This window comes from Amblyomma americanum, chromosome 1 (assembly GCF_052857255.1).
Source record: "Amblyomma americanum isolate KBUSLIRL-KWMA chromosome 1, ASM5285725v1, whole genome shotgun sequence".
Taxonomy (NCBI): domain Eukaryota; kingdom Metazoa; phylum Arthropoda; class Arachnida; order Ixodida; family Ixodidae; genus Amblyomma; species Amblyomma americanum.
Window position 1 is genome coordinate 16,895,563 of NC_135497.1, and position 144,179 is coordinate 17,039,741.

The following is a 144,179-nucleotide window of genomic DNA, read 5'->3' on the forward strand; positions in this document are numbered from 1 at the left end:
ACACCATTAAGGCTGCCATTCAGCAGAAAACCCAGCGTCATCCAGCCGGCATTGTATTAAAAAACCGCGTCATGCTTGCATGCCTGGAATAAAAGTCATTGAAAACAGGCTTTGTAATTTAAATAAAATGTCAGCACATCTCAAACTACTTCACCTCATAAAGCAATAGATTTTACGTACAAAAAATCTGATTAAACTTCAGTCTGGCTTCAAATACCCTTGGGTCACCAGCCAGGCACACTCTACCCACTAGACCGTGCAGGCACATTGACTGTACTGAGGTACAAAGGCTGCTGCAGTGGCTGAGTGGTTATGGCGCTCGGCTGCTGGCCCGAAAGACGTGGGTTCGACCCCGGCCGCAGCAGTCGAATTTCAATGGAGGCGAAATTCTAGAGGCCCATGCAGTGTGCGATATCTGTGCACCTTAAAGAACCCCAGGTGGTCGAAATTTCCAGAGCCCTTCTACGGCGTCCCTCACAGCCTGAGTCGCTTTGAGACGTTAAACCCCCATAAACCAAACCAAACCTTGCATTGCAGGTTCGTGGGAGACGAAATAATGCTCTCAGCATGGCACTGAATCCTACAGAGCAAGCACGAAATGAGCACAACAAACAACAATGACCCCCCCCCAAAAAAAATGACTCCCAAGTGCACGACCACACCTACTTGTGCCGCGGCGACTACAGGATGCATGGATGGATGGATAAGGCTGAACCCTTTAAATCGGGTGGTGGCTCAAGCCACCTAGCCGCGACTTGTGAAATTTTACTCTTGTCTTGATTTTAGCCACCAATAAGATAACCTTCACTTGGTTACTTCTACCCGCTTAAAATCTACTTCCCCTTCACTGTCCTTAAACCCCAATGACTTGGGTACATCAGCACCACTGCTTTCCACTGTAGGTGAAGCCCTTTACAGAAAAGTATCAAGTGTTCAGCCGTTTCCTCCTCCTCTCCACACAGTGTTCGGAACGGCGGCGGCACCTAGCGGACAAGCGGGAAACTAAAATTGCCAACACTGGCGGCTCCACCTCAGCCTATGGAGACGCGGTGCAGTGAGCACTCTATCCAATATTCTAGTTCACTGTACCCGAGCGGGCGAACAGCAGCACCAGTTCCATTGGAATGAAGGGGAGGCGTGCGGAACTTTTTCTTCGATGCTATGGGTTATTCAGGGGGGGGGATACTGGTCCCGACGTATGTTGGCCAATTTTTTGGCATCACTGTTGGGTACCAGGGGAGGGGGAAGGAGATGTGGGGGGGGAGTGCACTTTGTCGCTTGCTGGTCAGCACACCTACTTATGTAGTTGAGGGCGATAGGAAGAGAGAGAGAGAGTGCTATGCTTGCTGACGCGGCAGGCGCCACCACCACCAGGTGGTGGTGGAATCTTCCTTGAATTCAAAAAACTTCTGTTTTCAGAAATTGCTGGTTAAAGTCTGTCTTGTGACCGCAGTGTTAAGGTCTTTTCAATTTGGCTGCACTCTCTGTACCAGCTCAAGGAGTGCAGCACTTTCGCATTTGTTTTGCCAGTACAGCACGTGCCTGCTGCACTTCTGTCTTTGTTTTGCAAAAGTGCCAGCCTAGTGCAGCACGAGTTCTTGGCTAGCTCACACTCTATGAAGTAGAAGTGTAGCTGTAGCGCGGCAATAAGGCGGCGTCCATGTGTACGTCAGAGAAGCGAAGAAGATATGACAGTAGTTTCTAAATGACACGATGACAATTCTTTCTTGAGAGGAGGAAGTGAGTAACTGCTCATGGCGTCATAATTGTAAACCTAAGCGGTTAAGCCGAGCCGCATGGGCAGCATTCCAGTGCACATTCATAAATCGTCTGTGCATATACCCAACGACTTTTTTTTCAGTGAAACGGCGATTTCCTGGAGCTAGTTCATGGCAAGATTTCCTTGGGATTTCCTGCTTAAAAAATTCTTCACGTGGTTCAAGATTTCGGCGCCCGTTGATGCCGGCGGCACGAAAGTTGACTATAATTTGGTGGCGATGTTAACGCTAGCAGACGACCAGGCCTGCACTCAAACATTCGTTTTGAAAGCAGCCAGTATCAAGCTGCACTTGAACTGACGTTGTACACGGGCGACACCGCCGCAGAACATCACGGAACTAGTGCAGCGAGTGCAGCTAAATCGAAGAGACCTTTAAAATGTAGCTGGTGCGTAGTCCTCATTGTTGTTTTATTGAACTGCCTTATGAAGGCGTTGCTCGCACATTCCTTCAACTTTCCGAGCAGGCATGACCCACTTCAGAGAAAGGAGTACAAAGGATGCCCATCTACCATTTATTTCTTCCCGCTTGATCAAACCACGGACTTCCTGACTGCCAGCAACCCTAAAAAGGCTTTGTCCTCCCTTATTCCTGAACCTGAAACAAAACCAAGGAGAGAAAGGCTACAAATATGAAGGGCTGCATATATGTTAAGCTGGTGGAGATGATAATCTACTAGTTTAACAACTGTAGATCAAAGAATTCCATGGGAATATTAAGGCATGTAGAGTGAAGACAAAATTAAGCTGGCCACTACAGTGAAATTTGTGTTGGGATGTCACTGCCAAAGGCGTCAACAAAACACAAAGTTTAAGACGAAAAGCGGTGTTTTCAACTTCGATGGGAACAGTCATATTTCTTCACTCAGCTGCGGGACAAAGGATTTGTTTAAACTGTTGTCACACTGTGTCTGTGCCAAAGGAGCACACCGTGCAACACCACTTCATATCCTGCCGTCACGACAAGTATGGTGCATTAACTGGAAAGATGCGAGATGAGAAAGTGGATCAGTTGAAGGCGTTGCTTGGAAAACAGCAAGAATTTTCCCAAAAGCCTGCGAAAACAGCAGAAGAAACGGTGAGAGCAAGCTTCATTATTTCCCATCTGGTTGCACCGATGGGGTACTTGTGAAAAAATTTTTGCTTGAATCCGCAGGCGCTATATGTCCCAGCAAAAGGAATTCGAAAAGATAAGCCTTTCACCCAGTACGGTTGTGGAGAGAACTACTGTGATAGGCCATGACACTGAAAACATCTTAATGAACCAATGTCGGGGCTTTAAAGCATTTTCTCTCGCCATTGACTAAAGCACTTATATTACAGATAACGCCCAGTGTGCCATCTTCATTAGGAGCATAGACAAAAATAATGTGACAGAAGAGCTACTGAACATTGTCCCAATGAAAGGCACCACTACAGGAGCGGACGTCATTTCTGTGCTTGAAGGAGCTGTCGAACGCACCGGCTTGCAGTGCGAGCAGATGGTGTGTGTGGCAACCAATGGTGCTCCGTCAATGGTCGGAAGCAGGAGTAATCTTGTAGGATGTTTGAGAACAAAGCCTGAAAAGCTGGAAGTCACCTGACAGTTTGTGGCGGTGCACTGCATCTTACATCAAGAACCACTCTACAGCAAGACCCTGAAAATGAAATCTGTCATGGACGTTGTGTTTGGTGCAGTGAACTTCATTCTTTCAAAAGCATTCAGCCACCGTCAGTTCACCTCTCTTTCAGAAGAATGCAATCATAAGGAGATCTTATCCCACATGAACATGCGCTGGCTAAGCCGCGGAAAAGTGCTGAAGAGATCTTTTTTAACCTCAGAAAGGAAATCGACAACTTCTTGAAAGAGAAAAATAAGTCAATTGCTTAGCTGTCAGATGAGAAGTGGCTTCATTTCCTTGCCTTTCTTACAGACATACGCGATCCCGTGAACATCTTGAAAGTAAACCTTCAGAGAAAACAAAAAATTGTAACGAAAATAAGTGAGGACATTTGTGCATTTCAGGCTAAATTACAACTCTGGCAGGGTCAGATAAAAGCAAATAAGCTGGGCCACTTTCCAACTCTCAAGTCACTAGGAAATGTTGCCCAAGAATCTTACGATGTTTTTGCAGATTTGCTCCACAATCTCAAGGAAGAATTAAAGATTCAATTTCAAGACATCCGCAGCCTCTCGAAACAGTTCAAAACTTTCTCTGTGTCCTTCGCTGTGCGAGTCAACGATGTTGAGCCCGAATTACAGATGGAGCTTATTCAACTTCAAGCAAGCACCACATTACAACAGAAGTTTCAAGACGTAGGTGTCCCGAGGTTTGACATTTTTTTAGATATGACAATTTTTCCGGCTCTGCGGCACCAACCAACAATGATGATTGCCATGTTCGGGAGCATCTACTTGTGTGGGCACCTCTTCTCTCTATTGAAGTCAACAAATCTGCACTGCATTCAAGGATGACAGACAACCACCTCAGATCCATCTCAAAACGGCCTCTCCAACCAGTTCGAAATTTTCTCTCTGCCCTTCGCTGTGCGAGTCAACGATGTTGAGCCCGAGTTACAAATGGAGCTTATTCAACTTCAAGCAAGCACCACATTACAACAGAAGTTTGAAGACGTAGGTGTCCCGGGGTTTTACATTTTTTTAGATATGACAATTTTTCCGGCTCTGCGGCACCAAGCAACAATGACGATTGCCATGTTCGGGAGCACCTACTTGTGTGAGCACCTCTTCTCTTTATTGAAAGTCAACAAATCTGCACTGCGTTCAAGGATGACGGACAACCACCTCAGATCCATCTCCAAACAGCCTCTCCAACCAGTTCGAAATTTTCTCTGCGCCCTTCGCTGTGCGAGTCAACGATGTTGAGCCTGAGTTACAAAAGGAGCTTATTCAACTTCAAGCAAGCACCACATTACAACAGAAGTTTGAAGACGTAGGTGTCCCGGGGTTTTACATTTTTTTAGATATGACAATTTTTCCGGCTCTGCGGCACCAAGCAACAACGACAATTGCCATGTTCGGGAGCACCTACTTGTGTGAGCACCTCTTCTCTTTATTGAAAGTCAACAAATCTGCACTGCGTTCAAGGATGACGGACAACCACCACAGATCCATCTCCAAACAGCCTCTCCAACCAGTTCGAAATTTTCTCTGCGCCCTTCGCTGTGCGAGTCAACGATGTTGAGCCTGAGTTACAAAAGGAGCTTATTCAACTTCAAGCAAGCACCACATTACAACAGAAGTTTGAAGACGTAGGTGTCCCGGGGTTTTACATTTTTTTAGATATGACAACTTTTCCGGCTCTGCGGCACCAAGCAACAATGACGATTGCCATGTTCGGGAGCACCTACTTGTGTGAGCACCTCTTCTCTTTATTGAAAGTCAACAAATCTGCACTGCGTTCAAGGATGACGGACAACCACCTCAGATCCATCTCCAAACAGCCTCTCCAACCAGTTCGAAATTTTCTCTGCGCCCTTCGCTGTGCGAGTCAACGATGTTGAGCCTGAGTTACAAAAAGAGCTTATTCAACTTCAAGCAAGCACCACATTACAACAGAAGTTTGAAGACGTAGGTGTCCCGGGGTTTTACATTTTTTTAGATATGACAATTTTTCCGGCTCTGCGGCACCAAGCAACAACGACAATTGCCATGTTCGGGAGCACCTACTTGTGTGAGCACCTCTTCTCTTTATTGAAAGTCAACAAATCTGCACTGCGTTCAAGGATGACGGACAACCACCTCAGATCCATCTCCAAACAGCCTCTCCAACCAGTTCGAAATTTTCTCTGCGCCCTTCGCTGTGCGAGTCAACGATGTTGAGCCTGAGTTACAAAAGGAGCTTATTCAACTTCAAGCAAGCACCACATTACAACAGAAGTTTGAAGACGTAGGTGTCCCGGGGTTTTACATTTTTTTAGATATGACAATTTTTCCGGCTCTGCGGCACCAAGCAACAATGACGATTGCCATGTTTGGGAGCACCTACTTGTGTGAGCACCTCTTCTCTTTATTGAAAGTCAACAAATCTGCACTGCTTTCAAGGATGACGGACAACCACCTCTGATCCATCTCCAAACAGCCTCTCCAACCAGTTCGAAATTTTCTTTGCGCCCTTCGCTGTGCGAGTCAACGATGTTGAGCCTGAGTTACAAAAGGAGCTTATTCAACTTCAAGCAAGCACCACATTACAACAGAAGTTTGAAGACGTAGGTGTCCCGGGGTTTAACATTTTTTTAGATATGACAATTTTTCCGGCTCTGCGGCACCAAGCAACAATGACGATTGCCATGTTCGGGAGCACCTACTTGTGTGAGCACCTCTTCTCTTTATTGAAAGTCAACAAATCTGCACTGCGTTCAAGGATGACGGACAACCACCTCAGATCCATCTCCAAACAGCCTCTCCAACCAGTTCGAAATTTTCTCTGCGCCCTTCGCTGTGCGAGTCAACGATGTTGAGCCTGAGTTACAAAAGGAGCTTATTCGACTTCAAGCAAGCACCACATTACAACAGAAGTTTGAAGACGTAGGTGTCCCGGGGTTTTACATTTTTTTAGATATGACAATTTTTCCGGCTCTGCGGCACCAAGCAACAACGACAATTGCCATGTTCGGGAGCACCTACTTGTGTGAGCACCTCTTCTCTTTATTGAAAGTCAACAAATCTGCACTGCGTTCAAGGATGACGGACAACCACCACAGATCCATCTCCAAACAGCCTCTCCAACCAGTTCGAAATTTTCTCTGCGCCCTTCGCTGTGCGAGTCAACGATGTTGAGCCTGAGTTACAAAAGGAGCTTATTCAACTTCAAGCAAGCACCACATTACAACAGAAGTTTGAAGACGTAGGTGTCCCGGGGTTTTACATTTTTTTAGATATGACAACTTTTCCGGCTCTGCGGCACCAAGCAACAATGACGATTGCCATGTTCGGGAGCACCTACTTGTGTGAGCACCTCTTCTCTTTATTGAAAGTCAACAAATCTGCACTGCGTTCAAGGATGACGGACAACCACCTCAGATCCATCTCCAAACAGCCTCTCCAACCAGTTCGAAATTTTCTCTGCGCCCTTCGCTGTGCGAGTCAACGATGTTGAGCCTGAGTTACAAAAAGAGCTTATTCAACTTCAAGCAAGCACCACATTACAACAGAAGTTTGAAGACGTAGGTGTCCCGGGGTTTTACATTTTTTTAGATATGACAATTTTTCCGGCTCTGCGGCACCAAGCAACAACGACAATTGCCATGTTCGGGAGCACCTACTTGTGTGAGCACCTCTTCTCTTTATTGAAAGTCAACAAATCTGCACTGCGTTCAAGGATGACGGACAACCACCTCAGATCCATCTCCAAACAGCCTCTCCAACCAGTTCGAAATTTTCTCTGCGCCCTTCGCTGTGCGAGTCAACGATGTTGAGCCTGAGTTACAAAAGGAGCTTATTCAACTTCAAGCAAGCACCACATTACAACAGAAGTTTGAAGACGTAGGTGTCCCGGGGTTTTACATTTTTTTAGATATGACAATTTTTCCGGCTCTGCGGCACCAAGCAACAATGACGATTGCCATGTTCGGGAGCACCTACTTGTGTGAGCACCTCTTCTCTTTATTGAAAGTCAACAAATCTGCACTGCTTTCAAGGATGACGGACAACCACCTCTGATCCATCTCCAAACAGCCTCTCCAACCAGTTCGAAATTTTCTTTGCGCCCTTCGCTGTGCGAGTCAACGATGTTGAGCCTGAGTTACAAGAGGAGCTTATTCAACTTCAAGCAAGCACCACATTACAACAGAAGTTTGAAGACGTAGGTGTCCCGGGGTTTAACATTTTTTTAGATATGACAATTTTTCCGGCTCTGCGGCACCAAGCAACAATGACGATTGCCATGTTCGGGAGCACCTACTTGTGTGAGCACCTCTTCTCTTTATTGAAAGTCAACAAATCTGCACTGCGTTCAAGGATGACGGACAACCACCTCAGATCCACCTCCAAACAGCCTCTCCAACCAGTTCGAAATTTTCTCTGCGCCCTTCGCTGTGCGAGTCAACGATGTTGAGCCTGAGTTACAAAAGGAGCTTATTCAACTTCAAGCAAGCACCACATTACAACAGAAGTTTGAAGACGTAGGTGTCCCGGGGTTTTACATTTTTTTAGATATGACAATTTTTCCGGCTCTGCGGCACCAAGCAACAACGACAATTGCCATGTTCGGGAGCACCTACTTGTGTGAGCACCTCTTCTCTTTATTGAAAGTCAACAAATCTGCACTGCGTTCAAGGATGACGGACAACCACCACAGATCCATCTCCAAACAGCCTCTCCAACCAGTTCGAAATTTTCTCTGCGCCCTTCGCTGTGCGAGTCAACGATGTTGAGCCTGAGTTACAAAAGGAGCTTATTCAACTTCAAGCAAGCACCACATTACAACAGAAGTTTGAAGACGTAGGTGTCCCGGGGTTTTACATTTTTTTAGATATGACAACTTTTCCGGCTCTGCGGCACCAAGCAACAATGACGATTGCCATGTTCGGGAGCACCTACTTGTGTGAGCACCTCTTCTCTTTATTGAAAGTCAACAAATCTGCACTGCGTTCAAGGATGACGGACAACCACCTCAGATCCATCTCCAAACAGCCTCTCCAACCAGTTCGAAATTTTCTCTGCGCCCTTCGCTGTGCGAGTCAACGATGTTGAGCCTGAGTTACAAAAGGAGCTTATTCAACTTCAAGCAAGCACCACATTACAACAGAAGTTTGAAGACGTAGGTGTCCCGGGGTTTTACATTTTTTTAGATATCACAATTTTTCCGGCTCTGCGGCACCAAGCAACAACGACAATTGCCATGTTCGGGAGCACCTACTTGTGTGAGCACCTCTTCTCTTTATTGAAAGTCAACAAATCTGCACTGCGTTCAAGGATGACGGACAACCACCTCAGATCCATCTCCAAACAGCCTCTCCAACCAGTTCGAAATTTTCTCTGCGCCCTTCGCTGTGTGAGTCAACGATGTTGAGCCTGAGTTACAAAAGGAGCTTATTCAACTTCAAGCAAGCACCACATTACAACAGAAGTTTGAAGACGTAGGTGTCCCGGGGTTTTACATTTTTTTAGATATGACAATTTTTCCGGCTCTGCGGCACCAAGCAACAACGACAATTGCCATGTTCGGGAGCACCTACTTGTGTGAGCACCTCTTCTCTTTATTGAAAGTCAACAAATCTGCACTGCGTTCAAGGATGACGGACAACCACCACAGATCCATCTCCAAACAGCCTCTCCAACCAGTTCGAAATTTTCTCTGCGCCCTTCGCTGTGCGAGTCAACGATGTTGAGCCTGAGTTACAAAAGGAGCTTATTCAACTTCAAGCAAGCACCACATTACAACAGAAGTTTGAAGACGTAGGTGTCCCGGGGTTTTACATTTTTTTAGATATGACAACTTTTCCGGCTCTGCGGCACCAAGCAACAATGACGATTGCCATGTTCGGGAGCACCTACTTGTGTGAGCACCTCTTCTCTTTATTGAAAGTCAACAAATCTGCACTGCGTTCAAGGATGACGGACAACCACCTCAGATCCATCTCCAAACAGCCTCTCCAACCAGTTCGAAATTTTCTCTGCGCCCTTCGCTGTGCGAGTCAACGATGTTGAGCCTGAGTTACAAAAGGAGCTTATTCAACTTCAAGCAAGCACCACATTACAACAGAAGTTTGAAGACGTAGGTGTCCCGGGGTTTTACATTTTTTTAGATATGACAATTTTTCCGGCTCTGCGGCACCAAGCAACAACGACAATTGCCATGTTCGGGAGCACCTACTTGTGTGAGCACCTCTTCTCTTTATTGAAAGTCAACAAATCTGCACTGCGTTCAAGGATGACGGACAACCACCACAGATCCATCTCCAAACAGCCTCTCCAACCAGTTCGAAATTTTCTCTGCGCCCTTCGCTGTGCGAGTCAACGATGTTGAGCCTGAGTTACAAAAGGAGCTTATTCAACTTCAAGCAAGCACCACATTACAACAGAAGTTTGAAGACGTAGGTGTCCCGGGGTTTTACATTTTTTTAGATATGACAACTTTTCCGGCTCTGCGGCACCAAGCAACAATGACGATTGCCATGTTCGGGAGCACCTACTTGTGTGAGCACCTCTTCTCTTTATTGAAAGTCAACAAATCTGCACTGCGTTCAAGGATGACGGACAACCACCTCAGATCCATCTCCAAACAGCCTCTCCAACCAGTTCGAAATTTTCTCTGCGCCCTTCGCTGTGCGAGTCAACGATGTTGAGCCTGAGTTACAAAAAGAGCTTATTCAACTTCAAGCAAGCACCACATTACAACAGAAGTTTGAAGACGTAGGTGTCCCGGGGTTTTACATTTTTTTAGATATGACAATTTTTCCGGCTCTGCGGCACCAAGCAACAACGACAATTGCCATGTTCGGGAGCACCTACTTGTGTGAGCACCTCTTCTCTTTATTGAAAGTCAACAAATCTGCACTGCGCTCAAGGATGACGGACAACCACCTCAGATCCATCTCCAAACAGCCTCTCCAACCAGTTCGAAATTTTCTCTGCGCCCTTCGCTGTGCGAGTCAACGATGTTGAGCCTGAGTTACAAAAGGAGCTTATTCAACTTCAAGCAAGCACCACATTACAACAGAAGTTTGAAGACGTAGGTGTCCCGGGGTTTTACATTTTTTTAGATATGACAATTTTTCCGGCTCTGCGGCACCAAGCAACAATGACGATTGCCATGTTCGGGAGCACCTACTTGTGTGAGCACCTCTTCTCTTTATTGAAAGTCAAGAAATCTGCACTGCTTTCAAGGATGACGGACAACCACCTCTGATCCATCTCCAAACAGCCTCTCCAACCAGTTCGAAATTTTCTTTGCGCCCTTCGCTGTGCGAGTCAACGATGTTGAGCCTGAGTTACAAAAGGAGCTTATTCAACTTCAAGCAAGCACCACATTACAACAGAAGTTTGAAGACGTAGGTGTCCCGGGGTTTAACATTTTTTTAGATATGACAATTTTTCCGGCTCTGCGGCACCAAGCAACAATGACGATTGCCATGTTCGGGAGCACCTACTTGTGTGAGCACCTCTTCTCTTTATTGAAAGTCAACAAATCTGCACTGCGTTCAAGGATGACGGACAACCACCTCAGATCCACCTCCAAACAGCCTCTCCAACCAGTTCGAAATTTTCTCTGCGCCCTTCGCTGTGCGAGTCAACGATGTTGAGCCTGAGTTACAAAAGGAGCTTATTCAACTTCAAGCAAGCACCACATTACAACAGAAGTTTGAAGACGTAGGTGTCCCGGGTTTTACATTTTTTTAGATATGACAATTTTTCCGGCTCTGCGGCACCAAGCAACAACGACAATTGCCATGTTCGGGAGCACCTACTTGTGTGAGCACCTCTTCTCTTTATTGAAAGTCAACAAATCTGCACTGCGTTCAAGGATGACGGACAACCACCACAGATCCATCTCCAAACAGCCTCTCCAACCAGTTCGAAATTTTCTCTGCGCCCTTCGCTGTGCGAGTCAACGATGTTGAGCCTGAGTTACAAAAGGAGCTTATTCAACTTCAAGCAAGCACCACATTACAACAGAAGTTTGAAGACGTAGGTGTCCCGGGGTTTTACATTTTTTTAGATATGACAACTTTTCCGGCTCTGCGGCACCAAGCAACAATGACGATTGCCATGTTCGGGAGCACCTACTTGTGTGAGCACCTCTTCTCTTTATTGAAAGTCAACAAATCTGCACTGCGTTCAAGGATGACGGACAACCACCTCAGATCCATCTCCAAACAGCCTCTCCAACCAGTTCGAAATTTTCTCTGCGCCCTTCGCTGTGCGAGTCAACGATGTTGAGCCTGAGTTACAAAAGGAGCTTATTCAACTTCAAGCAAGCACCACATTACAACAGAAGTTTGAAGACGTAGGTGTCCCGGGGTTTTACATTTTTTTAGATATGACAATTTTTCCGGCTCTGCGGCACCAAGCAACAACGACAATTGCCATGTTCGGGAGCACCTACTTGTGTGAGCACCTCTTCTCTTTATTGAAAGTCAACAAATCTGCACTGCGTTCAAGGATGACGGACAACCACCTCAGATCCATCTCCAAACAGCCTCTCCAACCAGTTCGAAATTTTCTCTGCGCCCTTCGCTGTGCGAGTCAACGATGTTGAGCCTGAGTTACAAAAGGAGCTTATTCAACTTCAAGCAAGCACCACATTACAACAGAAGTTTGAAGACGTAGGTGTCCCGGGGTTTTACATTTTTTTAGATATGACAATTTTTCCGGCTCTGCGGCACCAAGCAACAACGACAATTGCCATGTTCGGGAGCACCTACTTGTGTGAGCACCTCTTCTCTTTATTGAAAGTCAACAAATCTGCACTGCGTTCAAGGATGACGGACAACCACCACAGATCCATCTCCAAACAGCCTCTCCAACCAGTTCGAAATTTTCTCTGCGCCCTTCGCTGTGCGAGTCAACGATGTTGAGCCTGAGTTACAAAAGGAGCTTATTCAACTTCAAGCAAGCACCACATTACAACAGAAGTTTGAAGACGTAGGTGTCCCGGGGTTTTACATTTTTTTAGATATGACAACTTTTCCGGCTATGCGGCACCAAGCAACAATGACGATTGCCATGTTCGGGAGCACCTACTTGTGTGAGCACCTCTTCTCTTTATTGAAAGTCAACAAATCTGCACTGCGTTCAAGGATGACAGACAACCACCTCAGAGCCACCATGCGAATCATCTCCGGATAAGACCTAACACCAGATATTGCATCCCTTATCGCTGCTAAGCATTGTCAAACCTCAAGCGAGCAGCATGCTTACAACTGAAGGGCAATTCCTGTGATTAAAAAGAAAAAACCTCTTCTTGATAAGGCCAATTATCTTCATAGCGTCTTTTTTTAACACACTGCAAGATTGATGCTCACACCACCAGTCCCCCCCCCCCCCCCCCCCCCAATATACACCATTGATATTGAAACTCCCCTTTTTTTTTTTATAACAGGCTTCTGACCCGCAGGGGTTGAAGTTTTCTCAATGCGGCCTGCATGGCAATACAAGTTTGAGACCCCTGGTATATGCCATGAAGGGCAGGAGGTGCATTTTTCGAATCAATCGTTCTGCTTAAAGGGACAGAACACTGACTTTTAAGGACCCAATTTTTTTTGGCCCAATGGAAAGCTTGCTGCCTAAGGCACTGTATTCCGCAACCGTTTTATTGAAAATGCTATAGGAAATTTTTCAGATAATTTTTTAATCAGTGCATGCCCCCGTTCTTATGTAGTCCCGATGCTGGAAACCATGATCAGTGAGTGCGATGGCGATTGCACGTCGGCAAAAGTGCTGTAACAAAAACTAACGTAAATCTCACCTGCCAGACAGTAATAAGATATTTTTAGTATATGAAGTAGCGTCCATTTCATTTTCCACACCCAAAGCTGTTGTGGCTCACCTTGTTGACGAAAGTTTTAGAAGACTGTGGTTGCCACTCCATCCAAGAAATTCAGAACAGTGTGGCATCAGCTAGTTACAAAAGCTAAATGTGCGTGGCCAGCGATGTGAAGGGAGCGTTCCTTTTTCATCAAATGGTACACTGGAGAGTGTAAGCTACAATAAAATATGACGAACACTTGTGAAAGGAAAAAAGAACACTGTGCACTTAAAACAAATAAGCAATATTTTACCGAGATGTGGTCATGTGGTGGACTGCTGTGATAATGGCAGGTTTCACCACAAGATGGCTTTTTATGCGATTTTCAAGGCCAAATTAAAATGAGAAATCCTTGTTTCTTTGATATTGCAGTGCTCAATTTTTACAGTTTGAGGCACGATCTTTTCATTTCCGCTATAATCTCATGACATGTTTTGGTCAGTGTTTGGTCCCTTTAATAGCTTCCCCTTGTAGTTGCCGAGTGCATGTGCACAGAAAATTAGCGTTAGTAGAGATAAGCAGGGTTTCATCTGCATATTGGTAAATCTGTGACGAATTTATAATGCTGGTAAGATCATTACCATGAAGGTTAAATAAAATATAACATAGAGCTATGGGAAACAGCAGTACGTGTAAAAAATTTTACTGCTTTGCACAGCTGCGCACATCACCATTTGACATCGCTCAGAAAGATAGCTCTTTAAAGTTTCAGACTACATTCAGATCTTGCTTTTTATCTTAAGCGTCGCCAAACATTCGCCAGAATGTCAGAAAAAAAATTATTTATGATTCGCAACAGCACAGCAAACATGGACAGAAGGAAGACAAGACAGGCGCTATCACTTTTCGCAGCGCCGTTGTGAACTATGAATCTATAACAATTTGCCCAAGTCTCTTTACCGGCCAGAAAAACTATATTCCAACTTTATTTCACTTGAAGGTTAAAGCAAGTTTCACATTTTCAGTTCAAGGTGAAACTTTGTCTTTGTCTCTGACATTAATAAGCTGGTAATCTTGCCTCACCTTAATAATATAGTTACTCTGCTAACCCTTCAATATTTGATGTTTGTAATGTTATCAGCTATTATGCTTTAGGTACATAAACTATGTGAGAACCGCCACAAGACAAATAGGTGGCTCTTGAAGGCAGTGCTTAAGGGAAGTTAACTGGTGCCCTTATAGATAAGCTACTACAGAACTACTACAGCCTCACCATATGAGCTAATGTGAGAGACAGAGACCTTTGGGGAATGGAACAAGCCACAGTTCCTACAGTCTCACTGCAGCTCTACACGCCAGCATCCTGGGGATGGTGTGCGCCATGTGGGCTGTTGTGGTGTGGATTAAAAAAAGTTGAAGCACTGGGTCAGTGGAGCTATGCGCACAAAAAGGCAAGCAGCCACATGAGCAAACATAGACGCCACCATGTCTCCAGGAGGCCTAGCTACGCACCTGTGTTTTAGGCATGTACTTATTTCCTTATCGTTGACGTGTTCTGAAAGCTCTATTTTTGTTTTCCTCAAAGTAAGATATTGCTCAGCCTTGTGTTACAGGAACAGTGATAACTTTATTGGATCAATATTAGTGGTGGTAGTGGTTGTTTATTAAAATAATAGTAAAAAGGAAAGAAAAGATTTTTGCTAGCCCCGGCATCGATACTGAAGCACCTGAGCTGAGCTGGGGCAGCGGAAAGAAAGGATAGGCAGAATGGAGAAATGAAATGAAAGAGGTGAGGGGACAGGAAGAGAGGATAGGGGGAGAAGTAATATGTACAAACTATTTACACAATAAGAAATGTGTCCAGGTTGTGCGCGTGATTAGTTCATTTTAGAGGAATTAAATCACACACGCACACAGCACTGTGTTGGCTACAACTGGAGTGGGGCGTCCAGTTATTAATCATTAAAGGTAGAACTCGCGGAGCGTTCGGTCACTGCGTGTAACTATACCTGATGGAGAACAGACGGGACGTCAAGCCCGTGTGTTCGAGGAATGCACAGAGGCTCACCAATGTTCGCTCACGAGTGCGCGCACTGCCCTGCGGCCACAATAGCGTCTTGATGGAGTCTGGTAGTATGCCCTGCGCCCTATAGGCTGCGAGCATATCGCGACGAGCATCGGCGAACACGGCACAGTGAAGGAGCAGGTGTTCTAGTGTTTCCACTGCACCGAATCCGTCACACACATCACTCGTCGCGATTCCGTGACGCACCCGTCGTTCCCCGGGCCACACGCAGCCAATGCGGGCGCGGAGGATCATTGCACGTTGTGACCGTGTAAGTCCGCGACAGCCGGTGATACTGTCGATGCGCTCACCTCCTGCGATGCATGGGTCAGGGTGCTGCTTTCGGAGATGGTCGTGGATGGCCGCACGCACGTCCTCCAGCGCAAGGGGCAGATCGCTGGCAGGTAGTTGGTGTGCAGCGGTCGCGAGGTCGTCAGCTTGAAATGAAATTTTTTACACTCATGCAGTTAATAAGAGAGATAAAATAAATCGAGAATTCTAGAACTTACAGCCCACTATTGGGCCAGGTGTGATTAATCTCTAATTTTTTCCTCATTTTTAGTTTTTCAAAGATTATGCTCCCAGTATTCATCACATTGCATTTAAACAAGTTCATTGCATAGGTCACACATACAGCTACATAAATACGAAAGCTTTTCTCAATCTGCCATTTCAGTGGCTACTTACTGTTGGCATGACTAGCAATTTTAAACAGTATGGCAGTTTAATGGAGTCTCTATATGAGCAAGTATTTAAAAACCTGGTGTTGAATTTCAAAATTGATTTTTCATTTGTGGCATTGGAAGTGGTAAGGGAATACGCCTACTTAAGGCAGGTTAATAACCGCAGATCTGGATCATGAGAGTGAAATAACTAGAACAATTAATAAGAATGGGGTAGAGCCTATTTGGCAAGTTCTCTCAGATCATGAATAGCAGTTCGCAATGTCCCACAAGAAAAATCTATATAACACCTGTATCTTAACAGTACTCACATATATGAAGCAGAAACATCGCAGCTGGCGATGGAAAGTAAAATGATATATTTGTAACATTCAGAGAAAGGAAGAAGGCAGAGTGGGTCAGGCAACAAGCGCGGGTTAATGGCATTCTAGTTAGAATCAAGAAGAAATGTGCTTGGATAGGGCATGTAATGCGAAGGCAAGACAACCAATGGTCATTAACAGTAATGAGTAAGTTCCTAGCGAAGGCAAGCATAGCAGTGGGCAGCAGAAAGTTAGGTTGGCAGAGGAGATTAAGGAGTTTGCGGGGATAGGGTGGCCGCAGCTGGTACAGGACAGGGACAATTGGATAGATATGGAAGAGTATGCCCAGCATTGGGCATAGTCGGGCTGATGACGATGATGGCCTCAACAACAAAAAGGCCACAATTAAAACCCACAGCCAGCTAAACGCTTTTTTAACATCAAGAAAACGGCAAATTGAAACCTTTTTTTTTTTTTTTTGAAACTGGAATCAAGAGAATTGGACAGTCTTTATAACAATATTTGGGTACTTGAGCATGCAACACACCCAAACTGATGCTCACTTCGTAAATCAAATATGCCGTCATTACTGATAAAGTATGTTTTATATAGTGATAGCACACAGCTGATGGAAGTGCGTGTGGTTACAGCTCCGTACCTGGCAAGTCAGGGTTCACCGAGCAGTGTCGATGAGCTTTGAGCTCGTTTTCGTACTGTCGGGCGGGAGTTCATTTTACGACGTGCACTCGTAGTAAACCTTTTCTTCTTTCCTGGTGCTTCCCCACTTGTTCCTTCCCACGGAGAGCTCGTCGGTCGCGTTGCTGCCAAGGTAGCCTTGTTGCTGCTGCAACCGCTGCGGTGTTTACGAGCATGGGAGCAGCCATGTTGCGCGCGCGTGACTCCCCCTGCTGTGATTTTTTTTCTGTTGAACTACACTTCGTCATTGACGACTCATTCCGTTTCGTATGGTAAACATAGGCCGAATAACTTTGTGCAACTTTTTTATATCTAGCTTCATGCACTCTTTTTTTTTAATTCTGGACACGTCCTCATCGAGGCTGCGCGACGACACCGCCAGGACGACCGCTGGCGATTTTTGCCTTAGGTCTGAGTAATCGTTGTGCGATTTGTGAGCACTTTGGGCTATTAATAACTTCAAAGCACTAAAAGACAAGCGCCTATGCAGCTACTATGGCTAATGGAGCGGGCGCATTGGGAGAAGCACCGTAATTAGGGAGCATTGCTGCTTGCGGCTTAGGCGGCCACTGGGGCCTTGTCGAGGGTCGACCGAGAGGGCTCCGAGCCGTGGGCCCATTTTTGGTTTATCGCTTCTCGGCCTTTTGGCTAAGATCATCCGTAGTATCTGTTCTTATCAGTTTAATATCTGATACGGGTCTAAACTGGCCCTTGATATTAATCATATTTTTGGAAATGCGGCAGAGTGCTTGAGGCTTGCTTCACCTCTGCCACGGGTTGGCCCAGCATAGCACTACAGCTGGGATCGGCCCACTCACCCCACTCGGGGTGAGGACAATTCAAAATCGAAAAAAAGAATGTCATGTTGCACTTTCTGTGTTTATGCTGTTGCCGCAGACGGCTGGCGAATGACATCCGTTCGGAGGTTTCGCAGCCTAAAGCTTCACTCGGCACCTCGCGAGCCAGCGGCGTATGCCGGAGCGCGAGAGACGGCCCCATCGCCTTTTCTCTCTTTCGCGTCGTAGTCACACCGAGCCAAAGGTGTTCCGTCACTGCGCCGCGCCTTTCCTCAAAATGCAACTTTAACTTTCAGTGTTCAATCTTCTTTCCTTCCCTGCTTTATCGCTTCCTGTACGGCACGGTTCGGGCGTGCCGTTGTCCACTGAGATATGTTAGAAGGTTACTGTGCCATTTCCTTTCCTCAAAAACAAGTGAGCCGACCACTTTGCAAAGGCTGTTCGTGTTCACGAAAGGAAAGGCGCACAACCGGTCAGTGGAGAGAGTCGGGGCACGCCCCTGGGTCCCCGCACGACCCCACTGCACTCAAGTGTGTATGTCCCTAAGGTCCATAACACTGGCAGCACGGCCGGGTCCTCCGAGCGCAGCAGGGTCTCCCAGTCCTCCCAGGTCCTGTAGGCCGCGGAGACGCTCAATCTTTCATGAACGTGGCGTTGGTGTCCAACTGCAAAAGCCTGCATTGATTGCGTTCCGCACACTGGATAGGCAGTGCGCCCTTCCTGCCACCCTGGGAGGTCGCATGCAGTTAATATGCTCGATTTCAAAAAGAGACGATTACAGGACTGGTGTAGTAGGTTAAGAGTAGTTAAGAAATGGGAAGAAGAAAATTGGAGGTTCATTTGAAGATATTGAGCACGCTAGGAATTACTTGCTAGGTGACACCGTTCAACCACCGCGATACAGAGAGAATGTTGATGACTACCTCTCCGAGGAAACTAAAGATCATAAGCATCTGTTGTGAGTAGATGGCTACAGATGGCAGCACGTCAGTAGAGCGTATCATATGAACTTTTGAAAAGGTTGATCGCGAGAGATTGATCACCAAATGAACGCTGCGGCCTAGGTATTGCTGCAGTGCCGCATGCCAGCGCTAATTCATTCATTCCACATCTCTCTCTCTCACCACGAATTTCAAAGCGCGTGCATGGAGGAAGTTTTTTCCATTTTTCCTTCTGCGTGCCTCCTTCGGGAGAAAGTAGCGGCGGCGCTGTCGTCGCCCGCACTCGAAGCGGGCGCGCTCGTCGTCTGCTACTGCGCATCCCTTGGCATTGCTTTCGTCGAGGCACCTTGCCTCTTTCGTGCCTTATTCTGCGTCAGTGTCTTGATGATGCCGCCCAAGCGGAGGTTAAACCACTGTTACGCGCCAGGCTGCACAACTGGGTACGCAAGAACAGCCCAAGAGCGGAAGTTATCTCTTTTCAAGGCTCCCGTAGATGAAACCCAAAGGCTTGTTTGGCAGCGAAATCTGCGCAGGCTTGACAGGCCGCTTGGCCCCGATTGTGCAGTTTGCGAACACCACTTTGAACCGCACCTCATTTTGAGGGATTATGGCCACTTATAGATGGAAAGGAATTAAGTCAGATACCCGAGGGGGACTGCAAATCTCGCCCCCTAATCCAACCCTTCTCCCGAACTTGCCCGCCTATTTGAGCAAGACAACTCCGACTCCAGGGTTCCAAAGAAAAAGACGGCAGCAAGAGGAGCCATGCGATACCAGATGTAAAGTTCGGACCGCGATCAGTTTAATTTGAGGGAGAAAAATTGTTTTAGCGCAACACAGCGCTTGTCTCGACCTGTATACGGAATGCACTGTGTTCTCTATTGCGCTAAAAATTTTCCACCCTTAAACATGAACGAATTAACTTGCCGTCAAATTAGCACCGCTCAACTTAGTTTGTGACATGAATTTAACAGGTTTAGTGAAATTTTAAGGCAATTCGTCATTTATAGTGCATGGGTCAAGGTATCTAATTGTAAAGAATAATTCCGCGTTCCGTCTTGCTGGAATAGATTTTAAAAAAATCTCAGTCTCGCTGACAGCAGTCACCATATATTTTATTCCATTTCAGAAGTGTGTGTGTGTGTGGGGGGGGGGGGGGGGGGGGGCGTGCGTGCATGCGGGCACGTTGATTGTGAGAAGGATCCGAAAGTGCTCGATTAGTCTAACTAGGACACACCTTGAGCCAAACAACTTTGAAAAAAATTAGAGTCGTCTATGCTTTTCATTTATTCAGTTCCGAGTCATTGAGAGGCCTTCAGCTCTTCAAGGCACAAGTAGAAGCCAACTGTGGAAAAATTGATGCAACAGAAAAATTTTTCAGGCTTGTACTTTGAATTTTTGTGAAATATACCTATATATGAACTGATGCTTCGAAGGTGTCTTTGAAACTTAAATTTATTGCTATGGTTTCCATCCTTAAGTTTTCAAAAGTCTAATGGTATTTTCACTGGAAACTGTTTTCTTCTTGATTTTTATTTATGTTTTCTGTTTGTTTTCTTGTGCAGGAGAATGCAGTCACTGATCGAAATCATGACGTCACGCTTCCCTGCCGAAGCCCTGAAGCCAAATTCGCCGAAATTACGAGAGCTTGAGGATTTTTTAGATTTCTTAAACCAGTGGGAGAAACATGCAGACACAAAACACTTTTTAAGTTCCTCAACAGCGGAAGGCCTCATAGTGTCGATCAACAGCACTTTAGAGCTTCTGAAATATCTTAGTTCCGAAGTAGGATGCACTTATGTCATGACATCTCGTCTTAGCCAAGACAAAATTGAAAACTTGTTCGGCATCGTGAGGCAATCATCAGGTTGCAATGCGCATCGAACCCCTCAGCAGTTCCTGACCACAGTTATCTGCTTGAGCTGTTATAACCTGGCCAGGAGCATTCCTGGTGCAAATGTAGCTAGTGAAGTATTGAATTCCCCCTTGACGGTACAGGACCAACGAGAAGGTTTCCATAAACAGCACAGTTGGTTGATGTGCTGCTCAGCAGCAATGGAGACCTGCCAGGAGCAGAATCTGCAATCAATGATTATGCCTGTACAAAGCCACGATTATAACCTTCAAAAAAGTGACTCAAGACTCATCTATTATGTGGCAAGGAACTGCGTTTTGAAGTCGAAGTGCCTTGACTGCACGAACGAGCTTCTACTCCCTGCTTCAGAAGGGAGGAACTTGGATGCAGGCACAGTTCACAAGTGCCTGTGACTTCGGTGGCCTATTGTATCCCTCCGTGAAACTTTATTACTGACCTTGAGGACATATTTACAGGGTGTTTTAGCTCTAACAAGCTCCACCAAGACAGCATCATGGATATACTGGCTGTCATACATACCAAAGAGATGGCAGCTATCGGATGCGATTAACACAGAAAAACACTAACAGCAAGTATGATTGGATTTTATGCAGTTACGCGAATGCACTTTTATATCAAAGGCTTAAGTAAGGCCCGGGATGCAGCACGCAGGAAGTCTCACCAACATTTAAAACTAAGTCGACTATGAAAGTGTCTTGAATCTGTTGGACAATGATTAACTATGACATGCAGTGAGCATATGCTGCGTAAATAAAAGTGCACTGGTGGATATGACAACGGTGCTGTTCATTATTGTAGATATGATTCTTCAAATAACTTGTGTATACCGATAGCAAAGATCTAAAAAAGAAGTAAAGAAAAAATTACACCAGCAATTAAACCAGGAATGCATGCATTCAATATAGGGCATTCGAGCGCGTTGCGTTCGTAAAAAGCCGTCTCGGCGCAAATAACGCAGTGAATTTGAAAGTTTTTGCCAAATATGGTCCTATTAAGGAAACAATTACGTATACCACCATTGCCTTACACCTGCGACAAGCTTCCTTTTTTATGCGTTTTCGTTTTGGGGCCTATGATTATTGCTGAACCTAGACAGTAGACTTTTTTTTTATTTTGTCATTGAAGACTCTCAAAAGTGAGGCCACATGCGCAATTAGGCACGTATTCTATGCGGAGTGCGCCATCAGTCACAGATAGAAGTTAGCCATATGTACGACGCCCAAGTATCCAGCTCAACCACGTGCGGGAAAACCGATATGCGATGCAGTGCCCGTTTCCGGCCTGACAGCACAACTACAACTTGTTCCCACGACAGTATCGGAGCCTTGACATGAGTAAAACAAAGCTGCAAGAAACAAAAAGCAAATGCAAGAACGTCTGGCCCTGGCTACTCTTACACCACCCCGTGGTAGTATACTGAAGCCGCATCAAACGCCACACAAAGCGCTTATCCTAGCATAACAGCGGCCCGAAGGCTGACGCGCTTTCACGTGCGGTCGACTGCAGCGCCGCCGCAACTTTCTACCGCTCAAGGCACGCTCCGGCGGAAGCGGTCGCGCCACTGGGTACGTTCTAGTTCACTGTATCACAACGGAACGAATTCGCAGGTTCTGCGTTGCATGTGAAAGGTCAGCGGTAATCGCATTGCGGCGTCAGCGGCGGCACCGAATTCGCGGCATGTGAAACGGGCCTAACGCGAGTGAAAGCTCCGAGGGCGAGCTCCCGGGCACTACCTGCTGCATGTTTGCAAACAAACGAGGTGGCGCTGCAGTCGCTGGCGGGCTCACGGTAGGCAAAAGGCCAGGGAGTGCCGTCGCGGGGAGGTGTTGAGCGCGGGTTTTCAAGGCTTGTAGGCGCGTTTCTAGTTTCTGCGAATCACAGCAGTGGTTGATGCTTGCAACTCAGTAATTTCTCAAAGTACACGAGCTCGCGTTGCCCAGGTGCGGCGTATTCAGAGAAATAGTTTGTCGCTGTGTATTGTATGCATGGTTAGTAGTAAACATGTTGAAAGCGTTTGTGCCGTTGATTCATACGCTAGGCATTGAATAAAGCAAGTTTTGACTATCTGCACTAGCCGGAATGATTTTTCTTCGGGACAGTAGTGAGGGGAAGTGCTGGCGTTGTTTCGGCGGCGCAGACGTGCGCTCACCGTCTGTTGACACACGTGTTGCGCTATGCGAAAAGTGGGGACAGCCTCGTGTCCCCGATCTCCTCTGTCTCGCTTAAGCGCTGTTTTTAGCCGCAGGATCACGCGCCAGCCAGGCCGACTTCTCCCCTTGTTAAAGTGGTCGATTTGGTAAAAATTTTTGATTTCTAGAATTATTTTCTTTCCTAGCCCTGGAGTCTTGTTTCGTGACGAAAAATTATAGCAAAATATTCAGTACAAATTTAAACATTACGCTTTTTAGATGTGTGGTCGTCGAAAGTTGGTAATTGGAAAGTTGGAAGTGAGGTAATTTCTTTGACCAAAGCTACAGTGTTCTAGAAGGCTTTGCAGTGGCAAAAGCGGCGCTCTCCCCGTGAGGCTTTAGAAGCCGTTGCCGCGGCGCGGCGCTGGCGTAGACTCCTGGAGCAGAAACAGCGGTGTCGTCGGTACGCGCGCTGCGCGGCTACGAGGGGCCGGCTGAAGTCCCTCAATAATTTATAGAGGGCCGGCAGGACTGTCGGGCTGTTTTTTTTATGGCGTTATCACATAAGTATCCAATTTCTTTAATGCATCACCGCTTGGGTGCCAATGAAGATGCACAAAACGAATGGATAATTATTTTTAACCTTTCAAAGGGAAAGCAGCTAGCGCCTGTGTTTCAGTGACGGCGCCAACGGGGGGCAAGGGATGGCGGCCGCTACCGCGAAGATTTGCCCGGCGCTGATTTCTGTCCGTGGAGGAATTTATTTTGCTCGCTCACAAGCACCTAAGCGGCTTAATCTTTGCGTTGCGTTATGTGAAACCTATTATCGCGGTCTCAATGCCGCACTTTGTTCTTTTTGTCTTCAAGATGAACAATGCCCAAAAATTAACTCCCCCGTAGGATATCCTAGGCGGCCCTTGGAATGGTAAAACAATAACCTGCAGCTTTCGGCTGCAAGTTTGTTCTATTTGAAAAAAAAAGCAACTGCCAACCTTGGTTTTTCTGGGGTTTTGTTTCTTTTTTCTTTTTTTTTCAAGAAGGTCAGATGGAATATATCTTCCAGACGAAATAGGATAGCGCTTGAACGATGAGTCCGCAAGTGCCTTCTACTGTTTCGCTACACTCGTTGAGGTTCAGAACACACGACACCGGATCCCTGATTTTTTTTCCTATGCAATAATTCACCACCGTTTAATTGTAGTTTTATTCGTGAAAACTTTATAATGCTATTAAAATATCATGCGCCCAAGGCGTTCGTATAACGGTACTAAGAGATTTTATATCTACCCTTCCATAGTTGCACATTTTATGGCTGGTGGAACGGGCGGATGTAGCATCAGCTGCATGGGAGTACGACGCCCACTATTTTCAAAATGACGGCCATTCATGCATTCATGAAAATCGTCTTATGGTGCGCCATTTTCTACCCATGGTGTCAGTACTTATTCTTTGTTCAAGTTCTCTTAAATTGGTTGCGCCGTTAATTATGATGGCCAACCCATACTATACATTACTGGTTCTTCTATTACTCGCTTCTCAATTAAAGCTTTGGTTTTCACTACTAATTAATTAATGCAGACCTTATAATTGAGTTTCATTTCGCTCCTGCCTGGTCTTAGCAATGACTGTTTTTCAAAATTTCAGTTTATCGTTAACGTAACCACAAGCCAAATAAACGCTATTTTAGAATTATAAATGCTAATTTTGATGCAGTTAACAACGCACGCAACGAGCTTCCGCTTTTAATAGAGCATTCATTTCGGGCTTGGACGTACATTCTCAGATGGGACGTATTAAAGTAACAGCTGTTATGTCCACATGATACATACGTGCGGAAATCTGCCCCGTTCCCACTTTGCACTGGTGCTCAAGCGATGGAAAGGAGTGATTCAAAGGCACCGTGGCGGACGCCTTAATGGCGTCACTGCAGGGACTGCGGCTGCCTGCCAGTCTTTGAGAGCTGCTCAGTGGTCACGAATAGTGGCCGCCTTAACAAAGAAATAACAAAAACCGTGCACATTACTTCTGCCGCATCAGCGAGCCGTCTCTCATTCTCACAGAAAGGGAAATGTCGTTTCTGTCCGCGTCGGCGGACGAACGTAGGTATCTAATCTGCTTGTCTCTTCCCATATTTTTATTTGTTGCCTTCTTTTTCCTGGTTAATGAGCACTTGCTTTATTGCTTTTTTTTTCGCGCTTCCCTTTTCTTTCGCCTCCGTGATGGCTGATCAGTGCATGGTTGTAGTGTGCGCTCGGCTGCTGACCCGAAAGATTGGGGTTGGATCCCGGCCACAGCGCTTACATTTAGATGTAGGCGAATTGCTATAAAGGTACGCGTATACTGTGCGATGTCAGTGCACATTAAAGAACGCACCCCAGGGGTTCGAAATTATCGAGAGTGGGTTTTTACGATGTCATTCGTAGCTTGAGTCACTTGTCCAAAAGCGACTCGGATTACGAGGTTAAACCCCAGATCGAACCCCATAAAACAGACGCAAACCTTTCACTTTATCTTTTCCAACACCTCCGTTCGTTCCTCTTATTATTCGTCCGCACCCTTTCGTTCTTGCTTTACCGTCGTTTAGTGCTTTTGCCGAGTGGTTTCACCTCCATTTCATTTAGCCAATCTTCTTTCACCTCCTCCTCGAGCCTCCCTGCTCATCGCTTGTAATTGTTCGTCAACTTTGCCCGCGTTCGCTGGCCGCCTACTTGCTCTGCAGTGCACTTTCCCTGCCCCGGGTGGTTTTTTGCTCTATGTGCGTTTGGTTGGCAATGTATCCTCAGGGTGCCCCACTAAGGCGAAACGTTCGCGGTCGGCTCGGTGTGGAGTAGCACCCGTGTTTGGTAGACTTTTCGCAAATTTTTGTGTCTCCGAGGGACGCGCTTACCCGCTTGTGTTATCCCAACGACTTTAAAGCACCACCCATTCCCAACGACAACGCTCAAACTCGCTGAATGCAGCGACGCAGCAACGCAGACGGCCAGCTTTCCCCCTCCAGTCCAGTATTCGATGGCAGCGCCGCGCGCGGCCGACCGCTTTTTATGCTTCAGCGACTCCCATCGAACCCTCCGCGGTGGCTCAGTGGCTAGGGCGCTCGACTACTGATCCGGAGTTCCCGGGTTCGAACCCGACCGCGGCGGCTGCGTTTTTATGGAGGAAAAACGCTAAGGCGCCCGTGTGCTGTGCGATGTCAGTGCACGTTAAAGATCCCCAGGTGGTCGAAATCATTCCGGAGCCCTCCACTACGGGACCTCATTCTTCCTTTGTTCTTTCACTCACACCTTTATCCCTTCCCTTACGGCGCGGTTCAGGTGTCCAACGATATATGAGACAGATACTGCGCCATTTCCTTTCCCCAAAAACCAATTATTATTATTATTACTCCCATCGAAACCCGCTTCGCTCTTGCCACTACAAAGCCTTCTAGAACACTGTACCAAAGCGGAAGCGAAAGGGCCATAAACGAGGGAATAAACTTTAAGGTTCGTTTTCTGACCTCTCACATTTTCTGCGACTGGCATCATTCACACCTTCGTAATTCCGTAACGCATGAAAATAAAATTATTCATATGTCGCAAACTATTCCTGAGACGTTTAGGAGCGTAATAAATCTCTCGATTTTTTCCCCTGCACGTGCAGTACTATGTTATTTTTGTAAGAAACGTTTTCATGTAACTATATATGCATGCATAAGTACTGATCATCTAAAAAAAGAACTAATCGCGTCATCATACAGAACAGGGCTTTCTGTACATGCTGGCATAAAAAAATTGCGCACCTTCTACTCAATTATTTAAGACCTTGGTGTGACTTGACGAGGATGTTAATTATAATTACTCAGAACTGCGCCAGGTATAGCTAAAAATAAAAGGCATTGCTGAAACTAGCGTAACAATTTCATATTTGCACCAAGTTTAGTTACATATCGCATGCATAAATAATAATAATAATTAATAATTGGTTTTGGGGGAAAGGAAATGGCGCAATATCTGTCTCATATATCTTTGGACACCTGAACCGCGCCGTAAGGGAAGGGATAAAGGAAGGAGTGAAAGAAGAAAGGAAGAATAGGTGCCGTAGTGGAGGGCTCCGGAATAATTTCGACCACCTGGGGATCTTTAACGTGCACTGACATCGCACAGCACACGGGCGCCTTAGCGTTTTTCCTCCATAAAAACGCAGCCGCCGCGGTCGGGTTCGAACCCGGGAACTCCGGATCAGTAGTCGAGCGCCCTAACCACTGAGCCACCGCGGCGGGGCCATGCATAAATAACGAAAACACTTTTCATTGCCGCGTGTCCCCTCTCAATCTCGTCGCGTGTCTGTTAGTAGCACGCCTGCGGCTGCTTCTTTCCAAACAAGCTTCGTGATTATGTACTACCTCATGAAACATATGACACATGATGATGAAATGAAAAAGCATGTGGCGTTTAGCCAGCGCAGTTTAGCACACTTAATGTACGTACAGTACTCACGGATTGAAATAGGACATTCGGAGCGCGTGGCCGTCGCTTCATGGAGCGCCGCCCGTAGACGCTCATGGAACCAAGGTGGTGCATTGTGGTATGGCGTGAGAGGGAGAACATCTACAAAGCAGAATTGTTCCTTCCAGTAGCCAATCAGCCGGCCTGTGGTTTACCACATGCCTGCGTGGCACTGCAAGGCTAGCGCTCCGAATGTCCTATTTCAATCCGTGAGTACTGTACGCTATTCTAAGCACGCCAACGCGACCGCGCAAGATTGACACAACTTACCAGACTTCTTTCTACTCGAATCAAATAATTCCGCCGGTCATATCAAGAAACACTTTCAAATAAGTATGAAATGCCATAAAACGCGCCATTAAAGCATTCTGTGCTACTGACAAAACGCATTCCTTGGCGGCGCGTGAACCTGCCGGCGCTCCGTGCGCCCTGCGCATACCGGCTCAAGGTGATAAATACGTGTGCAGCTACATATGTGCGTTTTTTCCTCGCGCAATTATCAGCCTGCTATCCTGATGTTCAGGTGAATGAACGCAGTAACTTGCATGCTATTAAGTGCACTGAGCGGCAGTGCCAATCGACCCCCAGACTTCGCGCTTTACCACCGTGGCCCATTGCCTGTTAGCCAGTTTCCTAATGCGGTATTTATGTGCGAGAAACCTATCGAGGCTAATTTAAATTTCCTTTTATGCTACTACGCGGATCCAGCAGTGACGCAGCTGGTCAATACATGGAGAGGAGCGGAGAGGCACCGGAGAGGAGCGGACCTTTCTTTTTTCAAGCAAGGAGAATTGATTAAACAGTTATTACCGGGACTAATATACGCCGATGATATAGTGCTAATGGCTGACAACAAGGAAGATTTACAGAAGTTGATAGACATATGTGGTACAGAGGGAGATAGATTAGGTTTAAAGTTTAGTAAGGAAAAAAATCTGCAGTCATGATATTTAACGATGAGTTCGGCGAGCATAGAATACAGGAGTTCTCGCTAGAAGTAGTGGATGAGTACAAGTATCTTGGGGTGTGGATAAATAACGGTGGTGAGTATCTGACAGAACATGAAAAATATGTAATGAATGAAGCTAGCAGGAACGCAGCTGTCATGAAAAATAGGGCACTGTGGAATTAGAATAGGTTTGAAGTGGTAAGAGGGATCTGGAAAGGGGTGATGGTTCCTAGCCTGACTTTCGGTAATGCGGTCCTGTGCATGAGACCAGATGTTCAAGCAAGGTTAGAAATTAAACAACGCGGCGTAGGGAGGCTAGCTTTGGGAGCACATGGCAATACACCAAATCAGGGGGTACAGGGTGATATGGGATGGGCGTCGTTCGAGAGCAGAGAAGCTAGCAGTAAGATAGCATTTGAGGAACGATTGAGAAAAATGGGGGAAAAGCAGCGAGATAGGACAGTTTTCAGACACCTATATATAAGGAATGTTGACACGAAATGGAGAAAACGAACTAGAAAATTCACAAGCAAATATCTGGACAGCAGTAGGGGGGCAAATCAGCAATTATCGGTTATGAAAAAGGTTAAAGAAACGGAGAGATCTCCGTGGAAAACAGGGACGCTGAAGAAATCAGCACTGGGGACATACAGGATTTTTAAGCAGGAAATTGGCAAAGAAAATATCTGTGATAATTGTAGGGGAAGCTCTTTGTTGTTTGAGGCCAGGACGGGAGTTTTGCGGACTAAGACATGTAGAGTCTGGTACCACGAGATAGACACGTTGTGCGTTGCGTGAGGAGAGGAGGAGGAAACGGCTGAACACTTGATACTTTTCTGTAAAGGGCTTCACCCTACAGTGGAAAGCAGCGGAGCTGATTTATCCAAGGCATTGGGGTTTAAGGACAGTGAAGGGGAAGTAGATTTTAAGCGGGTAGAAATAACCAAGCGAAGTTTATCTGATTGGTGGCTAAAATCAAGAGAAGAGTAAAATTTCATAAGTCATGGCTAGGCGGCTTGAGCCACCGCCCGATTTAAAGGGTTCAGCCGTATCCATCCATCCATCCATCCATCCATCCATCCATCCTAATTCATGCTGCTTCTGCAGTGCACAGGCACGATGCAGCCGCCGGTAGCTGCGGTAGGCACGGGCTGGCGGAACCTGTTTTGCCTACCATGAGAAAGTCGCTGCTGACATCAGCGCCACCGCATCTTCGTGACGTCGCTGGTGGGACGGTATGCAGACGCGATCGCCGCGCCCGTGTAGTTGCATCGGCTTGAGCGCTGCTCGGTGCTTGGAGCGTAGAGGCCTATCATCGTTCGCTTTACCTGCCGATCGAGAGAAAATGTCCAGCCAGGCGCCGGTGGAAAACGATGTATCACTACAGAACGGCGACAAGGACTGTCATGTAAGTGGTACTAGCCCGTGGAGTATGTCCCGAACAGCCTGTGTGCGCCTCTAGTTCGACGCCGCCATCATGGCGATCGCGGGGTCGGACGCTGGAGGCATGAAGTTGACGATTTCTCTGATCCTTGAAACATGTCCTATCTTCAGAGCCTTCCGATTTTCGAGGACTTGAGGCGGCATTCAGCTCTCATGACGTCGTCTAACCGATTGCATCTTTGTCGTTGTACTTGATTGCTGCATTGTTCTGCGGCATGATATTCAGCGTTCGTGTGTATGCTAGTTTTTGCCACTTGTGTGAGTATTAGTAGTGCCTGGGTTTGAAATGCTGCCCGAGGACCGATTTTGACTTTCTTTTTAAATTTTAATCTATTCACTGTGTACTGTGCGATGTCAGTGCACGTTTTAAGAACCCCAGGTGGTCGAAATTTCCGGAGCCCTTCACTACGGCGTCTCTCATAAGCCTGTGTCGCTTTGGGACGTTAAACCCATATAAACCAATCTATTCACTAAAGCTCGAACGTAATTTTACAACCTCGGGTTTTTAGAAGCTGCGGCTTATTTTCGGCAATGGTTATTTTGGTGGCCGCTGGGAGAATCGCTGGACTTAACATTTTTTTTTTCTTGCGACCCTAACCTGACGCTTGCCTATTAATGATAGGCTACCTAGGGCGACGTGAGAGCAATTCCTTCGCTATTTTCGTGGCCCTTATCGGCACTTCGGAAGCATCTCTGTTCACGAGGCTAGTCAGAATCCGAGATCGCTACCTGTGAATGATAGCGCCCTTAGGTTCGCACGCGGCCATGTGTCTCGAGCTCGCTAACCGAGGCCCGCGTCTTGCCTCTTACTACGCTTGGTGTGATGTCCAATATGCTACAATTCCACGTCGCGCTGATCGCAGTTCGTATGAGATAACGACGGTTTTGGACCTCAGTTATTTTGAGTTGCGTGTACACTAGAAGGCTGTCAGTTATTTAGCTGCCTCTCACCCAAATGGTCTCAAAAAGATGCCTAGATATATCCGCACTTGCATACACCTGCCACCGAAGTAGTCAAATTTCTGTCACCGTGGTGCAGTGTGCAACATTCGGAACATCTATTTGATTTGGCTGCACTTACTGCTGCAGTTCATAATCTGCAGCACTTTTATGAGTGCCTGTTGGACTGAAGAATTCAAAATGAGTAAAAAAGATGTGCAGTCTTGCCTCATTAATGTGGATACTTTGTTCTCGAGCAAAATGTCCATTAAGTGAGGTGTCCAAAATAATGAATCAAGAAGAAACACAAAGAAATATAGACAAAAACACTTTAGGATTACGGACTGCTGTTCTGCGTAGTGGCGGGCAGTGAAATGAGAATTGAGCAATCTTGGAGGATGCAGGTACATTATTCATGTCGCCATTATTTTTAAAAATTATGCGATGCAAATTTTAGCATGTTTGGAGTACCTAGTGGTCTATGAGACGCGTGATGACGCCTCTTGGTGTGATGTATCTTCTACTACGAGTGTTGGCACCGCAAGAACTCTTTACTCACTCAGCTGGTAGCTGCTGAATGTGATTTTCAACAAAGCACACATAAGGAATTTTTTTCGCAGCCGTTCATGCATGCGGCAAATGGTAAGCTGCGTTGTCTGGGCATTTATCTACTGTAAATCATGAAACTGTACACATGGAAAAGGCTTCTACTGTGGCATTTGCACTTTCACACTGCATTTTGCTGGTGCTCTGTAGTCAAAATACCAGGGGTGGAAAGCCTGGTAGAGGCACTCTGGATTTTGTTCTTATCGCTGTCCATATTTACGGGACAAAAATACTTGGGCATCAGTGGGCTTTGTACATTTTCACTCTTTCCATTGTCTGGACAGCGAGTTTCCATATTAACGAGGCGTGAATACATTGGAAAAGTTTGGTCCCCAGAAAAATTGCCAATAGTTTGAGGCATCCATATTAACGGGGGCCATATTATTGGGACACGACTGTGTACATGCTGTTGTGCTTCCGTATTTGGTTTGTAAAAGTGCATGCCCAGTGTAGCACGAGTGGTTTGCATTCCCTGAATTGCTTACGTAAATTTGACACAGCAAATCACGATGAAGTGCTGACATCAAGTAGCCCCAGGAAATCAGTTTTCTTTAACAAAGTCGCATGTCTTGCACATAAGAGTTCTGAACATGCACTGAACTGCTTCCTGCGAGGCTCAGCTGCTCAGTTTCACAATCCTGGCACCATGAACACCTATCCATCTCTTTCGTTAACGGAGCAACTGTCACTGTTTCAATAGGGTGGCAGTCATATCTTTGATCTGCACATGGGCGCTGTCATGTTGCTGTACTTCCACTTTGGTCAGTGCAAGCCAGCTTAGAACTGTCGCTGCACTCCTTGAATAGCTTTGCACCCGATGTCAAAGGCGCTATGATGGTGGACCATGCATGGCTTCAGCAGCGTGGACCTGAAAATGTTCTGATGAGTGGATTGTAGAAATGTGCACCTTCTCACATGGGTGCTGATTCACCAGCATGGCGGTTGCTGTGACGTTGGTGCGAGTATGTTTTGGTTTGGCACTTTCAACCAAGTCAAACAGTAAGCTGAAATGCAGCAAGATGGTGTCCCATACATAGGTCAGAGAAGATATGATTGCCGTTTTAATGAAACGGTGCCAGTTCTTTCATAAAAGGAGGAGATATATTGTAATCTTTGTGTGAGCAGCATTTCAGTGTAATACATGCAAGGACATTGCTGAGAAAAGCAAGTTTCCTGGGGCTGGTTGATGCCAACACGGATTTGCTGTGTGAAATTTCTTTTGGCAGGCGGCAGCTGTTAATCTAGGCAGCATACAATTGGCTTCAATTTGGTGGTGATGCAAGGCAAGCAAACAACTGTTGTACATTCGTTTCGGGAGCAGCCACGTAACGCTAGTGGCACTTGGGCCTGAGCTTGCGCTGCACACTTGAGGCAGTGCTGCAGAACTATTAGGTCACAATTGCCAGAATGCTTTGCGCAGTTGCATGACTTTCAGTAATGGTCAATTACATGTTTGCTTGTGATCTGTGGCATAACGTCACTTTTCATTATGGAAAGCACAGGTAAGTGATGGACTTAAGACACTTCATTAGCTGCTAAACTTTCACATCTGTTGGCTATGTAGAAAAAGAAGCGGCAGCTGCATGAAGACAACAAGTTTATGTAGTAAAGAAAGCCTCATTAGATCTTTCACTGCATTCCAGAAAGGAAAGGCAACCAAAGAAAACCACCATTGTACAAAAAAGAGCAGGCAGAGAGATGTTCAGCATTGCTATTATGGTTGATGGAGTACAGGCACCAAATATTTATTTGCTTGTTTTCCTCTTTGTAATGATGTGCAAGACATCAGTATATACTGGTCACCATGTGGTATTCACCAGTGAGCGCTATATATCTTATAAACGAAGTTCTTCTCTCACCTGTTTCAGTTTTGGTTTCAACAGCTAAGTGATGGCTATGACATCAAAGGCCAGTATAGATCACATGAGGCATGTAGAGAACTGCAGTATAATTGCCGGTCCTTCACTTGCGGTTCCGTGTCTTGAGACAGGCTGTCGTTAGCATTGTAGTGAATTAAAACAACAAAGCAGTGATTATATATATTGTAGTTTTTTTCATGCCTCCCGTGACCTATACTGACCTTTGACATCATAGCCATTGCTCAGCTATATTTCTTTTTTTGAAACTGAAACAAGTGAGAAAATAAATTTGGTTGTAAATTCAGGGTGTCTACCAACCGTGAAAACCGTGAAAAGCGGGAATTCTCAGGGAATTTGGATAAGCTGGAAAAAACTCAGGGGATTTGGGCTTCTATCAGGGAAAATTAGATGCAGTTCTACATAAAAGGAACTAACGTTGCGATAATGCTGCCTCGTGTAAACAATGCGGACTGGCTTTGCACGGATTGTCGAGTGCGGCGTTACGCGTCCTCTCCTCAGTGACCGCTGGCCTCCAACGTTGTGCTGTTAAGTGGAGCATCCCAGCAAGGCGGCAAAAAGTTTTGTGGCGCTTCCAATATCAAAGCATACTACATTGAAAGCAGACACTTTCCCGCGCTTCCCCGGCTCTGTGGCCGACGGCAGTAAGTGGTTTTATTACAATGACAATAAAAAGGAAGGAAAAGATTTTTGCTAGACTGAAGCACCTGAGCTGGGGCAGCGGAAATAAAGGATAGCAGGCAGAATGGAGAAATGAAATGAAAGGTGAGGGGACAGGAAGGGAGGTAATGTACACAAGCTATTTACACAATAAGAAATGTGTACAGGATGTGCGCGTGATTAGTTCATGATGGAGCAATAAAAACGCGTGCACAGCACTATGGCTACAACTGGAGTGGGGCGTCCTGTTGTTATTCGCAAGGTAGCTCTCACGGAGCATTCGGTCACTGCGTGTAGCTACCTGGCGGAAAACAGACGGGACCTCAAGCCCGTGTGTTCGAGGAATGCACAGAGGCTCACCAAGGTTCGCTCACAGGTGCACGCACTGCCCTTCAATAGCGTCTTGAGGGAGCCTGGTAGTATGCCCAGCACCCTATAGGCCGGTACAGATTCGCGGGACGAAGAGCCCAAGAAAAAAAAAGCCGATAGGAAGTTGCGCCCAAGCAACTCTAGAATGCAACACATACAGTTGTTCTTTGACGAAATGAACAAACTGCACAGCGAGAAAGAGAAAAAAAAAAGATAGAGAACAAAGGAAGAAGCAAAGGCATTGGGAGCTGCTAAAAGCTCATTCCGAGCATATGGCACTTTTGAAAACTCTAGCAGAAAAGTAGTAGCATCCGGAACTTGGTTTGAGATGTACAGCCCCCGCCAAAAGAATATACCCCAAGGGGTTAGCTTTTAAGCTATTTAGTTGGGCTCCCTAGCGCATCTAGCAGTCCAAAGCTTAGGAGGGCTGAGTACGTGAAGCCACACCTCTTTCGAGAGGTTATGGTCACTGAGGTAAAAAATTTGTTCATGGCATCTCCTTGTGTGCCAAATAAAAACATGCTGGGATCTAATAAGAGGTATCATCGATTTATTTTTCCTCAGCACTCTTTTCGAGCGCATGCAATAAAATGATTTTACAGAAGTAACCAAGACTCAATTTTAGAACGCGTGCTGTAGAAAAAAAAAGAAGTGGAAACATGCTGAGGGAGCTGTGAGCTTTGGTCAAGCTGCCGTTCCTTCGGGCAGTTTTTACTCACGGCCACCTCTTTGATGGAAATAAACTCTTTATTATTACTATATTATAATTAAATACATATTCAACTGGAAGAAACTATAGCAAACATGAGTACGACATGAAAACATTAGTGAGGCTGCATATCTTGTTTTGTATCCACAAACAGCCACACAGCTCAGAAAAATTTTTAATCTATCACGCGCATTATTCGCATCCCCACCTAACGTTTCTCATTTTCTTGGTGCTTAAAACGAAGCTCACCAGACAAAGGAAAGAATGTGTTCCTCCGGCGTCTTTGGCGGAGAACCGCCATGGTGTCTGTTCGACGGGAAGCTTTTAGACTTTCAGTGAGGTCATAGCACGCCTGGCGTCTCAGGTGGAAATTGCTGCGGAACTGTAAAACATCATTACTCATGAACATACTCGTGCATAAACACCTCTTCTCCGGTGTAGTGTTGCACCACTGTGCAAACGTAGTCAGCACCCTTCGGCACACACTGTGGCACGCCGAAGATTTCTTTAAACATCGCCTTAGAGACAGCACTGTTGTCCTCGTCTGAGCTGCTACTGGAATCGCTGTTGTCATGTGCTAGATGTGATAGCAACACAGACGGCATTCCAAGCATAGTTAACCGGCGCCTCTTGGACATTTTTTGTTTCACACAGTGTGGCCCACGCAAAACACAACTCAGCAAGGATGCTACTACTGCGTGACTACACCAAACGCCGACACTTGCTTCTGCCTACGAGTAGGGGACGTCGCGGTTTCCTCGCACCGCTTTCGCGAGATAGCGGAAGTGGCTCTGTCACGTGAACACATCTCGGAGTCGCTCCAACTTTTTTCTCGGAGCGCGTCAGAGCGCTCTGAGCTGGAGGCGAGCGCTCAGAAAGAACCAGCCGAATGTAGTCAGAGCGGCCGGTTTCGACCAGCCGAATGCGCGGTCGCCTATCAGAGCGCTCTAGAGCGATCTAAAGCGACCAGTCGAAGACACCTTGGTAGAAACAACATCCCTTCACAGAAATGAGACTTTCCCCTTCATGGTCATTACTTTGCACGCACGATAAAGGTGACGCGCTCTCCCAGACGTGCGTCAATGAGGTCATTAGTGCTGGCAGCATTAAATACATCAGCTGACTCATTCCTTTCATTTGGAGGAGTAACGCTACAACAAGCCGTAGTTCTTGCGATGCGCTATTTGAACTCTATTTTCTTATACCTCGAAGATCTTTGAGTCGACGTGGCTACTTCACTCTTATTGTTTGATAAAAATTCAGGGTACACACAAGCTTGAGGGTATGACGCGATAGCGTCACTTGGTCCCTTCAGCGGCCTGGGGTCCTCTTTGCGTATCACTCAGACATTGACAGTGTTCTTTATGTTGTTTATATTATTATTTTTTAATTTTTATTTTCATTTCTCACAAGCTCTCTCTTTAACCAAGTCAAACGCTTAAAAATCCATGCTTTGGTGGACAGAGGTTGCGATGATTAAACTGTATTGCTGTTTGGAAACGAACACAACTGCAAAAGTTGGAATATTCACTGGTAGCTAGCAGTACTGCGGTTTTGTAAATAAACACCTGACTTATATTGCATTGTATTCCGAGGCCTTTGAAGGCACTAAAGAAAAAAAATGGTTGGGGTTCAATGGGGCTAGAACCTAGTTGTACGAGCAAAAGCTCTGTTAAGCATAATGTTAGATCAGGTGTCAAGGTCAGGTACCCAGTGCTGATAGTCATATGATCATGGGGTCATACTACCATAGCTTGGGCCATATCACCACACAGTTACAATTAAGTTTGGTTTGACTTTGTGAAGCATTGAAGGTCATTGTTTTCATCCACATCGAATTCGGAATTTGTACCCCAAGGAGTAAGCTCTTGCTCTAAAAACTCTTCAGTGGTCGAGGGGTAGCGTGCCCTACTTGCGACTTGTAGGGCAGCGGTTTGACTCCTGGCTCAACGGTTTTTATTTTCAGTGCAGTTGCTTTTTTCAGGAGTTAGAGGCACTACATAATGGTGGTGGAATGATGTCACGACCCTGTAAACCAATGAGAAATTCTGTATTAATGTGATCATTGTGGGGTGTTTTAATTACCCACGCGAGGTCAGAGTGTTGTGGCGTTGCTACCTTTTCGACCAGTCCTGATTTTCTCGACATGCCAACTATTGGCGGTTTCTCTCCTGAACGGGACCCTTAACTCTGCCACATTAAAAGCCACCTTCATAAAACACAACACAGCAATGTGCTCCTCTACTCCTGTATGCAGAGGCTTTTTTCATTTATTTCACTTAAAGCACGGCTACATCGTTAGACTCTTTCGGACGGTTTGAGGAAATGCTGTTACCTACTACTGCTAAAGGGGCCGACCACTGACCAAAATGTGTCATGAGATTATGGCGGAAATGGAAAGGTCATGCCTCATAGCACTGCAGTATCAAAGAAGCAATGATTTATAATCTTAACTTGCCATTGAAAATCGCATAAAAAGCCGTCTTGTGGTGAAACCCGTCATTATCGATGTATCCCACCACATGACCACGTCTCTAAAATATCGCTGGTTTGGTTGAAGTGCACAGCGTTTTTTTTTTTCTTTCAGGAGTGTTTGTCATATTTTATTATCGCTTACTCTCTCTCCAGTGCCCCTTTTGATGAAAAGCAACACCCCGTTTGCATCGTTGACAATGTACTTTTAGCTCTTGTCTCTAGATGGTGCCACAGTATTTTGAACCACAGTCCACTGAAACTTTTGACGAGGCATCGCTGCCGTAACAGCTTTGGATGTCGAGACTAAAATGGACTCTGCTCTATAATAAAAATGCCTGATTACTGCCTGGTGGTTGAGATTTATATTAGTTTTTGGTATGGCACTTTAGCCAACGTACAATCGCACTCACTGATCATGGTTTCATGCATCAGGATACATAAAGATGGGCGCATGCACTGGCAGAAAAACTCTTGGTAAAAAACCTTCTACATCATTTCCAACAAAACCGTTGTGTAACTCGGCACCTTGGACAGCAAGCTTTTCATTTTGATGAAAAATTGGGTGTTTAAATTCAGTGTTCTGTCCCTTTAACTATTTTCTTAGCACACCTTAGGCCATGGGTCATATAGACAAGCATCATGTTTGTAAACAAAGGTGGCACTGCGGTCGTCAGTGATGTGGGGTGTAGGCAAAAACGTAGTGTGCCTACACTACACCAAGTGACGCTGCCTTCAAAACCAAATTGCGTGTGCGAATATTTCAAAGTGTGCGCATCTCTTGTGGTTACAAACATGCTTGTTGATGCTCGGAGAGTAGTTCTGCACTTCTTGAACCTGTTCACCAGATAGAATTAGGCGGAGCACTCTATCGGGTGCTTCTCCGCTCCTAGTTGGCCACAAATAACAGCGTGACAATGGCGGGCGGGAACACGAGGTATGGGGAGAAACTGTTCGTCCACAGTTCTCAACTTCTGGGCCGATGCATCATATCCGATTGCTAGTGCAAGATATAGACAAAGCAATGCACGACGTGAAGCAGCTTTTTCACATGACGAAATTTGTGATGTGCTTCCTATTTTCGCCTAGCCGCTTTACTCTGGAGACCGTGGAAATTACTGAACACTTTAAGTCCTGCTTTGAATAAAGCTGCACAAGCGAATGCATAGACGTTTTCCTCAAGCTCCAGATGAAATTTACCCTTACTCTGCTAAGATAAATCATTTTGCTTACTTTAGAATTTACATTAATGTGTGCACATTCTGCTCGATCATAGTGGCTTTTGGTGTGGTATTTGCTGTGTTAGCCAGGTTCTGATCGACCTACAATGGGAAAATTCAAATGATCTCGGAACTAACACTGCGCGACTTTGCCAAGATCCTAGCATCGTTGAACCGGTGTTGAAATGACATGCTTGTTGAAGGTTGCGAAAATGAAAATAGAGGAAAAAACCACGCGTTGTGTGTGCTACTACCTGAGTCTGGTGCTGCTTCAAACGTCGCGTGCCTGGCGGCATGCTTAGAGATGCAAAATTTCGGGAAATTTTGAACAATCGGGAAAAAAACGGTTTTTTTCATGTTTTTTTTTTCTTAGAAAATTTGGAAAAAATGGAAAAAAACAAAAATTTCTTTTGCGCATGACAACGGTTTATTGTCAATGTCAAGAGTCATTACTCTCATAATGCAAATAACAGAAAAGAAAAAGAAATTCTTTCTGCCTTTTCACAAACAAGTGCAAGGATTTCACAGATTGAAGGAATTATAGAAGCATCCAGCAAAAGCGGTCTGTTCTCTGTAAATAGGCATGACATTGTGGAACTGTTATGAAAGTTATAACAAAAAACACTCTAATGCCTCTTCTGCGGCTGCTATTTCGTCATTTCTTCAACTTTGGATACATTGACCAAGGCAGTGAAAAGGTGAACTTATACAACTTATTCGGAGTCAGTATCACTGGCTTCATCTGTAGCCTTCTTCATCATGTTGAGATGTGCGTGCACAAAAACAAGCTTTTGCACCTTGTCATTACTTAGCCTGTTCCTACGCAGAGTATGAATGTTGGCGAAGTCGGACCAGTTTCGCTCACAAGCAGCTGATGATGGTGGAATCTGTAAAACGTTTCGAGCCAGAGGCATCACCGTTTTAGTGGTGCAGATTCCCTCCCACCACGTTGAAGGCTGCATGTGGTTAGCAGAGGCCCATATTCCGGACCTTGACCATATGCCTTCATTGGTCCTGTATTCTGCAACGTCGGAGTACACTTTTCCGACTTCGAGGTTCATGTGCTTACTGTGCTCAGAGATCCAGTCAAACGCTGACAAGACTTCCTCGTCAGTCAAGTTTTGCCCCTTGTATCTTGGGTCAAGAAGGTTTGCTGCACAGTGTATGGGACGAACTGTAAACGCCTTGCGTGTATTTAAGGCTTTTTCGGCGAGATCCCGTTCATTCTGCAGAAGAACAGAGCACTGCAGATTCGTTTGAATCTCCTCTGCTAGACTGTGAAACAAATTTTTGACGTCCGACAACAGGGCTTGGTCACTTTCTACGGCTTTGATAGCCTTTGCGATGGGTTCTAGCAAAGTATGGCATGATTTCAATGCAACCCAGAACTGTTCTTCGTCCAGAACGACAACCCTAAGAGCCTTGTCGAACTGCACGTTCTCCATTATAGCAATTTCTTGCAAAACCTCCTTGTTTCGCAAAAGGCTTTCAAAGGAGAGGCAGACACCACTCCATCTCGTCTTGCTCGGAAGCTTCAGGCTGCAGCTCACACCTTTGCCGTACTTTGTAGCCTGCCTTTCCTTGAATGTGGCCAACACCAAGTGAGTTTTCTTAACGTATTTGATGATATCTTTCGCCTGCTTATGCACATCTTGGATTGTGCCAAGTGTAAGTAGATCATCAGCAGGTTCAGAGAGTGTGCGGCACAACCAATCGCTGTAACGTGAGGAAATCGCTCGATAATGAGAGCCCATGCTGCTTTCATATTACTGGCATTGTCGGTTACCAGCGCCTTTACCTTTGAGCTACCGACCGATTCCATAACTGCACAGATTTCTTCTTTCAGGTAGGCCGCGGTATGCCTGTTTGTGCCGGTGTTGATTGACTTGAAAAACAGTGGCGATGGTGTGCACAGCAAAAAGTTTATAACCGATTCTCCTTCGACGTTTGTCCAGCCGTCAGTGACAAGGGTGATGCATGAAGCCTTTTCAATGGAATTTTTCACTGATACGGTAGCGGCCTCGTATTCTGCGTCGAGCAATGGTCCAGCCAAGCTGTGCCGGCTTGGGGGCTTGTAAGAAGGTCTGAGTGCTTTAAATGCAGCCACCCAATAGTCATTTGTAACCAAGGTGAAGGGAGAGTTGGAAGCATATATCGCATTTGCCAACGCTTTATCGGCGTTCTTCTGCGCTTGAGGTGTCATCGTGTCGACGAACTGAGTCACCCTTCCACTCGCTGACGCTGCGCTGCTCGCTGTGCGGTTTACTACACCATGAGCTTCGCTTGAACTACGACTGCTACATGAAGGGCTGCGAGAGCGGCTTCGTGGTGTCACTTCCGCTCTTGGGAATTTCACGCACTGAGCAATGTGCCCAGAAAGGCCCGCGGCATTGGGAAAAGCATAGCTGCTGTTGCAGTACTTACAGACTGCGGGTCCCCGTTTCCCGCCAATGGTCTCCCCGACCGTGAAGTGCATCCACACGTTGGAAAGTGGCCGTACCATTGCAGAATTCACTCCAACACGGATCTAAATGAGGATTTCCGCAACAATTTGCACAGGGATGCGAAGGAAAGCCAAAAGAGGACAAAACAAGCACCAAAACAAGAGAAACTGTATCCAGCCGACGAAGGTTCGCCGCCGGCGGAGCTGACATTACGTGGTAACGATGGCGATTGCTCAGCCGTCGATCGGCATTTCGGTTTCACGTTCGGTGTTTCGGTTTCGCATTCGGCACTGTGTGTTGCGTAAACTTTATTTCTGTACATTTTTTCCCCGCAGAAATTTTGACTAATTTTTCCAACTGCTCCGAAAAAAACGGAAAGGAACCAGTTTTTTTCCGGAATTTTCCCGTTTTTTTTCAGCACTTCGCATCTCTAGGCATGCTGCACAGTGAAGGCGACTGGCAGCAGCATTTCTGTCTCTTTTTTTCTGCGAAGCGAAGCTCGGGATGTCTTACGGGGGATCAGCATCTGAAAATGGCCCCCTCCTTTCAATCTTACGATCACAAGCACACGGAATATCTCACATAAACTTATGCTGCGAGCACAACAATGTGAACGAGTTACAGGCGTTACTTGATTCTTGCACAGCTCACCATGCGACCGAAGAGCAACGATGTGGATTAAGAGACTGAGCTAATTTATTAGGTTTCAAAGCAGAAATGCAATGCTAGTCGCGAAGCCGATTCGTCGCCGAACTTGTCCGTCTTCTCGGCCCTTGCATGTCACTTTTGCGCCTATATGACTGCAGTAAACTTGTGGAAACTTACGCCGCTTCCTTTCTTCTGCATTGTGGCTCAACCAGTCGCACCACAATTATCCCCCGCAATTATCGGTACGCCGTAAATTATCCCCCAAAACACGCACACGTGGCGCACTCAATGCGGATGGTCTTCTTTTTGCCTACACAACGAAAGTCACTGCTGATGCCAGCGCTGCCGCATCTGCTTGACGTCACGGCCTGATGTCTGCTGCCTTTGTCTACATGCTGTCGTGCGTCATATGATGCCGCCAAACAGTGCTTCATGAGCTTCACCTTTGACGGCATTTGTTTTTTTTCTTGAAACAACTGCTTCTACGCTGGAAACTGAGCGCCGCCGCACGTGATGTCATCGTTGCAGTGTCTGCCCGTCGCTGTGCACTGCAGAGAAGCCTGAACACTGACACTGCTTTAGTCGGCGATTATGTGAGCATTTCAAATGCTAGTGCAAAAAGATTTCACATGCTTTACCTGCAAGTTTAATACATTTGGCTCGTTTAAACTCATCGAATTCTAAAACCGCTTCAGTTGCCCTTTAACCTAGCAAGTCATATTACGAGCTTTATTAATATTGGTGATTTCAGGGGTCTGTCGAAGTATCGATGATACAGTATAGAGTATCTGCATCAGAAATTAATTTTGGTTCGGTTGCATCAATATTGAAAATACAATTTTTTAAAGTATTGGGTATCTGTATCAAAGATAGTTTCATTAAGTATTATTGCCCAGCCCTGCGGTGAGGAATGCGTTCACCGTCAAATGTGATCTCCCTGCCCCCTAATCTTGTCACCTCCCTGTAAATAAAGATGTAAATAAAGAATTACTCACTCACTCAACTTCTAGCTAGGAGTTTATTTTCCAGTGTGCCACTTGTGGTAAGTGAGCTTCAGCAATTAACTGATAAGTACAGTCCACGAGCTCTGTTTCGGCAATAAGACGTGTGGACCAGTGGAAAAAATAAATATCTGTTGACTTGGCTGTCACTAGTGGCATGTCGGCTTAATCGCATCAGATTAGTAAACATGGCACAGTAAAGAGAGGCTGTGCTGCACCAAAACTGTCTGGGCACACTGTGAAGTAGCTTTTTGGTTGTCCCACAATGCGTAGACCATTGAGGAACATTTGTTTGCATGCCTTGAGAGTTGTCGCAATAATGAGCCTCGCTACTTCTATACATATCTGTAGCTGTCAACTGGTATGTTGCTTCAGAAAGTGGACTTAGTGTATTAGAGTGTGCAGAAAAAACAAAACAAAGCTAACACTAAACTTTCTGGAAGATAATCTGTTGACTTCTGATGTTCATCATATTCTCTTTCATATTTACTGGAATGACTTAAGCATGTAACTGTGGCTGAACCTGCAGCATAGAGCAAATTTTATTATTAAAGGGCCCCAGGAAGGTGCTCTCAATAAAGTTGTGATATGTCTGGGATGTTAAAGGATGCCGCATCGTAATTATCCTCTAGCAAGAATTTTTTTAATGCGTTTTGTGGCAGCTGGGTTATATGCAGACAAAATTTTAACTTCTGCGTCTTCGCGCCTTTCTCCTGTCGCACGCTAAAATGGCGGCGCTCCTCCGCTGGCCCCACCCACTCGGTCCCTTCCCTACCCCTGCCAGGTGCAGCGTGCACGGAGTGGCTGTGGCCGTGGTAGCGCGTGACGTCTGGAAGAATTTGGCGCTGTGAACCAATGATGACCCCCGCCTGCTAACTTCACTATACTTTCACTTCACTTCTGCTAGCGTCACTTGCACGACTTGACGTCGTATGCCAGGTTTTGCGTGAAAGCCTGGCACCGCATGCCGCCGCGAGGTGCGAAAGCGGGAATTTTTAAAAATGTTTTGTAAATTTCCCGCTTGCTTTTGAGGTCTCGTATGCGGCATGGACACTCGATGGCCTGTACTCGACATAGTGCAAGCATTTTAAAGCCAAGTTCAAACACCCCTTTTTGTGGCCCCTTAACATCTTTACTAGAAAAACCATGCTCAGCACCCGACTGCACTGGATGCTACACTGGTATGGCAAAATGCCTTAGTCTGTATTTTGTATTAGGGCTGTCATCTGCTCTATTAGAAGAATAACTGCTGGTACTCCAGGGAAGAGTAGGGAGGGAGCGGAACCTCCAGTGGCAGGAGACGCTCCTATACATGCTGCGTTGGATGCCCAGGTCACTTGACGCCGCGCGCACGACTGCCGGCTACAATCGGGGTGAAGGAGCATGAATGCCAGAACATGAGAGTGCATGGTAGATTAGGATTTTGAGCAGCACTGCTGCTCAAAACTCAGTAACTGTCTCACATATCTTGGTGGACACCAGAACGTATGGGGAAAGGATAAAGGAGGGAGCGAAAGAATAAAGGAAGAAAGAGGTGCTGTAGTGGAGGTCTCCGGAATAATTTCGACCACCTGGGGATCTTTAACGTGCACTGACATCGCACAGCTCTTGGGTGCCTTTTGCAAAAGTTTTGCCTCTATCGAAGCAATCACTAGTGGTGATGGCACTCAGCTTCAAAAATTTTTTTCTCACTTAAAGTGAGAAAGGCTCCCATTATAAATCGCTGAGCTTAATTACAATTATATTGGGTGTGTTATCAGCTGCATTTTGTATTTGTGCTTGTGCCACTTCGCTATGGAATTTAAGGCCGAATATGCAGCAAATCTCACGTTTTTGCAACTTTGGAATTTTTTTCATTAACTTCAGTTCTGTTCGAGGTCAGACAAATTTCCCGAGTATTTCAGCCTTTGCCAAAAGTAACCAGGCTGCGTGGTATGCTTCTGAGTTATATAGTGGAGCATGTATGCCATTCCTCAAGCTCTAAATCTCTAAGAAAAGCCCTTGACCTCACCTTTAATGATCTTGCGATATTTAGGGAAGCTGTAAGGACTTCTCTGTACACATAAGAAGCAAACCATGCAGCCTGGTTACTTTTGGCAAAGACAGTGCATGTCCCAGGCAGCCGATGAAGTGTTTCTTATTGCTCGCAAATGTCATATGTTTTTTGAGAAAATGGTAAAAATGGCACTTTTTGGTTAAATTAAAGAAGTTATAATATATAAAAAAATTTCTGGTGGCACTTTATTCTTGGCTGATTAATGCTAAAGTGCAGTGCTTCTACACTGTTCAGGAAGAAATTGGAGTGTACGAATTATAGAAGTAATTTCTGTAAATTTTTTGCGCAGACCTAGTTTTTCACTGGGCTGGAAAATTCAAAGCTGTCACACGACCTGACAATTTTTTCCCACAAATGTAGAGGGAAAGTACTTTCGACAGTGCTACATAGAACCATCAATTTTCTAGGAGAAATATGGGAGGGTAGAGCGCAAACTCTGGTGCGTTTGGCATGGAGTGACCCATATGCTTTTTGGAACCTTGGTACATGTTGAGCATTTTGTGTGGTATACAAGTTAACTAATTACATGGAGCATGATCTTCGTGTGAACTTCGGATTGTGGTTAAGAAACTGGCAGTTTGTACACAACTTGACGGAAGGGACACTGCGTTCAAGCAAGTCGTGAATCTGCATAGATGCGGCAATCAGTTGAATGGTGCCATTTTGCACACTTGTACTGTTAAGCATGCATATTTCTTAATAAATTAAGTGCAAAGGTGGCTGCACTCGAGAGTGCAGGTGTGCATCTCTCCTTATTGCAAGCATTGTTTTCAGGGTAGTTGCGCTTGCTAAAATATTCACGGTTTCACTGCAGTGCTGGTTATTGATGTAGTGCTGTATCTTGTGCAACTTCAAAGGGCTTTCATGCCATGCTGGAATTAACACTACCTTTTTCAAAGTGGCAAGTCTTGTCTCATAGCATTTCAGGTCGTCAAGGGTTGGCGGGCTGATGAGCAGCAATGCATGAATTGTTTCTGCCTCAGCATGGGATGCTGCTTTCAATATGTGTTATCGGTTCTTTTGCCTGCAGCCAGAGAAAGGAGAGACAGAGGCTGAACATCTGACATCTGAAGCTGAAAACTCGAGCGATGGTCCTCCAGCCAAAAAGGCAGCACTGCAAGGTACTGTGTTTCTTCCTCGGTCATGGCCAGTGTGCCGAGTGTGATTCATTTCTAAGGATCAAACTGTGAATCTGTTGCTTGTGTGCTGGTCTTTGTTTGTATCTTGTAGCCTTTCCACTTTGGAAAATCATATTCCTGGAAATAGGTTGCGAGGGGAAATCATCCAGCACCAAGGTAAACGGGTCTGTCTGTTTTGCTGTAGCGATCACAGCTAATAAGTGCAATTTCTGGGCATGGGGTCTCTGCGCACACCATCTTTTTAATGCGCCTCCTTTCTGTTGCTTGGCCGTTCTCTTTGCACTGAGGAAAATTATGAGGCGATTCCAGCATTTGTAATAAACCTGTCTTGTTTAGCTTAATTATCCTCCACATTGCTATGTGGTTCGTGTAAACTAAGGAGCTCTTTTATCTCCTGTATTCTCTGTGCAAGCATCAGGCATGTAGGTGATATGCACGTTGTATCTAGCTAGGCCTATTATCAAGTTGCACTACTGTTTTGCGAGTGCTTTCTTCTCTGTAGTGTCGGTGGCGAGTCGATGATGGAGTTTTGTGACAAAGGTCTGCTTGCATATACAAACCTGTGTCTTTTTTTTTTCTTCTTTTCTCTTTGGCACTGGTTGTGTGTTTTTTAGCACCGGAAGAGCTGCGTCGGCTGATGGCCGCCTTCCACGGCGCCCCCTCCCAAACTGGCAGGTGTAGGTAGTGGCTCTCTGCAATTGGGCACCTGCCAAACACACAGCTGCCTTAACTTTTCCAGGTGACACAGCGTTTACACCACTATGCTTTTGTGATTCGGTAAAATGCACAGTGCCTTCTTTGGATTAACGGCAGGCCAGCTCTGCAACGTGACCTGCAGCAACGACAGTGAAGTCCTTTCACCTGTGCTGAGTTTTACCCAGTTTCCTCTAATTTTGTTTTCAGTCTCTCCTTTGCACTCATTGTGCAGCCCCTCCCCCCTTTCCCCACTCTGTTTTTTCTGCATTGTTGAAGTGAGGCTGAATGATGCATTAGTGAGGTTAGAGAGAGGGCCGAAGATCAGGCTGTTTAATTGCAGGAATACTTATACAGGTGTGCAGACCGTCTAGCCTTTCCATGCCTTTTCAACCCTTTCGTTCTGGCCGATGCATGGAATAAGATGGAACGCAGTGCTTTCAATGCTTAAATCTCTTTAGCCACTTTAATTTATGCATCTCCTTGAGTCATTAAAAATACCCTGCGTTCACTGCAGTTGCCAACAGAGGTGTCTGTGAAATTTTCTGTAGTACTGAAATTTGCTAATTCAAATGCTGCAGCTTATGTGGTGGTGAGCTTTCGTAGGCCTCAAGGCTTAGCAACCTTCAGGTTGCAAATGCATATTTGGTGGCAGAATCCCCAGGTGTACTGAGCTCGCAAAATCTTTCTGTGCAATCACAATATGTTGAGGTGTTTTTAATGTACTTTAGCTGCATGAATGCGTGAAAAGAATGACATTTAATTTGCGGAGGCTAGTCAGGGCAGCTGTGATGTCATTCCCCACTTGCGTGCTGCTGTGGTGACTCATGGCAGCCACCCTGTTTCTAAAGACCTGTCATCTTTTGTTTCTTTTTTCTGTCTTCCTGGCGAGTCTTTGCAGGTGTTGCCTTCAGCTGCTGTGCTCCTCCACTTTTTGAAGGCACCCCATCATTCCAGTGTCGGCTGCCTTAGTTTTGATCCCTTCCCCCCTTCCCCCCCCACTCCCCTCTCAACTTGCGGGGCATTCAAAAACGTTTGCCTGTTCGTGGCAAGCATCTTTGTGGTAAACTTTCTAAGTGGGATAGTGTACTGTCTGTTATTGTCATTAACACAGTATGCCTGGTATGACAGGAGGTAGAGCTTGTGGTAGCAGTTAATAACAATGTTGGAGCTGCAAATGTGGTGTTTTAACATTGTCCTCATTCCAGTGTACCAAGATGTTGCCCTCTCATCTGCTTTTAACCCTTTCAGGTGCCATTTTTTTTTAACATCGAGAACAAATATCTTTCAGCCTTAATATTATATTCAGGCATGAAGAATGGCAATCTGTTGGTTTTACAGTGCAAATTACCAGCGGTTAATTTTTTCAGGGATGTGTAAAATTTTGCACAAAGTGTTTGTGTTGGAAAAAGTAGCATCATAATGTCATGATTTCTCGGGCAAACACCTCGGGGATCTTGGAATAGTTTTCTGTTTCAAAGATGCACATTCATGTTTAATTTTAGAGAAAAAAAGTTGACTTTGATACCTATGGCAAAATCTGTCTGCATAAAAATAGCGGACGACAGGGTACCCAGTTCACCGTTTAAAAATAACCAGTCTGCATAGCATGAATGATGCTAAATTCACTTGAAAGAAAGAAATCGCTGCTAGGTGCAGCATATGCTCAGAAAAACATGAGAGTTTGCGGTGTACACGATTGTGTACAAAGCGCCTTAAAGGGTTAACAGGCCTGTTCAGACCCTAAATTTCATCCTATGAGCTATGAAGATAAGCTTCCAGCCATTTTCTTTGGCTGTGCGTAGTTGTGGTGCAAGTATTACGATGCTTTAGTTGTTTATAACATTCGTAAAATCTTCGTGGCCATGCTTGGTCACCATGATTATACTTCCACATGCATTGCCTGGAAGTAACTAGCAGTAAATGATGCAGAAGTGTACTCTTGACTAGGAACCGCAATAGCTTGAGCGACTGCATACCAGTGCTGGTACAAATAGCATGAGCATCCTATCTTACTGGTGTCTCACTTGAGACTTGAGATAGATGAGGACATTGAAACAGAGGCGTGCTGCAGTGTGTGTAACTGTGTACAGGGTGCTTGTATATATTAAAGAGAAGCTAAAACTGTGCTGTATTTCATTTAGGATCTGAAGTCTGTATGTATTCAGCACATCAATGTCATAACCATATTTTATTGTACAGCCTTCATCACACATTGTATCCACACAGCAGGCTGAAACCTGTCTGTTAAGGCATCGTGTGAAATGTAGCCATAATAGTAGTGTCCATTTGGGCGTGCTGTAATGAACTTTATTGGGGAAGCAAAAGCTGCCAGTAACGACTACTGTTGCTGTGTAGTGCTGTTAGCTTTTGTGGTGTTGTTTGGCTTCGTATCTTGATTGCCATGTTTTTCTCTTTTTGTGTCTTTTTTACACCATTTAGTCAAGAGAGGGCGTGCGGTGCTTCTCACGGTGTTGACACGATGCGAACAGTTGCGAATGTGACAAAGCGCATGACTGGAGAGCTGGCGGTAATGGCCACCTTCAGTCTGCTCCCTTTTCTGCATTCTGCCTCCTTCAGTATTACGTTTTTCAGGTGATAAGTCGATTGGTTATTGGGTTTTACTTACAGCAGTGAGTTTTTGCAGTCAGTTAACTAGCCAGATGTGTGGTACAGCCTGGGCAAGGCACTTGCATTGGCCCTTGGTACGAGTTGGCTAGGGCTTTCTTGGGCTTCCATGAATGGGCTCTTGGTGACCCAAGCAAAGCTGAAACCATTGCTGCCGCTCCAGTGGCGGGTAATTATGGAAACCTAGAATAATGTGGTGGCAGTGCTCAGTTTATTGCATCACTTGTCATTGGAGGGGCCACCTCTATGAGCAGCTGAGCCTAAATATGTGCAAAAGGTGATTCACATACTTCCCCTACATTAAAAAACTGCCCTGTTTGTGATCTCATTGCATCATGCTAGGTAGCATCAGTATTCCGCCAGATGGAAGGAAACAAGTGTTGCCATTCTCACGTTTGCATGTTTGTTCAGAGAGCTTGAATATTTCGAATTGAAACATTGACTTTCGGGTAGTAAAAAAAAAAAAGTTGGGGGTAATGGATGAAAACCACATATGGTTTCCATCAAAGTGAAGGCATCATTGTAACTGCACTAAAGTGGAAAAGAAGTGCGTGCTTGGTATTTTAAATATCTGTTGTAACTATATCTAAATGACATGCTCCTGAGTCAGTCTGAAGTGGTGCTGAAGGTGCAAATAGAAACGCTGTGCTGGGTCTAAAAAATGGTTCCAACATGCTAATGTTCTTCTTCTCCCCTTCTCTTCCCCCACCACCATGCATGGAGAAATGTGGCTTCATGGCTGGTAATAATGCCTTTGGCCTTGTTACGGGCAAAGTCCAGATATAGTACATGGCATTATGAAAAAACCTAGCGCTATCAAGTACATGGCCTCAGGAGAATTGGGGACAGGACTGTGTACTCTGAGGTATTCTGATTTCATGGGTCCATGGTAGGCCTTAAAGGGCCCATGAAACGGTTTTCAAAGGGGTTATAAAAATGCATGCAATACTGAAAGAATGAATGATTAGATTACTTCAGCTTCTGTTGTACAAAAATCGGGGTGACGAATAAACTGTTCACAATGACCATTTGGCAGGTTTCGTCGCCCGTAGAAGTCGACGCCAGCAGTGACAGTTCATACATTGTACAAAATAGGAAACTATACCACAGAAGGAATAAACATAATGCAATGCGATTGAAAGAAAAAATTAAAAATTAAAAAGAAATGATAGACAGCTACATTGCAATGAAGTCACAGATGAAACCTAATCAGTGAACACTTTGCGAAGGGCAGAAAGGACGTTTTGTTTAGGTTGCTGTAGAAAGTAGTGCTCAAATATTTGGTAAATATACTTTAACATGACAAAACTATAGTTTGTTCTATACCTAAGTATCACAGACATTTCATGCCATTGAGCATTCATGATATCCACAAGTCCTCAAAAATGAGCTGGTAATGTACAGATAATTCTTATAATATTTTCATTCCCTGTGCCTTGCGGCAGTTTCCAGCACCATTTTTTGGAGCAGATCCTGCCAGCACTGCTTCCATGGCATCAATTATGAGGGGATGTTATTCACGGCCAAAAACCACGATGTTTATAGATGGAGCAGGCGAAGGAGGTATGCAAGGCTTGGCCAATCAGATATTGAGTCTTGTCACTCCCCTCCAGTCTCCTCACTATTGTTGTGCTTAGGTGGGAGCGAACAGCTGAAAAGAAAGTGACTGTATAAACCGTAAAGCAGCCAGGTGACATATTCGTCAGCAAAGTGTAGTCTTGGCTTTGAATCAATTTTTTTTCTGGCTCACTCTAGTGATCAAGTTGAGAAAGAAAATGAAGAGGGTTGTTTATAATTGCCGATATCTGTGGTGGTACCGTGAAAGCTCGCTAATTCTAATTTCTGGATAATTTCTTAGCTGTATGACTTTGTTCGACCATGTGTAAAATATAGCCCGTTAATTGGAACCTCTGTGCCTGGGCAGCCTGCGCACGTGGCAAACCAAGGAATACTCCTGCGAGGCTGCCTCTTTGGAGGGCGGGAATGGTCTCCAGAACTCCGAATTCGAAACCACACGGTCGTGTGGAAAACAGCAACTTTTGCAAAATGAGCAATTTGAAATTCTCGCTGGTATTTGCTGTGTGCCTTTGTCTCAGTTTTCCAGTGCCCTTTGCGTCGCGTTCTCTGCGATTAGCTGCAGCTGTAGCGGCCAACTTCGTAGTGTGCCCGGTGTGGTGATTTAGAAATGTCGTTTGTTTGTGGTAACTGCCGCAACAAAACAGTGCAAGGGACGGATGAAACCATGCGTGATGTCGACGCCGGTGTGTTATTGGAACAGGATATTGCCAGAAAGCATGCTCATTGGCTCATTTGAAAATTGGGTAACGCACGTGCAGCTCTACAAGGGACTTTTCGCTTTTCAACCTAAACTGTTGTACAACCTCTGCGACCTGCAAGTGTGAATTTGCAAGCCCCGGAGGCTGCAAAAAAGTGGCAGCTGTGGGACGATCGCACGCTGCTAGATTTTCTAGCCTTAAGGTATGAGGCCATTTTTCTGAGAAATTATTTATTATTAACAGAAAAGTTGTCAGTCTTAAGAAAGACTTTGTTTTATCATAATCAAAATGTCAGTATAGATGAAAAAGAAATGAAATGCGCTTAAATATACATCTGATGCCAGCAGTCATAACTTGAATTTAGTTCAATGCAAGTCAAATTGCTTCTGCTTTTATGCCAATAAAGACAGGAGCTGTGCAATGAACCACATTAAATGTGATATCATAAGGGGTCATTGCATAATAGTAGAATTGCCCAAAACAAAGGGTCTTGTATGGGCATCTTTCCCCATTGGGGAAAGAATGCAGTAGTGAAAAAACAAATTGCATGATTTTATTTTTTGTAGTTCAGTGCAGAGCTAGATGTATAAGAAATAAGTGTAAAAAGCTTCAATGAAAAATTTTTTGCGCAGATAAAGCTAGGCTTGCTCGCTTAAAGAGGAATGGCAAAAAAGTGAGTTTGGAGAAAAACAAAGATTTGGAATGGCCACAAATGCCATAAACCAGTGTCCTGGAGTCTTGAAATCCACCTCCTTAGTCATGCACTTGCTTGATTTTGCTCACGTGGCAGCTTCCTTTTTTGTACGAGTTTTTCTGTGTCATCAGTACACCAGAAGAGATTTCCAGATACGCTGCTGGTCACCTGTGAGAAAAGCTTGCTGTGTAAGTGGACCAGGCTTAATCCTGATGGCTTCAAAACATTTAGCCTACCTCTGTTACCATTTTTAGAACGACACATGCCATCATACAAACCACAGCCGCAGTTGGTATCCTGACATAACTACCCAATGCGTACCGAATGTCTTGCGTTGCTTTTGTGACCGTTTTAAATATAAACACAAACAAATGTGGGCAAAAATGATAAGAAACTGTTATTAAAACTGAAACATGAATAGGAAAAAATAACATGATGCAAAAATTAGGCGTTCATTTGTCTGGGAAGCGCTTAGTTTCAGTTTTGCAAGACATGCAGGGGGTTACAACTTTGGCTTTATCTTTGTAATGGTGTTAAGTAGAAGTATCTTTTTTGTTGCAGTTCATTCAGTAAAGAATCGGCATTTTTATGAAACAAAATTTTTTAAAATTGAATTTTATCAAAAAAGTTGCTTTTAAAAGTGGCCTCATACCTTACGACCTCAAGCTCACAGGTGGTTGCATGCCCTTTGTTACTCCGGTGCGGCTCGCCATTTCACAGGTTCAGACATGGCGAACACCGCCCGCTACTTTTTCAGTTTTAAAGGTAAAGTACAGGCCTTCCGATAAGTTTAGGCTTTAGAACAGAAGGTGCTGATTGTTGTTTTAACGCGACAGCGTCAAGGGCCCCGTGTCGCTGAAAAGCCGGTGTCGTCGGTGGCGTTGGCCGTGAGTGAAAAATCTTCCTCCTCGCAGTGTACGCCACTGCCCCAACAGATAGCGCGCGACGGCAGCACCTCCCGTTTGTCTCGTTCGGGCACAGTGGGGCTGTGTGGGCACGCAGGAATCACGCAGTGAGCGGCGAACAACGCAGCGCACATCCAAAGCGCGTTCACCACGAAGCTGGCGTTCGTGGCATTGGGTTTGTTGAGAACGATGTGCCGACGAACTACGACTGCAACTTGAATCCCGCGCGTTTCGCCAAGGTGCCTGGCAATGCATCTATGTGGTTTTCCGCTCCGCGTGCCCGTTTCACCGTACGTAGCAGAGCGATTTGTCTAACGAGAGAGATTTGTCGAACGAGAGATGGCGTTCCGTGGACTCCCTGGCAGTGCTGCAACACGCTGTCGCGTTCCACTCTTAAAGGCGAAGCTTAAGCGTCCTCCAATTTTTCCTGGGAGAAAAGCATGTGATGACTGAATATTTTTGAACAATAAATTTGGTAATTTCACTACCTGACTTCTTCCCGATCGCAGAGTACCACATACCCTGTTCACTTTCGTTTGTTTGAACTTTGGTTGATTAATTTGAACTGCGTCAGCGTCCTTGTGGAGTCCGAATTAACGAGCTTTTACTGTACATAAGCTGCATTGAAAATTTCTGTGGGAGGGTAATGGTTGATTCAATATCTATCACTCTTTCGATTTTCTTACCCTTGGTTCGAACCATTTCGGGGGTCTCTTCATGTTCTGAGTATTACAGGAGCAGAGCACACCAACTTTTTGGGTTGAACAAGCAGTGCATATTTATTAATTAGTTTTATGATGAATTGCAAGCCTGAGAAAGCATTCATTTGCATGGCACTTCTGCTTATTAGTGACTGGGGCATACCTTGTGCCTAGTAGTTACAAATTTGGAGTTCCTTTGAATCTTGGGCACTATTAGTCAGTGTGCAACGACTTAGCTTTTATTTCTGTGCATTTTACAACAAAAGGTTTTGTGTGGTCACATAGAGAGAGAGGCCTTGTGGGTGGAACAGCGGCAGCTGAGTATTGAAGGCATTCAAAAGGAATATTTCTTTATGGCGTTCGTTTCTCTGCTTGCTTTTCTTGAGCACATTATAATGGTAGGATGTTTTCAGGTAGGGTGGTTTGCTGCAGGTGCCTTGCCTTGGCTTGAGCGAAATGGCTTCCACTAAGTGTTGCTGTTTAGCTGTAAGGCATTATATAGCTTCCCTTGCAGACCTTTTTTTTTCTGTTGATTTTATACAGGTCCTAGCAGAGGCATGCCTGATTAACTTGCAGTTTGTTAGCCACTTTTGTTTTGTTTGCGTTTTTTCCTTTTTCTGGGAGACTTGTTGCATCTTAGCAAGCAAATGGCAGAGAGTTGTTATTCAGAGACGCTTTGCATAAAAAAAAATGTTTTTGAAGAGCTGCAAGGGCTTGCGTGTGAGACTAGTCACAAGAGGTCAGAATTCTTTGCTGGCTGGCTTGCGTTTTTGGAAGAAGCATGTTCAGCAGCATCTACTGTTGTTTGCTCACGTAGCTTTGCACACGGGTTGTGTTGCATATAAAAGCATGCCACTTTATAGTAACTACCTGTGCTTGCTGTCACATATTGGCTCTTTTATAATGCAGTAGTTGCACCATAGTTATGGCTTCTGGAAAACGTAGGCTTGAAATTTGAAGCAACCATTAAGAGTGTGCCCTGCATAACTTCAGCTGCTGTTGAGAAGAAAGTGGGCGGTGTACACGTTTAAGATGAAACAAGTAATATGGTTGGCAGTTGCCTTGCACAAGATTGAATATTTATATTTGTTACCTAACTGTTACCTTAGTAACCACTGACATATGTGAAGAAGTTATCAGAAGGTTGTAAGTTGCTAAGAAACCCCTAATGACACAATATCAATGAGGCTTGTGAATTCCTGGAGGCATGCTAGGTTTTCACCACTTGCATGTCCTAGTAATTACTGCAGTTAACTCCAGTCTATTGGGGTGTTTTCTGATGCACTCTGATTTTCTAATTGCAGCTTTTCCATACCTTTAGTGGTTGCAGTGCAGTAAATAAAGCTATTTGACGAGGTGATTAGAAAATGAAAATACTGCTGAGGTCGTTTATTGAGAAAGCAGAAAAGCCGGATTGAAAATTGCATGTCTGATTAAATCATTAGGGCGCACTGAGAGGTTGTTACTTGCAGATACCAGTACATAACATTGTTGTGCCTACAGAACGCATATGAACGTGGGAAACTGATGAGATGGCAGTGTACAGTTGAACCTTGTTATAGCGAACAGGTAAAAAAATTGTAATATAGTTTGATATAGCTGAAATTCGTAATTTAAAATTTCTTCACGGCAAGGGCAGCGCAGTTTAATTTATGAAAGGACGGCAACTCAATGTTGGAAGTTTTAGTGTTGTTTCGAAGCTGATCGTGACATCTGTGGAGGCTGTGAAGAACCCCCCGAGTGTAGAAGGCTTCCCTGGGAGTGATGGCTTCCCTGCACAGCACTGCCAGCATGCAGCAGCAAATGGCCAAATGCCAGCTAGGGTGGTTTTCTCACATTGCAGCACTGTTGTGTGGCAAATGGTACTCCAGAACATTTCTCTCACATCCGGGGCACTATCGATGGGTTCGAGAGGCGCGAGTATGTGCCGACTGCTTCGCTATACTAGGCTCGCTACGAACCCTACACGCCACTGTATCTTCCATGGCGCTGTTTTGCAAGAACGCGAGCTGCATCACTGCCTCTCACTTGTGTAGTGTGGCAAAGCCTGCTGCCTGCCTGCTGAGCGGGGCTCGCTTGGTGCTGGGGAATTTTATATACGTTTCATGTTCGGCTGCGTGCGATATGTACTGCAAAATGTTGTATGTGTTTGTCGAAAATGTTGAGGGAAGCGTGCTATATAACCAGTAATACGTAATATCTGTGTTCGGTGTATCAAGGTTCAACTGTAAGTAAGGGAAGCAAGGAATCGAAAGCTTATTTTTTTTTTAGCAAAGATATTAATATATACCAGGTGTTTTGGGGAAGCTGGCCACTGATTTTTAAAAATAGGGTTCTTCACATAGAGACGCTTTCTTCGGCATAGTAATGCCAGTGTTGACAGGCATAAAAAAACAGGTGAATGATGTTAACTGGTAATGTGGTTAAATTCTAATAACTTTTTAACTATTACTGATAGGTGCCGGATTGCAATTAATGACTTGTAGTTGGCCATTAGTAATAGCCATGTCACTTTTTAGAGTTTTGAAAACATGATTACCCTCGCCGCAGTGGCTGAACTAATTAGGGTAATTTCTCATGCCATTAGAAAACCGCATGCTTGCAGGAGGGTGCAAAATGATGTCATTGCGACATTCCGTAACACACGTACCACGTGACAATCTCGGCCGCACTTGTGGTGCAATGCTCCCCGCTCCTCACCATTTCGCTGCTTAAGCGCAGGTGGGGCAGAGATTGTCATGGGGCGCTTGCGTCACAGAGTGTCGCGATTTGGTGTACGCTGCTTTTTGCTCCTCACAGGCGCACGGTTTTCAAGTGGTGCAAGAAATGGCCGAAATTAGTGGAGCCACAGTGACAGAGGGTAATTGTTTTCGAAATTCTAAGAACTGATATGGCTATTACGAAATTCTAAGAACTGATATGGCTATTACTAAAAGTCGGCTACAAGTCGCTTATTGGAGTAGGTTGCCTATCGGTAATAGTCAAAATTCAACTATTAGAACTTTGTTAACCCTCTACTGGCTAACATTTTTCGTCTGTTTTTAAAAATTAGTGGCTGACTTCTCTGAAACACCTGGCGTATAAATTGTCAAACATAAGCATGTGAATGCCATGAGAAGTTCAGGGACTGCCTCACCGTACAGTGCTTCATACTTCGAATGCAGCGCTGCAAAAGCTAACATTCCTATTCATGCTGTCTGCATTTGTGCCAAAATTGTAGTTCACCGTTGTGCAAAGTTGGGAACCCAAAAGTAGATTGAATCGAAAGGAGTGATAACTGAATGACTGGCTACCCTGACAAAGCAAACAATATCTTTCATTGTGACAGTTCGCAAGTACGGTGATTTGCAACATCTAGCATATTGTTCTATACTTGACCGCATTTTCATCCTGCCCTCACCAAGGCCTCAAGAAGTAGGTGTGATACACGTGATACACGCGTGCACTAATTGTGCTGCTTTTACTGCATTGCACACTCGAGTGAAATGGGTTGCAGTGTGAAAGGCTCTCCTCCAGTGTTCATCACTGTTAGAAATTCATGTTTTGTTAGCCCATGGCATCCTTCTTGATGAGGCCAAATTCTGAACAGTGCAATTAAGGTCGGTACATGAGCAGTTTACCCCTGAAGCAAGCAAGCTGTTCAGGTTTCATTAGTGGTGCATGTGTGTGCATATCTGTTACATTCTGTTCCTTAGTTAGCTGGGCATCTATCGAGCACATTGTACTAGTAGAGGAGCTCGCTAGGCAGGTATCTCGTATTTACCAGTTGCTGCATTTACTGAGATCCAGGTATTTTTAGTGAACGTGCCTTCTGTTTGCAGTAGGCAGCTGCCAATACTGTTCAAACTTCCTGTTCATGAAGTGCACCTTTTGCTTTGAAGCTTCACACATGTTCGGAGCACTGTGTACAGTGCTTATCATTGTACTTGTTGCTGCAGCTAGCATAAAGCTGTGTTTTGTGTATTTAAACATTACCCCAATTTCACTTTGCACTAACAGTAAGACAGGTCAACTTGTGGGATGTTGTGGTAGACAGTAGGAATGGCCTTACTCTGATGAGTTCATCATCCATTAGGCTCACTTTGTAAGTTATCTTAAGATTCAGTTCATTTTGCACCTTATGCTGCTGCTTTTCTCGCTTGAGGCACATGGCCCAGTTTCACCAAGTGTTCATGTCCTGTGCTGCGGTCGGGTCTTGCTACCCCGTTACAGCCTGTTGGCAATCTTGGTGGCAAGTGGCTGCAACCAGTCCACCATTGGACAAGCCAGGGAGCGTCGAGGTTTATGCAGTAACTCAGCACAGTATTTTGTCTTAATCAGAGCTATGCTGGCTGTGTGTAGAAGCCAGCGCACATGCTCCTTCCAATGCCACTGTTTTTGTGAAGGCTGTCGCATGACTATGTATGCATGCTATAAGTGAAGCAGACCTTTATATTACTTAAATAATGCCTTAGCTTTCTGTACGGTTATGCAGCAGCTCTAGTACTAAGCTCTGGATCTGTATTCTGCAGAAACCTGCAGCTTTGTTTTAGCGGAGGTGTGTACATGGTCAGACTACAGGGCACTGTGAAGAGCTCAGGCCCATCATGAGGAAGCAGCTTCAGCATCAGTGCCAGTGATGAAGACACCACTTCTTGAGTGACCTTAATTACTGGAACTATCAATTGCAGTGACTTGCACTGTTGCTGCTTTGGGATGGTTCCCTGGCATCTCCTGTGACGAGTGACGCTGCTGCATGCCCTTAATGTTGCCTCTCTGGGCTCGCAGTGTAGTGAAGGTGGCACTGGGAGGGAGCACTGTGTGGTACACATACACTGCTAAACAGCCTGTGGTTGCACGCAGATGTGCCTGCTAGCAGCAGCGGCGGAAGCGGCGGCCCTGGGGGAACCACCTCGACTGGCACTAAGGAAGAGGGGACGACACAGCAAGAGCAGATGGGTCCGGTGCTGGCAGGGCCTGGGGCGCTCAAAGCCGCGCCACCGCTTATTGGCTTTGGCCTTATGAAGCTGTCACCTGAGCAGCTCGAGATGGTTACACGAGCCAAGAAATTTGCCATGGAGCAGAGCATCAAGAGTGTGCTCATGAAGCAGACCATTGCCCACCAGCAGCAGGTGGGTGTCTCTTAGTCTTGTTAACGTTCAGATGGATGTTCATTAAGTTTTGCCTCCTAGGCTCTAACTTCTTTGTTAATTTAGATCCATGGCTTTTTCAGTATACAGTCGAGTCCGCATATAACGGCCCCACTTAAGACGAACTTTCGCTTATAACGAACAAGACCTTCGCGACTGTCAAAATATACATTTACAATGGCACAAAATATACAATGGCACAAAATCACACATATAATGAATGTCATTAAGCCCTGCTGATCGGTTACAGCAAACGGATGGCATAAACCCAGCGCCACAATGCGAGATAACCTGCTTCTGACCCCTTTGTCTGCCCGGCGTGCAGTATGTATTTCGTGCCGCTGTCAAGCGAGCTACACTTTCCCCGCCGACGCGCCTTCCAAGATCGCCTTCCCGCCCCTCCTCGCAACTCCGCTTCCCTCTCCTCACTCTCTTGCAAACCTGCGCGTGGCCTCCGCAATCAAACTCACTGCCGCCGGTGCCGATCGCGGAGGCCACGCTCCGTGAAGCAGGCCTTCCGTGGGAGTCAAGAGGTGGCTGCACTGACGCTCACGGACGCCCCTCATTGGTCTCTCCGCTGGCGCTGTGAGTCTGTATCTTTAGCTTGATTGGCTTGATTGCTGCCTGTGCATGTTGCACGTCTACCCCATCGCGCGCTTTTCTCACTCTTGTTGCGGTGTGGACGTTTCGTTGGCTTCGTTCAAATCTCGGGCCCTGGTTGTAATTCAGGATAGCGGACGGGAACATCGTGCCCATTTCCATTGTATTCAGCGGAAGAGATGATGAAAGCGGCCTGGGCGGAAGTGACAGCCACTGGCGAGCGGAACTGCTTCCGCAAGGCCAGCTTCGTCGACACAATGTCTGATGCAGAGTCTGATGCTTCAGAAGATGACCAGCCCGGTGGTGATTTGTGGCAGCGCGTCGATGACTCCGACATGGGGGGTCATGACACTGGTTGGAATGATTTTATTTTCTGTCGATGATGACGCCGACACCGCAGAACCGTGCACGGACGAGGGCATTGTTTCTGAATTGCTGGACGAAAGTGACGCGGAGGAATCAGATGAGAATGAAACTTCGGAGCCAGCACCTGTAAGCGCGCCTGTAGCAATGCTCTACTTGGAGAGCCTCAGACAACTTGTCTATGCCAAGGGCCTCAGTGATAGCACGCTTCTGCCTTAAATAAACTGGAAACCTCCCTCATAGGATCTGCGCTGCAAAAACAGACGTCCATCACGACTTTTTCGCAAGGAAAAAATTTTGTGTTTTGACAAGCAACTGTCTTCAAAGCTGTGGTCCACTTACTACGAACTTCAGGATATAACGAATGGACGCCGTGTGGCGCTCATGTTCGTTATAAGCAGGCTCGGCTGTAGTTGATATGCCATCTGTTTCTGCATCATGAAATAATGAGGGTGGCTGATGACACCTGGCACCCTTGCACGGACTATGTAATGAATTAAAAGTCGCTTGTAAATGTTTCCAATGCATAGAAATGACGCTAAGAAGCATCCACACTAAGTATGAATCTTCGGAAGTGAGCAGGCAATTTATTATGAATTTTTAAAAACCACGTTTTTTCAAATTCGCGGGCTGATTGGTGTCCTCGTAGTGACCGATTTTGGAACGAAAATCGTGAAAATAGACGTCACTAGGTCATTGTAGTCGGCAGGCCACCACACTTTGTCATTCGTTGGAGCCACGGCAGCCATGACGTCACGGGCACACTTCCAGTAGCCGTGGAAGTCGTCTGCTCGTGCCGCCACGTGAGGTCCTCGGGCAAGCGCGAGCCAGGTCATAGCCTTTGTGCATATGGTTTGTTTACCTCTGCCGCCTCTTTCTTTCGGGAGTTCTGGAGCCACTCGCAGCGTCTTTTTTGTCCGCCCGAGATGAATACACCTTGCTCCGGGTTCATTACTGCTAAAGGCCCTGTCACACTAGTATGACATGCCGCCGACGCTGACCCAATGAAGACACCGGAGATCGGCCTACCCGGTCGCTGTCTGTGGCAGACAGACCTGTCACACTAGGCCAACTGCGACACCAGCGCGACCGACGACCAGATGTCTTTGCAGTGGGACATGGTTTGAGACTGGCAACGGAGACAAAACCAGTCTGCAGACCAGGACTTTGCGAGATCGACTGCTCAGCAAAAACATTCACCAAACACGAACTCAATTTATGTTCATAAGAAGCTCTGCGATAGATGAATGTGAAAAATGCATCATTTCTGAGGATCGTTGGCCAATACCGAGGTGCTGGTTTAAGCGTTAACTACAATACAAGCAAATTTCATCCTACAGCCACTTGCTGCTGCTACTGCTTGATGCGCGCCTCTCCTGGTGTCTGCTATATCTGCTGCTGAAGGCGTTGCGGAAGCCGAGCACAACTTTATTTTACTATGGGACGGGCTCGCAGTAAAGTCAAAGTGACTAGAGTAGTTCCTTTGTTACAGTGCTGGCTAGTTCCGAAGTGCCCTCATCTACGGCATCGATGCGAAACCAGCTAGGCTTAGCGACGACCGGGGCAGCCGGGAAGCAGCGAAGTTCGTTGCCCAGCGCTCCCGCAGGTGGCGTCGTTGCCGAAAGCTCGGCTCTTGCGCAGGCATGCTATCGTTGCTCGAATATAGCAGGCAGCTTTTCTGATAGCATGGCTGTTTTGTCTTTTCTGGTGCGAATGTGAAGTAGACCGAGCCAGCTGGCCAGCCGACCAGCCTGGATCTCGTCGGCCGCAGTCATAAAAATGAGCTTAAGATGGTTTTTAATGTAAATCATAAACGTTGGGATAGAGGAATGTGGAAAACATATCATTTTTGAGGATCGTTGATCAATACCGAGTTGCTGGTAAAAGTAACGACCGTGATACGAGCAAATTTCTTGCCAAATTCGCCTCGCAGCTGCCGCAGTCCTGCCCTTGCTGTCCAGCTCGCCTGACGCCCGCAGCTGCCCGCTAGCTTCGCTTCGGAAGGCATCGCGGAAATTGACCATATCTTTAATTTATTGCGAGATGATCCTGTTGACAGTAAAGTGATATTAAGAGCGTATCTTTTATTAATTATAACAGACCTCAATAGTGCCCAGGGTTTTGGTCTGTTGTAAGAGAAGTCTGTAGAATCCAAATACTGTTACAACAAACTTTGGTCTATAACCACACATGAGTCTGTTGTAAGCAGAATACACTACATGCAATGCCTGCCGACAACATATGCTTTATTGATCACTTAGCACTTCTTAAAGAAGTTCATCAACTTTGGCTGAACCGAATAAGTAACAGCTTTTGACACTATTTGTGCCTCCATTAGCACAAGGCGATTGACTTCTTCAGGTGCAGCGTTTTGCTCAAAGTATGATTTCAGGCCTTGGATATTCTGGAGTGCTTCGGAGGTGGTAACCTTCCGAGGGACAGTGACACCTTCATCTTCTTGCCGAATGCTTCTTGCACAGCTGCCCATAGGGCTGGATCTGGCTGGTCTGGATCCTCTGCCGGAGGTGCTGGTGGTTCATTGTTGTCCAAAATAAATCCAGCTTTATGGAAACAATTCTTTATAATATTTGCATCGAGTTGCTGGGTACGACAAACGGAAGTTGCAAACCGAACGTCAGCAGATGACGCATTCATGGGCAGGGCCCAGTCCCAGAGCTGTTTTCTTTATTTTTGTCTGGTGCCCCGCGTGTACGAGTTGAGGGGGGAGAGGAGGAGTGTAATTTTTAATCATCTATATCTTCGTTGTTATTGATGCTAGTTGAAAAATTCTTGTGCTGGGGTGACCAGTCATGGAATGCCTATGTCTCGTCTGCTTTATGTAACCTCAATTAATTTATTGCATAGTCCCTTTAAGGTATTCCTGTTTGTTGGGAAACGGCCAGGAATCCTGTGGTGTATCTCCAGGTTGTAAAGGGAGTGAGTCAAAACAACTGCCCTCATTCTTCTGTGGTGGCATGTAGACACTAATGCGCTAGTGGCAGAAGTTGGTTCAAACTTTGTAACACCTTTAAGTTTTTGATAAAAGAAGTTTGGGCCCTTAAGGCAGACAAGTTCAACTTCCTTCATAAGGCTGCTGCTGCAGGTGGGCATTTTGCCGCTGCCGATTCGCCGGGCTATGTTGTGACAGGCACAAAGGGCATTGCTGGAAGCGGTGCACAAAGTTTCGCCACTTCAGTGGTATCTTTTGTCGAAATGCCATTTCAGCATAAAATTCCAGCAGACCTAGGGAGGCATTTCTAGCCCTTTGGTAGCTTTGCCCAACCTCTATAATAAAACTGAGACCTTCAATGCACTATCTACACTGCACTTGAGATCGGCGGAATTAGGCGAGAAGAAGTGTTGTGAACATTCCTTCTTGGCAAGCATTGCCGCTAAATTGACCTTCTAAAGGGGCTCTCAATAAAGTTGGAGTATGCCTGGATGTTAAAGGGTCCCTGAAAGGGGTGTTTGAGGTTGGCTATAATACGCTTGCATTGTGTAGAGTACAGGCCACCAAGTGTTCATACTGCATACAAGACCTTAAAAGCGAACCGATCATTTACAATATATTTTAAAAAATTCGTTCTTCCACACCTCGCGGGGACCTGTGGCACCGAGCTTTCGCCCAAATCCGTGCACAACGCGTCATGCAATGCTCAGTACATCAGCAGCGGAGGGCTGTCATTGATTGTTTCGGCGTGGCCGTAACCGAAACCCCCCCATCCTGCCGCGCGTTTCGGCAGCTGGCGGAGGGACCGAGTGTCGGTCGGTGGAGGAGCGCCTACATTTCAGCGTGCAAAAAGTGACGAGAGGCAAGAGAAAGGCGCGTAAAAAAGCGTAAATCAAATTTTTACTACAGATAACTCAGCTTCTACAAACCGCATTAAAGAAATTCTTGCTGGGGGATACTTGTAAAGCATCGTCTTTAAACATCCTAGCCATACCACAACTTTATTCGGAGCCCCTTTCCGATTTCCTTTAAAGGACGCTGCTCCACAAATATCCACCAGCAAGAACTTTTTTAATGCGTTTGTTATAGGAGTTCTCTGTTGTCAAAATTTGAAATTCAGCATTTTAGCATCTTTCCCTCTTCTCTCATCACTTTTTGCACCCTAAAAGGTCAGTGCTTCTCCGCCGGCCCCATCCACTCGGCCCCACTGCTGTGTGGGAATTTCACTGGGGGAAGGACAAGGGGGGGTGCTTCCTGACACACTGGAGTGACACGACCGACATGGTAGCTGTGTGACATTTGAAAGAATCCAGCTAATAGCCATCCCTGAACCGACATACGCAGGAGCGTCAAATGTATGCAGAAGTGGCAGTTAAGGCTTATGTGTATCTAAAGTAGATGTCAGACTAGTTTTTGATTTCCGTTGATATGATATGCCTAGTTTCAGCTCCATAGTGACACAATGAACAACATAGGATGTTTTCTGCTGGGTTCGTAGGTACATGATGTCGAAATGGTCTGTCTAGCTAGCTGCCATTCTTGTTGATCTGTTTCTTTGATTGCAGCAACAGAAGACGCTGCAACGGCATCAGGCACTGGTGCTTATGTGTCGGTAAGTTCCTTTATCTGCATTTTACCTTGTGCAGGGGCTGTGGGATGCCAAGAATCAGCACTGATACAGCCTGTTGCTTCTAGTAAAGCACTCGAGTGTTCTTTATGAATGTGGCAAAAGCTCTGGTCTACATTTGCGAGTTAATGTACATTTGTGAGGTAATGTCTAGGTCATAAGGACGAAATGGCTAATGCAACATAAGATTTAAAATTTTAAGAACTAGTGTTGACATCTAAATGCCATTTGTAGCTGTGAAATGAAGCAGTAGATGTGACAGCACTAGCTTAGCTAGAAAGGGAGCCTGTAAAATTTGCTGACTCGCGGAGATTATCAGCCCCGCCATTTATGAGGCTCCTTTTAGCTTGGAATTTCGTTTTGTTTGATGAAGTTTTTGATCTTCCTTGCAATTCTCATTAACGAGGTTCCACTGTACACATGATGTGGCGGCTTGGGTATTGGCAGCGAGTTGAAAAATCGAGCAGTCAGCTGTGGTATGTCCGAAATTTCAGGTGCTCTTATACATTGGTGCTATGGGCCATGTTGCGGTGCCACAAAAAAGTCTGAATAATCAAGCATGTCTGAAAAAATCAGGGGTCTGAATTTTCGGTCGTTGACTGTACAAGAATTTCTTGTACAGGTGCCCACAGAAGTTTTCGGAACGCCGAAATCACGCAAAACGTTAATTTTCTCGCTGGCTAGAAGCGCAGCTAGGCACTAAGGGGTGTATTGTGCAGGTTGCACTGGGAGCTACAAAGCACACCCTTTAGTTCATGGCTGCATGCTTATGCTGCGTGGTAATTAGGCATTGTGGCAATTTTCTTGTTCCGCAAACTTTTGTGGGTGCCTGTACATTTCAATGTGAAGCTATCGTGTCAACGGAAACAGGTAAAAATTAACGCTAAACGTCATATCATAACTGGTGGCTAGTTCCAGAGCACTTTTTCCAAGGCTCCATTGCGGAACACGTTAGGCGTTAAGGCTAGTGGCAATGAGCAAGCGGCGCGCAACGATCCATTGTCGCCCAGCGTGCCGTGTCGGTGGGCGGCACATAGTTGCGAGAAGCCTGATGCCGGCTAGGTGCACTCTAGTCTCCGCTTTTGCACCACAGGCAAGTATTGCGATAACATTTTATTTTTTTTTCTTTGTCTGGTGCACTCTTACACTGACCTAATACAGGCACTGTGAGTGTCTATGGTTCTAGGCAGAGTCTTCAATGGAACGACACTTCACTGGTATGTTTGTACCGCGCGTCGCAAAATGTGAAATGTCTTCGAATAATCTGAGCTACTACATTTGTGGCATGTCGCCTAAAGGATGGATTTCGAGGTGCATGTGACCGCTACTCAGTGCGCAGTGACGCGGGTGCACGTGCGTAGTCCACGCCGAAATGCCTCCAGGCAGCGTGGTCTATGTATAAGTTCTCGCGCGACGAAAGCAAGGGTGCTTTTAAAACACATGCGGGAAAAAATATTAGCTTTGATAGCAAATGTAGCAAGTGTGTTTATTACACGATTCTGAGATTTCTGGAGTACCAAGAAAATTGCCACAATGCCGATTTAGAAACTGTGAAAGACCTAAGCTGACAAATTTTTGGAAAATAAACGTAGTTCATGAACTATTCATGAATAGTCCAATCTATGTTCTGGCTCGATTTCACGAAAACGAAGCTTCCGCTTCAAAAAAATGTTTTGCAGGTCCCGTGAATCTCGTTGAAGCAGGATTCGATTGTACACTGAAGTGAAAATCTGCTGGCTATGCCTTAGGGCAAAAACTCTGCAGAGTCCTCATCATTTTCAGGCCATCTGCCCAGGCCGCATGGAAATACAGTAACATTTTTCGGTGGCGCTTGTTCCCTGCAGACAGTTGACTCCGTACATGCTCCTATGAGGCATGTGATGGTTCCTCAATAGAGTTAGAAATGTCCCACATATCTGAATTGTTAGTCTGAAAGATTGGTCAGCCAATGTAGTGTAGTTTTCAGGTTCATAGAACACCATGTGCTTTAAGCTACCTTTTGCCACACTTTCGACGTAATGAAATTTTTTAGTTGGCTCGAAACAAACCTAAAGAAAAGTTTTAACCACAAGCTTGAGTGTTTGAGCAGAGCATGAAGCACTTTTGTGAAGGGGTATGTGCATCGTTTTCAAAGGTGCTAGTGCTATAAAATTCGCGCATTACATAGAGTAAAGCTGTTGAGTGTTCATGCTGCGTACGAGTCGCCAAAAGTGAGCCAATAGTTCATTTTTGTTTAAATTCCATTTCCGTGCTTCTTTGTAACATCTGGCACCGGTCGCTCATGCGGATTCTCCCATTCAGGTTCGTAAGGCACATGAGACATCAGCAGAGAGGGCCTGTGAATGGTTTGCCAATGGTTCGCTTTCGCTTTTGTTTTTAGAAGAATTTTAGCTGTAAATTATTTAGCTGAGAATTTAGCTGTAAATTAGGCCCACGGAAATAAAAATACGTGTGGACTCTGATTTACCTATGACTCTGCCGATGGCAGAGCGGCAAGCCGCCACGGGACTGGCTGAAAGGCACTCCCCGCGTTGGTTAACTCCTCCTACGTACTGCGTAGAGTTCAAAAAAAGGTGGGAGCCGGGGCGTTTAGTCCGATTTAAATTAGGGAAATCGGCTGCAGAGGACAATAATTCAAAGTTTCTAAGAATGCTCGGAACGTGTAGATCGAGTTCCCGTGGTAAAAAGACAAGTTCAGATTCCTCTTTAGTGCACCTTTAAGAACACTGACACTACCAACAAAGTGCGTTGCCATTCCTATGATTCAATAGAACATAGGAGTAATTATCAGTAACATTCACGTGTTCATGTCTGTATGACTGCATAGGAAAACATAAAAGCTTTTTCAAATTGTTGGGAAAAAATTCATCCCTCGTCCAGGGCTCAAATTACCTGGGGCCTCCACCACACTGGAACAGTGACACTCCTAGCCAAGCTAACCAAGATGGCTAATAGATACTAGTGCAAAAGTTTCTTCTTATGCAAGTGTTATCATTCATTTCTGTACATAATCTCCATCCGCATCAGTGCTCATTTGTAGAGAGTGCATCAACCTTTGAAAGCTCTCCTGAAAGTTTTTTGTTCACATTGAAAGCTCTTTCATCACTATTGGAGAACATCTTCTTGCAAGTAGCTTTTTTGACACATTTTGGCCTTGATTTTGGGCAGTAGCCAAGAGTCTCGATTAGAGTATTCACGACTTCCCTCTCTGGCACTAGGTAGTTGTGGCTTAGTAGCATCCATGTTTTGAGCCGGGCGCACGCATTTAGGCGGGGAGAATGGGGCTGCCGGCTTCGTGCATTGTTAACGGAGCAGCTGCACAATGCCTCTGCCACTGGCCCGTCAAAGGTACAGTCTTCCTGATTTTTATTAATATAGCGCGTGTGTCAACCAAACTGCTCGTCAGCGCCTTATAACGGTGATAAGTGTGCAACACTGCGGGACTTCGTGCACGCACATGAAGGGAGAGCGTCGTCTGCTACGCTGTCCTGATCACAAGGACACAATCCCTGCCACAATCTCTCTTCGCAAAAAACTGGCACAGTACAGCACATGCGCATGACGAAGATGTAACACCGAGATGTGCTTTCCCTCTTTTTTTTTTTCCCTATTACGGGAAGTCGTGCTGGCCATTCTGGCAAAGCAGAGTTGAGATAAGAAAAAATGAAAAAAAGGAAATACAGCAGCACGGGGAAACCATTGCCTGGAATGCAAACCTTCTGATTTGAGCAGCCCTCTGCGAGGTGGGAACACTATAAAAGGGGCACCAACCAGCTCTTTAATCGGTCTTTCACTTTCTAGAGGGTATAAAAAATGCATCGCAGCTTCCAAACGTCTCAGTGTCGCATCTTAGTCACGCACATGTGTTCTACTGCCCGCCAGATTTTTTGCGAACAGATATTGTAGCAGAGCTTATGTCGTCGTGATCGGAACAGCGTAGCATTCGATGCTGTCCCTTCGTGCGCGTGCGCGAACTCTCGCCGCGTTGCAGGCTTATTGCCATTATAGGCACTGACCAGCAGTTTGGTTGACGCTCGCGCTATATTATTAAAAATCGGGAAGGCTGTACCTGAAGTTTCCCAGCTTTGCTTGGTAGTGAAGTAGTGCTTTTGCTCTAAAAAAATGCAATGCCTTCGGTTGTAACAGGCATGACTTATTCATTCTTCGATAAAGAAACAAATTTTCTTCTTGCTTGGAATAAGCAATCTTAATGAAATGTAACCGCTCAAATGTCACAATGAAGTAAGAAATACCAAGCCGCCATTTTGTGACACAGATGACAATAGGGTGTTGCTGGCATAGTTTCATTTTTGTGCTCCATTACAACACACATAATGCTTAGGTGATATTTTTCGAAAAAAAAGTGCGCGCTAGAATCGAGAATATTAATTTAGTCGGTTTCAAGTACGTATATCCACGGAATTTTGGAATATTCCTTGCATCTAAAGAGCGTTGTAACTGGAGAACTGTAGTGCCACCTCGGGAGAGGACAGTCAAGACTGAGCTTCTAGAGGTTGACAAGATCTTAGGGTGGATCGCCACTTAATTGCTTGTTGACTCCATAAAACACGTTGCTGAAATTTGAGCAGAATGTACAAACTTTGAGGTTAGTTGAACGAAGAGACTTGCTGCATTGTTGTGAGCGTGTGAATGTGCCATTTGCACAGAGGGTGAGTCGTCCACATGGGTGGTGCAGGGTATACGTGGGCAGCATCAGTTTCGAGTTGAAGGAGGACACCATCAAGCAGGCGTTCCGCCCTTTCGGCCCCATAAAGTCCATCAACATGTCCTGGGACCCAGTGACGCAGAAACACAAGGGCTTTGCCTTTGTTGAGTATGAACTGCCCGAAGCAGCCCAGCTGGCCTTGGAACAGATGAATGGTGTGCTCATTGGTGGCCGCAACATCAAGGTGGGTTTGTTGACTTCCTCACTCCAAATGGCATGTTTTACCTGCAAAACTGGATGTGATTTCTTGCTATGGCCTGTGCTCTCTGTGCTACAGTACAGCCGAACTCGCATATATCGAACTCACAAAAAAAAAATGCTTACGAGTTTGATATAACTTGTAATTTGATATAAAAGTAGCAGTAAATGCAACATACAAACACATTGAGATGAAAAAAAAATGCATTTCTATGATGATGCATTTTTTACTGCGCGCAGATTGCCAAGCGAAATAGGCATGAAATTATTTTTCTTCATCTTCATTGCCTCGGAGAGAACACTTTTTTTTCAGTGTTATCATTGCATTCTGAACAGCTGAGACCGCAGCCTTCTATTGACGTGCGATATCGACGAACCATGCTGAGCACATAGAGCATGTAGGTGGGTGCAAGTTCTCTCAAGTCTTCGTCACAATTTGCATCAGTGGTGTCCTGGTTATCCGCAACGTTGGCAATGATGTCTTTGTCCGCAAGCTTTCCCATGGTCTCAATCGTCTGCGGAACAAAATCATCTACGGCTGCCCCTTCTCAAGCAGCTCCAGGAAATTTGGACATCTGGTTCCATAAATCAAGACCCATGACAGCTTCGTCGAGCTCACCTGACAAGTCTTCTCTGGGAAAGCAGAGACCAGAATGTCAGCAGTTCAGTATAGGATCGCTTTTGATGCGCTGCAGGAGCCGTTCACGCAGATATTTCCTACTACTAACCTTCACCGTGTGGATTATCCCCTGGTCCAAGGGTTGAAGCACAGACTTAGCATTTTGGTGGCAGGAAGCAAAGTACAATGTTGCTGAATCAAGCAATACAGCGATGGGCCCATTGTCTACAGTAAGGCAGATGCCGAGGAACCATTTGTACACTGCTGCCTCAACATCTTCATACACAGCTGTGTAGGCACATCTGGTGCCACGAGCGCCGGGTCTCTTCCCTGCATTGGCCTTGTTCTTCAAAATGTGCTCAGTGTGGTTCTTGGAATCTTGCACGCTGTGGTGACTTTGTTTCACTTGTTAAGTAGTCACTTGATAATTTGATGATTTGTAGTCACTTGATAGTTTTCAGAAAAGTTTCATGGAAAAGGAGAGGTGCTGCCATTTCACAGCTGCCATCGCACACACAGAAACAATGAAACCCAGGTGAAATTGCCGATGGCAGCACGCCGCACCATACATGCAAACTGCATGACAACACAGACACAACTGATGCAAAATGCAAAAAAGTGCATACTCTGCTCAGCTGCGTACATGGCCCACCACCTACATTGTGGAAAATCCACGTCATCATTGGTCTATGCACGCTATGCAGCACCATAACACCCACAGGTCTGTGTGGGAAAGCTGACCTCCAGAGATGTGCACAGGGAAAGCCAGCCTCTTGAGCCGACCTGAGTTGTGTGGAGTTCGATCAGACCTGCAGAGACGCTAACCCCCGGAGATGTGCTGAGGGAGTTGCCTGGTGTTACCCAGAGCTCCATCTATCGAACGTGGCTGCTAATTTTTGTACGATGTAGCTGTACATTTCCTATTCATTCACATTGTAGCTTTACAGTACTCAGAAATTATTCTATAGGAAAGATAATTCGGTCTGAGTTTGATATAATAGAGTTCGACTGTAAATTGTTATAATGTTATAAGTTGCCATTGTGCAGTACTCCACTTTTTATGAGAAATTAGCTTTCTGTAACAGTGAAAAAAATGGTAATGTTTTAAATGGCCATAAAGCATTAACACTCCTATGATAGCATGCAATAACTGTTAGGCACAAAAAGTGTATGGAGACAGCACAGCAGCAGCACTTTCTGGTGGAGAGGAGAGAAAAGCATTTTGCTGGCATCTCTGGTTGAGCACTAGTACCCTTGCCAAGTTCTTCACTTCTCTCCTTCCACAGCAGTTGGCTAAGCAGTTTACACTGCTGACAGAAGTTTCGGTAACATGCACAATCAACTTGTCACACCTGGTGCCATGTGCTTCATGTTTGTGCCAATGATGCCAAACTCAAATTAGAAGCAAGCAAGGTAGCACTGCAATGTGGCCACTCCAGACAGGTTTTTAAAGATCTCCCACATCAGCACATAGAAGCTTCATGACCAGTATTATGGTAGCATTTATGCATGGTGCGTCTAACATGACGCTTACTTTCTGCAAGGAAATGGCCTTATACCAAAGCCTCCATGTCAGCTTTCCTGCGGTATGCAAGCTGCCTGTCAGAAGCAGCACGGCCCATTTTTGAAGTCGGAACTGCTTGCTGTATGGAAGCCTTCCAGCTCAATGCACCTGTGACCTGACGCTTACCAACGTTCCACATAAACCTTACCTTAAGGGGGGATGAGGGTCTTGAAAACTTTTTTTTTATTTCTTAACATATCTTCCTGAAAATTGGCATGCAGATATAGCTTTGAATGCTAATCCCAAATATATATTCAGATTTTATATATCTCATCTAGAAATGAAGATATGGCAAAATAATTTATGCCACTTAGGTCTTTTCTTACGGGCCATTATGGCGATTTCTTAATTAAAAAAACTAATTTTAAAGTAATGCTGTCATTCTTAAGGGCCCAAGCACATCCTAAAGCTAAAGAAATTTTTAAAAAGTCATCACATAGGTCATGAATGAATAACAAAGTAGGAAAAAAAAACAATGTGGGAGTAATTAGCTTACATCTGACCTAATTGCTAGTCTATTGGGTTTAATGAAAATTGGAAAGCTTTAGGATGTAGCTGAGGTGTTGCTGAAAAACATGATACCTACTTCAATAAAATCAGTCGATGCAAACATTATGAAAAGTTCCGTAAGGCAAAGGCATTTGATCGAAAAAGCAAAGCTGAGAAAATTGCATTCAAAGTTTTGCTTACTCTGCCATTTTTGTTTACTGATCATATGGAAAAATTTAATGCTTTAGCATGCTGCCCAGTCATTGCTGAACACAATAACACCAAATTTACAGAAATCTGTTCATGTAAAGATTATGAAAACCTCTGTATTGCATTGGCACTTGACAAAAAAAAAGCTCAGAAATTCACTTGCTGTTTTCTTTGAATCTGCCACACATTCACAAAAGTCCTGGGCAGTAGTCCTGGGTGCTGTCAGGGTTGTGCTTCTTGGCCATCCTCTTCTTCACCTTTTCAGCATTGGTGTGACCCTTATCAGACCTGCACAGCCTCTGTTTATCTTTTTCAAGGCTCCTACCAATGAGGCAGCTCCCAGGCGTGTAACCAAGCTGTGCTGCAACAGCTCTGCTGGTTGTTGCCATTCCTTGGTTGAAGCGAGAAACTGCTTCTTGCGAGGTTAAAAACAGGACAGTGAGGAGTGTCTAATGCGAATGTTCAAGCTTCAGCTTAGAGCGCACAACGTCTTGGCGCTCTGCCAAGTTCGCCGAGCCCTTCCCCCCCCCCCGGAGCTCTCCTCAAAATATATATAAAAAACAAATGATGTTATCAGCGGTGGCAGCGGCTTGGCGCGCTGTTGTCGAAGCGTTGAGCACGCGAGCTCGGTTCAGCCGCGTCCGTCTGCACGAAGCGAAGCGGCGCGCGCAAACGCCGAAGTCGATGTTAGGCTTAGGTCAGCGGCTCGGCCGCTTCTGACGACACGGAATTCGAAGCGGCTTGCAGCGTATCAGAAGTCGATATTTTCCACGGGCTTAGTCCAGGCACATCCACAGGCACTGCAGAGACTTGCGGTAACACCGAAGTTGACGCCGATCAGCATTGTCCAGCCGCGTCCACCGGCGATGCTGGCGTCAACAGGGTTTGTTCAGCCGCGTCCACCGGCGAAGCTGTTGTTGGCGAGCTCAGTCCAGCCGCATCCACCGAGGGTACAGCAGCTTGCGGCATCACCGAAGCTGCAGTTCTCGACGATGCAGCGCTCTACTTATTCCATGCGCGTTTCTTTTTGCCGACTGCTTTTCGCGTGCTTAATTTCAAGCGCGCGTCTCGGGCAATCGTGACACACGGAACAAAGACACCAGGCAGGCAAATACACGCAAAAGCACGAAATTCGAGGCTAAAAGAAGCGATTCAATAGCCAAAATATCTACAATAACGATAAGGAAAACGGCAGAACGAAAAATACTAGGAAACAAAGAGGAGCGCGAAAAATGACGGGCGTGCAGGCGAAAGCAGACGACGGGAAGGAGCCGTACAACGGGGCCGCGGGGGGGGCAAAGAATGCGTCACGGCCAATCAGAGGGCTGCGCCTCGCGGAGGCGCCCGTTTTACCCAATCGGCGGCTGTCTCGCGACGCTTTCCCCCTTGCGAACGGGTGCTGATAGCTCCGCTGTGTAAGGGTCTACAGCTTGCCGAAAGGCGCCAAATTGGAGAGCGGGAAACCAGCTTTCAAACGAGACCAAGATGGCGCCGATCGATTCGCGTCGCGCGGAGCTACGGCAGCTTGAAAATGGGGCAAACCTTCGCGCTTGGCGTTCCATTTCAGCTCACCGACGTTTCTAAATTGCCGTTTTTTTCATACTTTGAGTTCGAATTCAGCTATGATATTTTGTAGAGGCATAGTTGGGACATTAAAGACTTCAAAATCGCAATTTTTGAAAATTGCCATTTTTGACCATTTTTCGCGATTTCAAGACCCGCGTCCCCCCTTAAAGGCAGGCGGACAGCATGCCTTTCCCCACGATGCAGGACAACAACTTGAAGCATTGATGAGTCTGTATATTATGCACGCCTTGTTTATCGCTGTGAGCACTCCAAAGTCCCACAATGTAGGTTGCAAAGGTTAGTGATCTTCCATGTAGCCTTTGCCCTGGGATAAGCTATCATTGAAGTAACCTTTTCTCATGTTTCGTACGTTCTGCTTTATGTGACCATTTGCATTTCATCTGTCTGTGAGTAATGGGGCTGTTCATGACACCTCGTTTCGCACAGCTTAGCCAAATGGCTAAGCTTTGTCACCAAGCCGTCGTCACTGCTGTGCCGCCACACTTCTGATTCTTGTCACCGCTGCTTCGTGTTTTGAGCTACCCAGTCCTGTGTTCATTGGCCCTTATTTCTTCCCTCTACAGCTCTTTTGCCGCTTTCCTTTCCTTAGTAGCTCGTGCCACCTTCTTTCCACGTTCATAGCCACTCTTGTCTTATGACCGTGCACGTTGTGCACTTGACCTCTACTGCCCAAGCTCGACAGAAAGCCGACTTCTCGTAGCTCAAAAGCCTGTTGGTTGGAACTATCTCGTGGAACAGCACAGAAAATAGAAACCAAGCTAAAGTTGTACCCTGTTCTGAATATAAAAATCAAGGTGGATTTTGAAGTAGATACAGTAAAACCTTGTTAATTCTAAGTAATTGGGATCATGAAAAATACTCGCATTAACTGGGTTTTCAAATTAATCCACACAGAAAAAACCAAGGCAAAAAATTTCATTGTGTAAACACGCTGCCTTTATTGGACAAACTTTTTGATTACCGTATGCGTAAAGTCTACCCCCTTGCTGTTAAAAAAAGAGTTTACTGTAAATATAAGTCGACGCATAGACCCCTCCCCCTGCTTCATCCCGCCGCCTCATTTTGTGTAGTTTCCCATGGCATGTCATCACAGCGCACGCATCCCAAAGCAACAAACACGTAACGTGTCATCGCATACGCCAGTCGTGTTTTGTTGAAGGCGGAAACCAATTATTCGACCACTGAAAAGAATGCCTCGCAGTAATTTGGGCGATCACAAAGTTCAGACCCTATCTGTATGGACGCCCATTCCAGGTGGTCACAGACCACCACTGTCTGTGTTGGCTGACCAATCTAAGGGACCCTGCAGGCCGACTTGCGCGGTGGGCCCTTCGGCTGCAAGAATTCGACGCTACGATCGTCTGTAAGTCAGGTCGCAGACACACTGATGCTGACTACCTCTCCCGCGCTCCCATCGAATCGCCGCCAACTGATACGGACGACAACTATGACATCTTCCTAGAACCTCTAAGAATCATAGGTATGCCGCGCAGCAGCGACTCAACCCCGAACTTCGCGACGTGGTCATACACTTGGAGGGTCAAGGAGGCGTAGTTCCACATTCTTTTGTACGCGTTGTGGGGAATCAGCCCCGCATTTTCTCCTTGTGGTTTGCTTTCCTGCGATGCACCGTGCTGCAGCAGCCTTGCCTCGTGGAGGGCCACATTCCCTGGTTAGTTACCTTAACGAACAAGAGAGCGTGCCAGCGCCGCAGCACTAGAGACTGCTTGCAGCTCGCGCCCAGGAGAGGGGAGGATGCTCTTCGATTGGGATCGTCGGCGCGAGCGGATGTTTCGCACGCAGCTTCGCTCTTTGCCAGCGGGCCTTTTGGACCCCACAGAGTCCATCGCATCGGTTCTACTCTGAAAAATCTCAGCTTTGGACTCCAGAGGCCCCAAGTATTGGTTTTGAATATGTACACATTTTAATGATGTTTGTGATGTTTCATCAATCAAGTCCGAAATATTCTGAAAAATTGGTCAGCTATTGTGTGAATTGTGTTCGTGCTAATGCCTTAGCTGGCTTTCTCAACTGCTTTGTTCAGGTTGGACGCCCTAGCAACATGCCACAGGCAGCACCTATTTTGGACCAGATTATGGAAGAGGCCAAGACCTACAACCGAATCTACATCGCGTCCGTCCACCAGGATCTGACTGAATCCGACATTCAGAGGTAAGCATCTCCTTTAATCTTTGTGTGCACACCTCCATCGTGCCGGGGCTTTACCGGACTGCCGTAATGTCTGGAGACCACTCTTTGTGAGCCGTTTGTGCCTTGTTTGCCCCTACTCATTTCGCGCCACCAACATGAAAGCACAGGCTAGTGAGTGGTACATACTTCAGGATAATTACAGTGTGTGCAAAATGTGCAGATTTATTTCACACCTGAAAAGGGATTATAGGATGGCAGCCTCATGAAGTGGAGTTGATGTTAAAAAGATGTTTCAGTTTCTCTATGGAAGGCTTGATCAGGAACAGAAAGGCAAAAAATAGCAAGCCTGAACTTGCATTTCCCTGTTCTTCCCTTGTTAAATTTTCTGTACCCACCCAAACCAGATGGGATTTAAAAGAAAGTGCAGCATTAAATAAGCAACTCAGCTGTGTACTTGTAATTTAAGTATGCACAGAGCAGCTTCAAATACAGCATAGACCGCTTATAACGCATACTGCGGGAGTCTCGAAAATCTGCGTTCTAAACAGTACTTCACTGCAGCCAAGCCGTAGCTCTTCCATGAATTCGCGTTTTCAGAACGACCAGCTACTTTTCAAAGTGTACCTGATAACGCATCAGACGCACAACGCTGCAATAACAGGCAACAAAGAAGTTTATTTAACCTATTTGTCGAAGCATTGTAATAAATGAAAGAACGACGTTATTTTAGTCTGGCACTGCGACTGAACTGCGTTCCTGATGGCTGCATCTTCAAAAACAGTGAGGCAGTTGAGTGCTTGCTCGCTGAGGTTTCTTGCTGAGTGTAGTAGAGACTCGGTTTGTTGCAACCGTCGAGCGCGTCTTTGCACGAAACTTTACTGCACTTTCACTCACTTCGTTAGGCTCATCCTCGGATAGAGGCTCATCACAACCGCGCACCGCTGCCACGATGTCTGCATCTGTGGTGGCTACTTCGCACACATTGCCGTCGGGGTCAGCGACGATGGCGAGCTTATCTCATGCCAGTCCTTGAAACGCTGAATACAACCGTTCGATGGGTTGAAACCATCATGCCCCAAAATGTTTGCAAGGCACTTGGCCTTGGCTTGTGATATCGAGCCACTCACAGGAACACTCTGGGCCCGGATCTCGTGAAACCGTGCAAACAAAGTGGTGACATCTTCATGCTTTTGACGCGCGAATCTGCTCTCTTTCAAGCAAAACGGAGTCTTCCTGCAGCTGTTGTCGCAACTTGTCGCTGTTCGTCCAAATGGCAGACACAGTAGCATTGACGACATCGTATTTTTTTGCCACCGTAGCCTTCTTCCAAACCACTCTTGAAGTGCCTCACAATGCTCTGCTCGGTTTTGACAGCTTGCCGTTTCCTGGCTTTTGGAAGCGCAGGCACCATTGGAACTGAAGACAGCCGAGGCTGGTAGACTTGCTCACGTTGTCAGCCCACTTGCCTACATTGTCAACTTTTTGCTACACGTGACGACACATATCGCGCTCATGGGCTCAGGCATGACAAGAGACTGCGACACACGCGCATGGTACGAGCAGTGCTTGCAGCATCATGCCATGCGGCTGTGGCTGCTACTCCAGCATGCTTGTCTGGCCGTGCCATCACGTGCTTCCCAGTTTGTCCAATCAGTGTGCCGAACAGATGCACTTCGGAGAGTGAGAGGAAAAATGCCTGCTTTGAGGCTTTTCTTTTTTTTCTATCCTCTCCTGCCTTCAGCCTTGCATGAACCACACTGACAACGCTCCCCCGTCCCGCCTGTTGCCCCCTTCTTGCGCAATCTGGGAAGCACACTCCTTGCGCCCGCTGGTACACACGGGCCCGCGCCGGTACGCGGGCCGCCAGGCTTTCCAGAAACCGCACTGTATGTGGTGTTCGGTTAAGTGCTGCCGCGTATTAAGCGGTACGCCAATACATTGAACTCTATGGGAAGTGAAGCGGTTGTCACAAAAAGCCGCATACAATGTGGTCCCGCATTATAAGTGGTTACGTTATAAATGGGCTGAGCTGTACAGTCGAATCTCATTATAACGAACACTGACACAACAAATTATTGCATAAAATGAACTTAACAGCAATGTCTGGTTAGTCCATACTTTATTTCAGTGGGACTTCAATTTTTGTAACGAAATGGAAAATCTAAGATTTGAAGTATTTGGTTGTATAAAAAACTGATTTTCATATTTGCATGGTTCAAAATGAGTAACTGAGCTGAGAAAACCTTGAAGAAACCAAGATCTTGCTGTTTGAGTTGCCTGGTGTGGAAAATTGTTTGAATCCCTCCTACCGGCACCATGCTAGCACTATCTACTGGCAGCAAAAAAACTGATGCCACTAGCCAACTGGCACTCACTTGAGTGAACCGTTGTCACTGCGTTGGCTTCGCAGCCTATGCATGCCAGTGCATAGGATACAAGCGGGAATATCATTTGCAGGACGAGGGCAATGACAGTTCTAGTAGAATTGAGCATTCCGATTTGGCAAGGACCACTGTTCGCCTGTGTTGTTTGGAGCAAAAGCCCCATGTGCGTCGTGTGATGTGTGGCCATGTGCATCTGTTCAGTGCCTACATACCTGTCCGAAGTAATCAGTCTCGTGATCTGCTGCCATGGTTAGCTCATGAGCATACCGTTTCCATTTCTTGTGCAGTGAGTATTTGTGCTGCAAGCAGCAACTCATGTACTGGTTGCATAGAAAAGTTCATACTTTCGGATGCCCTAGAGTGCTGCCAAACGAATGGTGTAGTATCATACGCTGTTTTAAGTAAAGTGAACTTAGCCACTATCGTTCCTTGTGTTACAAGATGTGTGCATTTTAGAGCGATAGCTCGACTCGATGCACCAATCCCGCTCAACACCACGTGACCTGTCCGCTGTCTGAAATTGACCTTCAGCCTAGACAAGTTCAAAATGTGCCCAGATAGAAAAAAGTAGGGTGCAAAGAAATCTATCCACGAGTGGGAGTCGAACCCGCAGCAGTGTGAACAGATCAGCTTCAAAGGCTGCTGGGCAAGACCACTAGGCTATCGTCACAGCCGGACACGCCTTGTGTGAAACTGCACCACACTCTCGTGCTGTGCACTGCAGAGCGTCGTCTTCATCAACTTCCACCTGCTCCATCCGGCGGCACTGCCCGCTCATCGTCATCTTCTATGTCGCACAAATCCCTGCTTTTGCACCGATTCCTCAGCCAAAATTAGACCCGCCCCTGAAATTTGGACCAGAATCAATGCCCAACCACAATTGTGCACTCTCGAAACAATAGCGACCTCCAAATTTAGCCCGGGTGATTGCCAAAATGCTATCACTTGACCATTGGGTATAACTGTGGTTAAATACTGCCTAACTTTTTTTCTTCTGGCATCACAAATTTCAATTTTAGGTTTCACATGTTCAGAACAAGCTTCAGAATTCAAGTATAGCGCTTTTTTTGTAGCTTTGCGTTCATGTTTGAGCGTCCTTTGCGGAGGCTCATTCGCAGATTTGTAAAAGAGCAACTTCCTAGAATTTTCGGGCAATTTTAGTTAACAGTCACAATATATTTCTTGGACCTCCTCTCATAGTTGCAGTGAAGAATTATTCAATTACAGTCCCCGACCGATTATTAAGTACGACAGTTGTAAAACTCTGAAAATGGGGAACCTGAAGCCAGAACTTGGTTTCGACCAACATAAAACATCACAATAGGCAAGCTAACTGCGTCACAGTTGCTGTTGCAAAACCTCTCGTATCTACATTGAGTGGCGAAACTGGCAGCTGTAAGTGATAACTCCAGTTATTATTTGCCTGAAATGACCAAAAGTAAGCTCGAAAAAGTTTTTTATTCAGCAAAAGGAGAGTGAATATCGGCAGGCATGCATTTCAGGATGTCACATACACACAAGGTTCCCGATAGAAATCGCTTGGATTGAGGCCATGAAATGGGAAATTTTAAAATGAATTTTCTCTGGGGAAAAATGCCACCTGACTGCAAAATTTGCCTAAAAAAAATAGAAGTCTGTGCAGAACTTACCCTAGTACTAGCTTCACTAAAATGTGTGGATGTTGAAAAAGTCCTGGAGTTTCAGTGTCAAATTTAAGTGCCTACTTTTATGACGAATATCAGATATAACGGACACATTTTTGCCTGAAGCATCGCTTTGTTATAACGAGGTTTGACTGTACTGCCTTTTTCCCATGGGAGTTTAATTTTAGCGTGTTAGGGCATTTATTTTATTTCAGTGCACATGACGTTGCTTGATTGGCATTGTCTGTTGAATGTGCCTTGTTGACATAGTACTGTATGTTTTAACGGTTATAATTGAAATGTATGTACTGAAAAGAGAGTATTCCTGTGGGCATGTTTGCTTGACTTTTGCAAGTGTCGTGGAACCAACATTGTGCTTGCATCTTTTTCGCCACAGTGTGTTTGAAGCGTTTGGCAAAATCAGGAGCTGCAAACTGATACCGTCTTCTACCCCTGGAAAACACAAGTAAGAGATATGTGTATTTTCTCAAAGTCACTGCCTCTTTTGTGTGCTGCTGCTGCAGGTGTACTGTTCCTTTCAGGCACCTTATACACCGTGCTCAGCCCTGGCATGGTGACAGGGCATTGGCATTGCATGCAGGAAGGTACAATAAAACCTCGTTGGTGCATTCTCAGTTCATACAGTCGGATTTGTGGGCAATAAAAATGTCCCATTGAATTGCATTAATTGTCCCGGTTTAGAGGAGACGCTCCCCGAGAAAACTCTTTTAATAATGAAGTTAGGGAGCAGAAATTTGCACAGCTGGTATGAATTGAGCTCCTCTTATGGGGTTTGTAATCAGTGTTTTGATGGCTACAATCATTTAATTTCTATGCTCTATGAAATGTACTATCGTGCTCAATATGACTTGCAACGCCCGGCTGCATGGCTGGAGTGCTTACCGGAAGCATGGTGGGGCTGGCAAGTGGCAAGCTTGAAAACGAAAGGGAAAGATTTTTGCTTTTCCAGCTGTGATCTCCCCTGTGCCTTCTGGTACTTAAAGCAGCATGCTTTATCACCGTCATTAGTAATAACTTCACCGTCGAGGCCTTAATTTGGGATTCCAACTGGTTCACGTCCGTTGTGTTTCAAAAACGTCCACAATTCCTTGGGATCCCAAGTCATTTAAAAAGCTATCCTTAAGAGCTTTAATTTCAGTTTTCAGTGTACTGCCAAGAGCACGAATCGACTGCATTACTGCAGGGCACCGATTTTTTTTGTATGATTCTAGAAGACAATGTTTTTTCCTGATCATCTGTCTGGTCTGCCGCGTGATCCATGGTTTGTCGCGGCGGTCCTTTCCAGAAAGACTTTTAGATGGTATATACTGATCAATTAGGCATTCCAGCTTTTTCTTGAAAACTTCCCAAAGGGAACTACAATCTAAATTCTGGCTAAGATTAATAAATTCAGGAAGGAAAGAGGCAAGTTCCTTCTTCATTGATGTATAGTTGCTCTTATTAACAAAGAAAACCTTTCGAGGTCGACCTCTTGGAATTAAATACGGAAAATGCCGAACATTAGCGGCAACACAACTGTGCTCGCTTATTCCTGGTATTATCACAGTGTCACGCACTACTGAGGGCCGGTTGCAGAACAGTAAATCTAACACTGAAGATGAGTGCTCAGTTTCCCGTGTAGACTCAGTGACGTACTGATACAGGTCATTAGTAGTAATTAATTCATAAAAGGATGAAGACAATGAAGAATGGTTCGTACAAAGAGGCTTATAGTCTACCCATTTGGAATCAGGCATGTTGAAGTCCCCACCAAAAAGAAGTCATTTTTTAAGCTGAGTAGAAATTCAGACAGCGATCTGAAAGTGTCAGGGTTGGTAGCAGCAGGAGGACGGTAGACTGAGCCAATAGCCAAATTCTTTCCATTGCTTAGGCGAAGGTTGCACCATGCTGACTCGCAGCCAACTAGGGGTGCTGTTATTAATGAAGAGCTAAAACACTGGTCGACAAGTAAAAAGACCCCTCCACCATGCAAGTGTCGATCATTACGGTATGCGTCATAACCGGTGGGAAATACTTCAGAGCTGAGAACAGAATTATCCAGCCACGATTCAGTGCCAATTATAACGGGAGGCTTCACAGAGGAAACAAGAGTAGCAAATTCATCCGTTTTATTTTTGATACTCCTGCAATTCACGATGAGAGTTATCAATTCAAGATTTGATGACGCCAAGGGCATGGAATGAAAGGTGGGCACGAACAGGGGAGCGGGCAGTTGCCTCCCTTTTTGTCATTCTCGAAGTTCGATGACTCGGTCATGTTCAAAATCATAGTCGGAACACTTTTGTTGCTAAGGAGCTTGTCAAATCGCAACTTTGAAGGAAAAGCCAGATCACGTGCGCATTGTGAAAGCCTGAAGCGTGCCTTTCTGACTGCGGGCGTGAAGTCTTCACGTATGGCAAACTTAGTGTCCTTTAGCTTAGGGCCGCACGATAAGATTTTGTCTTTGACTTTAAAACTACAAAATTTAACGACAATCGGTCGGTGCTTCCCTTCAACAAAGCGACCTATTTGATGAGCCTTTTCGATGCTTTCAGGTGGAACATTTTGGCTATGATGAGACGAGAAGAATTCGTGCTTATTTTTTTCAGATTCAGACCAACTCCTTGTTGCGGAGTCATTTAGACCTAGAATAAGCAATTATTCCTACGGGACCTATCGGAAACATCTTCAAAACAGGCCTTAATATGGGCAAAGTCTCTGGTCAAGGTGTCAACACAGGATGATGCGTTTGAATCACCAGCCTTTGTGGCGAGCCGTGAGGAATGCATGTCGTTCTCTAGTGCAGTGATCCTGCCCAGTAAACATTTTGAGGATGTACTTGTAGCGTCCTGCTGCTGTTTAAGCATATGCAGTTCCTGAAGCAACTGCGACTGGCGAAGTTCTAGTTGTTCTATTGCAGCATAAATGCCATCAGTGGCTTCATTATCCGAATTCATCTTGTGTGTATCAAAACCGGGACCGGGGTTGCTGTCAACATCACCGCATATTAACAGTAAAATTTGACATAACAGACCATGACCATACTTCAACTTAGCAACACACTTTTTCATAACACAAAGCAAGTCGTCGGGGCACGACACCGCAATAATACATCGATTGGAACTGCAATAGCATGCAGCGGGAAACTGGTAGCTAACCTGGGTGAAAAACAGTTGTAAACGCGTGGCTGATGCGATGTCGCACCCCAGCTGGCCAGCTTGAAACTGGCGAATAAATATCCGCCCCTCGGAGATAGTGCTGCTAAAGTGCGTCCTTGTTGCCAGATCAACAGCGTGGTCGAAGCCAAACTGGGAGGCAGATGCGCAGGTGGTACGCTGCAGCTTGTCATCGAGCTGCTGTGTCGAGGCTCTTTCCTACAGTAACATTCCCAAGGAAATGCAAGGAATACATAGTGCAATCTTTCAAGCTGTATTCCCTTTTCTCCCATCTCTTTGCTCTGCATTGCCATTTTGTATGGTTGTCTTCTAACTCGTACCTCTCTGTTCTTTCCAGAGAGTACGGCTTCATTGAGTATGAAACCAATGTGGGGGCAAATGAAGCTATTGCGTCAATGAATCTTTTTGACCTTGGTGGACAGTATCTTCGAGTTGGAAGGGTAAGTAGCCATTCATGATGGTGTGCTGCTGCCACAGCAGCCTGCTTGCCTGTGTGATCTTCACTGTGGCACCTGTATTCACTAGAAGTGTTGCCATGGTTACAGAAATAGTAGAATCTCAGTGATGTGAATCTGTTGAGGTCACTGGAAATTTCGTACCCTTTTTGTCTTACTTGTATTTTCAGGAATCAAAAAATTTTTTTGTAACGAATTACTGTATCTAGTTAGTCTAATTAGTTGACCGTTGTACTGTAGACTCCCTTTAAAGAGGGACGAGGGTCTTACTTTTTTTATTTATGGCTAGAATCTGGTGAAACTTGAAAGCGCGTGTATTTTCGCACGATGCAGCCAAATTTTGTCGAGTCACAGTGGCGAGGGTAATAGCGTTTTCGAAATTCTAAAAACTGATATGGCAATTAGTAACGGCCGGCTGCAAATCTCTAATTGCAACCAGTTGCCTCTCTGTGATAGTTGAGAGTTCATTATAAAAAAATTTGTTAACCAGCTTACTACTGAAGACGATTCACCAGTTTCCTGGTGTTCGCCAACACTGGTAATACTATGCCGCAAAAGCCATATTTTTACCCCAAAAAGCCTATTTTTGGAAATTTTTGAGTGTTCATTTAAACACCTGATATATAGCACTATGCAGGAAGTGATCTAAGCAGTGGGACATAAAACAGTCATATTACCGTACTTCAAGAACGTTGGAGGACTCCTATGCTGCTCTTATTAGTTGACACGATTGCGTACGCTATTTTGGTGCGTCATCTGATGCTGATGCGACTCTCTCGAATTTTTCTTTTACAGGATTCTTTTATTACGACGACAATGTACACAGATACTTCGCATCAACAAAGATTGGCTTTTCATTCTGAGCATTTTGACACCTTTCAACCCCCTTTTCCCAAGTTTTCATTTATTCATTTCATCAATTACAGTCGAAGCCCGCTACAATGAAATTCATGGGGTGCGCCAAAAATTTCGTTAAAACGGAAATTTCGTTGTAGCGAAATCAGCCCAAAAAACTAAGATCTGAGTGCACTGTTCAAAAATATCAGTTATTTCCAAAAAATTCAGTAATTTTGGCTTGCATCTTTTTAGTGGACATGAGCGTCGTAGTGCGAGTTTCACACTCGGCCAACAACTGCATTGCGATGTCGTCGTCATGCACACTAATGAAAGCACGAATGGTGTCAGATTGTCCATCACATGCACTGCAGACGGCAGGGCTGGCGCATCTTGCACGTCGCTCTCGTATTCGGACGAGGCGTTGTTGTGGCGGGCCTCTTCAATTATTTCTTCATTGGTTAGCTCCTCATGTGCTAACGATGATGTAGTAGCGGTGGAGCTCCAGCACTTGCGCATCGCACCGTGAACATTGTCGGCGAGGCCCTTGCCACTTTTGAGCAGTCCTGCTTTGACGCTCCCGGCAGTATGCAGGCAATAAAGTATTTGACTAGGCATGAATGCACCTATGTAGACAAGGGAAGGCTTAAATGGTGCCTTTGGGGTCTTGTATTGTTTTCATTGGCAACTGTCGTAGCTGCTGTAGACAAGGGGCAAGCTCAAATGGTGGTTTTAGAGTTTTGTATTGTTTGCAGTACAACTGTCGTAGTTGATGTAGACAAGGGACAGGCTGAAATGGTGCTTTTGGAGTTTTGTTTTGTTTTCAGTGGCAGCTGTCGTAGCTGCTGTAGACAAGGGACAGGCTCAAATGGTGTTTTTGGAGTCTTGTATTAGTGCCGTGCTGTGCGAGGCAGTCCGAATGTAGGCTGTGCTTTTTCCTTGCAGGCCATCACGCCGCCCAACGCCCTCACCCCGCCCAGTGCACAGAGCGTCATGCCAACTGCTGCGGCTGTGGCGGCTGCAGCAGCCACGGCCAAGATTCAGGCAATGGACGCAGTTGCCAACAATGCCCTGGTAAGCACTTGTTCGTCATGGGTGGCAGGCTGAAGCAAGGCTTGTAAAATCTCCTAGTAGTGGTTGGTTGGGAAATGGAATTAGAAGATAATGAGTCCCCGAAGAGGGATCTACTGGTGTAGGCTGACCTATTTTAACGCATGAATGCATTTACTGGTTACATTCCGTTCTTTGTCGGCAAGTTTTGTCTGTTCGGCTTTAGTCCGTCTGCCCAGCGCGCACTTCTGACGCTGTTGCCAGCAGAGAGGTTGAAAGAAGAGATGGAAAGAGAAACAAGAAATGACAGTGATGAGAGAAAGAAGGGAAGAAGTAGGGGGAATGAAAAAATGAAGGGATGCTGTTGCAGAGAGCGCAATAGAAAAGTCTGGATCTGAAGCTGCTGGCCTAGCAGTGAAAACTTCCATGCACGCGATGCCGCCCTCTGCTCGCCAACTAAGCTGCACTATCGGAGCTGCCATCCCTTCCCTCCCCCGAGTGGCTTTAGCTTGGAAGCAAAGTACTCAGTAAGAGTGCGGCCGGAGAAAACAAAATAACAAACCAGTGCACACGCCCTGTTATTACCCCCTCTTAAGAGAAAGATAAGGAAATATACAGGAGGGAGTGGGCCCAGGCCAGCAGAGCTTTCGTGGGCTTAATCAGACACGGGTACACAGGGTGTTACCAAGAAGATTAAGCTTCAAAAATAGAATTTTTGTAGTGAAAATATGGCTTCCACGGCGTAGTATTACTAGTGTTGGCGGACACCAAAGAACCGGTGAATCGTCAAGCTGGTTAACTAGTTTCAAATACATAACTTTTTAACTATTAAAGTTAGGTGCCTGGTTGCAGTTAGATTTTTTTAGCTGACTGTTAGTAATAGCCATGTTTGTTTTTAGTATTACGAACATGTGATTACAGTTGGTGCTGTGGCTCAGCAAATTTTGGCCATTTCTCGGGCAGTCTGGAAAACGCATGCCTTTGGTGAGCGCTGAGTGATCTTTCAAGTCGCATCACTCCATGGCACATTTGCCACGTGACTTTTCCTGTTGCACCTGTGCATCGGTGCTCACTGCTCCTCGCTGTTTCAGCTGAGGCATGGCACATGTCCCACGGAGTAACGGGACTAACAGCCAGCTACAAATCTCTTGACTGCGGTGTGGCCTAGGGGTTTGGGCATCTGCCTCACATGCGTGAGGTGTGTGGTTCAGTGCCCTGTGTAGCCGTGTTACGGGTACAAACTTTCCCCCTGCCTGGTGCTTGGCTTATCTGGGGTGAAATGCTTAGGAAAAGGGTCTTGGATCCAACCTTGTGCAGACAAGAACACCTTGCACCATGGCGCTCTTTGGCCAAACCTGCCCGTGCACCATAAAAATTCATGGTCATCGTGAGCTACAATTCTCTAATTGTAACCAGGTGCCCAACTCTAATAGTTCAAAAGTTAATTATTATCTTACTAGTTAACATGATTTTCTGGTGTCCGCCAACATCAGTATTACTATGTCACAAACCTTGTTTTTGCCTCAAAAAGCCTGTTTTGAAAGTTACTTAGCCTTCCCGGAAGCACCCTGTATTTCTTCAGAATAGTAGAAAAAGATAGTAGGAGCCTCCAAAACTTATGCTGTCGAGTGCTAAAATATTTGGCAGTGCTGGTAAAATTGCATCTTAATTTGTCATCATATAGTGATAAAAAATATTAGGATGAACTTTAGCTTCTTCTGGCTGTCCAGCATGACATTGCCCTTTGTGGCAATTGTCGTCAAGCATGATGGTCACCCGTGAAGTTCTATAAGGGATCATGGTTTTCTTGTTCTGCTTGGCTTGCGCTCAACAGCAGGGCTGAACTGAAACTATGGGCAGCCAGCTGTCTCTCTGCGAGTGCGCTAAATCATGCGCTATTTATTTTTTTGGTGGGGGGGGGGGGGGGGGGGGTATTGTCAGTAGCTTTTGTGTTGTTATTGTGCACCAGAAACCTTTTGGCTGAACATGTTTCTAATATTTGTGGTACTCACTGGAACACTGACCCTGGGTAGTGTGTCTTATTGTGGGTGCCAAAAAAAGTGCAGGTTGTATAGGGCAATGACATTGTGTGTGGTCACATGATTGGCATGGTTTCGTGGCTGCATGGCAGGCATGGGTGCACAGCTGCAGTGCATTGAATCGTGCACTGTTTTAGTTACATCCAAGTAGAGCGGCAGCGATGGCGACAGCGTCCTATGCACTCTGTCGTGCAGCACTCTCATGCGTGATCCTCTTGCTTTTGCAGCGATGGCAAAGTGCATTCTGGACTGTATGGATTGCTTCTTCTGGCAGTGAAAAACAAAAGACAAATTTTGCTGCTTTTCTTCACTTTCCAAATGTATAAATGACCCAAGTTTGCGTGCTGCTAGAGGTCAAAAACAACCGAGCCTGTGCTCTCTTGAAGGTTCATGAAAGCCTCAGTTGAATGGCATAGTCATTGCCGAAGCAAAAGCTTTGCACGTTGTAGGGCCACTTGGAAGGCTCACGCAGTGTGTCGCAGCAGGGCTACTACACTTATCTGGCATGGCAAGGTTGCACTGCACCTGGCTGAATTAAGCTCTCTTCTCAAAATTTTTGTCAAAAGTATGCCCTGTGTCATTTGTGGTGCACGGTTACTTGCAGCAAAATAAACATGTGTGGCCTTTGTTGTATTGATTGCGATGAATCTGTAGTTTTCAATAGAGCAGTGAACTCCTTGACGGTGGCAGGATTATTTTAAACAAGAATTATTTAAATTGCTTAAAATTACTGAGCTTGAAGTGTCTGGAATGCTGCTTTTATGATATTGTCTCCGCAGAGAAAGCGAGTATCAAAATTCGTAAGTAAAAGACTATGTTCCTTATTCTAGATATGGAGGTTTAATTGAATATCTGGGATTTCTGAACATTCCAAGTTCCCAAAGACTTTGCGCATTTGATAAAGGCATCATTTTTGTCGGCTTCTTGGGCAAGGCTCTTTATTTTCTGGCTTACATTTTTAAAACCAGGTGTCAAATATTGGGCATGGTTTCCAGTGTGATATGTAGATCGGAAATTGTGTTCTGTGAGCCATCCAAATGTTTACGCCTTCAGTGTTTGCAATTGGCCTTCATTGTTAGTGATACTGAAGTGGAATTGCCACTTTCTGTGAAATTGTATTCAGAAGGTGATTATCACAAATTTCTGTCTTTATTTCGCATAATTTTGTGGTGGTGGTGTTATTTTCTACATTTTGTGCACGCACACCAGTTGCCGCCCATGCAGGAGGGAGGCATGCATGACATCGCTTGTCTCACCAGGGTGATGTTAGTTCAGCTGTTGTGCTTGGGAATTCATAGCTGGCGACATGGAAATGCACAAGGAATTGCCAGTTACAATGGAGAAAGTGCCATTGGGAGTGGCAATAATCATTCAGTGATCGAAATGACCATGGGCTAAAATTCAGCTACGACTCTGCTGCCTCATCAAGGGACAGCAAGACAGTGTGCTCAGGATGCACCCGACATTCCCCTCAGGCGTGCGCGCCCAGTAAAGTGGTGGCTGTGCATATTAAAACTGAAGTTGGGATGCCCCTGACAAGTTTTCCTAGGATTAAAATATTTTCTTTTGCCAAAGTGAAATCATGGTACTGCCTCATTCATTGCTCCAGCCACACAGAGAGTAGCCGCAGTGCTGGGTTGGAGAGGAGGTAATTGAAATAGGACTACCACATCTTGTTAGCAGCTCCAGCAGCATAGTGAGTCCTTGAACCGTGTTCCAACACAGAGTGATAACTCGTGACTTCGTGCAGTTCAATTGAGAGCATAGTAAAGGACAACAAGCATTGAAAACGCATTAGCGCACGTCGCTCCACTCGGCGTCTGTCCTGTGAGATTCACACTTAAAGGTGGTTTCATGTGCAAGTGACTGAGCGGCGAGGCGACAAATGTCCATTTTGTTGGAACCTCACCACTACTCCCACTCAAGCTGCCGCGGCCGCTCGAAAACATTTTGTGCCGCAGCAGTATAAATCGCGAGCTTTTGTGTGTGCAAGATAGGATAATGCAGGGCTTGCGCAGAGAACTTTTTTTCTGCTTTCTGTCACTTAAGTGTGGCGTATGTTGTGTGGAAAATTTTTGACACTTGTGTAGTACATTCGCGATGAAGATTGTAGCCGTGTGGCATGTTCTTACATGCGGGCTTCTGGCCTTTGTGTCTTTATTGCAACTGAGCACCATGTTCGGGGACATTCAATCAGTCCGAAACTCGGTGCTATAGCTGTAATGCACATTTTACTGCTGCATCGATCTCATTCGTACTAGGTCAGTGTTCATTATAAATGGGCACAACTGCATGGATTCGCTACGTTTGCACTTCGCCTTTGTTCCAGTTGACTGTGGCGTTCTGTCAAAAAAAAATTAGGCGCTATACTTGCTTCAGTGAGCAGCAGCAGGACTTATCATGACTGGCCTGGCTCACAAGGTTATGGAGGTGATGAATCTTATTGCTTTTAACTGAGGAAACCACAGGTTCGAAAAAAAAATGGCAAAGAACTGGCAGAGATTACTAAGTAGCCGGAAAGCTTTTAATGTGGAGCAGACTTAATAAGGAATAAAGAAAAGTGCAGAGCTGCACATCAGCACATTTAATACTTAGAGTATGTGCTCTTCAATTAAAAAGGGCATGTCATATTTCGCTAAGACAACTCTATAATTATCCTGCATAAAACTGAATTGAAGACATCTCAGGTGCGACTCTGGGCCATTAATGACAGACTTAATGCTGTAGCACATCTTTACATCACACTCAAACTTTTGCAGCATTGTTTGCCAACCTAAGAAATTTGGTGACTAAAATCTGCATGCTCCAGAGTGCTTCTAAATTGGTTGTTTCATTGTTCCAAAATGCTTCAGGTTGGAAGTGTTGGTGCTTCAAGCTGCTCCTATATTGACTTTCCTCTGCTCCAAATTGCTCCAAATTGGAAATTTTAGTGCTCCAAAAATTTCTCCAAATTGGATTTTACCAGTAGCATCACTGCAGACATGAAATGCACCGGTTTCTTGCGAAGCGTAAGCGCTGGGGGCGAAGCATTTGAAAACATACACGAGTAGGTTGGGTCTGGCAAACGCACAGCAAAAATGCTGCGACAGTCGGGCACTGCGATGGCTTCCCTGCATTGCTTAGGTGCAGATTTTGTCTACTTTTGCCAATGGTGTCATGGGACCGGGCGTGCTGCGAAGTTCATTCATCATTTAAGGCAATGCAAATGCACCAGATAAGGAGCTGTTCAGAGCTTGTGCCATAAATGCTAATTGACACCCTATGAAGTGAAATTATTAATAAATGTCTTTGTAACTTGTTCAGCTGTTCCATTTCTGAAATTTAGGCAGTTTGGATAATACGTTTTCCTGGATAATATCTTCTTTTTTTTTTCACTTTTTTTTTAAAAGTTATCAACGACGTTTTACTGTATATACGGCCCACAGGCAGTATAGGTGCATACTTGAACTGGCAGAAAAAGGCGAAGAAACCCTATTCATTAAAGTTTACTCCTTGTCTGTTAGTTATGGGGTCACCGTGGGGTCAGCCGTTCGATAAAGCTAGCTTCCATGCCAGCTACACACAAGTGTTACTCGTAAGCGATATGTTTCTCCGACAAAATAGTCAAATGGCAGAGCATGCTATGAAATCGTGTATTAACCCAATGCGAGGTGAAGCACACTGCGGAAAAATGTTGTATCCAATAAAATCGAAGTTCAGGAGGCTCACCGAGTCCTTGTCAATAGACATCGGGTACGTTATTTCGCAGGAGGGAAGGGGTCCCTCGGGACTCGCAGGTTGCAGGCAAGAAAGCGTTTCCTGCCGCGAGTGCCTGTTTTAACCCTTTGGGTATTTCCAAACTAGGAGCAATTAGAGCCGCTGGATAAGTTTTCAGAGTACCACATTCCTTTTCCCCGCGCTGCCAAGCTTGGAAGAAATATGGCTGCCACGGCCCAATGTTGCCATAACAGCAAACACTGATTTGCAAGGACTTCCCATAGAGCAATGGGCTTTCCTCTAGGACCCGCATACATGCGCAAGATGTTGCTTAAACGAGTTACAAAAATAATTGTTTCCCATTTATTCTGAGTGTCCATTAACATTATTTCCAAGTTAGCTGTGCCAACTTTACAGAAGTTGTTTGCCACTTGTAATAATGACGTTGTGAAGGCGCATGCACAGTGAACATGGATGTGACTGCAGTTAGTCAGGGCCAGCCATGAAGGTTATTTGAACCAATGAAAATATTCCTGGCGAGGAAATGTAACAAATGCTGTTGCATTTTAATTACATGCACTAAACTTGTGTTACAGAGTGTGCTTTTTTTTGCAACCTACTCTGCTTTCTCTATATGTGACCTGTAATTTTCACGTAATTCCAGTCGCCTCGTCTACTTTCTAGGGAATTTGTGCGGCAGAGCGTCCAGTTTGAGGGCTGGCGTTTTAGGCGTTTTAGTTGAAAAGCAGTTTTTTTAATGGCCATTTTAATTGGCGTTAAAATACAGCGCCACTTATTACACTGGTGCACTTTTGCGTGAGCACGTCAGATATTTTTCTGTGACATTTACAAGGTTGAGGGCCTGCTGGCATTAATGTTTTTGCAATTTTGCATTTTTTGTTTCTCAGATTAGGTTACTTTTAAAGGTAAACAGTTCGTTGCTGAATATACTGCTTCACTTGTTATTTTGCAGCACCCAGTAGTAAGTACTTCACATTTGACAATGCATGCCATTGCTGCTGAGATAAAATTCTGTCGGCTAGGTCAGGTATATTATTTACTTCATTGCTGCTAAAGTTTATATATAACAGTGCTAAAATAGTCATTGGGTTTAACAAATTATTAGTTCTGTCCGAATTTGAGCTAAAAAAACTATGAATTTTACCCCCACAATACTGGAAAAAATAAAACCCGGAAACAAAAGGCTCAGAGCATGCAATAACACAAGCTTAACTTGGCATCAGGACGTTTGTTAATCACACCTTCTGCTGGAATAGGTTCTTGAGTCTAGTGTACATTGGCAACAGATCGAGGAAATGCAGTTGTCAAATGTTTTGATTCCCCATCTGGGGCTCTGCTTGTGTGGTTTTGTTTGATAATAGATATGCTCAGGTGTAGCATCACATGCTGAATACTATGTGGTTAAAATGGCATGTTTGTTTGCGAGCCATTTTCACTGACGTGGCCGTGCTGTTTGATTTTACTAGTGCATGTATGTTTATTGCAGCCATTTTTCAGGGCATGAGCTTTGAGAGATGCTGCATTGTACTTAAGTTTCAAGCAGTAATGGGACCTTGTCTGGAGATTTTAGCCCCCAAGCAGACACTTGTTTTTGTTTTTTTTTTTTGAAAACTGTCATTTTGTGCCCATGCTGCCATCTGTTGGCAAAAAAAAAAAATGCTTTCGACGAGCCCAACTCACCTTAAAGTAGAGTGTCAGAAAACAGATGACAAGCTGGACTCACTGTAAACCAGGAATGACAAGTCTGATTATGATGAGCCTGGCTTATCCAAGTCCACTAGGGGCTTAAAACTTTGCATCTCGTCTTGCATGCAGCTTTTCAGTAAGCTGAATTTGTTTTATCTTATTTTGGCTTTTATCAGAGTTCTACCACAGTTAGTAGAATTGTAGCTTTAAATTTTAAAAATCTTTAGCTCAGTATAAGGGTACTCACTGCTACCTTGTCTTTGGAGTTCCAATTCTATAGGAGCCTTTGAATGGTCTTTTTCCGAATTCGTTTTGGGAGCTTGCATGGCAAAGTACGTCCGCTTTGTTTGCAGGCATTGGGACTGTCATCACCTGGAGCAGTACTTTCTTCATCGGCAGCGGTACAATAATCCTACTTATTAATATTTTTTAGGCAACAGTTTGAACAAATGTGTTGCATGGGCTTGCACAGGGAGCTGTAACAGTGGCATGGCCTTAAGGGGGGAAGAGGGTCCTAGGAAAAGATTTTTGTTAATGAAGTCACAGTTATGAAATCTTCAGTGAACATGTATTTTTGCATGCTGATACCAAATATGTCAGTTAATTTTATGTGCAACAATTCCTTGAGCACTTATGCAATATGTTATGTAACTTTTTGTGGAGAGCTTTAAAGAAATTCTGCTGCAGGGAACATGCTAGAATGCATGCCATTGGTTTCTCTTGACATTAAGCTATGCAGTAAAGGTAAAATTATCATCGTGCCTGTCATAGAAGTTGCATTACAGGATTTTGAAGTTGTCACTTCAGAAACAGGAATACAAATTTTTCTTCCCATTTTTGAAGCACCAAGTTCAAAACCCTGTAACTCAACTTCTATGATAGGCAGGATAATAATTTTACCCTTATTGCATAGCTTGTTGTCAAGACAAGCAGACAGCATACATTCTAGCAAGTTCCCTACAGCAGAATTTCGGTAAAGCTCTCCGCCAAAAGTTACATAACATATTACTTTAAGTGCACAAGGACTTATTGTACATTAAATTGAATTCCGGGTTTTGAATCAGCACGCAAAAATATATGTTCCCTGAAGATTTCATAATTGTGGCTTCATTAATAAGATTTTTTTTTCTAAGACCAGCTTCCCCCCTTAACTGATACTCCCATTCTTTATTTTTTTGTCATAATGCTGAAATCTCGATTCGAACTTGCAGAGCTTGAACTTTTTTTTTTAGAACTTGTGTTCTGGTCCCGTCGTCATGAGTATTTAACAGGCTCCCCTTAATTTGAAAACCTCCTCCAAGTTCGAAATTATTTAGAGTCAACTGTAATAATGATAATAATAATAATATAATTGTAATAATAATTCTGTGCATGAAAAACTTGTGTACAGAATGAGTGGTGGATGCACTTGCCGCTCATTTTGTAGTTGACGTCAACTTCTTGCGTGCTGGTTCAACTGTGAACAGCTTATGCATAACAGTGCAGTAAACTCCGGATATATCTCTAAGGGGATCTCAAAGTAGTCCTACGTGTCATAATTTGATGTATAAAAATGGCAATAGGTCAGCTTATCTGTAACCTAGAGGCAAGAACACTTTGTGCCCACGCTAGCAACATGCTTCTTGCAGTGACGTGCCGCGCGCCGTCTCTTCAAGGGTACACTATATATAGAATAATCGCTTATTAAAAATGAGGTATAGTTTGGTTTCCTGAACGCCTTTGTCAGCGAAGCACACCAGGCTAAAGCCGTCCATAGACTTTGGTTGGTTTGGTTGTCTTCACCGCATGACAGCAATGTGTTGTGGAAATTGAGTTGAGACATTCACCTCATCCCGCGGTTGCTGCCAAAAGGTTCCCAAGGCCACACAGCTGACCTGTCTGCGTGCGAAAAGTGATCGAAGAGCATCGTTCGAGATGCACATGCCGAGGTGCAGATCAAATGACCGGCAGAATGAGAGTTCAATATACAACACAACTGTCCTATACTTATACACAGGATTTTCAAGGGGATCATCTATGTGTTCAATATAGCTAATAGTTGAAAATATGCAGGTTCAACATATCCGGGCTGTTGCCTTCTTTTTGCTTGCTGTTTGTAGATGACAGGCAGAATGCCTTGGATATATTGCATCACATTAACCAGACACATCTATGTTTGGTCATGAAATTTACAGTTTACCCCCAAGGTTTAATTCAAGTACTGTAATCAAGGATAAACATGCACCTAACATGTGCCTTCAACCTTCTAGTTTCTTTTTCTTTGTTGAATTTATGTAGGCAAAATCCTTTGTGGGGAAACACTGCTACGTGCCCCGCACCTGCGTGGAATTGAGTGTTCAGACCATGGTGTGTGCACCCTGGTGTGTGCAGTTGTTAAAAGGGGCAGCGCCTGCTCATAGGGTTTCATGTTGTTCCTTGGGCATAGTTCCTTTTTACACTAGTAAAGGCATCCTTTGTATTATCTTATCAGTAGGGGGAGCATATCTCTTGCCACCAAGCAGTAGAAGCAGTGTTGCACAATGCTGGTGCTAATGTGGTCCTGTGAGCAAATCCTGGCACTGTTTTCACAGGCTTTGGGGCTGTCATCTCCTGGAGTCATAGGTTCTTCATCTGCAGCAGCGGTCATCCCTCCACCAGGCCTCACCATTCCAACCCTGGTGCCACCTGGCCTAGTTGGGCCCCCAGGTGTGCTCCCACAGCCAGTGCTGGCTGCCAATGCACCAGGCATCATCACTGGTAAATGTGGCTTCTCATGTGATTTGCACAGGTGCTCACAAAAGTTCTCGGAATACTGGAAGCATGAAAAAAAAGTGGTCGGGATTTAAGGTAGTTAAACAAAGTAGGCGTGCGAAAGTGTGGGTTTAGCTTGGTTATGCTTTTGCTTTGCTGAGTTGTCGGCACATCTGGCGACAATATTGGACTCGGGTTAAGCTCTGATCGAGGTTAAGCTGATCCGATCTGATCTGTTTGACGATATGCAGTGCACAGCGCGATGGCTGTTTCAGTTTAACTCGAGGCGTGATCAGCTGCGGCGATCACATAGTGCTCTCGTGCAGTGGCTGATGAGGCTGATCTGTTCGCGCTGCCATGGGTTCCAAACCCAGTTGCGGCAATATTATTTTATTTGTGCACCCTCAAGGTCAGGGATGCCACAAGATTCTTGGTGGGTGTGACCCCATGAAGTAGTGGTTTCGCACTAAAAACTGAATTTCCTCCTTGCCTAGAGGTGCAGCCAGGCACTGAAGGATGCATTCTGCAGGTCGTACGGAAAGCGCAGAGAACACCCTACAGCTCGTGACTGCATGCTCAGACTCCCATGTAAATAAGCTTTCAATGCGATAGCATTGGAAGCCCCGCAATGGAAAAAAACACTCTATAGTTAGTCATAAGATTCACCGATTGGTCGAGACAGTTATGACGTTACATGGCCGAGTTGGAGGTGGTTGGTTATAAATGCACAGCGTGGAGAGTTGTCGGAATTGAATCCGCCGCGGCAGTCGAATTTCGCGCCCGTGTACTGTGCGATGTCAGTGCACGTTAAAGAACCCCTGCAGGTGGTCGAAATTATCCGGAGCCCTCACTATACGGCATCCCTCATAGCCTGAGTCGCTTTGGGACGTTAAGGCCCCATAAACCATAAACATCAAGCCTTAATCTTACACGAGGAGAGAAAAAAATATTGGAGATCAGAGTGATACGACCACGCCTTAATTGCCTTCAGCTTTTACCAAAGGGAAAGTAGTGAAGAATTTGGGCCTAGCTGTGACTTGTACCAGGATTCAAGACAATAACGACAGAGTTATGTTTGGTCTCGCCTTCAAGCAGAGCTTTGCATCACAACTGCATGATTACAAGTTGGTAGTCTATGTATAATTGGGGCAGTTATAATATGGGGGGTGCTCTTGCGATCACTCCTTTCAAGCATTACCTAGCGAAAATTAAAAGGTACCTATACATACACTAGTAAATACTGCTGGTGTGCTCATTTGTAACCCTTAGAAACCCTCATATTTTCTCTATGTATAATGTGAGAAAAGTTCAAACGGCCTGGTATAGCCAAAGTTCACTGTATAAAATTTTTAAAGAAAGCATGTAAGAGCCACGCTTTATAGAAATTGAAGGAACGGTAGCTCAGACTACTCTTACTAAACTGTAGGGTTTGACCTTTTCTGAAGTTTTAGTACAGTTTTGAAGGTGCTTCAGGCAATTCTGGAGCACACAGCCATGGCAGGCCAAACGCCAGCTAGGGTGACTTCTCCACATTACGGCAGTATTGTGTGGAAAATGGTATGCTAGAGTGAAAGCTATCGTCATATTCACCCCCTCTATGACAGCCGACGTGAGAACAGAATGGTTACTTCAAGGTTACCACCGTCCACACGGCTATTTCCTGGGTGCTGTCGATGGGTGCGAGAGGTGTGAACGCTTGCTGGCCACTTGTGCTGTTGGCCAGTGCGAGATAGTGTTCCTGTGTATGCTCTAAACAGGAACACTAGTGTGAGATAAAAGCGCAAACCATGGTACAAACTTCTGCCGCACTGCCAGTTGCTTGTGTAGCGAGGCAAGGCCTGACGCCTGCCATCTGAGTGGGCACCGCTTGGCATTGAGGTATTCAGTATATAAGATATAAATTGCATCTGTCTAAGATTAAGGAATAGTTTGATATATCCTATAATTCATTATATCTATGTTTGATGTGTTTGGACCCAACATGTTTTCAAATAAAGCCAGTGAAAAAAAAGGGGACTGTAGTTGAATGAAATGTATGGACAAGGCGTGGGTGATTGTGTTGCAGGCGTGACGCCAATGCCACCCACAGCAGCAGCCCTCATCCCACCTCCAAGCATAGTGACCACGCTACCACTTGCGGCTGCCAAGCCTGCCACTGACCTTCTTGGGGCAGCTGCCCTTGCTACGACAACGGCAGCTGTTGAAACTGCTCTCAGCCAGGCGACCATAACCCAGGCTGCGCTGAACCAAGTGGTGCTAAACCAGGCGGCATTGAAGCAGCCAGTGGTGAGCCAAGCGCCTGCCACCGAGGCACCCAAGGAAGAAGATGATCTGGCCAAGAAGATTGCTGAGGAGCTGGAGCCTCAGACGTTGCAACAGCAGGAGAACATGATGATAAAGGGTTCCAATGCAAGGCATATGCTCATGCGGAAGCTGATGCGGCGCACTGAGGTGAGCTGCTCCTATTTGGCTGGCTACTTGATGTGCATGAGAGTGATAAAGTGGGCCTGATTCAAACACTGTGTGTACACTCTGAATTGATTCCTGGATAGCTGGCATAATAAAGTAACTTGCCTCAATGAAATTGACATGAATTTCCAGCACAACAAGCCCATTTTGTGTGTGTGTACGTTGAAGTCAGAAGCTTTGTAAATTTTCGTTTCCTTGAGAGGGGTGCCTCAGTGTGGCAGTAAGTTGGCAATAAGTTCGGGAATTTGATTTTCCGGACTGCCTGATTTTTCGGTCGTTTTCGCGGTCCCTAGAGGGTCCGAAAAATCGGTCGTCGACTGTACACTAAATGTGGTCTGGAAACTGAACTGATTTTTGGAAGTGAATGGTGTATAAAACTTTAGTGTGTTCTCTTATAACTGCAAAGATAGAAATGCAAGAGCAGGTTGTCTGTTCAAAGTGCTCATCAGCCATGCTTAGATGGCTGCAGTTGTGTTTTGTGTAAAAGCTTGCTAGCAGGCTGCCTTTTTCAGATGCCTACTCCTGTCCAAGGCCTGGTAACTATGCTGGCAATAACTGATGATTAATTAAATACGTAACAGCACTGAGAGTTACTGCGAAGGCAAAATCCCTGAAGTAACTTTTTAAAATCTTTTTGTCTTCTTACAGTCCTGTGTAGTGGTGCTGCGCAACATGGTGGGTGTGGAGGATCTGGACGATGAGCTCGAGTCCGAGGTGACGGATGAGTGTGGCCGGTTTGGCTCTGTCAAGAGAGTGATTATCTACCAGGAGCGACAGTCTGAAGATGAGAATGCTGAAATTGTCGTCAAGATTTTCGTCGAATTCTCTCAAGCACAAGGTGGGCCATTATGATCTCAGGGCAGTGGATATTGTGTTGAGCTTCGAGGGACTATACACAGAAGGTGTAATAACTTTTATTGGCAGAGGATGGCATTTGCCAGAAAAAAGGGCTTTGGTATGTTGGCATAATAGATCTCATACTGGGTTCCTTGAGTGCCTCAACTTCCTCCCTTCATTCTGCTGACTTTATTTTGGGACTAATCGTGCTGTAATTTTTTCATAGCAGACTGTTTTACTATACAGTAAAACCTTGATCATTTGAAATCCCGGCTAAATGGAAGAATTTCTGCAGTTACATTATTTCTGATGTAACTTTGAGCACATAATTCGAAGCAACGGCATAATACAGCCCCCTTAAATGCGAGATGTCTGATCCCGATTTCGCCGCAAACCGATGAAGGGACGGCCCCTGGGAGCCACGAGGTGGCACTACAGAGTGATGCCGATTAGCTGATTAGTAATTCTGATGTTCTATATGCGAAGCGCCACATCCCCAGTACTCTCAGCACAAATACCAATCTGGTACAGCTTCCTCACCGCCGATGCATGCGCCTGCAGGGAAGACGTGCTTCACTGTAACGCAGGCGTAGATACCGGTTTCGAAGTAACATACTCTGTGCGCTTCGTCAATGCAAAGTTGGACTGGAGGTAGTGGTGCATGCACTTGGCGGCCCTCTCCGGCCTGGCTGTGGTCAAGGGAGTGCACAAAACTGAAGCACCTTCCACCCCTAACAGCATCAGTGAGTGTCCCGGAACGCGACCATTCTTGCTACATGCTCACGACGGGCTGACTGCGCTATGCCGGCCTGCACAGTTTCTATGTAGTGTGCCATGGTTAGAGGGTTAGGTCGACCTTTCTTCAAAAAGAAATGACCATCCTATTGATTGGGGTCGACCTATACGCAGAGCCGACGTATTTGCGGGGCCTAAGGTAGTCTTGGACGAGTGCCAGGTAGTAGGTGTCTTGTGCCAGCGCCCATTCCCGGAAGGACGCATGATCGGGCTCTTTGCATCAAAAAAGGTCGTTAATTCTTATGCAAATCGTTTCTGCTGAAGAAAATCCGATTTGCATGCTGTTTACCCGGCTCGTTCGCGCTGGCGGTCGCTTCCTTGGACATGCGGTAGGTAGCGCGAGGGCAAACTTCTGATGAAACTTAAGGTTCTGATCATCTCCAAGGCTTGCTTCATGCCATAATCCGAAACAGTTAGCAGTTCAGTTGTCTGCTAGTCAGTCGGGCCGCAGGCAAGTGTGAAGCGAAAGCTTCACTACACGAGGTAAAGCCGATTTTGCCGTGCGTTCCCTGCTGACCTTCAAGTGAGCCAGAGGTCAAGTGTGGTTATAGGCCTTAGCATATGTGGTCCACCATGGTGTTGCAGTACTTGACCTTGGCCTTTGACCTTTCGATTCGCTGGTAGAGGGCGGTAGAATAGACCGCAGCGTTCTTTGGGGGAGTAACCTCTCATGATGAACCATTGATTTAACTGCCACCTGCCAGGGTGGTAGGGTGGGCGTGCTGCCTATCCTGTGTGTGGAATGCACTCAATGTTACAGACGCCAAGCCGCGTCTACTTGCCCGATACACCACGGCTTTCGCCCTCTCACCAGGTTCAGCAGTAGTTAAACCGCAGCTAATTTTTCACTTTTGATCTCGACTGGCTTCTGACTGGTGTCTTTTTAACTGCATCATTACGCGTTTGTTTCTTTGAGTTCACGTGTGCCAATATGACGCCCCACGGAAAACAAAACGCAGTGGCCGGATGAAGCACACAGTGTGGGGGCATGAGTCGGCTTATATTTGGAGTCAACTTTTTTTTGGCCAGAAGGACTGCAAGCTGGACACTTGATTTTAACCCGGCAATAGAAAGTAATCGCAAAGTTCGTCCAGTAAAGGTAGCCTGTTCCCGCAATGAAATTTTTTGCCTGGGTTCATTTTTTTGGTGTGGCTGGATAATTTGAAAAACCAGTTACTTTGAATATTTTTCTCAGTCCCAATGACTTCCAATTAACAAGGTTTACTGTACAGCCAGTCATTGTTAATTGAATTTGGCAATTTTTTTTTACTGGCCATGCATTTGCATGCATGCTAGGAAGGAAGGGATGTAAGCCAAGATATGTGGGGCTCCTCAGCACGTATTTCTAGTTGTTAGGGTACCTGAGGCTAAGAGAATCTCTGGCGTAGTTTCTAGGAATAACAGGGAGTAGCCATTAAAAAACTGTTCGCAGAATGAATTTTCAGTCATGAATACCCTCTTCTGCAAAGAGTTGCATTGCTGAGGAATGCAGAAATAAAATTGCAGAATGAAATTAAATAGGAAATCGAAATTGGGGCTTTCTCTTGCAGTTTTTTCTTTCCTATTTACCAGGAAAAAAAACTGACAAGAGTCCCATAATTTGTTGGGATGGGAGTGAGATCTACAAGATGTTCTTAGCTGTGTGGCTGTGCGCAAGAAATACAATGCCTGTGAGGAGCCCTTTTGTAGTCTAAGCTTTTCATTGCTTAGTGATTTCATAAAGTCTTACTGTCCTGTGCAGAAAAAAACCTCTTTATTATGTTTTTTTTTCTTCTTGAACTGCAGGGGGAATAATGTATGATACAGGAAAACATGTTCCAAGCCACCTAATTTCTGCTCTACATTAACCAAGCTTATCGGAGCTCATAGGGATGCAGTGCAGTCATGGTTATTCTGCTTATTGGGTAGCAGCAGGTCTAGCCTTCACATTATTGCAAATTGTATGGACTGAGCATAGCAGCAGTCTGGCATGACTCAGTGTTTGCTTTGATGTCTGTTTAATGCCATTTGAATGAAACTTTTAGTACAAAGTGCAGTATTGCTAAACAATGGTTGTCTGATCTCACTTCATCAGCGCCTTTCATGAATAATATAAGTTGAATGATAGAAATAGCAGAATTTTCTTCTAAGCATCGTTCTCATTTAGCCAGTATTGAAGTTACTCAGCTTATCCCTGTAATGACTGCCTAGCAGAATGCTGATGGTGCCTGTTATTGCTGTTTCCAGAGTCTGCAAGTGCAAGAGATGCCTTGAATGGCCGGTTCTTTGGTGGCAGGATTGTCAAGGCCGAGCTGTATGACCAGACACTCTACGAGGCGAATGATCTGTCTGGATAGGCAGTATAGGACCTGTACATATCTTTGTATATAATCATCACAAAATAAATCGTGAAATCACAGCACAATCTGGCTTTTTGTTGGTTTGGTAGTGCCAAACATCAATGGCACAAAATAACCTGTGTGTTAAAAATGGGTATTCTCCCTGCTCCTTGCAATCGTGACAGTAAAAGAAAAAGGGCTGTCACCTTAACAACTGCCATTGCAAAAATTTGCGATGGCCCGGTGACAAGTGGTCTTACTTGGCAGAGGCTGCCACAGTTGCTCAGTGGTTGTCGTGCTCGGCTGCTGACACGAAAGACATGGCTTCAATCCCGGCCACGGCGGTCGCCTTTTAATGGAGGCGAAATGCTAGAGGTTCGTGTATAGTGCGACGTCAATGCGCGCTAAAGCGACTATGCAATAAATTAATTGAGGTTACGTAAAGCAGACGAGAGAGGCATTCCATGACTCGTCACCCCAGCACAAGAATTTTTAAGCTAGCGTCAATAACAACGAAGTTAGACGATTAAAAATTACACTCCTCCTGTCCCCCCCTCAACTCGTACACGCGGGGCACCAGAAAAAAAAAAAAACAGCTCTGGGACTGGGCCCCGCCCATGAATACGTCATCAGCTGACGTTCGGTTTGAGACTTCTGGTTGTTGCACCGCAGCAGCAGCGTTGGTCCGGTCACACTTGCCCACGACCGGTCCGAGGGGACCGGCCATGCTCTCGTCATCCTGGATTGTGGTGCGCGTCGGATTCCTGTTCTTGCCATCTGTTGTAGTTTTAAGGGCCTGTCATACTAGGCCAATAGTCGGCCGATTCGGTCTGCCAAAACCGTGTCGTTGCGATATCTGGCTCTATGTCACACTGTGCCGGCGAAAACGGTCGGCCGAGTGTCGGCGCAAGGTCTCCCACAAGACTCACTCCCATGTCGCACTAGCGAGACGCCTCGTGAGACCTCCCGCCAACTTGGCCCTTTCTCGTTCTCACTCTTCTTTTGTCATAACTCTCTTAAATAAATCCCCATATAGTAAAGCAAACTCCTTAACAATCGTGATTATGAACGTAGAATGAGTGCCGCCCAGTACTGAGCGGCACTGATTGTTAGATCAGAAAGGCATGGCACGAAAAATAAATCCAGACGGTCGCAGGTAAACAAGGGAGAGTTTATTTGAGGCTAAAAAAAGAAAAATGCTCAAACACGTGGACTCGAACATGGCACCTCCATACTGAGAACCTACGATTACTCTCACGGCGCCACCGAGGACAGATATATTTGCACCCTTCAGAAGTGCATATCTTAAGTTTGACACTCGCGACGGGAGTAAAGCAGGCGACGTGCGATAACTTGGCCGGCGTGCTGCACCGGTCGCCGCTTGCGAACTGCAGCCCCACTGCAAGCAGGGACACTTGGAGTGGCAAGCATCGATGTGCCGCTTGGCCCAAGCTCAGAGCGTATGGTTTTCCACCGTGCAGCAGTGACCGACAGCTTCTTGGCTTGGTGTTAAAAGTTACCACCAGAAAAGACATAATAGCCATATCAGGAAGATCGCCTGATATACACTCAAGCAGCGACAAAGCATGCCTGCCCAAGTAGCAAGCTTTCAGCGACGGCGCCGCCCGCAGTCGCACCGGCCGGCGAATTGCGCTGCTGCCTGGCTGCCCTGGTTGTCGCTAGGCCTATAGGTTCTTTCGCATCGAAGGCGCAGCGGACGCCGCTTCAGAAGACGCCTGCGCTATATTAAAATGTACGCTCTTAATATTGCTTTGCTGTCAACAGCATAATCTCGCAATAAACAATGGTCAATTTCCGCAACGCGTTCAGCAGCGGAGCTAGCGGACAGCTGCGGGCTTCAGACGAGCCGGACAGCAACAGCGGGCCAATGGCAGCTGCGAGGCGATTCTGCCAAGAAATTTGCTCGTATCACAGTTGTTACTTCTACCAGCAACTCGGTATTGATCAACGATCCTCAAAAATGATATATTTTTCACACTTCTCTATATCAGCGTTAAGGTGGCTAGATTGGAAAGGTGTGAAAACTGGCCGGGGAAACATGGCCCCGCGGCGCGACGATGCCGTGCGGCGGCGCTGACGGCAGAGGCGCAGTAAGGCGCGCAGCCAAAATGAGCGTATCACGTAGGCTAAATTTAACCACTGAAGTGAAAATAAGCCCGTTTTGCTTATCGCGCGTTTTCTGCTAGTGTAAAAGAATGGATCTTTATCATAAAATAGTGTTTCGTCAACTCGCATCATTACTCCCAAGAAATGTGCTGCTTCACAAGCCGAGTTTGCATTGCATAGCTGGACTGAAGCGCGTTTTGTGCGTGCACATTTCGAGACTGCCCAGGATGTGAGGGACGCTGTTAATTCCGCAGCGGAAGGTTTCGGAATAATTTAAATAATAATAATTGGTTTTTGGGGAAAGGAAATGGCGCACGGTATCTGTCTCATATATCGGCGGACACCTGAGCCACGCCGTAAGGGAAGGGATTCCTATTCCACCTCAAGAGGCGGTAAAGCAAGACATACGTTCCGCTGAACTTCGTTCAGAAATCACTAGCATAATAAACACTATAGCTGCTGAACAACTCGGAGCGATGCACCAACAGCTCATACAAGCCCAGGCACAGCTGATACAGTCTATGACGGACAGGATAGAAGCTACGATCAACACACGCTTGGAAAAACATGAGGCCGGCATCAATAAGCTTTTCGAACTTGTACCTCATGAGGAATTCCTCGCAAGCAGCGCGCAGTTCAACACGCTGCCTGTCCTGATCCAGTATCTCCAGACCAGCAACATGGCACACAAAAATAGCACGCAAAAAAGTTGGCGGCGGCGCCAGTCCACTACACCAAAAGAAACAATTATATGGCAATGGAACTGTCGCAGCATACGCCGAAAACAAGTGCAACTAGCAGCATATATCGCAAACTCCCCTAATCCCCCTCGTGTCATCGCTCTGCAAGAGACAGAAACAAATCGCATTCATATCCGCGGTTATCGCATGGCAGTCCTTACGCCACGTACGGCAATCTTGACACTCGCATCCATGCCAGTGCTAGACCGCACACCGAAAAACACGCCAGCAGCACGGACACTCAGTATACCGCGATAGGGCTCAGCTCACCCGGGCACACATGTGGCCTCACTATTCAACATATACAGCAATCCCAAAGATGAAGGCAGAGTTATTCACACATATGGCCTCACTATTCTTAACATATACAGCAATCCCAAAGATAAAGGCAGAGTTATTCCGGGCATCCTGGGCTCCTTTTGTTCCTCAAAGCTCCTTGTGGTGGGTGATTTTAATGCACGTCACACACACTGGGGATACACCTCGGATACCCCCAAAGGTAACGTCATTTCTACCGCAATGGCTGATTACAACCTTGGCCTGATCGCAAACCCCACCGTACCCACTCGCATTGGCACAAGTGTTACTCGCGCCACCACACCCGATCTCACTGGGGCCACACCGAACATAATCGTTGAATCTCACACGGTGCTTCAAGACAGCCTTCGGAGTGACCACTTTCCAGTCTCCACTACTATTGCTTACGATTCCAAGATTTTCAGCCCTCGTTCACAGCTCCTCACTGACTGGGATAAATTGCGCTCATACTTGACAGCTGATTCTACCGAACCCTTTACTGTCACCGACTGGACATACCGCCTGGTGAAGGCTATCCAGGCGAACAGCAAACGCATTAAAAACACCCCTGTGGCACCGCAGGTTGATTCGCATCTGGCTCATCTATGAAAGGCCCGACAGGGACTTCTCAAGCGCTGGCGTCACGAGCGACACAATCGTAAATTGAGGCTCCACATAGGCGCTCTCACTCATGAGACAGAAGAATACGCGAACACCCTAGCCCGCGCAAACTGGGCAACCTTTTGTAACGACCTTAAGGGTGGGTACATTAAGCACTAAATGCACGTGGTCCCTCCTACGCGCTCTCTTAGATCCAAAAACCACTAAATCTGAGACACAAGTAAGCACACAACGTCTAATACGACTAGAGCTTCAAAAGGGCACAAACGTAATTGGCCAACTACGGGACTTATATACCCCCGTTTTTTCAGTCAGCAGATCCACCCAATCTACCTCCACCTAACCCGGAACTTGATGCCGACATTACCTTAACCGGAGTCCGCCGAGCACTCTTTAGTATTCACGGCTCGACGGCGCCGGTGCCGGATGGCATAGCGTAAAGGCACTACTCAATCTGGACGAAGTCTCGCTTCAGGAACTGACGGAGCTTTTTAATAACCACTGGTACGCTGGGACGTTCCCGTCAGCCTGGACCCATGCCAGCATGCGATTTATACCCAAACCGGGCAAACCCCTCACCCTTCAAAATTTGCGCCCCATCTCCTTAACGAGCTGTGTCGGCAAGCTCTTCGAGCATGTCATTCTCAATCGCCTGCAACCGTTCCTAGAAACAACAGGCTTTCTCTCCAGCTTTCAATTTGGCTTCCGTCCAGGCATCTCGGCGCAAGACGCACTTCTTGCCCTTAAAGAGTCTCTCTTTTACACTAAGCGCCATACAGCCGCTACGCGAGCCATACTGGCCCTGGATATTCATAAGGCCTTCGACACACTATGCCATGACCATATCCTGACGACATTAGCCACCACCGGCTGTGGCACCCGCATATGGCAATATGTTCGGGCCTTCCTTCAGGGATGCACGTCAAAACTCTATCTTGGGGATGTCGCCTCCCAGCCTTTCCCCTTGCCTAGCCGGGGAACCCCACAAGGGGCGGTCCTATCACCTTTACTGTTTAACATTGTCCTAGCGCCACTGGCAAAGGCCCTTGCTGCTATCCCAGGGCTCCACACAGCCATATACACAGATGATATACCCGTCTGGACAACGGGAGGATTTATTGGAACAGCCCAGGATATCCTGCAATCTGCCATAGATATCACCACCACCAAATTAGCAAACAGAGGCCTCCGTTGCTCTCCAAATAAATCGGAACTCTTGCAACTGAAACCCCTGCCCAGTGACCCCCCACCCTCCCCCCATTGAACTGCACATATAAGGGAATCCAGTGCCCATTGTGTCTCAGGTGAAGATTCTCGGCCTTCTCATTAACAACATACTTGATGCTACCGCCACCCTTCAGCTCTTGCAAAGACAGACCAAACAGGTGGCTGCACTAATCAAGCGGGTGGCAGCACGCAATCATGGGCTGTCTGAATGCGAGACCCTCAATATGACAAATGCATTAATCATCAGCCGCATTACATACCACCTCCCATACCACATACTCAGCGCCAAACACAACAGGCGGACATCCTAATACGCACGGCTGTCACCTCTGCCCTACGTCTTCCACGGACGGTCAGCACGAAACGCCTCCTGGACACTGGTACCCACAATACCGTGGTCGAAATAATAGAGGCTCAACGCGCCAACCAATTAGTCCGCCTGAGTCACATGGAAACAGGACAATGCCTACTGCGACAGCTCCGTCTCAATCCACTCATTCCCACCCCAACAAGTCCTACACCTTACATGATTTCTCTGCGCATGCAGGATCACATAACATCAGAAGGTTCTACCGTGCAATATGAACGCTAGCCTCCATCAGGGTAGGCGGCAGGCTCGAGCTAGCTATTACACCAAAACATACAGCAACCTCTCCGATATCCTTTATGTCGACGTGGCAGAAAATTCTAAAGTAGGATTCTTCACGGCAGTCGCAGCCTATGAAGACCGCACTGCGGGGGCTGCCGCCCCTATCCGAACTAATTCACCTGCAGAGGCGGAAGGAGCCGCCATCGCACTTGCGCTGGCCCACTCCACCATTGACAAAAACATAACCGAAATTTGCACCGATTCCCAGGCCGCATAACGCCACTACCTAAAGGGCGTCGCGACGCCGGTCACACGCCGTATTCTTGCCACAGCCACCTCTCTCGACCGAACGGTTACTCTGTCGTGTATCCCTGGGCATGCCTCGATCCCCGGTAATGAGCGCGTTCATGCGCTGGCCCGAGAACTCTCCTCCCGGACCCCGGATGATCAGGCACCCAACCCTGAGCAAGAGGCCCCATCGGTCCTTTATACATATCATCAAATCACTGCATTCTACAAACTCCGCCGCATGACATTACCACCACCCCACGGTACCTTGTCCGCCTTATCCAGGGCCACATGGCGACAATTACACACGGCCTGCTTTGTTTCACCCTACCGTCTCTCATGCTTTCACCCCACCTTTCCTCCTCATTGTAACACATGTTGTGTGCCCAGATCCACACTTTTCCACTACATTTGGGAATGTCCTTCCCCACAGGCAGCACCCCCCCCCCCCCCCCCCAATCCCACTCATTCTTCCTGGGAGACTGCGACTGCTTTACGGACCGCTCAGCCCACCGGCCAGAAATGGCTGGTGGATCGGGCCTTATGTGAGGCACAAGCCTGTGGACTCCTGGACCTGTAGGAGACCACACTGGCAGATTTTTTCTTTCTTTTTTTTTCTTCCAATAAAAGTTGTTTCATCCATCCATCCATCCATCCATCCGTTATAGTTTATTACTTAAAACATTTGGACGTAATGGCAGCTCGAGAAAAGGAGTGTACTGCCTCCGTTATAGTTTATTACTTAAAACATTTGGACGTAATAACAACATCCGTCTACATTTAACGTCTGCCTATATCCAACTCGGGAACCGCTGATAAATGTTATTTGCGCATACGTTACCTTATGCCCTCGCAGTCAGCGCTACTAGATTTGAAGGCTGAGTTGGCAATCTAGTTATTTTATTTTAGTCTGGCTGCAAGAAAATCATTTTTGATGCCATAGGCAGCAGTGCACTTCATGCATTGCATCAAACTGTAAGAATAAATATAAATAAGGTGCATACATTTAAGGCATAATGGGAAATAAGCTCTGTATGCTTGCTGACAATAGCGGCAGCCAATAATAATAATAATAATTGGTTTTTGGGGAAAGGAGTATCTGTCTCACATCTCGGCGGACACCTGAATCGCGCCGTAAGGGAAGGGATAAAGGAGGGAGTGAAAGAAGAAATGAAGAAAGAGGTGCCGTAGTGGAGGGCTTCGGAATAATTTCGACCACCTGGGGATCTTCAACGTGCACTGACATCGCACAGCACATAGGCGCCTTAGCGCTTTGCCTCCATAGAAACGCAGCCGCCGCGGTCGGGTTCGAACCCGGGAACTCCGGATCAGTAGCCGAGCGCCCTAACCACTGAGCCACCGCGGCGGGTCGGAATAACTTAAACGACCTGGGTTTCAACGTGCACTGACACTATGCGTTGCGCCGCCACAGAAACGCAGCCACTACACGTACGTACGGCGAGAAGAGCAGGTTGTAATGCGTGCTGTAGGACGTCAAAACTGCGGTCGCATTGGCTGAAGTTTCACTCCCTCCTTTATCCTTTCCCTTACGGCGCGGTTCAGGTGTCCAAAGATATATGAGAAAGATACTGCGCCATTTCCTTTCCCCAAAAACCAATTATTATTATTATTGGCTGAAGGCGGAATTGAAAACTCGTTTTTAGGGAAGGGAAATATCTCAGTATGTGTCTCACATATATCGGTGGACACCTGAACCGCGCCGTAAGGGAAGGGATAAGGAGGGACTAAGAGAAGGAAGAAAGAGGTGCCATAGTGGAGGGCTCCGGAATAATTTCGACCACCTGGGCATCTTTAACGTGCACCGACATCGCACAGCACACGGTTGCCTTAGCGTTTTTCCTCCCTAAAAATGCAGCCGCCGTGGTCGGGTTCGAACCCGGGAACTCCGGATCAGTAGCCGAGAGCCCTAACCACTAGTAAGTAGCCACCGCGGCGGGTAGGATGAAGGCGACCCAAAGCACAAACCAGGCGCCCCAACGCACAAACCAGTTTATGTTGCCGCTTGCGAACCTGTAGCATGTATGCCATCTTGACGCCCATGTTAGCAATGAAGCAGCACATCTGGCCACGGAATCGTTTATTTACAAGTGAGGGGGAAAATTTTTCAGGATTTGATCTACAACACACAAAGCTTCAGTGTTTTCCGTTTCTGCTCACTATCCTCCTGATTTATACCCTTAAGGAAAAAATAATCGTTGTGAGGCAATAAAAACGTATAACTGATGCTATCAGCGCAACAGACTGCTCAAAACGACCAATTCTTGGCACATATCACTAATTGACTGTAGAATACCTCTTCCTCAGCTTCGACATGCAAGCGCGTTCGGCTGAATGCATGTGCAAGTCCGTTTTCAAGGATGGTGACAATACTGTAAAATGATACTGACGGCCTTGTCGGCACTTGGTATCGCTCGAGACCACTTGGCGAACATTCCCTGGCAGGCAGGGGCACGGAACAGAAAGTTTTTTTTTTGTTTTTCTGTATCCCGTGCCACACCCAGGCGCAAATCACAAACGCTCAGTCTTCTTTTTTGTTGTCGAAGGCATCGCGCCCTCGGATGAGAAAACGCTGCTACAGACACTCCGATACAGGCGACGAAACGAACTGAACTAACTGCTACGGGGTGCGCAAGGCCGACGCGGCTGAGCTTACCGCGCCGCTAGGAGCAGCGCCACATTCCTCCTGGCGGCATCGGTGCGCAGAGGGGTCACGCGCGGCCGACGCAAAGCGCCGCGGTCTTCACACCTTCCCAATCTAGCCACCTTCTCAACGTTTATGATTTACGCCAAAAACCATCTTAAGCTCATTTTTATGACCACGGCCGACGGGTTCCAGGCTAGTCGGCCCGCCAGCTGGCTCTCGCTACTTCACGTTCGCACCAGAAAAGACAAAACAGCCATGCTATCAGGAAAGCTGCCTGCTATATTCGAGAAACGATAGCATGCCTGCGCAAGAGTTGAGCTTTCGGCAACGACGCCGCCTGCGGGAGCGCTGAGAGACGAATTGCGCTGCTTCCCGGCTGCCCTGACCGTCGCTAAGCCTAGCTGATTTCGCATCGATGCCGTAGATATGAGGGCGCTTCAGAACTAGCCGGAGCCGTAATAAAGGAACTACTCTAGTCACTTTGCCTTTACTGCGAGCCCGTCCCATAGTAAAGCAAAGTTGTGCTCGGTTTCCGTGACGCCTTCAGCAGCAAGCGGCTGCAGGATTAAATTTCAGAAATGATACATTTTTCACATTCATCTATTCCAGAACTTCTTATGAACATAAATCGAGTTCGTGTTTGGTGAATGTTTTTGCCCGGCGGCTGATCTCCTGAAGACCTACCTGGTCGGCAGACTGGTTTTTGTCTCCGTCGCCGGTCTCCAACTATGTCGCACTGCGAAGACTGCCCGAGGGGCTCGCGCGGCGACACAAGCAGACGACTTTCACGGCTACCGGAAGTGTGCCCGTGACGTCGTTGCTGCCGTGGCTGCAGCGAATGACATCGTGTGGTCACGGAACTAGTGACCGACGTCACGGAACTAGTGACGTATATGTTCACGATTTTACTTTCAAAACCAGTCACTAAGAAAACACGAATTGGCCCGCGAATTTTAAAAACCACGGTTTTTAAAAATTCTGAATAAATTGCCTGCTCACTTCCGAAGACTCATACTTAGTGTGGATGCTCCTTACCATCATTGCTAAGCAAACAAAACATTTGCAAGCGACTTTTAATTCATTGCATAGTCCCTTTAAGCAACATAGTGTGGATGCTCCTTACCATCATTTCTAAGCAAACAAAACATCTGCAAGCGAATTTTAATTCATTGCATAGTCCCTTTAAGGAACCCCAGCTCGTCGAAATTATCCGGAGCCCTCCACTACGGCGTCCCTCATAGCCTGAGTCACTTTGGGACGTTAAACACCATAAGCCAACTTACTTGGCAGAGGTGTGGTTTCACTGATGCCAAACACATAAGCTAGTGCAGGCCTGTGTGTGGCCGATTAGGCAGACTGCCTTAGCCGTACAGCACATTGAGCTGCCTTTCTTGAGCTGCAATGTACTCTTCTAGACTGCCTGCATGGCTACACGGAAAATGCAGGAGCAACACTTGTTGCTAGAACTCTTGTTTTGTCTCGCCAAGTTACATAGAATGCACCAAGCTGTATTTTCAAAATGTTCGATTCAAACACTTGATTTCTTACCCGGCAAATAAAAATGAAAGGCAGTTAGCTCAATAGTGATCTAAATTTTGCTTGTTTTAATATTGCCGCGTGCTCATGGGCGAGCGGAAGACAAAGACAAATCGGGTGTATGGTTGTGTGCGAGTCAGCCAACTTGTGGGAGCGCAGTCTTCTGTGCTGTTGTTCGGTCCCAGTGTCACTGACAAGAGTTTGTTGCACATTCTTGTGGAGGTGCGGGGTAGATTCCTGTTCCTACGCCCCCCGCTCAGAAGGCCGTGTATGAGCGCGGACTTGAATCCAGTCCACCATAGTGCATGCCACCGACTCTAAGGTCAGTCACCCGAGTTCGGGCCTTGTCCACTAAGACCAGAACTCCAGCTGCTATGCGGAGGGCGGATGCGGCAACTACGACTAGCGGCGGAAGTTCGCCTGCTCAGTTCCTGGTCCTCCATCTGCGAATGCCACCGACCTTCCACGGCGAGGTGTTCGAGGACGCCGAGGACTGGCTTGATCAATTCAAGCGCGTCGCCTGGCACAATGGCTGGGATGCGGAGCGGACGCTTTACAATGTTCATTTCGCTCTCGACGACTCGGCGCGGACGTGCTGTGAGAACAACGAGGCAGCGCTACTTTCTTGCGACCGGCTTCATAGCCAGCTGCTGGTGACCTGCGCCAACGCCGGCCGACGGGAACTAGCAGGGTCTCCTCTGCAATCCAGGAACCAGCGACCGAACGAGAGCTGCGCAGTGTACTATGAACACAGGGAAGATCCAAAAATGCCCGAGCTTGTGCACAAGCCACCTGGCACCAGTTCGGAATTTCTAGAAGAAGCCACTACCATCGAAGACACCCTGCAACAACTCGCTAGCCACTACAACCGCGACGTAAACACCGTGTCACCAGCCGTCTTTGCATCAGGCTACGCCCGCGCCCCGAGGGAACTCGTCCGGTCTGTTGTGCAAGAAGAGCTGTGCAAAATGCATCTCTCTGCACTGCCAGTGACGCCGCAGTTTCTATCCTTGGCGGAAGTTATTCGAGACGAAGTGATGCAGGCGGTCCCTGAACCGGTTGCGCCTGCTGTCCTCCTACTTCGGCCCCCATTCCGCAGAGGTACGCACAGCACAATTTCCCCTCCGTCCTTCAACAGATCTGCTGTTACCTGATCTTCACCAGCTGCTTTTCCGCTTTGCATTGCTCCTAAGGCTTTCTTTGCTTCCTCTTTCGTTACTGGTGGGATGGCGCATTGCTGTGCGCTACTGTCTCTCTCATTAGCGCTCTGATTACATTCAGTACTGTATAGATTTGTGTAGAACTCTTCGGCTACAATAACTATCTTATCCATGTTGCTAATGGCATTGCCCTCCTTGTCTCTTAACGCTACATCTGATTTTTACCAGCGCCCAGTTTCCGCTCCACCTCTTTCTGGCTACCTCCGTTCTTTAGAGCATACCCGATCCTATCCATATTGAACTTCCTTATGTCGGCTACCTTGCGCTTATTTATGAACTTCGATAGATCTGTCAGTTCTATTCTGCCGGTAGGGCTAGACGCCCTCGTGTTTTGGCGTTTCTTAATCAGATCTTTCGTCACCTGAGACAGCTTGCCGGTATCCTGCCGAGCCGTCCTTCCCCCTACTACTGCGCACTCCGTAATGATAGGTGTCAGATTATCGATCATTGTATGGACATCAAGATCGTCTTCCTCAGTTGAAGCCGAATATCTGTTTTGCAGCGCTCTCCTAAATTTCTGCACTTTCCCTCTTACCGCTAACTCATTAATGGACTTCCTCTTCACTAGGTTATTCCGTTCTCTCTTCAAGTCTAAGCTAATCCGAGACATTACTATTATGTGGTCGCTACAGCGCACCTTTCCGAGGACGTCCACATCCTGAACGATGCCAGGTTGAGCGCATAGTATGAAATCTGTTTCATTCTTAGTCTGACCATTGGGGCTCTTCCACGTCCACTTCTTGTTATTTTGTTTCCCGAAGAAGGTATTCATGATCCGTAGATTATTTCTATCTGTGAGTTCTGCTAACTCCTCTCCCCTACTATTTCTAGAACCTATCGCGTAGTCGCCTACCGCCTGGTCGCCAGCCTGCTTCTTGCCCACCTTCGCATTGAAGTCGCCCATCAGTACAATGTGATGATGATGATTATGGATTTTTATGGCGCAAGGGCAGCTATGGCCAAAGAGCGCGATGTCACAAGGTATTTTTCTTTTTCTCAAGGTGGGGTCAGAGACCCATTTCCCAAGCATTTCAACCTAAACAAGCCGAGCACCAGACCAGGGGAAAGCTTGTACCCATTGTATCACCGGTGGGTACCCGGCGGCACTGGGGATCGAGCCCCGCACCTCCCGCATACGAGGCGGATGCTCAACCACTTCGCCACCGCTGCGGTCACCGCTAGTACAATGTACTGTGATTATACTTTGTTCATTGCCGATGCCAAGTCTTCATAGATAGGATAGGATAGGAAAACTTTTATTGAATCATAAGTATTTAGGCGATCAGAAGTCTTCTTGCTTGCTTCGCGTGTCGCTGTCTTCACGCTGCGCTGCAGGGAAGGCTTCTTCAGCAAAGGGTGGTCCCTCAGTCCAGGGCTCCACTGAGTTTGGCTGCATCCCGTGCGTGCTCTACCATCCTCTTTTGGACGGCGAGCTCGCAGCTGACGAGCCGGCTCTCCCAGTGCTCCGCACTCGGGGGTTTGTGTTCTCGGAATGCGTTGTTTCGTTCGCATTCCCATGTTATGTGAAATAGTGTGGGTGTGGCCCCGCACCACGGGCATGTGCCCCTATATTCCGTTGGGAACATCTTGTTGTATATAAAGAGGTTGGGGAAGGAACCTGTTTGTAATCTACGCCAATCTGTTGCCTCCTCCTTTGTTAGTGCTTTATGCGGGGGCGGATATTTATATCTCACCCCTCTGTGATGTTGGAGTAGTTCTGAATAGCTCTCCCCGAGGATCATGGCGCTCAGACCACGGCTCTCCTGCTGCTGTCCGACTCGGAAACAAAAAGCTCGAGCTAGACCATCCGCCGCCTCATTGCCCCTTATGCCCTCGTGCGCAGGTATCCAGATTAAATTATGTTGGACTGTTATGCTCTCTGAGAGGTTGCACTCTCTGAGCACCTTAAGAGCAGCTTTGCTAATTCTGCCCTTCGTATAATTTCGACAGGTCTCTTTTGAGTCCGTGAGAATATTCAATGATTTGTTCTCCCTATATCCTTTTGCTGCCGCCAGCGCCACGGCTAACTCCTCGGCGTCCGTTATACTCCAGATTTCCGTGGATGCCCCGGAGGTTAGTTCCCCATCTTTGTTTACTACCACTGCCGTACCTATGTATTTGCTTCTGCCGCTCGCTACTTCCATAGCGCTTGCGTCCGTGTAGAAGGTGTTATCCTTCCCCGCTAGTGTTCTTTCAATGTGTTCTGCCCTGGCCTTCCTTCTGCCTTCGTGGAGCCTGGGGTCCATGTTCTTTGGAATGGGTCTGACATAAAATGTTTTCCTTATTTCGGTAGGCATGTCTTCGTACCGCTTTGTGTCGATGTATTCGCAGCCTAATCTGTCGAGCAGTGCTCTCCCAGTGTAGGTCCCTCCTAGTCTTTTAATTTGCGATTTTCGTTGCGCGTCCACCAGTTCTAGGAAGGTGTTGTTGACGCCAAGCTGCATGAGCTTTTCGTTGGGTGTGTTTCTTGACAGGTGTAATGCTGTCTTGTATGCTTTCCTTAGAATGGTTTCGATTTCTTCATTAGACGTTTTGGTCCTTACGTGGAAGGGAAGCGAGTACGTAACTCTGCTTACAATGAGGCTGTTGACCAATCTTAGGGTGTCTTCTTCTTTCATCCCATGTCTTCTTTGAGAGACTCTGCTTATCATTCTGCTGACACTTTCTGTTGATTTCTTGAGTAGGGAAATCGTGTGGTCGCATTTCCTACTACCCTGCAGCCACATGCCGAGGATGCGGATCATTTTGCATTCCGGTATGAGTTGTCCTTCGAGAGAGACTTCCAGTTTCGCCTTAGTCTGGTGTCGGCCCACTCTCAGGAGTTCAGACTTTTCTGTAGAACAGTTGAGGCCTCTAGCTGTCACGTAGTCTTCTACGCATCTTGCCGCTTCTTGCAGTGCGGCTTGCTTTTCTTCTAAGGTCCCTCCGGTAGCCCAGACCGTGATGTCGTCCGCGTACATCGCGTGTCGGACTCCCTGGATTTGCTCGAGTTTTCTTGCTAGGCCAATCATCGCCAGGTTGAATAATACGGGCGAGATTACGGAGCCTTGGGGCGTACCTCTGCTAGGCGTTGCAAAGATATCGCTCCTTAGTTCTCCTAGGCCTACTGTTGCCGTTCTGTTTGAAAGGAAGTCCTTCACGTAATCGTGTGTTCTCTTCCCGCAGTTCGCGTTGATGAGACCTTCCATGATGGCCTCGTGGCTTACGTTGTCGAAGGCTCCTTTGACATCGAGCGCCATGACCACGTTTTCGCCTTTTCTTGGCATAGTTTCTAAGACCTCCTTCTCGAGCTGTAGCAGGACATCTTGCGTCGAGAGGTTGGCTCTGAACCCGAACATTGAGTTTGGGTAGTACTTTTCGCTCTCCAGGTGTTGTTGGATGCGTTTGGTGACTATCTTCTCGTAGAGTTTGCCCAGGCACGATGTGAGAGAGATCGGCCTCAGGTTATCGATTTGGATTTTCTTGCCGTGTTTGGGGATCATCACTACGACGGCGTGTTTCCATGCCGCCGGGACTCTCCCTTCTTGCCATAATTTGTTTAAGTAGCGGACTAGCTGGTCTATCGCTTCGTCGCTGAGGTTTCTAATGAGGGAGTTCCGTACTCGATCTGCTCCCGCTGCTGTGTTCTTGGTGGCTGATCTAATTGCCTCAATGACCTCTTCCCTAGAGATGGGTCGATCCATGTTCGGGTTTTCTTCGCCTCGGTATTCACCGTGGTATCCCTCCGGTTCTCCCGTTCCGTAGCATTTCTTGCGAACCTCTTCGAGCATCTGCTCGTCCGTTCCTTGATACTGGTGTATGAATCTTTGGATAGAATTGCTGCTTTCCCGTTTGCTCTTGCTGGGATCCATCAGGCTTCTGAGTATTTGCCACGTTCTGGCTGTACTGAGGGTGCCCTTCAGCGAGTCTGTGAATTGTTGCCACCCCTGTCTAGCCAGTTGTGTAGCGTACTCTTCCGCCTTCTTACTGATCTCCGCAATCTTCCTCTTGAGTTTCTTATTGAGTTTCTGTTTTTTCCATCGTTTGGTGAGACCGCGCCTTGCTTCCCATAGCCTAAGCAGCCGCCTATCTACCTCCGGTGCTTCCTCGGTCCTGTCCACTTCTCGGGTGTACATCTCTTGGATCTGTTTTAGCTGGTGGCTCCATTCCTCCGGGGAGGTTATGTCGCCGCTCATCCCTCTGCAGTGTTCTCGAAAAGCGTCCCAGTCCGTTAGCTTGGCTGTGCCGATCTTCCTTTTCGTATGTTCTGCCTCCAGTTGCAGGCGTAGAATGTAGTGATCGCTCCCAAGATTCTCGAGCGTATTTTCCCATTCCACGTTTCTGGCATTCTTTACGAAGGTTAGGTCAGGGCAGGTGTCTACACTGACGCTGTTTCCTATTCTGGTTGGTTGGGCTTCATCGGTTAGGAGCTCGCATCCTACGTTTTCTGCCGCAGTGCTAATCTCTCTACCCTTTTTGTCGTCTTTCGCGTAACCCCACTGTGGACTCTTGGCATTGAAGTCTCCTGCTACGACTAGCGTGTTTTGTCCCACTAGTTTTTTAGCTTCGGCGAAGAGCTTTATAAACTCTCCGTTCTTCTGTTTTGGTGAACTATATACGTTAATTACGAAAGTGCTTTTCGCTTTCCTCTTCTTCTTCGGAATGATCTCCGTTATTGTGTGTTCGATGTTTGTGTCCTTAATCTCGTCGTGTGCTATGGTGACTATCTTGTTGCTTATGAGGGTTGCGACCTTGCCTCTCTCCAAACACGTGTAGCCCCTAAGTGTCGGAGTGGTGAAGGTTTCTTGTAATAGTATTAGGTCTGGCATCGTACCTTTGTGATTGATGAATTGTTGCAGGAGCCCCTGTTTATGCCTGTAGCCCCTGCAGTTCCATTGCCAAATTTCTAATTTGTTGCCTCCGGCCATATTGGGGCGTTGGTATTATTGTGAATATTAGCGTTAGCTATTCCTGGGGATTCTGCGTTCCCGCCGAAGCGGCGCTCGTTGTATAGTCTATCTCTAGAGTCATGGATCTTTTGCACGTTCTGGTTCTTTATGTAATTGCGGAATCCCTGTTCTTGTAGGGCTACTTTTTGTTGTGTGGTTTGCATTTCCTTCTGTATGTTCTGAAATTGTGACTGCAGATTTAGTAGCATGTTCTTGATTTCGCTAATCCCTTCCGCTGCCTGTGGCTCGGGGCTAGGGGACTTAGGCGGCGGAGTGGCCACCCTTATGGGTGCTGAGTATGGTGTTGCCGGTGTTAGACCCTGTCGCCTGATCTCTTGTAGTTCCTTGATTATGTCATTTAGCTGTTTCCTCAGCTGTTGATTTTCCTTTCTTAACTCGTTTATAATTTGTTTATCATTGTTTGTGTGGTCATTTGGGTTTGAGTGCGGAGTATCTGGGTGAATTGTAATGGGAGGGCCGGCTCCCCAGCTCACCTTCGTGCCGCCGCTTTTCTTCTGTTGCTGTTTCTCTGCCTGCTGCTGCTGCCCCTTGGGTGGCGGTGTCCATGATCCGTCCCGGGCTCGGCTGCGGCTGCGGCTACGGCTGCTGCTCCACCCGCTCTGGTCCCCTTCCTCCCTCGAGAACCACCTCTGACGTCTGGCTCCGCCGCCTCGGCTTTTGCTCCGGCTGCGACTTTGCCTCTGCTGCTGCTTTTGGGGTCTCCCCCATCTGAGCTCGCTCGCTGTCTTCAGTCTTTGCTTGCAGTCCCTGGTTCCTGCCACGTGGCCACCGCCGCACAGCAGACACTTGGGTATGCACTCGTGCTCCTCGATTAGATTCCGTCCTCCGCATTGTCGGCAGGTTCTGGAATCTGGACTTGGGCAGACGTCCGTTCGATGTCCTTGCTGTCCGCAGGTGTAGCAGACTTGCCTCGTGGGTCGGTATGGGTAGCACCACATCTCCCCGCCGTAATAGATGACTTGCTTGGGGAGACGCGGGCCGTCAAAAGTTATGACTGCGGTACTCGAACGCCCGAGCATTCTCGCCGCCAGGATTTTGACTCCCTGGGTGCGTACTCGCAGGTGTGCCTTTAGTTCTTCGGCCGGGGTTCCCGGGTCTACGCCGTGGATGACCCCGCGCAGCGTTCCCTCCGGTGCCGCCATATGGCAGTTGACTGCGAAGGCTTTCCCGCCAAAATTCAGCTCGGTGATCCGTCTGATATTTCGGGCAACCTCTTCGTTGTTAGTGCTGATAATTATGATGTTCGATCCGTTTCGTAGCCGTACTATAAAGTCTTCGGTCTTGCAAGTCTGGCCGGTGGCAGTGATTACCGCTCGCGCCACTTGGTGCGTGTGTAATTCCTTGACTGGCAGTCCCCTCGGTCTCAGGACGACCTTTAAGTCTTCGCGTGGAAGCGGCGGCAGTCTTCGCCTTGGCGGCGTCTGCAGCTGCGCTCCTTCTTTTCCTCCTTCCCCGGGTGCGGGTGGCGTGTTGCCTGACGTCACGCTCGAGCTCTGTGGTTGGCTGTTGCCATGCGCTGGTCCCGCCGAGGCCGGCCCGCCGCGCTGGCGTCTCTTTTGTCTCTTCGACATCGCGATTTCCCAGTCTGCGTCCGTGTCTTGAACCGACTGGTGCGCCTGTCTTCATAGAAACTTCATAGAAACTTCATAGTCTTCATAGAAACTTTCAACGACCTGGTCATGATGGCTGGATTTGGGCGCGTAGGCCTGCGCCACCTTCAGCTTGTACCTCCTATTGAGCATAGTAAGGATAGCTGCTACTCTCGTTAATACTATAAAGCTCCTCTCGGTTGCCAGCTATATCCTGATTAATGAGGAATCCCACACCTAGTTCTCGTTTATCCGCTAATCCGCGATAGCACAGTATGTGCCCGTCCTGTTGTACTATTACGCCTCACCTGTCCTCCTAGCTTCACTGATCCCTATGACATCCCATTTAATGTCCGCTAGTTCCTCGAACAGAACTGCTGGGCTAGCCTCACTAGATAAGGTCCTAGCGTTGAGCGTTTCCAGGTTCAGATTCCAGTGGCGGCATCTCTGGAGTCAGAGATTCTTAGCACCCTGTGCTGCGTCACAGGTCTGAACGCCGCCTTGGCCAGCTGCTCCGCAGCCGCTGGAACTGAGGGCCGAGGGTTAATTGGTTTGATCATAGAAGGTTGCGGCCAAGTACTACACCAGGGCGGCCAAATCCTGTTCTGGTGAGGGAGTGCGTTTGTCGGTTCTGGTCACCGAGCTCAGGCCGCAGCCCAGGCCTGATTGTGCAATTCCATCGACACAAGGAGTTTTCTTTCTTTTTAATCTGGTAGAGAATAGCGCGGCACCGGGATTCGAGCCCCGGTCCGCTTGCACGCGAGGCGGATGCTATACCTCTACGCTATCGCTGCCGTAGTACATTATCCTAATTCATAAGAAAGGAGATGCCAAGGACTCGAATAATTACAGACCGCTCAGCTTACTGTCCGTTGCCTACAAGGTATTTACTACGGTGATCGCTAATAGAGTCAGGGCAACCATACACTTCAGTCAACCAAATGATCAGGCAGGGTTTCGTAATGGATATTCCACAATATATCATATTCACACTATCAGTCAGGTTATAGAGAAATGCACAGAATATAGCCAATCCCTATAAAGGGCGTTTCATGTAACTTGATCTAAAGATTTAAAAAAAAAACGGTAAACCGCAGCCCGTTGAAACCAACGATACATTGTTTGTCATCATGTGGCGCTCCTCAGAATATTTTTATATTCCGCTTAATTAGTTCACGAACTGAGATGAATTATGCCAACTTTCAAATATTAATTTCAGTACCAAGAGCATTACATTAGGTTGGAGAGCAGGTTCACAAACAACCGGTCTAGTTTATTGTAGCATCGTTTCTCCTGCGGGGCCCTTTTTTCCGGCATCTAAAGAGAGCCCGCGAAATATGAAAAATACCACGTGACTGCGCTCGCTACTAGGGTGCCTGGATGCCCGTTCGCCTCCTACCACATTGCCGCGCTCTCAACGGCGTTTCGAGCATACGGAGCGTGCTCGATTTCCGCGGCGAAGTGAACGGCCGCCGCTCTTAGCAGCGCTGCAATGTGGTAGCACACGAGCGCAGTCACGTGGTACAATCATGTCAAGGAGTTGAGAAATGAATCAACACAAAACAAACAAAAGCAACCCTGCTATCCGCGCGTCTACGCATGCGTATCGTCACCAGACAACGCGGCATTCCGAAACTTCTTCAAAAGCGCAACTTGGCGCAACGAGAAGAAACAACGGTATCGGAACGTCGGAATCACAACTTGAGGGTCGCGGGCACTGTGGCTGCGGGTGGAATCGATGAGATGTCCAAAAACGGTGTCAACGCATCGTAGCATATCTCTGCTGCTGCTGCTGCTGCTGCTGCTGCTGCAGAAAAAAAGATTTTAATTTTTTTTAATTCCAGGAAAAGGCCGTTATAAGAAAAGTTACTTTAAACAAATGCTTATCAATATTCGGAACAAGTGATTTTACAAACTGTCCAGTCGGAAATGTTTGTGTTATAAATCTACCGATTGGTTGACAGGTAAAGGGCTGAACCAAGGGAAAGTTGGTCATAGAAGAGGTCTGTTTCTTTTTACGTAAAGAATAATGTAAAAACACAATCTCATTCAGAACAAGTGGAAGTACGACTAACATATCGAGTATCACGTGCATCAGTGCCGGTTTATCTCTTCTAGACGAATTCACTAACTCTGCGCAATGGAAAAACAACTGACTCATAGCAAAAAAGAAAACAATTGCGAATTGCGACTACGACGCAGAAAACAAGAAAGGTTCTGCACGTTCGTGGAGCAAGAAATATATAAACACAATCAACATACGTGCTTGAGATATGTGCCTCATTTTTGTTTAAATATGGAGCCTAAAAAAGAAGATTTACAGAACATTTTGCTTTTTTCCCACCCTTCAACCCCTCTGTATTCTGTCCTCTCAGACATTAGTACGAAATGCCCTAAAATTTCAACCGCTTTAGCAAAGAAGGCTGTAACGAAACAGGTTTTTAAAATTTATGCTTTAGCTTTCTACGCCGCCAGCGCCGCCACCGCCGTCGAAAATGGCCTTGCGCCGCCGCCGATTAGTGTTCCTGTATATGCCTCAGGCTGTATATCATTCTTTATATCATCAGCCTGACTACACACACTGCAGGGCAAAGACCTCTCCCATGTCTCTCCAATGAACCCTGTCCTTTGCCAGCTGCGCCCACCCTATGCCTGCAAACTTCCTAATCTCATCCGCCCACCTAACCTTCTGCCGTCCCCAGCTACGCTTGCCTTCTCTTGGAATTCACTCCGTTGCCCTTACGGACCAGCGGTTATCTTGCCTTCGCATTACATGCCCGGCCCGAGCCCATTTCTTCCTCTTGATTTCGACTGGGATGTCATTAACCCGCGTTTGTTCCCTCACCCACTCTGCCCGCTTCCGGTCTCTTAACGTTACACATAGAGTTTTTCTTTCCATGGCTCGCTGCGTTGTCCTTAACTTAAGCTGAACCCTTTTCGTTAGCCTCCACGTTTCTGCTCCGCAGGTGAGTACCAGCAAGATACAGCTGTTGTACTCTTTTCGCGTGAGAGATGTTGGTAAACTGCTATTCATGACCTGAGAGAACCTGCCATATGCGCTCCAGCCCATTCTTATCCTTCTAGTTATTTCCCTCTCATGAACGGATCAGCTGTCACTACCTGCCCTAAGTAGACGTATTCCTTTACCACTTCCAGCACCCCGCTGCGAAATGTGAACTGCTGTTTCCTAGCTAGTCTGTTGAACATTACTTTGGTTTTCTGATGGAAGTAGGTTTAAATGCAAATCTTGACGAACAGACGGCGAAGTCGAAAAATGTTCATCACAGATAACTTCTGCGCGGTAGAAGAAAGAGAAAGGTCCTGGCACTGAAGGCAGCACTCTCAGAAGTTACAGACCAATGAAATCAAAGAGCGTTCGTTGATCTCCTGCCTTTGCAGCGCCTGGCGTTCATGTCATCAGCATGCGGCATGACAGTGCACAGCTCGATGCTTGTACACTGAAACAGTTCTGTCATTACATCCGATGGTATTAAGTGCTGTAACCGACGAAGAACCACAGTGAGGAACTAGAGTGCTTGTACCAACGTTCTGAGACAATTTCAGTTTCGCAACTTCCGATACCTGCCGCTTGATGGCGCGCCTACCGTGGACGTCGCTGGAGCTAACGGCACTGCAGTCGAGCTTTTCCACATGTCTTGCGCGTCGTCTGCAGGAGGAGGAGGATAAACTTTATTTTCGTCGACAAAAGTAGCAGATGGTGTGGGGTTATAGCCCCATCAAGTGGCCATGAGCCCATGGCGTTCGGTGACTTCTAGGGCTCTTGTCACAACCCGGATCTGTGTGTCTGGGTCGGAACTGAGCAATGCGGCCTCCCACTGGTCTGGATTCGAGAGCTGCAAACCTCACGGAGGGGAGTCCCGATGACAAGCCCAGAGTATGTGGGATAGAGTGGCATGTTGGCCACATAGTTGACAGGAGGGAGAGTAGACCCCTGGGTATATGCAGGCATATATCGCGGAGTTGGCGAAGGTGTTCGTTTGGAGTTGCCTCCACGCAACCTCTTGGGGTTTGGTTAGAGAAATATGTGCGGGGGTATATAGAAGTCTACCTAAGCGGTAGTGCACGGTCATGTCATGAAATACAGCCATACGATCTCTCGCCGTCCACTGGGTCCGGTGGGGGAGATGGAGAGCCGCCTTGTATGCCTGTCTAATGAGGCAGTCAACGCGGTCCCGTTCCTGGCAGCTAAGGTAGAGGTAAGGGAGGGTATATGTGAGGCGACTGATAGCAAACGCCTGAACAAGACGCCAGAGGTCAGCCTCTCGCATGCCTCTATGTTTATTAGCAATGCGACGAATTAGACGAATGGTCTGCGAGGCAGAGACTGTGAGCTTAGCCAGAGTGTCGGTGTTTCTCTGACTGCTCTGGATGAGAAGCCCCAGTACCCTAATGGTGGATACTTCGCGTATGGGTTGGTCACTAGCAGTAATGCAGATGAGAGGATGGCCGTGGAGGCCGGGTTGACCTCGGATGAGCAGCAGCTCGGACATCTGAGGGGAACACGAAAGGTCGGCTCCGGCTACGTGGCGCTCAATGACATCCACCGCTTGTTGAAGTGAGGATTCAACCTCAGCATCGTTGCCCGTTGAAACCCAGATGGTGATGTCGGCTGCGTATAAGGTATGGGATAGCCGGGGGATAGCTCTAATTTAGAAGGTAGCGTGAGCAAGGCGACATTGAAAAGAAAGGGGGAGAGAACGGTTCCTTGGGGGGTGCCATTGTTACCGAGGATTGTAGGGTATGAGAGAAGAGAGCCAAAGCTAAATTCAGCTGTACGACCAGAGAGGAAAGTGCGTATGTACTCGTAGGTACGGTGACCAGGATTTAGTAGGGAGAGGTTAGCGAGAATAGCTACGTGCGAGACGCTTTCAAATGCTTTAGTTAAATGATTTCAAATACTTTCAAATGCTTTAGTTTAGTTCTATTGTGGCGTTGTGCTCGCTCTGGTAGAGGGGCACAGTATCTCTCGAGGGAGCTGGAGCATAATGTCTAAGGTCTTGCGTAGAGATATCTGAGCGGAAGCCAATCATGGTGCGAGGTAGGAGATCGTTATCTTCAACATAATGATAAAGACGGTTGAGAATGATGTGCTCCATCAGTTTCCCAGCACAGGAAGGGAGGGAGATGGGGCGGAGGTGTTCGGGAGCTAGTCGTTTGCCTGGCTTCGGTATGAAAGTCACACGTATATGTTTCCATGCTGCAGGGATTTCACCCTTTTTCCAGCAATCATTCATTAGGCAGTTAGAGCCTCAATGGACGGGTCATCTAAATTACGGAGAATTTTGTTGGAAATGCCGTCCGGCCCCGGGGCAGAGTTAGGGCGGAGCTGAGTGAGAGCGAATCTTACCTCAGCCTCCGAAATCTCCGCATCGAGGGCAGGGTTGGCACCACCCATGTAGGGGGGGGGGGAGGGGGAGAGGATGGGGGAAGTAGTATTGAGATACCGGACACGAAGTTCATCGAGAAGATCCTGGTCTGAGCCTGCATGTTGATGGACTATGCGGGAAATGCTGTATCGTTGGGATGTTTTGCAACCGTCCGGGTCTAAAAGGTATCGGAGAAGGTGCCAGGTGCAGGTTAGCCCGAGCTGGCCACGCATGTTGTCACAAACTTGACCCCATTGCTGGGTAGCCAATGCGAGAGTGTGCGCCTCAATCTGTTTGTCTATGTGGGCTATTCGACGCCGAAGCGTTCTATTGTGGCGTTGTGTTTTCAGCGGTTTTGCATGCTTTCGCGGGCCTATCATAGGTGGAGGAGACGGCTGTTTGTATTGGATTTATGAGCCGTGGCAGGCTATTCCTGAGTAGTAGCAGAGAGGCCTGGAGATTGGAGATCCACTCGTCCAGGTTATTAATCCGGGTAGGAGCGTTCTGAGCACGTAGGGAACGAAACTTGTCCCAATCCGTGATTAGGGTCGGGCGACCTTTCCGACGGTACGGGGACGTGCTGATGGTGGTCGCGAGGACATAGCGATCACTGCCAATGGTATCCCCAAGGGTATCCACCGATCAATCCGCACGTTTTTGCAGAATGTTAGATCAGATGAAGTGTCAACAGACACGCTGTTTCCTACGCGGGTGGGAGTGTGAGGGTCTTGTGCCCGTAACCACAGATTGTTACCCTTTCGGTTGGCGGCGCGGTAACCCCAAGCGGGGTGGTGGCCATTGAAATCTCCTACAATGAGGAGACCTGAATGGTGCGCGAGCTTGTTGACACGGGAAAGAAAGAGGGTGAAGTCGCGTGTTTTGTCTTTTTGGAAACTATAAAGGTTAAGAATGAAGAGGATTTGGTCGCCCCTTTTACGAAGGAAGACTTCGAGCAAGACGCTGTCTACGCCAACGCTGTCTAAGGGGTGTTGGACGGCCGGCAGGTTGCGTCGAATCAAAATAGCGGTGTCGGGAGCGGTAACATGTAGGGGGGAGTATGGTTTATAGCCAGGTAGTTTCATTGGGCCATGAGTTTTCTGGAGGGCGATGATATCAGGGGGATGTCCGAATATTGGACGTACTGCTGCAGGTTGCCTCGCTTGCGGCGGAACCCCCTGCAGTTCCATTACCACACATTAAGTAGGTGGCAGGGTGCCATGGTGAAGTGTGGGTGAAACTAAGATGGGCTTGGGGGTCGGGGCGGGAGGCAAGCGATCGTATGGTTTAACCCGCGTCGTGGGGAGGGCGGTTGTTGCGTCTACCCTAGCTTCAAGGCCTGTGACGCGTGTTTGGAATTGTTGCATGAGGGTGTTAAGTTTTTGCTGGATTTGCTGCTGTATTTGTTGTTGGAAAGGGTGCATTTGCTGCTGGATTGGCCGGCAAAACTCAGCAAATTTCACTTCGAGCTCAGCATCAATTTTAGCTTCTAATTTGTCTTCTAGGCGAGCCTCAAATTTATCGAGGTCGGCAAAATGAACGTATCGTTCTGAGCGGGAGGTAGCTTTCCGCTTAGAGGGAGGACTGGAGGTAGTATCTTTTGCTTGCGGTGGAGTAGATGCGGGCACCTGAGGCGAGGTGGTGGGAACAGGTTGAAGGGGTAGAGTAGGATTTGTTTGAAATGGTGGATCGGGTGCAAAGGTTGGACGCTTTAAAGAAGCGTTTTCTTGTTGAAGTCTATGCTTGCTAGCTTGAACGGCTGTTATCTCGTCGCGCAGGGCTTGCAGCTCTGAATCGCGCGACTGAGATGTCGTCTGCAACGCTTCTGCAAAGACGGGCGGTGCCGTGGCCGTACCTGCACGTCAGTTTAATTTTTCCGGCGTGAGCAATCAAGAATATGGTCTAGTTGGGGCGTGGCGAAAATACCACGTTGTTTGGAGGGCACAAGTGTGCACAAGCTGAGGTTGGAACGAACGACATGATACTAGAACAGGCACGCTTCGCCTTTGAATTGTTGCGTGTCTCGACAATGCCATCCAAGCTGTTTAGTTTTTTGCTGTATTCTCGTAGGTTATAGCACTTAGCACCATTCGGATGTCACGACAGAATTATTTCAGTGCACAAGGATCGAGCTGTGCACTATCATGCCAAATGCTGATGACATGAATGCCAGGCGCTGCAAACTGAATGGGAGATCAAGTAGTGCTCTTTGAGCTCCATGGTCTGTAATTTCTGGGACTGCTGCCTTCAGTTCCGGGACTTTTCTCGTTTTTCTACCACGCAGCAGTTGTCTGTGATAAGCAGTTTCCGACTTCGCCACCTGGTCATCAAGAATTGTTGAACACCTGAACAGATGTTTAAGCCTCCTGCGCGCTTCCACCAGGTTTCTCTCAAGGTGGGCGAAAGAGGCTGTAGCTTTCAACAGTTGTGCATCTTGCAGCCACAGAGCTACCACCTTGTTGACAACAGCCGTCAGAATTATTAGACTACCTGCGGATAGCTCTATTGAGTAGAAAACTCCAAACACCTTGCATGTTCATCGCGCATATATCTTAATGTCGCCTATCCGCAAACGGCAGCGTAACACTCTCACGTCACCAAGCGTCTCGGTCTCGGCCGAGCAAGAAAGCGGCGCCAACTCATTCGAATGAGTGCATACGAACGGCTTGCTATAAGACCTAGATAGTATACGTACTGTCGGTGCTATCATCTCTGTACTTATAAGCCTGCATGAAAGCACACTTCTGGGGCTACTTTCGGCTTGCACGTTTATTGATTTTGAGATTTGCTTGGAAAGACAGGAAAAAAAGAGTCCAGGGACGGCATCGTGCAGCGCAGAGTTCCCACGAGGAATTCACACCTATTGCCCGTGTATAACGCACGTGCTTATAGTCTTTGATAATATCGTTCTAAAAATCACGCTCACAAACGTTAGACATGCCAGACAGCTGTTCTTGCGACGCAGTATCTGCTCCCATTATTCAAGTGGCTATCATCGCGAGGCGCCGTGAAAAAAATAATCTGTGGCGTCGTTTCTGTTGCCACTTGTGCAGCCGGGCGCAAAGCAGGATGGCATGTGTAACATTCGCTTGAAGTCACCAAGTGCGTAGATTTCACCAGAAAGAGGTTTTGACAATCAATACGAGCGCCATTCACACAAAAACGAGCTTGAAAATCCGATTAGCCTGTAGTTACCGCAGCGAGCGAAACTCCCGCGACTACAGACGATGTAGGAAAGATCGACTGCAGCGCCGCTAGTTCCCACGACCGCCACTTTCGCCACCTCCCGAGCGGAGCTGCGAAACTGAAACTGTCTAAGAACGTTGGCTTGGACGGCATGAGAAACGCACAACACATAAGAGGAGAAGCACGTCTCATTTATATCTTGTCGCTCATCTCAACCTAAGTGTGTGTACCCTAGTGCTCTGCAATTATCGAGGTATTTTCACCATGTACCGACGCCAGCTAGACCACACTCTTGTTTGTTCACGCCGGAAAAAATGAATTGGCTTGAAGGTACGGGCGCCGCCGCCTGTCTTTACAGAGTTGCAGCCACGGTGTAGCTGACGACGAGCGTGATGTGCAGAAAAGCGCGACTGCAGCGCCGTTAGTTCCAGCGACATCCTCGGTAGGCATGCCGGCAAGCGACGGGTATAGGAAGCTGTGAAACTGAAACTGTCTAAGAACGTTGGTGGCGCCAGCTTTCCGTGTAGGCAATATTTAGAAACCCTACTTTGAACGGGCACTTCTACTGCGCATGCGCATTTCTTGTTGGTTACAGGCGCATTCGACAGATGGCGGCAGCCATCAAGCAACCGCGCGCACGGACGTATGCACGCACGCCAGCACACTTGCCACTTCGCAGGCGCAGTTGGCTCCTCGTGGAACTAGATCGCTCTTGGGTCTCCCACGTGCGTTTGTTTGCAGTCAGTAGCAGACGAATTTTCGCCACTCTCCAGAGGACGCATATCTTGTGAAAAAGGCGGATTCGTTGCTTCACTAAGTCATTAGGTGGGAAAATCGACGTGTTTTAGAGTTTATCCTCGCGCTGCATTTAGAAAGTCATCGATGGACTGTCAGACTCGACAGGACACTATGTACGGGCGATATGTACGAGAAGCAAAGTCGTTCTTTTCAGACAGGCCGTCACTACAACTGAAGAGGTACAATCTTTGTCAAAAGTATCTAGCCCCAAAGGGTCTGCTTCTGAGCCCTTCAGCGCGGCTCCTCTAGCATGCTCAGGAACCCTAACCTCACGAAGGCGGGAGGAACCTAGGTCCTCAACCGTCCCAAGCTTAGGTGCGTCAAATGTGCTTAAGAGCACGGCTTGGAAGCAAACCCCTTTGGCTGTATATTTTTCACAAAGACTGTACATGCCTTGCTCTTGTTTCGATAAGACAGGCCTGCTTGCCAGAACGATGCGGGTGCTTTCTTTAGGCTCAGTGCTAAATAATGTTCACTTGGCTGAAATGTTACGCTCTGAAACTGTGCATATGTTTTGTCTATTTTCTTTTCTGCCTAGACAATTAAGAGGCTATTAAAATTAAAATGGGCGTACCGAAACATAGTACGCCTGCCCCCAATAAGCCCCTGAAAGACATTCCGCAATGTGTACTGTTTCAGCGTTACGAAGTGACTTAGAGAGCACGAGTGTTGCCTTCCGGGACAGCTTACCAGTTACGACGATAAGTGTTCCCTTCAGCGTTCGGCAGCTGAAATGTGTATTTGCGAATGCGCTGCTGAAATGTGGATCGGGAAATGACAGATCGCCTCGCTGCTGGTGACGCGTATAGGTGGTACAGGATGGCACAGCGCTCATGTCCTCTTTTTCACTGTTCTCTTTCAGCTTTGTTCGTTGGCATGTGTATGAATTACCAACAGGCCAGCGTCGGCGCCCAAGGTCACTCAAAGCAACATTTTTCAGGGTGTTAATCAAGTAACGCATCTATTTGCCACGGAAGCAAGTTTAGAGAGGCGTTTTTGTAGCCCTAACAACGAACTAAGGCCCTTGAATCTGACTTCTGTGTGTATTAGGAGTCATATGTACTTCTGATGCATGTAGTGGGTGCGTTTCTTAAGAGAGTGGATCAGGGATCAAACACGGGTTAATGACATCATAGTCGAAATCAAGTGGAAGAAATGGGCTTGGGCAGGGCACGTAATGCGAAGGAAAGATAACCGATGGTCCTTAAATGGGCTCTGAAAGGGGCCCTGATAAAGTTGCGGTATGCCTGGGATGTTAAAGCACACCGCTTGACGAATATTGTTCAGCAAGAATTTTTTTAGTGCGCTTTGTAGAAGCTCAGTTATCTGTAGTCAAAATTTGAACTTCAGCGTCTGCGCGCCCTTCCCTCTCCTCTCGTCACTTTTTGCACGCTGGAAGGTCGGCGCTCCTCCGCCGGCACCACCTCCGGGAGCGGAGCTTCCTGACACGCCGAAGCTACGCGGCTTATTATTGGCCGCGGCCATGGCGGCTGCCTGACGTCAAAAGAATCGAACCAATAGCCACCTCTCACCTTGTATACGCAGGTGCAAGCGATGGAGGAGGGTGCGAGCATGAAAACGTCGCCGGGAAGGGCTCGCCAACTTTCGCGCGTGATTGTGGGTCCTCTGCTGCGTGTAGAAGTATTATTTGGCCCAGGTGTTGCTGACAACACAGTGCAGTGATTGATCTAGTTGATGTGCTTTTCTCGGAAGGTGTTTCAGAGCCCCTTTAAGGGTAACAGACTGGATTCGAAGGGAAGGGAATCGTAGCAGAGAGCGGCAGTAAGTTAAGCGGGCGGAGGAGGATTGTGGGGATAGTGTGTCCGCAGCTGGCAGAGGGAAGCGCTAATTGGAGATATGGAAAGGCCTTTGTCCGGCAGTGGGCGTAGTCAGGCTGATGATGATAATGACATATATTTATGCACAATTTACCTGTTGTCATCTGCCTTTCTAAATTTGGAACCTCGGTCAGCAAATATGGTCCTGTTTTGTGTAGTGCTTGAGTTTTCGCATCATCTTTTCGGAAAAGTTGGCGAAATTGGACTAATTTTGCTAGCTTGTGAGGGAGAGGCCGATTCGGCTACAGTAAAGTGTTGCACCTAGAGCTTGCTTCAAAACCCAGTGCGAAAAATACTCTCTCAAAGCACTTGCTTTTACACAGTGCAGTTTTCTTTTTATGGAGGAAAAACGCCAAGGCGCCCGTGTGCTGTGCGATGTCAGTGCACGTTAAAGATCCCCAGGTGGTCGAAATTATTCCGGAGCCCTCCACTACGGCACCTATTCTTCCTTTCTTCTTTCATTCCCTCCTTTATCCTTTCCCTTACGGCGCGGTTCAGGTGTCCAAAGATATATGAGACAGATACTGCGCCATTTCCTTTCCCCCCAAAACCAATTATTATTATTATTGCAAATGCTGCACTCTTAGTACAGACCTTCTAGTGTATCTTGTACTGAATTGTGAGTTATGCAGTTAGAGTATTTGAGCAGAGATGTTTGGTGTGATGTAAGGGAGACTTCAGTTACTTCTGCAGAGCGCTCGTTAATGGCTACCGAGTGCCAAAAAACACTACTTTGTGTTGGCCTCCGGAAGGCTTGAGCGTATTTAGCGGCAGACGCAGTAAACAAGCAGATCAACAGGCACGTGCCCCTCGTTTCGCCAGGTATCACTTCCGGATCATCCTATTCGATGTCCCTTATGGAGCGAACTTTGGATTCCGAGGATTCAGGATTTTCAGCTTAATAATCGAAACGGTATATGCTACTGCTCTCTGTAAGCACTGCTATGTTAAAATTTGTATCTGTATGCTCCCACCTGTTTGGTCTTCCGAGACTGTTGTATCTCCCAAATAAATAAACAAGCGCAGCCCGCCAGAGCGAGCCAAACGCATCTCGGTGCGATTTGCAGAATAGTCTGGATCTATGGAGGGAGTGACATCAGATGTCACCTTCTGTGGAGTTTAAAAAGAACTCCGACGCCCAATGTAGCTGTGGCACCGGCACAATTTTGGACAGCCGCACCGACACCTGCTCGACAAAGCCATCGTGCAGGCTATGTATCACAGGCTGCGGGCGCAAGGCGTTTCCAGCAAAAGGCGGCCGCCACAGCTCTCGAGTGCGGAGGCGTGCCCTCCCCGATTGAAAGAAAAAAACACAAGTCGCATTTATTCCAACTTCTATACATATATAGTTTTTTATTGTTTTACTGCAACTTGCACTAATAATACATATATATATATATTTATATATATATCTTGTACTGCAGCGATAACTACTGGGAGACATATTTCCAAGGTCCGCTTGTAAAAGTGCTCCAGGAGGTGTTACCAGCCGAAACACGCTTACTCAAGATACTTGAAAGAAACTGTCCGGTGTATCCAGTACTACGCCAGTAGCTCCTAGCACATATGTTTCTATGCTTATTTCAGAAGCATGGGTGTGTCCAAACACTGAGCAGAAAGCAACGCCATGCTCAGGTATGCTATCGGTTACAAAGGAAAGTACACGCGCTGCAAGAAAAACGACTCTGCCGACCAGATACTGCACATGCGCGGGACGAGCCACAACTGCAAAGATACAGTTTGCTTTGGAGCTATCCTTTGGCGAAGTTACACGCATAAATAAACCGGTAGGTGTATCATACAGCATGCATCTGATCGTATGGCATAGTTCCGAGATACTGATGGCGGCTACACACCCTAGGGAGGAGGGTCTACAGCCCTGAAGCGTCTACACACGGATAGAAAATGCAAAACGACTCTCTTCCCCTCTCGTGTAAGACGACAGCTTGCCTCCACGATTGGCTGGTCCCCCGCGGCAGGGGACAGGCTTGGACCCAGCGCGCCCACTCGTCGTCAGGTCACTGGCGGGCGTCGCTTGGCTTCCGCCGTGCACGGGGCCTGCCAATTTCGGGACACGAAGCCTTGGCGTTTATGGCACACGGAAAGAAGAAGCGCGGGGGAGGGGGGCACGAACATCGAACGGAGACACACGACGGCGGCGGCGGCGCGAGAGAAGGCCCGCATGCAAGAGGTGGAGGCCTACAAGGGGGCAATATCCCGTCAATTTACCGCAGGGCTGCTCAATGCTCTCCGATTGCCCACCGCTATCTGACGGGACAGATGGGACAGGACTCGTAAACTGTTGTAGGGCTTTCCGCGTTGTTTGACGGCGGCGTACTTTGGCACGCTTCCTTTGCCCCCTGCGCGTCAGCCCTCAACCCGGAACACACGAGAATGGAAGTGAAGCAGGTGCGGCTCCCCCGAAGCAGCGAAGCAACGCGCTCTCAGTACCCAGGTCAACAACAGCAGGAAAGGCCGCCTTATTTCTGTACAGCAGTGAGCGAAGTCCTTCTCGTCCGAGGTATGTCGTAGTCCTCCATCGAGAGGGTGTGTCGGCGGCCCACGGCGCCCAGCATTTTGTGGTCGCCCCCGGAAAAGGTTCTCTGTCTTTCCACACCAGGCAAGGTGATAGAGGTCACTGCAGCAACGACAGCGCGCGCTGTGGTCACTCGGACGGGCCGATGGGACATGCACCGCGGGCACACGAGACCACCTCGAGCAGCGAAAGGCCCCGCTAGGGGGCGCCGCACGCGCTGCGTCGAAGGTGTTCCCGGTGCAGAAGGAGGAAGCACTTACGGAATCCCAATCCTTTGACAAACAACAAAAGGCTCTGGGCGAGTTTCTCAGGCTGAAAAGAAAGCGGCAACAAAAACACCGTGAGCGACGCTTGTTTCACAAACGTGTCCAATATGACGTTTACAAGTTCTTGAGAAAGCCTGACGACCCATACACTGCCCCACGACAGCGGTTAATCGTCACCATATGAGTAACTGTATCTGGCATCCGCCATCAAATTTGCAGCGACCAGAAGCTAATCATCTGGGGACAAGTGCACAGTTGCCAGCAGAAAGTTTTGATGGCCGAACTTTTAAACACTTTGAATTACTCGGCGCATACGAAACGAGGGAAAATCCTAGCACAGTGGCTGCTTGCGCGTGCGACAGCTCCTTTTTGAGCGAAGGGTCAGTTGGCCTTGACGAACAAGGGCCTCTTCTTCGCATCTATAATATCGAATTTTATTCGAGTCACAAAGAGTCACGAGAACTTGGCCAATTGCACTACTACGAGCGTCGCGTGCTGGGCTAGGAGGGTAGCTGCATTCATTCTTTCCCGAAGCTTTCTCTTCTAACCTCCTTGCTCATTGTCAGCGCATATTAAAGAAGAAAAAAACGCCAAGCTTTGCCACTGTTTCCTGCACAGGTTATAATCAGTTTTTGATGTAAAAATTTACTCCCCTCATTGTGCGATCGGCCACGACGCGACAGTGCCTTGCGCATGCGCAGAAGCTTTGAACCCTTTATGTAGGTTAACTATACGCCTTTTCCGAGCGTGTAAAGGACAGAGAGGGGCTCTGGTAGCACTCTGTGCAGCGCCATTGCGGTGCTGCCAGTAATGCTAGCACAAAACAAAAAGACACAAAATCAATGACCATTACTTCAAACAGCCTTTGAAATTTCAAAAGGATTGGCACGGTAGGTGAATCGATGCAGGATTTTCCTGACATAAAACGCAGGAACGGATGGGGGCAAGGGCACGACGCTGTTCTCAGAAACGTCACGTGACTTGAGATATCGATGGCAAATGTCGTTTTGATTTTGAACCATTACTTAATAAACAGAGCGACTTGACGAGCGTGCGGGAAAGGGCACACAGCCGGGTGGACAAACATCAGCTCCAATGTGCAGCAAGGTGCCTGTTCGCATTTTACTCCATACCGTGCACCTGACGAGAAACATTAAATGACGAATGCGCGTGTTGGTGACGAGAAAGTCATTAAATGAAAACTGGTTCCAAGGAAAGGAAATAAGGGTGCACTTCTCGGTTGGACCACGAGGGAAGAGATGAGGAAGGGGCGCCAGGCTAGTTTGGTCATTTTCGGAAGAGTGAGGAGCGGAAGGATGTTCTAGGCGGAAGGCAGAGGACGGGACACAAGGGGCCACCGTCGCCTCCTCCCTCACCCTGCGTTGTTCTCACTTTTCTCACAAGGCAATCGAGGCTGTTGTTAATTGTGTAATACACACATGTTGCCGAAACTCTGGAGCGAGACATGACCGATTTTAGCGAGCGTGTTGTAATACTGTCCGCTTGGCAAGTACACTCTAAAGACGAATTAGGCTACATTGGAGTGAAAGGGGAATACGCTGCTCTCTAGCGAACTTCCTTTAGATCCGGGATATATGCTGCACAAGTCACGGGGTAGATTTCGATCACTAGATATGTGATCGAGTTCTTACTCTTGGCAACGGAGGCGTGTTCCCACCACAATGCATAGGAACATAATGCAGTTAACAATGGAAGGAGGCTTTTAAACGGAGCACCGGAAGCCTTGAGGTTAGCAATTAGAGGAGATTAAAACCTGATTTTTAATCTTCGTAACTGCTAGGGCTTCGCATGTTTAGAAGAGGGAATTTGTTTCCGTTGTCAATCGAAAGTAGTCCGTATTTTTAGTTACGCAAATCCACCCCAGGGCTTGGGCAGCATATCTTGCCCCTAAAAGGGAATGCATTAACGGACAGCTTAATCCCTTTACGCTCCCATGTTTAGGCTAATTCGTGCTTAGAGTGTATGTAGATGAAGTTCGGTTAGCTGCGATAGCGACGAAACCATGCATCGCTGAACTAAGGATACCCCGCGTACAAGGTGTCCCAGGTAAGCTGGACCAGGCTTTAACAAAGAGTTGCGCTTTGTGTGAGCACTAAGCTGACGGAATACCTATTGCGACACCCGGAGCAAGGAGCAAAAGTGATCATATAGCTAAATTAGCTCTCGAGTTAACCCTGCAAACCGTGAAGGTTGAACCGTGCGATGAAAAACCCCCTACGGTGATTTTTTTTTATCCTTTGATTTAGCACCGTTCTGACCATCGATGCAATAAGCATCAAAGCCACGGCGAGGGAAGTTTGGTCTGTCACGCATCTGGAGCCGTCCACAAGGTGGCAAGGCAACCAACCGCTGACGTCAGTCGCGTGTCGGCTACTCTCAATGTGAAAGAAACTGGCCTAAGTTCAGTAATGTGCATACGAAGTTGCGCAACAGGCTGGCGGGAGAGGGCAGTCAAAGGCTTGTGTTCGTGCATACTAAACCTCAATGTGGGAAAAAGCGCACGAGCAAGCATATGCAATGCCTTGGGTCAGTTTTTTTGTGTGCAATGTGTCACGATATTTTCCTAACGGCTCTGTGGCATTTTTTTTGCTTTGGTGTAATTATTTACTTATTTCTGATTTAGAAAGTAAATGTGCTTAATAAAATGCGTTCGGGTTTGTTTCCGAAATTTCGTATTTTTCTGAAAACAAAACGCAGGAAAAAAGTTTTTTTTTTCGAGCTGTGAAAATTTCTGGAAATTTTGCAGCTCTACTTGTGACTGGAGTTAATGTTTGTTACTCGGCCGAGAACACGACAGGGCCGAGCCAGGGGCACTCACAGACTCTTGCAGGACGTCGCCGACAGCGTCCACTTTGAGCAGAGATGTCTTCTGCTTGTCCATGCGAGCGTACATGTTTTGCACCGCCTGCGCATGGGCCGCCTTGCTGCCCGTCACCAGCAGCACGTCCATGGTCCTGCGAGTCAGCGCGCCGCTGAGCGCAGCCCAAGCACGGCGCCCCGTCCCGCATGCTCCGCGTGCATCAGTGCCGCGACGGGCACAGGCGAGAAGTGAAATCCCCACTCGGTGGGCCGATTCCCTCCGCGCCTGTTCCACGGAGTAGCCGGCTAGCACATGCCCCATCGGAAGGAAGCCGCAGCTAAAGATTCTGCGGGGTGGGCGCACTTACTTGAGGTTTGCTTCGATGAGTCCGCTGATGTCTTTGCGGCTGCGAAATGAGAAGTCGCAGCGATTACTCTCGAGACGAGGAAAATACCAAGATATCGCTCGAGAGAAGCGATTCCGCCATTCCCGCCCAGCTCATTCGCTTTGCCCAATATCTTCGTTTTGTGGCATAAATACCGCATTTAATCGCGTAATTGATGCATACCTACTTCGGCTGTGGAAAAGAAGGTTTAAGGTGTGCAGGTTTAAGACAAAATTCGTTCACTGTGCTCTCGAGCAAGTAAACAGTGCTCAAGACTGCGTTTTGTTTTATTTTGAAGGTGATTCACACCGAATCAAGTATTTATTCCACTAGCGTACTTTTCGTCCCGTTTTACCAGTTTTTATCAATAGTTTGCCCCTGGTAATGAACGCACCCCCAAAAGTTCAGTAATTTCTTGAGCAAAAAAGAGTGTCCATTATGTAAGTAAGCCCGGTAATAACCTGGCTGCTGTCATATAGCCGTTCGATACACAGGTACACAGAAACGATAAGAATAGGTGATACCTCGGAAGAATTGCTAGGAAACACGGCGAAATGGATATACGTTCTTACGTTTCTCTCTCGGTGTGTCTTAGTGCGCGGTGCTTTTTGTCGCGCATCAACTAGGCCAGCAATACGTTCTAAGTCAACGGGAACATTGGTTGTGACATGATACAGTTCCGGAGAGTCAACGAGAATGGCTGCTCGTTTTGTTTCAGTTTTCGAAGCGAGCAGTGCAACTGCGATACGCATGCACAGGCGGAGAACTAGAATCTCGCTTTGACACTTTAGGCAGGCGGTGAAGACACGTCAACTAGCATCTTACTCCCGGCCTCCGCCAATAACAGAACCAATTAAGCCCTCATTATTCTCGGAATTTGCATTAGGCTGCCACGCCAACTGACTTTCTCTATCAGCTCGCACTAGAGTTAATTTCGGCGTGCGCTTGCCGTGAGCCCATTACTTCGACGCATGCTTTGACTATACGACTACGTAAAGTTTCAGTGACATGCGCAAGTAAAAGACGCGTTTCATTAGCCGCGGCACATGTCCTGTTTGAAAAAATTAAGTGTGATCGAGGAAAGGCGTACTTCATGTAAGACTCGACGTAGCGCTTCAGGTTGCGTGGATTGATCTGCTTCTTGAGTTTCTCGGTGTAGTCGGAGATTAGACGTTCCTTGTTGTCCACCATCTCCAGTTGCTGCAAAGCGGACAGACGGTTAGCGGCACGGTTCTTCGTTTTCAGGCACGTGAAACGACTGGCGAACAGCCACCCTGTGTACAGTGTGCTTGAATCCAATGTCAGAGAATGGAGAGCTACGCAAGCAGAAGTAAATTTTAATCCGCGGTATTTCATTTTTTTTGTAAAGAGGATAACAAGAACATGAAAAAAGCTCGTTGCAGGCTTTCGAGCAACCACGAACCTAGAAAAACAGCACTGCGCACTACTGCAGCTGTGTTTGTTTTTTTGTGGTTAGCAAACAACCGCTGCCAGACACTGCAACAATTTCTCAATATCATCTTTACAAAACTGCAACAACAATAAGAGATAAGCGAAGTTTTGAATGGCAGCGCCCTGCCGGTGTATGAATCCCGCAGAGTGAGCGAGAAGCGCGCTTGCTTTTTGAGTGGTCCTCAGAACACACCATTCCTTCACTGTCTCTTGAAGTTCGATGCGTAAGTAAAGATCAGCTTGGCTCTTGAGTTGGAAAATAAAGTGTTCCTCTTGATGCTGCTCGAGCCTGTACACATACTTAGGTTTTAAAAGGCGGCAAAATTGGCGTCGCAGGCGACATTTTGCGAGAAGCTACGATATGACTAAAATTTTGGAAAAATAACCAAGGCTAAATAATTCAGCGAGTCTCACCTAGCTCATTCGCTCTTACGCATCTTCTCACGACATTGCACGGGGCGGCGTTGTTACGAGCGAATCTGCGTCCACACTTGAGGCACCAGCTAAGACGCTGCTTCGCCAGTGTGGACGCAGCCACCGGATCCATTCCTCAGTCGGCAACGAAGCAGAGTGCTGCAGCGATTGCTACTGCCATTTTTGACATCCTGAGCTGCAGTAAGCGCTCGCTGCAACGAACGGTGCTTCGATCGAGCGAATGCCGCAGCAAAGCGCCTACAGCAATGTCCGCAAAATGGTCACACTGAACGTGCGATTGAAAGGACGCCTAAAATGCGGTCCAACACTACTTATTAAAAAAATATTTTGCAATAAAAATTGAAATTCTTCTTGATCTTTCGGTTTCAACAACCGAACAATCGTTGTGACGTGTAAGAAGTGTTTAGGTCACGTGAGGCGTGAAAACAAGAACTGCAATATAACAGTTGGTACGTAGTTCTGATTCTCTACTACTTAAGCCTACCTGCTTCAAGGGATGCAATGACAAAAAAAGACGTATCTGCGATTGTACTGCAGCTTTTCTTTCATCCTTCGCGTGACCTAAACACGTCTTACACGTCACAACCATCGTCCGGTTGTTGAAACCGAAACATAAGAGAAGAATTTCGATTATAAATTGTTTAGCGGTCGTAAGAGACTACCACACGGTGATCCATGTATTCTAATCTCTTGTGCATCATTACAGAGAAGAAAGCATGCAACTAAAATTTGGTGTTTATGACTTTTTATGAGCAGCTGTCCAGTTGAGTTTATTTACTAGGAAAACTGCGGTATGTCTTCCCGGCAAAAAAGCTGTTTCTCACGGCTTTACGAGGCCCTGAAATCATCGGCTGTCGTGATGTAACTAAGAAATGCGAGTAAACCTCCTTTGTGTACCCAGAGAGACTTGGAAACTGGGGCCCACGTAACGTCAGCGCACCATGGTTCTTATTCTATGGCTTCGAAACTCACGGCGCTGCACAAAAACTGCGTGGACGTGACCCCACACATTGCTCACGTATACGATCTTCTAACGCCTTTGCTGCGAAACCTGCAGCATTGGCGCGGTTTTAGTATGATTTTCAACACATTTTTCGATACTGGGTAAGCGGCAGCGCTTGAAAGCAAAACACCCTCATGTGCAAACTGACTGGATTCACCTATGGGCTTATTTCCTACTGGGAGCGAAAAGATTACGCGAAAACGAGTAACAAAGAACTGTGACGCACATCCCGCAAATGACAAGTATTAATTAATTGCTTTTGTTCATTGCTTGCAGAGAAGATAAAACATTTGCAACTGCAGCTAACGCTCTATTCACTGACACTTAGTTTACGGTTCACAAAAAGGTTTCGAACAGAAGAGTGGTTAGGTTTTCCTTGGTAAAGTAAACCAAGGAACGGCTAATTGTTTGCTGGCAATGAGCATTACCACTTCTGTCTCGCTACAAGTTTGAGGTTAAAGAGTTGCCTTGTACTGCTGACTGCGCGCGCGGAGCATGTGTTTGCAGGGTAAACGTAGCGGCGAGTTTTTCTTGAGCTCCTTTACTTCAACAATGAAGCTGAGAGCAGTTGAAGAGCAGGGGCTAATTGAAGCAAATCTGAGATCCTGAAACTGCAGAAGCATTTCGCAGAATTTGTCGCCTTGTAAGCGCGGTAAACATGGGGAGTGAAAGCTGCCTGCAAATTTCACAGGTCACACTTGATTCGACGAGCGCATAGTGACTTGGCAATTCCTCTATGACTAGAAGGAGAATTCTAAGCGAGACGCACGCGATCGCCCCTACAGATGTGGCGGTGCTGCCTCCAGTGCAGCCCGATTAATTTCCTCGTCGTACCTTGCTACGTCACCGGGCCACGCCCATACCCCTAGAGATCTGCGCGCGTTGCCCTAGCTGCGTACTGGAGCCGCAAGCTGGTTGTGCCAGGAGAACCCACTCCGCAAGATGCTAGCACAGGCAAGACACGCCACACCACAGCACATGACGACCACTCAGCAGAGTCAAGATGCAACAACAGCTTCATGCAACACAATGGTTGAGAAAGATATGCCACTTGTTTTCGCCGATCAAGGCAAGCACACCAAGTCCGTCGTGAGAGAGACGAAGCATGGCATAACACGAAGTTATCAGAGCTGCTTTTGAGACATCCTCGTTCGCCGCACAGAGCGCGCGCCTCAGCACAGAACGGTCACGTACACCCGATCTGCGCCAAAAGCAGAGCAGCCGCACGAAACGCATGCACGACCTCATCCTGTCACCTGTGACCCGTGCCCGACTGCACTTGGCCGCGAGGGGTCCCCTCCCGCCGGTCGAAACCTTACAGTCGCTGTGGTGCGCTGTACTCCCCTTTGGGGTGTGTTGGGAAGCCTCAAACCTCATCTCTCTCTCTCCGCTAAGGCTGTTCGCCCCGGTGGCTGTTTGAATTTTGAAAGCTGGCGAACAGTGATGTCAGGCCTAGAATGTTTTGAACAACTCCGGCATTACAAACTGGGACGTGCTCTTTTACAAAGCTCGAAAGCAAATTATCGCTCCTTGCGATCGCTGTGCCGTTCCGATATCTGTTGATAACGAGCTGTGCTCTTGCTGGTACTGCGAGAGAACAAAGAATAGCAGCTCGGTACGTAAGAGGCCTCGCCGCAAAAGCTGTCGGAATTACACGGGCTTTTCAAGACTCGTGGTTAGGGTAGTCGTAGAGCTTGCCAAGGGCGCGAAAGACGCTTTTCTCGACTCTGCTACCAAATTTCGTTGATGATCCGAGTAATGGGGAACAAGATTTACCTCCTGCAGATCCAGTTGCACGGGGCCACAAGGTGAGCAGGGTTAAAAAAGGGGGAGCACGAAAAGCGAAAAGGGGGGAGGAGGGGAACAAAAGGCAGACAACAGTTAGACGCTCGACAGCAGAGAGTACCCACAAGACAGCACACGCTAGCGACACACACACAGTTGTTGAGCAGTGGGTGCCTCAGTGGCGAGGATGCTGGCTTTTCGCCGGGACCTTGGCAGCGCCTAGTGGTTGGCGACGAGCTTGCGAAAACTGCACGGAGCACTGTGCCCTTTGCCTCACTGTGGCTGGCTACAGCTCCAGATCGAGGGAATGCTGAGAACAAATAATTACAAAAGGGCCAAATAATTGCAAGTGCGCCAGAGACGCGAAGATGAACCAGGTGTGAGTAGGGTAAATAATGCCTTTCTCACATTCTGTAACGAGCGACAGAACGCGTAGCTCCCAGTGCGCTCAAACTGGCGCATTACAGCTGGGCTGCTGTGACCGGCCTCTCTACCTTGCGTCGGTGCGGCAACGTGGGGAAGCGGATTCATCAATGCAAAATGACATGTGGAAAAGTTTACATCGGCCAGACGGGCCGTTGTATAAATGAACGACTAAGGGAACATAAGCTTTCTATGGTTAACGGAAAAGGGTCAAATTTGCCCTTGCATTGCGGCGCATGTCCTTTGGCTACGCCTGATAAAGCATGCCAGCCTTTGATGGCTAGAACAAAAATCTTAAGGCGCAGTCGTAACCAGGTAGCACGTGAACTCGCAGAGGCTTTTTTTCATTGATAAGTCAGGTGATGAATGCGTAAGCGATTCTAGTATCAATTTGTATAAGAAAGAGAAAACGTTCCTGGCATGTGCGCTTAGGCAATGAGTGAATAAGATTCTAGGTATATATATATATATTTGTGTTTTTTCTGAATAAAATCAGTCACGTGTTTGCGCCCGTCCTTGTCTTTTCTCGTCCGTGTCTTTTTTAGCGCAATTCCCTTCGTTAAGTATGCACATGTCCGTCGTCTAACGTAATGCGTAGAAAGGATCATGGCACGCCAGCGGCGACAGTCAGCTAGCATCGCAGATTTCTTGGCCTGTGCTCGCACCTAATTGGCTGCGTCTGGTGGTCGCCTCTCTTTCCGGGCCACAGCGCACGACGCACGCGCGTCACGCCACTGAGACAACCACTGCCGACAAAGCTGATCATTGGCGAACAGGAGAGATAAAAGTCTCCTCATCGGTGCAGCAGTGCAAAGACAAGACGTAAGGAAACAAAACAGTTGACACATCCTCGTCAAATAAAAGTGTGCCCAAACAAACGTCGCATACTTGCATTCTGGTACTCTTGAGAAGCCACACGGCGTGCTTAATTTGCCAGGGCTGACTTAAGTCATTTATGCATACGCGAGCGAGATTAAGTGACGTCTGCAGGCGCCATCGACCTGACGATCAGCTCGTTCAGCTACCTACTTTGTTATCCTTACTCGCGAGCCTTTTACGCGACTGCGCGTCTTAGGAGGAGGTGGCACGCGCGGGGACACTCTTACCGCTCCGAACTTGTGAAGAACGAGGTACTGCTCAGCAGAGGGGTTCATGCCAACATTCTGGAGCTTCCAGTTCATAATCTGAAAGGCAAGCACAAATGTGCGCCTAAAACATCACAAGCGGACGATGTCAAACACTTGTAAGTTGCTTTCCCGCCCTCATAAGGACGAGCAGCAAAGCGCCCATCAAGCGACTGCTATTTTCAGAAAAAGAAGCTTTGAGAAAAAAAAAAGCTGCCAGTTGATAAGTTATCTGTGAACGCATGGACAATGCTCAGCTGGAGAAAACACCACTCAGGTGCAATGCAGCCAGCAGACTTCCAACTGCTGGGCGGCATACCTTATCCTTGAAATACTCCATCATGCCGACTCCTGTTGATACCAGGTGCATCAGAATGAGTCCCAGCACTCTGGACGCGTGGGCAAGCTAAAAGATACGGAGCAAAAAAAGGCAAGGTTTTTTTTCAATACGTCGACACAAATAATCAGGAATATTTGCATGCGCGAAAGGAACTTTGATCAAGCAGCATAGCCAGCGGCTACCGCGTGATAAAAGCAAGTTATTTTGCTGCACCACATCTGCAGGATCTGCGCCATGGCGCTGCAGTAGGTGGGTCTTAGAAGCGTCCCCGGGGCTACTGGCGGCGGCTGCCACCATGATCGGCATTTCTTTTCACTTATCTGACTAATACATCTAGAAGTTAGCCCCTTTTTAAGCACAAACTTTATTTACTTGTACTCTATTCCCACTTTGAAACGTCCCTGCGTTGAAGCCACCAGTCTTACAACCGTTTCTTGCTAACGCCTACCGCAGATTATTCAGCTTACCTTCGTTATTTCCCAACCCCACGGTCTCTGATTGTGCCTGCGTCAGCATCTGGATGGATACTGCCATGTACGCGCAAAATATGCTCAATGCAGATTAGGATATGTGTCGTCATCTTGGTTTGCTTTTCTTGGTAATATTTTTCGTTTTGCCG

General features: G+C 46.7%; 2 protein-coding genes and 1 non-coding gene across 34 annotated transcripts in view; 2 read left to right on the forward strand and 1 right to left on the reverse strand.

Moving 5' to 3' along the window:
• Nucleotides 1–17,562: 17,562 nt before the first annotated feature.
• Nucleotides 17,563–17,753, forward strand: LOC144116610 (U2 spliceosomal RNA). The gene has a single exon (XR_013311935.1). It is a non-coding gene; the product is annotated as a U2 spliceosomal RNA (small nuclear RNA).
• Nucleotides 17,754–29,341: 11,588 nt separating this feature from the next.
• Nucleotides 29,342–102,022, forward strand: hfp (Poly(U)-binding-splicing factor hfp). 29 transcript variants are annotated; one of them, XM_077643328.1, is made up of 18 exons: nt 29,379–29,518; nt 45,585–45,675; nt 45,785–45,849; nt 46,308–46,432; nt 48,829–48,916; nt 50,460–50,577; nt 58,433–58,701; nt 64,198–64,243; nt 68,946–69,169; nt 75,697–75,824; nt 80,228–80,296; nt 83,344–83,446; nt 85,241–85,369; nt 93,141–93,188; nt 95,358–95,523; nt 97,583–97,968; nt 98,635–98,824; nt 101,845–102,022. In XM_077643328.1, exons 5-18 carry the CDS (start codon nt 48,869–48,871, stop codon nt 101,952–101,954), a joined length of 2,034 nt encoding a protein of 677 aa, XP_077499454.1. In that variant the 5' UTR covers nt 29,379–29,518; nt 45,585–45,675; nt 45,785–45,849; nt 46,308–46,432; nt 48,829–48,868; the 3' UTR covers nt 101,955–102,022. The 29 variants fall into 29 exon arrangements, with proteins under 29 accessions (XP_077499383.1, XP_077499412.1, XP_077499392.1 ...); XM_077643393.1 differs by lacking the exon at nt 50,460–50,577 and having other exon boundaries at nt 29,350–29,518; nt 48,829–48,981; nt 64,198–64,244; nt 68,956–69,169; XM_077643402.1 differs by lacking the exon at nt 50,460–50,577 and having other exon boundaries at nt 29,375–29,518; nt 64,198–64,244; nt 68,956–69,169.
• A 30,290-nt stretch (nt 102,023–132,312) lies between these two features.
• Nucleotides 132,313–144,179, reverse strand: part of LOC144110538 (uncharacterized protein ZK1073.1) — a 113,813-nt gene continuing 101,946 nt past the window's right edge. For all 4 annotated transcript variants that reach the window (XM_077643540.1, XM_077643551.1, XM_077643567.1 and 1 more), the window contains 7 exons: nt 143,540–143,626; nt 143,203–143,280; nt 138,089–138,198; nt 136,981–137,019; nt 136,632–136,767; nt 133,787–133,838; nt 132,313–133,628 (listed from right to left, as the gene is read on the reverse strand). In XM_077643540.1, the coding sequence (XP_077499666.1) occupies nt 133,471–133,628; nt 133,787–133,838; nt 136,632–136,767; nt 136,981–137,019; nt 138,089–138,198; nt 143,203–143,280; nt 143,540–143,626 (660 nt within the window). In that variant the 3' untranslated portion in view covers nt 132,313–133,470. The remainder of the gene's footprint in view (nt 133,629–133,786; nt 133,839–136,631; nt 136,768–136,980; nt 137,020–138,088; nt 138,199–143,202; nt 143,281–143,539; nt 143,627–144,179) is intronic.

Excerpts from the sequence above, each read along its gene's own strand:
- hfp (XM_077643257.1), top strand. The coding sequence starts at position 29,348 with ATGCAGACGCGATCGCCGCGCCCGTGTAGTTGCATCGGCTTGAGCGCT. Across the intron at positions 80,297-83,343 it reads TCTACCCCTGGAAAACACAA|AGAGTACGGCTTCATTGAGT; the intron begins GTAAGAGATATG and ends TGTTCTTTCCAG. Across the intron at positions 95,524-97,582 it reads TGCACCAGGCATCATCACTG|GCGTGACGCCAATGCCACCC; the intron begins GTAAATGTGGCT and ends ATTGTGTTGCAG.